Below are 144,179 nucleotides of genomic sequence, written 5' to 3'. Positions count from 1 at the left end.
TGGGGCTAACATTACTCTTGCCACCTGCATGGAGACAAGAATGAGTGGGCAAGTATTGTTTTATGTAACAGGGACGCCAAGATGTGGCATCGCATATTGTAATTGTGTGGGCTATCGAAACGGGTCTTCCGTGTGAAGAGCGAATTGTTTAACCACTATGGTACCTCACAATTCACTGAACAGTGATGTACGCAATATGGAACCGATGACATCTGTCAACCAAATATGCGAGCCGCACAACAAGCATGGGTTGCTAGAGACCAATTGTAAAACGGATCTTAATGAAGAATGTGTTTGCGGAAGATAAAACCGGTATTCCATATGCTTCTGTTTCTATTCCAGAATCTGAACCAACACTTGCCATGTAATTCTATAGGCTGCCAGGCTAAATGCTCGTGGACAGTGCCTCAGCTCTTACTTTGCTACCTGTTAGACCGTAACAAGATACCTAATGTTCACAAACCATCTCGTACGACAATTCAGTCCCGTAATCTTGTAACAGGGTTTCACGTACACTAGATCTGAGTACAATGACTGTAAGAGTCCAGTCTCTAGTTTGGAGACCAACATTTAGCTGTTGGTAATCTATAGCCTCTTTTTTTATACGCACCCGTTAGAACACTAACCTTCGGTAATCTATGCTTGTCGTAAGAGGCGGCTAATGCGATGGGATGGTCAGGCTTGCTGACTTGGTTGACACATGTCACCTGTTCCCATTTGTGCAGATCGATGCTTATGCTATTGATCACTGGCTTCTCTGGTAAAGACTCCATTGTTTACAGACCGCCGCCACATAGCATGCTGAGTGCGGCGTAAAACTAAACTCACTCGCTCATTCACTCACTATTTTATATTGCATTGCTCTTTAATAACATTATTTCATGCTAACATACTTGTTTCCATGGAAGATCTGTGATACACTGCTAGTTTCACTGTTCTTCATCTCCAGGCTTTAATTTCTAATTTTATTGATCTATAATATAATAATTAACTGTTCTCCTCACAATATGGCTGCAATATTTCCGATATTATTATAAATATTAACCTTCTATCTCACCTTTCCTTACACCATATCTGAATACCTCTTTGTCACATGTTAGTTACACTGAAGAAATTGCCATGTTAAACACTTCAGCGTGCAACCACTCTATTGTTTACAGACTCATACAGACTCCAGAATATTGCTGAGTTCAGCATTAAATGACAACATTGTCGTCACATAATATTAAAATAATATTGTAATATGCATAATATTAACTGATGGAGTATGTAAGTATTAGACAAAATGTTATGAATGTCAATTTCTTTTTTATTGTGTGCACAGCGTTTCTGTCCCTTCTTCAGATGGTTGGCAGATACATCAGTAATTGTTGCTAACTCATGGTTGAAGATGCAAGACAAAACTCAAAGACTAAGTGTAAGACGACAACACAGATGACTGAATGATGGGTCAGTGGGTATAATTTTACACGGAACGATACGCGAGTCTGACCTCCTGACCCCGTTAGTCGCCTCTTATGACGAGCATTGATTTAGTTCTAACCATATACTTAAAGATATTCTAAATATAAACAGTATGTAATCTAACCAGACTCTCTTTCGTGCCTATCATGCAAATATCCACATTTAATAGAAATCACTGATCTTGCTACTGGCTACCATTAGATCTTATATGCGGGGTCTGATGCAGAAGTGGGGCACCCGCGTGGGCATCAATAAATTACATGTAATAAAACCCTTTATTGGATACACCTACTTGGGTTATCAATCCACATTTGCAGCATTCATCATGCCACAATGTGGCATTGGCCATACAAGATATACACATGAATTTGTATCCCCTGTGATTAAAGAATCACACTCGAGCATATCTTGTTGAAGTATTCCATCACAAGAGTGAGTGAGTGAGTTTAGTTTTACGTCGCACTTAGCAATATTCCAGCTATATGGCGACGGTCTGTAAATAATCGAGTCTGGACCAGACAATCCAGTGATCAACAACATGAGCATCGATCTGCGCAATGGGGAACCGATGACATGTGTCAACCAAGGCAGTGAGCCTGACCACCCGATCCCGTTAGTCGCCTCTTACGACAAGCATAGTCATCTTTTATGGCAAGCATGGGTTGCTGAAGGCCTATTCTACCCCGGGACCTTCACGGGTCCCATCACAAGAGACAACTATTTCAAATCACTAACTATGAAAGTTCTTTTTAACAATACCAGTTCTCCTTATATGTTTTTAAAGAATTAAATCGGCTAACTGATTTGTAAATAGATAAATATTTTATAAACTGAAGTTTAAATTAGTAACTCAAATTGTCAGTGGCTGTACCCATAAATTATGTAAATAATCGAGATTGGACAAGACAATCCAGTGATCAGTCGCATGAGCATCATCAAAACGACATGTCCATTCTTCTGACAGCAATTAGAGTTTTTCTTCGAATAGATACTATACCAGTGGGACAGCATTAGGCCAATACCGAGATTACGTAATGCTGTGTGCTGTTTCAATTTGCCAGGAACACACTAACACTTACCCAAGTGACATATTGTTTTTCGCCATGGGAATGCTAACAATATGTTTGAAATGAACATCAAAGGGTGGTTGCTCTGTTTTATTTATCGTCGAACCCAGGAAACTATGAACCATATTACAGCAGTCTTTACTAAAAGAAACTGGCCTAGACAATCAAGTGACTGACCCCACAAGCATCAATCCTTACAATGTGATATGTAATGAAGCACATAATGACATGAACTCAAGATTTCCAATGATGCGGTCTCACTCAATATTGGAATATCCATTTTTCTCTGACAATACTTGTTTACGTACAATCAGATACAATAACATAATCATGATAAGCTGCAGTAAAGATACTACAAACAACACATAGTGTAACATCTGCACAAATATGCTTGCCATCAGCTGTCCAATTAAAAGGGACATGACAGCGTATCCCACTGTATCCACAATAGATGATATACCATACAACACGTATCTATGCGCATTAGAATCAAGAGCCCACGTCTGAATTGCCGGGAAGACAGGGCCACACACTGCTGCTAAAATACCTGTCCCTGTCCACAAGCATGTGATATTTATTTCGGAAACACACACAAGCATGACAGACATCATTATGGTTCCAGCTGTGCAGACGTTGATGAGCACAATCTGCGATACAACTTGACTACAAAGTGTGCCAAGCAAACGTCCAATAGTGATGCAAGCGTAAAATGATATGGACACATATGCCATCTGTGTATTACCTGCATGCAGTTTGCTGTGAATGCCAAACGTTGGTAAGTACTGTCCATATACAAAGATCATATTCCCACAGATTGTAGTGTAGATGATTATAATGAATAAAAACATGCCGTCAGCTGTGCTGCTTGTGATTATCCCCGTCTTCTCCTTTACCGGATTCTCTTTCGTGTTTATATCCTTTTGAAACGATTTGTGTGCAAGCATATAACCTGGAAGCACAAACACTCCTGGACCTGCGATCAGGAGAAAGCCATACTTTAAATGAGAACTGAAACTTTGACAAATATCCTCTTGTAAATGGACACTGCTGTTCAGTGCGATAAATGTTGTATTGATATGATTAAATATTGATCCGTTATGGTACGTATAGTGATTGTCAGATAGAAACAGAGAGATAGCAAATGGCCCTGCAAAGTGTCCAGCAGTCATTGCTAAAACGATGATATGGATGGTTGCAGCGTGTTCTTTACTCAACTCCCCAGAGAGTAGAACCATGGCTACAAAACAAAAAGCATGGCATTTAGAATCTGCAACAGCACAAAGTAATTTCAATATGACAGACAGTTACATCCTGGCAGGACTCTGTCCCGAACTGAGGCATATTGCTATGTACTTGCTAAGTTTACGTTTTATGTTTATTTCAACTCTTTCCGAATTATAATTGTGCATGGTGTTGTATCAGGGGAAATGATGAAATAGCACCTGTGAGAAAGACTTCAAATGGGTAGAAAACAAATGTGAACTTCTTGATTCACGCGTCATGACATGTCATACTTCACAAAAACAAATTATGGACGTTGTAGGTTTAACATAAACTTTGTATTTGACCCGTCTGATTGGGGTAAACCTTGCATTTCTTGTCTGTCAAATTGTTGCTTCGCTTCGAGTCATTATCAATACAAATTTCATGATATTGCGAGCTTAACGTACATATCAAAGACGTCCATCTCAGATCATTCCAGAACAATATGGTAGTTATCAAGAATGAGTGACCAAATGCGACACATGTCATGTCAGCGTGATACGGAATGCTTTCATATTGCATCTTTACATGGAGAATTCACACTTCCATACCCACTTCTTGAACAATCAGGACGGGGAATGCTTTCATGTTTTGACAATCAGGACAGGATATGCTTTCACTTTTAGGACAATCCGGACAGGGCATACTTTGACTTTTTTGAACACCTGGTGTCCTCACTGGTTTCTAATAACATATTAAACCATCATTCTGTTCACTATTATGTGGTTTTAGTGTTTTCAGCAGATAGTAGGAACTATCAGTATTTTTTAAATTTCGAACTAACCATGTATTGTAAATCCGTCCGCCAGTCCAGCTCCACCAGACAAGGCTAGTGCGATCCAAAATATAGGCACGAGAGGCACAGAAGCCAAGATACAACACGCAGTGGTCATAGAAGCGGCTGCTATTCCGTAGATATTGAAACATCTTCTCATCTTCAAGAACAGCAATGAGCCTACCACTCTACCCGCTGTAATGACAGGGTGCAACAGACTGATTTGCTGTTGAGTCACATTAAAGGTACATTGCAGATCTCGAAGCGCAGGTCCCATACAACTGTCAGCCATGCCCTGTCACGAAACACAAATAAGGTCACTATGACTGAAAAAATAATGTAAAGATGGTATGGTGCAGTTCTTACACCCGTGTGGAGAATAATCTGTACATATAATTGGATGTTCTATAAATACGTCCCATCAAAGGTTTAGACTCACTAAAAACATTCATCACCTGCAAAGCGTATGCAGATACACTGCACAAGGACCATGCAGCATATTGGTGAAAAAGTATGTATCATGCATGTGAACAGCTGCGTTTTGGTGTAAAGTTACCAATTATTTTCACTGATGTTTATAATTTATTCAACTCTATAACTCTTTATTCAACTTTACGGATTTGTTTCACAATGCATCAGTTCATGAGTAAACAGTACCTTCAAACAATATTGAATATTTTGCAACATCTAGTTTAGAACAGATGAATGAAGGGTGTGGCTATATTTACATCATTGAGTCTAGACTTTTGATTTGGAAGGTATATTTTTCATAATATTGTGCATAACAGATGAACAACAGTTAACAACAGTTTCAGCCAACATTCAAAGTCGAGTAGAAATAGCGGAAATTCAGGACTAAAGATAAGTATATACTTACGTCCAACAATGCTATGAAACAGAGAAACCCTATCCGGACGCCTAGCTGCGTAGACTTGTGCATCTTGGGGATGCAGGGTGCAATGAAAGGCATCGGAAAACAACAACATCTGGTACGCGAATGTATCCACTTGACATACTCTGATTGACTTAATAGGTAGGTGATACTGCTGATCACAGAATTCAGTTAAAACGATATGCATGAGAACTGACAAGCGAACCTGTAATTAATCTGCTTTATGAAGATGGAAATGAGAACCAATTAATGAACTTGCGTTAACAGAACGTGTGTCCCACAAAGATACTGGTCAGAATTCACCTTCAGCTACCTATGCTTGTTGGAAGAGGCGACAAACGGGATCGGGCGGTCAGTCTCGCTGGCTTCGTTGACACGCGTTATCGTATCCCGATGTCGTATTAATCACTGACTGTCTGGTGCAAGTTCTATTATTTACAGGCCGTTGCCCAATACCCCATTTAGGGTGAAAAACTGTATCTATCGACCAGAAGGAAGCGACCCTAAGACAGTGGAAGAGATGTGTCACAATGAGCAACTTGAGATTAAGTAAGAAAGTATTCCTGTGGAGCGAGATGTGTATCGCTCGTAATTGCAAGAACTGGGACTTCAAGATTCATAAACTGTTTGAAGATAATTGGTGTAGACATCTCTGTAGTACACTGTCTATATTGCCACATGCGATAGACAAGATATCACAGAACCTTTTAACTTCTTTTAAAGCTAAGTGGGAGCAACGTGTTAACAACAGTACTGGCAAACTTAGAACGTACATGTTCTTTAAAGAACAATATGTACAGAGACCCTTAGAGACCTATCATCGCAGTGCATTGGCCAAGTTCAGAAGTGGAGTGGCTCCTATCAGGATAGAGACCGGGACATACGAACGCCTCGCAATTGAAGATAGAACCTGTAACCTATGTCATGATCAAGTAGTTGAAGATGAGTGAGTGAGTGAGTTTAGTTTTACTCCGCACTCAGCAATATTACAGCTATATGGCGGCGGGCTGTAAATAATCGAGTCTGGACCAGACAAACCAGTGATCAACAACATGAGCATCGATCTGCGCAATTGGGAACCGATGACACGCGTCAACCAAGTCAGCGAGCCTGACCACCCGATCCCGTTAGTCGCCTCTTACGACAAGCTGAGTCACCTTTTATGGCAAGCATGGGTTGCCGAAGGCCTGTTCTACCCCGGGACCTTCACGGGTCAGTTGAAGGTGAAGCACATGCTATTTTAAACTGCTCTGTATAACGACTTACGTTATAATCTGTTAAAGGAAGCCTCGGTTACTGTTAAGGATTTTAATATATTATATGACATGGATACATGTGCGGTACTCCTCCAAGAAGAAAGTGTATCAGTTTCATGTTCCCAAACCTGCAATAGCATTTTTAGGAGAAGCAAAAAAATGCTTTATCATTCACATTTATAATTCATACTGTTTTATGTCCTTTTAATGGAATCATGGCCTCTCATAACTCCAATAGGGGTGGTTTGTGTATATTTTAATTCGTATTTTATGTGAATATATATGCTTTTATATATTATATTTTATTGTGTACTCAAAGTGAGAATTTAGTAAACTATCTCTTTGTCTGTCTACCTGGAACGCAGCGTTAAACAACAACCAACCAAAATTGATTCCCGGTGTCTAAACTAGTAATATGTTTACATTCACTATAAAGTATCAGTTTGTCTCAATATCACGTCGTGGAAACGTTGTATCCTTGCAGTCGACACCAAAAATGAGTCTAAACGTCATGTATAATGTACGGAATCAAACCCCTGTCCTTTTCCATGATACTTAAACCACAATGCCATCAAAACGTTGTAAGGCATAACGTCAGCATAACTACCTTATTATACTCGTGCTCATTGTAATGACTTGCATCCTTCCCTATTGTGCACTCAGAAAGTTTAAGATCTGATTAACACATTTCTGAAACATTCTTTTATGTACTCCACAGAAACAAAGGCACGTGTTGTAGAAATAATGTCATAAGTAGCCAAACGATTTTCCATGCAACCCAAGCCATGATGAAAACGAATTTGATGTGTCAAAAAGCACAATGGTCAAAAGGTTGGACAGATGTGAAAATTGCCTTTGAGAAATAGGTTGTTATTTTCAGTCTGTATATACGATTTAGGTTACTTATTACTGTGACTTTTCAAAAATTAATTATTTGTTTTTAAAAATACTTTCTTTGCGAGATCCCACAGCGCTAGTGAGTGAGTGAGTTAATATTTAACGTCTCATCGGCATCGCCATCTTGCAGCCATATGTGAAGAGGGCAATTAAAATTACATTGCTTACCAAAAATATCAGAAATTGAACCCTGCTGAAAACAGTTTAACTATAGAGGACAATACAACATAAAAAAACACACAATAGATTGCCAACAACTGAAGGAAGATCACCATGGCCAAACGCGCTAACGGATAGTTAGATAATTAGAGACGATTGACTGTATGCATACACAATCCATAAGAAGTGACATCCCGTGCAGCAGCTGCAAGAGTGAGTGAGTGAGTGAGTTAATATTTAACGTCACATCGGCAATATTTCTGCTGCTGCAAGAGGAGAACGCTCAGACAGTTGGGTGTTTGGACAGGGCTAGTGTGCTTGATAGCGTTTTTTAGATATGATTGTATAATGCATTGTAAACCAAAAGTCACTGTGTTCTGTAATCTGATTGGTTGAAAAACATGATAAAATGGTATTAGATTCCCGGAAACTGCAAGACTATCCACTGCGTATTGACCTCACAAACAATTGTTTTGTTGAGTCATCAACAGTGGTGACGTCATTCAAATCATATTGTGACGTAAAGTCAGAATGACGTCACAAATGAGCAACTCCAGGCGCTACCATGGGAACCAGCTGAAACGGCCTGCTGATGACACTTCACTGCTGTACCCGTACTCGATGTAAACGAGTGCAGACAGTAAAACCCTTTGGTGTACTTTTGTTTTTCATGTAATTTATTGATACCTACTTGGGTGTCCCACTTCTTTTGCATCAGATCACGTATATAAGTTCTAATGCTCGCTTTGTAATCAGAGTATGGAATAAGAAGTGGTGTCACAGATTTGTTGAGTGCTGCCTTGGCAGCATGATCGGCCATTGTGTTACCTGAAATGCCTACATGGCTGGGTAACCAACAGAAGACGATGTCGTATTGGCCAGTGGAAAGATTATTATACAATTCAAAAATGTAAATTAAAAGTGGATGTTTAAATGATAAACTTTTAATCGCCTGAAGACAAGAAAGAGAGTCTGAATAGATTATACATTGTTTACGTTTAGGGTGTATTTCAATATATTTAAGAGCTGTTAATATGGTGTTAGATTCAGCTGTAAAAATAGAACTGTCATCTGGTAATCTAGAAGATAGTGTTCTGGATCCAATGACAGTGGCACAAGGCACTGCGCCACCGTCCTTAGACCCATCTGTAAATAAGGATGTATAATTGCAATATTTATGATTCATTTGATTATATTCCTGTTTATATTGTAATTCATTAGTTTCTGAATTTTTAAATGTAGTTAATGTTAGGTCAACTTGTGGCCTAACCAACTGCCAAGGAGGAGAAGAAAGAAGACGGGAGGGAGCTATGTTTTCCACCTCAATGCCGGGGCTGACGAAAGAAATGGTTTAATTCTATGCCCTAGAGGTGGAACCAGAGAAGATTTCTTGTTGTATAAATCTTCATAAAGGGGTTTGACAGCAGAGTTATAGGCAGGGTTAGATTTGTTAGAGTATAATTTGGTAATGTACTGTAAAGTTAATTTTATACGGCGCTGCTCAAGAGATGGTTCATTAGCCTCATCGTAGAGACTGTTGATAGGTGATGTTCTAAAAGACCCAAGACAAAGTCTTAGACTTTGGTGATGGATATAATCAAGAAGTTGCAGGTTGCTTTTACAAGCTCTACTACATATGATTGAGCCATAATCGAGTTTTGAACGGACAAGTGATCTGTATAAATGAAGGAGAGTTGCTTGATCCCCTCCCCACTTTGAGTTGGATACCACTTTTAATACGTCGAGTGCCTTCAAGCATTTTGTTTTTAGTGATTTGATATGCGGCAAAAAGGTTAAGTGGGAATCGAAAATTAGACCCAAGAACTTGGCCTCCTTTACAACTTTGATGGGAGAACCATTTAAAAATAGCTCTGGGTCCTTATGCGGCTTATATTTTGTACAAAAGTGTATACAATTAGTTTTGGATTTAGAAACTTTAAAGCCATTTTCTAGACACCATTTATATTTTTTGTTTAAACACAATTGCAATTACCGTTCGATAGTATGCATATTTTTACCTCGACAAGAAATGCTAAAATCATCCACAAATAATGATCCATCAACTGAATCATTTAAAACCTTGGATAAACTGTTTATCTTGATACTAAAAAGTGTTACAGACAAAGTGCTACCGTGTGGAACACCCTGATCCTGATTATAATGGTCAGACAGGGCTGAACCCCCTTGAAACTGCCTGTCTTTTAAAAATTGTCAGATAAAAAGAGGCAAACGACTCGTCAAACCAAAGTAATGTAAATCCTTTAAAATGCCATGCTTCCAAGTGGTATCGTATGTTTTCTCCAAATCATACTGTGAGAATTCTTGGAAAATGGTCACTTCCACAAAGGTCATCATGGACTGACCATTCAAACTCATTGTATATATCGGGATCTGAGAGTGACAAATCAAGTGCAGAGTACGTTCCTGTACCAGGATGTAAATAAGTGGCTGATCCATCATTACATATGCATACGTTGTTATTAGATATGAAGTCTCCAAGTATTTCCCCTTTATTGTTAGTATCAGAACTTCCCCATAAAGGGTTATGTCCATTAAAATCACCCATGATAATACAGGGTTTGGGAAGTTGGTCGTATAGCTCCTGAAGATCAGACGGCTGAACAGCTGAAGATGGTGAAATGTACAGGGAACAAAGCATGAACGTTATTTGTAAAGAAAGCCGTATAGCAACATCCTGAAGATTGCTTTTAAGTGGAACAGGGCTATGAATAACACCCTGCCTCACCAAAATAGAAGCACCACCAGTGGCTTTATCACCTGGAGGTGAAAACGAATGAAATGAGTTATACTGACGCAAGTCAAATCTATCTGCTCTTTTCAGGTATGTTTCTTGTAAACTAAAAGCTGATGGTTTAAAATCTTGTGATAATAGTTGAAAATCATTAAAATTGTTTCTAAGGCCTCTGCAATTCCACTGGATAGCATTATGAGAGCAACTCATGGGTTCTCAACGGGAGAGCGTGAACGAGACGAAGTCCCTTTATGCTGGGATGACTGTGAAGGGCTTGTCTCCATATCTAGTGGTTCATAGGTGTTATGAACCTCTATATGCACTTGTAATGGTAAAGGCACTTCAATATGTTTAAGGGCCCTGGCTTCCTTTCGTCTTTGTTGTTTCTGTTCTTTTCTTGATATTGTTGTATTCCTTTCAGGTTCATGGTGATTTTTTGTTTCAGGCATCATGTCTGTCTGGAGGGATGTTCCCGTATCCTCATAAGAAATTGTATGCAGAATGTTCTGTTTTTCTGAGACCCAGGAAATGGAGGTTTGGCACTCGTGATCAACTGTTGGACGGGAGGTAGATACAACAGCAGAGTAAGCTTTTTGTGTGGAGATTCTATCAGTGACTAGTAACAGTTTCTTTGCCTCAGCAAAAGATATATTATTGGTGTGTTTAAGTTTGAGAATTTGAGCTTGTTGTTCAAAGACTGGACAGGATCGTGATGAGGACATGTGATCTCCATGATAGTTTGCACATTTGATGGTATTTGTGCAGTCGGCATTCTCATGTTTCTCACCCCTACGAGAACATTTTGGGGAGTTTTTGCACGTGTTAGCACCGTGTCCGAACAAAAACGTCAACAGATACGTGTTTGTTTTGACAGTGTTATCGCCATCTTTTCTTGTGAATCTTTTCACGGAGGTGACACCTTGAGACTTAAGTTCTGCTGCGATATCAACTTCTGACATGTCAGAAAGACATTTTGGCCGATCACGAACAATGCATCTACACGAATTCAACATTCTGTGTGGTGACACAGCAATCCTTGTATTTGCAAACTGACGAGCTTTAAGCAAATTAACTGCCTGTTGTTTTCTGGCATAGTCCACCAGCAAGGAACCTGTTCTAAGACGAGTAACGTTTTTTCACTTCGCCGCATATTCCTGCAATTGCTTTCGATATTGTAAAAGGGTTCAGTTTTAATGGTTGTCCTTCAATTCCCTGGACAACCAGGAAACGGGGCCAAGAATCTTAATTTGTTGTTTCTGATTCGACATCCCTGCTCCCCACCCACCATGGAGTGTCGACAAGGACGGCGTTAAAGTGGAAACCAATGATGAAACACCAGGGTTACAGGGATGTTATACTCAAGCAATACAGACACGGGTAGCTAATACTGTCAAACAGAATAAATGTCGGGTTGGTTCCATCCATGACAATTTCTGAAGACAATTAGAACCTGGAGGTCAGTAATGCCAGATTGGCCCATGAGCCACCGCCTTCTGGCATAGTACTCTAGGCAAAACAATGTCATGAATAATTTGAATTTAGAATAGCCAAGACCAGAAAAATAGATATGTGCAATAATACTAACTTTGCACAGGGCCTTGCGTGACCAGCCGATTGATTGAACCGGGCCCATTCCACCATCCGTCTAGGTCAGGGCCAAAGTGGTGTGTTGAGCAACAGGAACACGGTTGCAGGCCCCTAATGCCCTCAACCACCAGGATCCCCTCCTCCACCGACACAGGCCGCAACCCACGGCCAACAGGTTAGTGGACCAAATATGCCCGGGTCCACAACGGGGGCTTGGCGAGCACTTAGCGTTACCCAGTACCCACCACGACGAGGTGACTCGCCACGGGTGCCTTCTCCACAAAGAACCGACTCTGAGCAGACTTGTTGAAGGATGTCACCTGGTATAGTGCTATCACTTTACCGCCCGGTAGTACATCGGCATCAAGAAAATCAATCTCAAATTTCGATCTGTCAGTCCACATTTTTGTGACTTTAAGTCACATGTAATGTGACAAACATTAGTGCTTCAACACCACTACTTATGCATTATACCCTAGGATGGTATTAGTGTTTATGTGTCAAGGATGCGTTTATTTTTCATTATTTCTGCAAAAATGGATCTTGTTGAGTTGAGTTTTACGAAGTTGGCTTTAAGTTACATCTGCATTTTTCCGGCCCTTGATCTTTCATTTCCGACTCGATATCAAGTTCAGATGTCGGTGAACAATCGATCTCTTTCCCTGTTGATTTCTTTGCTTGTGTTAAGAGTTCTATGAGGAGACACCGGTACTGGAATGCCAGCGAATGTTTCAATAGTCATGATGTTTCTTACCTGTTGCATTCTGCTGCACTCAACGAGCAGTGCACCTGAAAATAAACGTTTGATATTTTTGACGTCTCCTGTAATGCCTTACAATGCTTTTCTGTATTGCAGAAGGGTTCAACTGTAATGTGGTGTCATCCTTTGTCTGAATCACGAGAAAACGTGGCCAGAAAACGTGGGCAGTCCGTTGTCGTTTCCATCTGGAGTTAGTGAGGAATGGTACTTCATCCGAGCTCCCAACCCTCCGTGGAGTATCACAAGGACAATGCTTAACACAAGCGGGTCAGCTACCAAGCACCAAGGATACCCAGGTGATATACTCCGGCAGAAAATTAAAAAGAATCTAGCAGACTGACCCATGAGCCACCGCCTTCTGGGCATAAGACTCTAGGCAAAGTTCGTGATAAACAGAATACAAACTCATATGATATTACATGAACAAGGGTACCAACACCCTAATATAAGGTTTGTGCAATTACAGATATATATACATATATATAATGATCCATGCACAGTGCTTGGCATGACCAGCCGCTTGGTTGAACTGGGCCTATTCAACCAACCGTCTAGGTGGAGTTAGGGCTGAAGTGGTGTGTTGAACAAAAGGGGAAGCGGTGCTCCCAGAGCCCTCAACCACCAGGATCCCGTCCTCCACCGACATAGGCCCGCAAACCACGGCAAACGGGTTGATGGACCAAATATGCCCCCAGGTCAACGCGGGGGTTGGCGAGCTAATAGCGTTACCCAGCACCTAAAACAAGGAGGTGGCTTGGCAGGGGTGCCCCGCTGTGGTGACAAGCATGAGGACAATGACTGTGCTAGGGCAGTAAAGGGTGCACACTGCAGCGGTAACCACATTGCCTCTTCCAAGTCATGTACAGTGTGGTAACGTGAATCAGAGATCTTAAAGGTCAAACACAGAAAATGTATCCTTTCATGAAGTTAAGAAGACGGTCGCCAGGTTAACTGCAACCCCTCCAACCATCTTCTACTCTTCTGCCGTTTCTCGTCTGCCTATAAATACTGCAAGTATCTCTTGCCAGACCGATCTGACATGGGTCATATTTTCTCAGCCTATCTCAGCCGATAAAAACCTCTGATTCACAAACACCCGCACCAACGTCCAAAGCATGAAACGGAAAAGAAAGAAATGAAACTGCAGAAACTAAGGTAGGTTGAACAACTGCCAAATCCCAATCCTCGATCACCAGTGGAAGCACCATGAATCCACAAAACATGATTCAACAGAACTGCAGAGGACTTCAGAATAATGTCAATCAACTGCAGGTTTTCATCCAAGATTTTAAACCATCTGCATTGTGTTTCCAAGAAGACTGCCACAAGAAAAGCGATAAATTCGACATCCATTGGTACAGTTCCTACCACTCCTTTTACCCTTTCGGTGTGAAAACTACAGACGGCACTTCTGTCCTGTTCAGGCAGGGCATCCCCCACAGCCCTATTGCACCAACCACCAGCCTACAAACTTTAGCTGTGTGTATCACTCTGAACATAGCGTTTACTAAGTTCACTCGATCTTCCTTTATCCTCAGCTGACTGCCTATCAGATCTTCAAAACATAAATGGTCATTTTTACAAAACCCTTTATAATCATGGACGACTTCAACGGTCATAAGCCCCTATGGCGGAGTACTGACACAAACAACAAGGTACTGGAACTTACTCTGTTCTCGATCTATCACTTACAGATTCTAACCATCTAAACGAGTTTGAATGGTCGGTCCATGATGACCTTTGTGGAAGCGACCACTTCCCTACAATTCTTAATCCTATCAATCCCACAGATGAACTGCCATCAGGTGGAATTTTACTAAGGCCAACAGGCCATTATTCCAAACCCTATGTACTGTAAACCTTAAACCCGACAAGTTCAGGAATGTTCCTGACCCTATGGAACTATTCTCAGACGTCCTAAATGCCATTGGAGACAAAACCATGCATAAGTCTACAAACCCACGCATACGCGCACCATGGTTTGATACAAACTGCAAACAAGCTAGGAAAAATAGGAATAGGTTGAAAAATATTCCCGACCCCATCCAACTATGCATGACCTGGATGTCGTTAAAGCGACAAATGCCAGGGCTGGACGTAACTTTATGCAAACCAAACGCAGGTCATGGAGGAAATATGTGTCCAAAATCAACTCCCGAACACTCATAGCCAAGGTGAAGAACATTCAGAGGATTCAAAAGATTAAGGGCAAAGAATCTAAACCGGGTGTCCGCTATCTCTACGATAGTGACACTCTTATAGCAAATATAACTGAAATTGCAAGCACACTTGTTTAAACCTTGGCAAACTACTCTTCCTAATCGGCTTATAACACTGAGTTTCAGAAATAGCACACCAACAAAAGAAGAAATAAGTCAATTTTAACTCTGATAATGGCGAGGGTTACAATGAAACGTATTCTCTCCACGAATTACAAACTACCCTGGGATAGGCTCATGACACTGCGGCAGGAGCTGATGATATTCATTATCAGTGTCAGAAGCACCTCCCTGATTCGAGTTTGGAAACTATACTCAAAATATTTGATGACAATTGGACATTTGGAAAATTTCCTCCCTCGTGGCACAATGCCATTATCATCCCTATACCAAAGTCTGCCAGTGATCATTCTGATCCTTCAAACTACCATCCTATATCACTAACTAGCTGTGTTTGTAAAACCATGGAATGCATGGTCAACAATCGATATTAATTTGGTACATGGAGGCCAAAAACCTAATCAGTGACCTCCAATGGGTTTCTGAATGAACCAAAGTACCGGTGGCCATCTAATGCGTCTTGAATCATTTATTAAAACCCCCATTGTCAACAAACAACACGCTACATCTATCTTTTTCGACTTAAATAAAAACAAAACAAAAAACAAAAACATATAATACAACGTGGAAACATGGTATCTTAGAGGACGTTCACGAGTTTGGATTGGGCGCAGATTAACCCAGTTCATATCCCAGTTTCCAAACAACAGAAAATTTCAAGTACAGGTGGGTTCCACATTGTCTGGCTATTTCTATCAAGACCAGGGTGTCCCTCAAGGCAGCATCCTGTCTGTCACCCTTTTCAGTATCAAAATTAGCAGCCTCACTAAAGTGTTGAAAAGTTGTGTTGATGGGTCCCTTTTCGTGGACGATTTTATTATTTCATGTCGTGGTAAGAACATGCATGCAATAAAAATGCAGGTACAACTTACCAAGATGCAAAAATGGGAAAATGAAAATGGCTTTAAGGTTTTCAAAACCCATGGCGCAGCCTGCATAGCAATGTGGAACAAATCAGATTCTATCCATCATCAAGGCATTAGGCTCTGTCCTTTAGGACCTCTCCGGTAAACGGTCTATATGCAGAGGCTAACAGGCCCTCCCTCGACCAACGCTACTTTAAACTTGCATTACAGTAAATCACTAAACTGTGTTCAAATTAGTCCAATCCAGCATACAACTATGTTGTCAACCCTCAGTATGAAAACGTCTTCTCTAAAGTGCCAAGCCTTGTTCCAAACCTTGGAATCAGAATTAAACCCCACATATCAGCAGCTAAAATTGATCTCAATACCATAGCACCTTACTGGTTTTTGTCTTCACCGCCATGACAGATGGATCGAAGGATGATGGCCAAGTTGTCATTGGATCCACTGTCTCCTGTAGAATCTCAGACAACAGTTCCATCTTCACTGCCGAGGCCAAAGCTATATTCACAGCTTTGCCCTACATGAAACACCAGAACCATTCGAAAAAATTAACATTATCTTGCCTTCAAGCATTTCAGAATGTTACTCCGTCACCCTATCATCTTGGACATTTTAAAACTTACAAACAACTTTCTACTGGCCAATATGACATCGTCCTCAGCTGGTTGCCAGGTCACGTCAGCATAGCAGCTAAAACGAAGACCGATGCTGCAGCTAAAGCAGCTCTTGATAAGTACTTCTCTTCACTGCTGATGCCGTACACTGACTTCAAACCCCCTGTCAAGACTTATTCTCAGGACCTTAAGCAAAAAACAGTTAGACACCCAGGGTTTTATTGCATGTAATGTATTGACACCTACTTCTGCATCAGATGTAACATCTACATTTGTTGAGTGCTGCCATCATGTTTTCAGAAATGCCATCTTAGCTAGGTAACCAACGAAAGACGACGTCACACTGGCCAGTAGCAAGATCATTACGTAATCATTAGATTTGAGAGGTAACCAGCAAAGGACGATGACGTATTCTCCTGTAGCAAGACCACTATGCAATTCAATAATTTCAGTTAAGAGTAGATGTTCATAAGAAAGATTTTTAATCGCATGAATCGCAAGAAAGAAAGTCAGAAAAGATTGTAAATTGGTTGTATTTAGGCTGTTTTGAATATATTTGAGAGCTGTTAATATAGCGTTTCTTCTGCTGTAAAAAGTAGAGCTGTTATCTTGTAATCGAGAAGAGACTGTGTGTGTTAAGTATTCCATTACATGGGATAACTAATTTAAATCACGACCTAGGAACAATTTTCCTATAATATCAGTTTACATTTAGTTGTTGCATTTTTAAAAGAAACAGATTTTATAAGTAGATAAATATCTTAATATTTTAACTTTACATTAGTAACTTAACACTTGTTTACTTGCACCAACTAAAAGAAAGAATTATACTCAAATGTTTTTTACTCTTTTAACCATTGCATATAAAAGACTTGTGGTTTCTCTTGCGCGGAACACCAAACTCATTCTTAAAAAAAAATTGTGGTTAATTCATACCGAGCGATTAAAAGTTGCCAAAAGCTGTCTGCTTCACTCTCGCCCGCCAACGAAACCACACACAAGTTACGTAACTCTGCTCGCCAGAGCCAGAGTGACGTTATATGAGGGTTTTCAGTTAGTTATATAGAAAATGTGTAGGAAGCTCGTCATTTGCTGATTTCTCGACGTCAACAAAGACATGCCGAATTGTTAAGTTACCGTCAGTTGCTCCTTTGGGTCGGGTGATAGTGTCACTATGCACAGAGTTTTGAAAATCGTGAAGTCACCGGCCAAAGTTCGTTAGCATTAATTAGATTATTGTTTGTTTTCATCAAGTTAGAAAATCAAAACTACTTTCTAAAATAGTTAGAAATAGTTAAAATACGTATTCATGGTCAAAAGGATTTGCATGACACAACTTGTAACATAACGACTTCTTCGACGGAAGCGAAGTGGGGGTCGAAGTGACAATAGTGCGCGATATATTTCTTCAGTTGATAAATTCACTTGGTTTGTACACGTTGGCTCAGGAGTATGTAGACATTAGTCGATTTAATCCGCGTAAAAGTAATTAATCCATCAGCATGTTATGGATCCCTTGATCGATCCAGACACAGTAAATGCCAAAATAGGAACCTTTGATGGGTAATCTAAGTGGCCTTACCACTAATTATAACTGTCACTAACTGAATATCAAGTGAATGACAAATAACGTGTAGGTTACAACCTAGCGACACCAAGTGATATTGACAGAATCGTCTATGAAAACAAGGGTTGTAACTCGAAAACTAGGCAAAGAAGGAGGCAAAACTAAATAATATTATATATTGTGAGAACATATGGCTCTCATTTTTCCCAACAGCTGTCGCAATTTCAGGTTTGGACAAACCTGTGTACGAAATATTTTATCCCCTGAAATGTAGATGAATTCTGCATAGGCCCTCATAGCTATACCTCTATACCTCATATTACGTCACGGAGACGCGCCTCTCTGATTCGTTGAAAATTCCTTCGCGGCTGTGAATAGTGCACTGCTGTCGAAAAGGGCGATTAAGGTAATTAAAGATCGAAATGAGTACTTTTAATGCCTGGGTTTCATTTATAACAATGCCAATGAATCTTTTATACATCCGCTCCCCACACACCCACACACACCCACACACCCACACACCCACACACACCCACCTTAGAGTGATCTTTAAGCCTTGTTTACATCCACCGCTTTTAACCCTATGGGTGTTTTGCCCCGGGGTAAATTTACCCATAAAGGGAAGCGGTAAAATTGACTTCACATTACAGTGATGCCAAGTAGAAACGTTGGTCAAAGCTAGAAAACGGAAGAGATACGTCCACAATTTGATTTTTTTTGGGTTCATTAGTACGTAGAGAACGCACTGTTTGGGTGAAGAGGGTGAGTTAATATTTGTCACTACATCTATCCTGTGTTATGTGTTACTGGACTTGAACTGAAATGGATCCAGTCATATCTGTGAGAACGGCATCAGTCTGTATGTATAAACGCTGCAGTTTCATAAGATCTACTTCGATTCGGAGTACCTCAAGGATCTATACTCGAACCCATTCTTTTTGTTATCTTGACGTCGCCACTTAGAGGTACAGTCCGGAGTGAGTGAGTTAATAGTTAACGTCATATCGTCAATTACTCAGCCATATCGTGATCAAAACAATTTAAATGAGAAAATGAAAACATTTTGAAGAACATATGCTTTCACGATGGACAGTAAAATACTAGGGTATCACAGATATAGATATAAAACTAGCATGGAAAAGGAAAACATTCTAGTAATTAAAGTAGACCGCACAATATACTACACCGGCTATAGCTCGACAACAACTGAAGGTAGATCACCATACTAGGGACCATGGGGTAAATTCGAAAAAAAGTCTACCGAGTTTTTCGAAGTAGTATTCTTGTTATTCTAATTTTGACTACCATTTCTTAAACTCGCCAGCGGCTGAAGGGATGATGTAAATCAAGCTAGCGTCCATGCAGGAAGCAAATGTACTGTAAGTCCTCATGGTCCCTAGTATGGGGATCTACATTTAGTTGTTGGTAATATATAGCCCGTATTTCATATTGTCTTGTCTAAATAGTGATGTTTAGTTTTAACTTCCCACACTCGTTTTAAAGTGTGATATTCTATTTTACTGCCCTTTGACGACAGGTTTTTATGATACACATATATATTGCATTTCAGTATTAACTGTTCTCGTTACGACATGGCTGAAATATTGCCCATGTGACGTTAAATATTAACTGACTCACTCTTCTTAAGTGACACTGCCTATGGTTCTGACCATGACAAGGAAAATGGTTATTGGTGCAGTGCAGTAAGTGGGGACAAGGCTGGTTCCTGGGACTGATTCATGCAAATGATCATATGCTGGATCAACAGGACACCGAGGTACTGGTGGATACTGGATGGATGACGGCTTGGCATATGGTCGACGAGTGTCCGTAAGAATTTTTCTGTCTTTCTAGTTTATTAAGTTTTCTAAGTTCTCTGTTTTCTTTCTCCTCAACGATGTTCATTTGTATCTCAATTTGATTCTTTTCCAATCCAGTCTACCTTCCTCTAGACATGCACATGGTAGTTCCAAAGTTGTTTGATATTTTCTTCCTTTTCCGTTCTGTTTCTTCTGAATTTCCTATTTTCATGTGATCATTTTCTTGGTCATTTTTAACATTTTAACCATATCCATTATCTCCTGGTTCAGCAGCTTCAACATCATCAGCGATGTTGTCTGTAACATGACCATCGGTAATTTCAGGATCTGATATGTCTGTAACATGACCATCGGTAACTTCGAGATCAGATATGTCTGTAACATGACCATCGGTAATTTCAGGGTCAGATATGTGTGTAACATGACCATCGGTAACTTCGGGATCAGATATGTCTGTAACATGACCATCGGTAACTTCGAGATCATATATGTCTGTAACATAACCATCGGTAACTTCGGGATCAGATATGTCTGTAACATGACCATCGGTAACTTCGGGATCAGATATGTCTGTAACATGACCATCGCTAACTTCGGGATGAGATATGTCTGTAACATGACCATCAGTAACTTCGGGATCAGAAATGTCTGTAACATGACCATCGGTAACTTCGGGATCAGATATGTCTGTAACATGACCATCGGTAACTTCGGGATGAGATACGTCTGACGAAACTGACTGCTGAAGACTGAAAAAAATGACCTTTCCAGGTGATTTCGCAGGACAATTCATCATTTGCCTTGTTCACCTTTAAAAAAAAGAAGATTACATTACCTCGCATTACCTCCCAATTTCAGTCGAACTCTTGATATGGACACGCCAAAAACACTTTACCAGAAATACCAAGTACACTACTAAACCAATCTATGTGTCAAGTTTGGTGAAGAAATATTGAACGGTTTTGGAGTTCTGCTCCGGAAAACATAATTGTGCACAGACGTTTCTTACGTGGTCTATTTCAGTTTGGAGTGAGTGAGTGAGTTTTGTTTTACGCCTCACTCAGCAATATTGCAGCCATGTGGCGGTGGTATGTAAATAATCGAGTCTGGACCAGACAATCCAGTGATCAACAACATAAACATCGATCTGCGCAATTGGGAATCGATGACATGCGTCAACCAAGTCAGCGTGTCTGACCTCCCGATCCTGTTAGTCGCCTCTTACGACAAGCACAGTCGCCTTTTATGGCAAGCATGGGTTGCTGAAGGCCTGTTCTACCCCGCAACCTTCACGGGTCCTATTTCAGTTTGGAGATGGCCAGAGTTGCAGATGGATTTGGCTCATCTGGTTAGGGTGCAGACAATTGCACGTTTGATCAGCGGGGTGATGGTTGGAGAGGTAGTGAATTTACTGGTCGGTGTGGGTGGGTTTTCTGTAGACGGAGGGTGTTCTTGGGGGAGTTCTGTCTGCAAGGACACATCTAGGAACAGTAGTTTCAGTTTGCAATGAGACTGTCTACATGACATGTTTAACTGAAATTCTGACCAGGGGAAGAATACATTTACCTATTTACCTATAACCATACCTATTTACACGACCATATTTGCCCCACAGGGCCCTAGGTTTTTCCCCTTTGGTATTTTACCTCCGGGGACAGAAGGGGCCATGTAAACAAGGCTTTATATCCTCAAAGAGAGCTAAGGGCACTGTAGAGTTTCGTCTTCCTGACAGGATACATAATTCACAAATCATTCCAAGTAAATATAAGCTTATAAGAGCACCATCCTTTTAATCGCATTATATTCGTCATTTTAGTATTTGGCTAATTCTGAGCAAAATTGCCAATGGCTAAAGGGATGGTGTAAATCCAGGTAGATTCCATGCAGGTAAAAGTAAGGTAAATCCGTTTGGACCCTGGTATGGTGATCTCCGTTCAATTGTATTGTCCAAAATAATTGTTTACTTTTAGAAATATTAACTTGTTTTAACTGGTTAAATTATAATGTAGTAGTCTTACTCTCCTTTCGTTGACACGGTTTATTAAATTATGTGTATTTATCATGAATACAGAATTTGTTTCAGGCAAGATATGGCGGAAATTTTGTCACTTACTCAAAAGGTATTGACATTGCCTCAGATGGAATTAAGTCTTCAGTCAAGAGACTTACTCAAAAGGTATTGGATCAGATGGAATTTAGTAATACATAACCGCCATAGACATTATACTCCTTAAATGCTGTATATGGTCTTTCTGACGTTTAACATATTCCCTCACTTGAGACGCTCTGACATTTAATACATTGTGTAATGACTTGGATACTATATCTCTATTAAAGTGAGTGATTTCAGTAGTACGCCACCAATATTCCAGCTATACGACGGCGGTCTGTAAATAATCGAATCTGGACCAGACAGTCCAGTGATCAACAGCATGAGCATCGATATGTGCAAATGGGAGTGAGTGAGTTTAGTTTTACGCTGCACTCAGCAGTATTACAGCTATATGGCGGCGGTCTGTAAATAATCGAGTCTGGACCAGACAATCCAGTGATCAACAACATGAGCAACGATCTGCGCAACTGGGAACCGATGACATGTGTCAACCAAGTCAGCAAGCCTGACCTCCCGTTCCCGTTAGTTACCTCGTACGACAAGCATTCACAGGTCTTTGCATTTAAGTGTCTGCTCCGGCCGACGTAAATGTTTACAATTATTATCAGCTCCTACCGTTTCATTAATTCATTTAGTAGCCGTGATAGCACGCCCGCTAAAAGTGAAAGGACACTTATCAATCCTTGGATGGAAACCGTAGTTCTTCTTGGTTTCTAACAAAGATTCTATCTTAAAAGATAACACTCATCAGTTAAGTTTTTTTTAGTTTTTTTTCTTTTTTTTTTTTTTTTTTGGGGGGGGGGGGAGGGTCAATATACACGATTCTCTTTGATAGCTTTCTTTATGATAGCTCTAGTCGATTTTTTCACCCGAATCTGGGAATCTGTAGAAATTGTAGTCTGTCGTGAATCTCAGTTGCATCCAGTGCAATAGCTTTAAAGATGTGGCTCACACCCTATCACCTAACAATCTTCCTCATATTCGTAGTGTCAATAGACCAACTGCGGCTTGTCCACTCTCTAAGCTTTGCGAACATTGGCATCAAGCTATGTCAATGCAAGTGTGCAGAGTACGACTGTCGCCATATTCGATACACTATTGAGACTCTAACTTGTCATCTATCAGACATGGACTCGGATCAACTGATGGAGGAGACTGGTCGGTTCTTTGGATTTTTGCACCTTTCAAATGTAAGATTTCCGATGACTGTCTTTGGCCATTTTACATTTGATTGATACAACTTTTTAAATATCTATATATATATATATATATATATATATATATATATATATATATATATATATATATATATATATATATATATATATATATAAAGCCATCACAAGAAACAAGTATTGTTTTGCAAAAAAGGTGAAATATCTGTTTTACAATATTAACCATCAATTAGAGAAATATAAGGAGAAATTGAACTATTTCATACATTTTGATTCATGCGTTTTGCAGAAAAGTATTGATAGTTACAATATCAATTTAGTGATGTTAGTGCTTCCTCAAGGGAGGTTGAAGTACTGTAAGATTATTGTCCACCTAAGAGGATCCGTAAGTCTCAAAACATTCAAAGTAAAATACTGTTTCACATTTTTACTCGTATCATTGTCATTTTAATTTTGGCTACAGTTGCCTACTGTTGCCAGCAGATGGAGACATTGTTTGAATGCAGCTAGTGTCCATGCAGGAAACTGCACTGTAGTGAGTAAGTTAGTGAGTGAGTTAATATTTAACGTCACATCTGCAATATTTCAGCCATAACGTGGCGAGAACATTTTACACTGAAATGGAATATACGAGTATTAAAAAACCTGTCGACGAAGGACAGTAAACTAGACGAACTAGAATATCACAGTAAAGTGAGTGAGTGAGTCAGTTAATATATAACGTCACATCGGCAATATTGCAGCCATATCGTGACGAGAACAATATAAGTTATAGTAATGTTAAGATGAGAAAAGAGAAAAAGTAAAACCTGTCAGCGAAGGACAGTAAAAACACTAGAGTATCACAGAACATAAAACTAGCATTGAAAATTAAAACATTGGAATTAAAGAAGACAATACAACATAAAACCGGGGCTATAGATCGCCAACAACTGAAGGTAGATCACCATACTAAGGTCCATGGGGACTTACATTACTTCTGCTACCTGCATGAGCCCTAGCTGGATTTACACCATCCCCTCAGCTATTGGCGATTATCCTGAAATTTAGCCATTACTTAAAACAACAAATATTCTACGATTAAAAACTAGTAGTAGATTTAAATTGACTATGAGAGTATTGGACTTACGTACCCTCTCAGGAGGACAATAATTTTACAATACTTCAACCCCCGTTGAGGGTGCAGCCACTAACAATCTAAGTTACAAATTTAAACTACCAATCATTAAAATACATTTATATACAGAACTACCTACAGAACATATCAATTACAATTCAATAAGAAAATCAATTTCTTATAAAAAAATCCAAGAATTAAATGAGTACTAACTGTGTTAAAAAGATCCTTAATTGTTTTTACATTGAAATATTTATCCCTTATGATGGAGAATTCAACACAGTCAAGCAAGATATGCTTGACTGTGGTTCTCTCATCACAAAGGATGCAAAACGGAGGATCCTCACCTTTCAATAGGTATGAATGAGTATATCTAGTATGGCCAATACGACATCGCCGCATGATTACCTCTTCAAATCTGGACTGACAACCCAAGTAGGAATAACCAATATACGGTTTTATTTCATGTAATTTATTTATACCTACTTGGGTGTCCCACTTCTTCTGCATCAGATCACGGATGTAAGTTCTAATGCTAGCTTTATAATCGCTGTATGGAATAAGAAGTGGTGTCACAGATTTGTTGAGTGCTGCCTTGGCAGCAAGATCGGCCATTGCGTTACCGGAAATGCCTACGTGGCTGGGTAACCAACAAAAGACGATGTCGTATTGGCCAGTGGAAAGATTATTATACAATTCAATAATTTCTATTAAAAGTGGATGTTTACAAGAAATATTTTTAATAGCCTGAAGGCAAGAAAGAGAGTCGGAATAGATTACTTATTGGTTACGTTTAGGATGTCTTTGAATATATTTAAGATCTGTTAGTATGGCGTTAGCTTCTGCTGTAAAAATAGAACTGTTATCAGGTAATCTAGACGATATTGTTCTGCATCCAACGACAGTGGCACAAGCCACAGCGCCACCGTCCTTGGACCCATCTGTAAATAAGGATTTATTATTGCTGTATTTATGTTTCAGTTGATTATATTCTTGTTTATACTGTAATTCATTCGTTTCTGATTTTTTGAAAGTCGTTAATGTTATGTCAACTTGTGGCCTAACCAACTGCCAAGGAGGAGACGAAAGAAGACGTGAAGGAGCTATGTTTTCCAGCTCAATGCTTGCAGCAGAAATAAGTGGTTTTATTCTTAAACCAAGAGGCGTATAAATCCTCATACAGAGGATTGAAAACACAGTTATATGCAGGGTTTGGCTCATTTGAATATAGTTTTGTTACATACTGTAAAGCTAATTTTATACATCGCTGCTCAAGAGATGGTTCATCAGCCTCGACATACAGGCTGTCAACAGGTGAAGTTCTAAAGGAACCAAGACCAAGTCTTAGACCTTGATGATGGACTGAATCTAATAGTTTTAAGTTGCTTTTGCAGGCTCCACCATAGACGATGGAGCCACAATCAAGTTTAGAACGAACGAGTGATCGATATAGGTGGAGAAGGGTAGCTTGATCCCCTCCTCATTTAGAATTTGAAACCACTTTCAACAAGTCAAGTGCTTTCAGGCATTTAGTTTTAAGAGATTTAATATGTGGTAAAAATGTTAAATGTGAATCAAAAATTAGACCCAAGAACTTGGCTTCCTGTACAACTTTAATGGGCGTCCCATCTAGAGACAGTTCAGGGTCTTTATGTGGTTTGTATTTACGACAAAAATGTATGCATTTAGTTTTCGATTTACAAAATTTAAAGCCATTTTCAAAACACCATTTATTAATCTTGTTTAAACACAACTGCAATTGCCGTTCAATGGTATGCATATTTTTACCACGACAAGAAATATTAAAATCATCCACAAATAACGATCCATCAATTGAATCGTTTAAAACTTTTGATGAACTGTTGATCTTGATGCTAAAAAGAGTGACAGATAAAATACTGCCTTGTGGAACACCCTGATCCTGATTGTAATGATCAGACAGGGTAAACCCCACACGGACCTGGAATTGTCTGTCATTTAAAAAGTTGGCAATAAATTCAGGCAAACGACCTCGCAACCCGAAGTCATGTAAATCTCTCAGAATGCCATACTTCCAGGTTGTATCATATGCTTTTTCAAGATCAAAAAAGATAGACACAGCATGTTGTTTATTAATTAGTGCATTTTTCACAAATGATTCTAAACGCACTAAGTGATCGACAGTACTTCTGTTTTTACGGAAACCACATTGTATATCTGTGATAAGGTTATTTCTTTCCAAGTACCAAACTAGTCGGCACACATGAAGAGCCACCTCCTTGGTGGGTGCTGGGTAACGCTAAGTGCTCTTCTCCCGTGTGGACCCGGGGCAGAATGTGTCCACAGCACCCCATTGCTTGTCGTAAGAGGCGACTAAATTGGGCAACCTGTTTGCCGTGGGTTGCGTCCCGTGTCGGTGGAGGACGGGATCCTGGTGGTTGAGGGCATTTGGACTTTTACCTGCGTTCCATTGCCCAACACACCACTTTGGCCCTTACTTCACCTAGACGGGTGGTTGAATTGGCCCGATTCAACCAATCGGCTGGTCATGCCAAGCCCTGTGCATGGACTGTATATGCGTCATTGCACAAATTTGATTTGAAATTGTTTTGAGTTTCGGCTTTGGCACTACTTCTGATCTTTGTGAATTGATTGTGAATTCTAATATGAACTTTGCCTAGAGTCTTATGCCAGAAGGCGATGGCTCATGGGCCAATCTGGTAGTTTAATTATCTATTTAATTATTTATAATTCTTCTACTGGAGTATATCATCCGAGTATCCTTGGTGCTGCAAGCTGGAGGCCCGCTTGCTTTAGCATTGTCCTTGTGATACTCCGTGGTGGGTGGGGAGCTCGGATGATGAACCATATGACACCAATCATGGCTTATGAAATACCCCCCAAAAAAACCAAACGTCCACTTGAAATTGATCCCATTGATACTTCTCATAGACCGTCTCTATCGATTGAGTATTGGCCACGTTTCCTCGTTATTGAGACTACTGACAAGACACCACTGAAGTTGAACCCTTTCGCAGTATCTAAGGGCATTCAAGGTATTGCTGGGGATGTTAAGAACATTAGACGCTTACGTTCGGGTGCACTGCTAATTGAGTGTGGCAAGAAACAGCAAGCAACAAATCTGATGAGCATTGAATCTTTTGTGGGCATTCCGGTCACGGTCTCTGCTCACAAGACCTTGAACACAAGTAAAGGTATCGTCAGAGATCGTGATCGGTTGTTTGCTGACATGTCCGAACTTGATATAGCATGCGAAATGAAGGATCAAGGCGTGCTGTATGTGAAGCGCTTTTCCACCCGAAAAACAATGAAACATTCCAAACGAATACCTATCTGTTTTCGTTTTCATCGCCGAATGCTCCCAAATCAGTAAAGGCAGGTTACTGCAATATCCAAGTCGAAACCTACATCCCCAACCCGCTCAGGTGTTTTAAATGCCAGACATATGGACACGGTGTATCTACCTGCACATTGTCTGTTGTGTGTGCTCACTGTGGTGAGAAGACACACACAACAGAAGATTATGACAGTGACAGTGACAAAACAATGCCCAATATGGAAAGAGCAAATGGCGATTAACAAAATAAAGTTCACCCAAAATATCTCTTTTTCTGAGGCAAAGAAACTGGTGAAGAGATCTGACCTTCTAGAAAGTTATGCTACAGTAGCAAAATCATCATCTGAATCCAGCTCTAAAATAACAAAATCATCCACAGGATGCCAAACTACCTTGACTTGGGTCAGTTCCGACTCCCCACAGGTTTTATACCCTGCTATATCATCCCAGACTGAGGAATCACTTCCTACTACATCAAAGTCCTCTGATCATAAGTCATCTTCACAGTCACGCTCTGAGTCTCATTCAACACCTGATAGACAACAAATTGTTAAAACTAAACCCAAACCTAAGTCTGGTGCTTCAAAACAACAAAGTGGCAGAGCTCCTAAGGGGTCCCAAAATAAAATTCAACTGTTTAATAAATATGGGTCTCTTGAAGATATGGACGTTTCTGAAAACGTCCATTCTAGGGCACATAGCTTGTCGCCCTCCAAAAGAGTGCGGGGTAGATCCCCAATAAATCCCCCCAAAAGATAGTTTATTCCAATAATATTGTACAGTGGAACTGCAGAGGATTGAGGACTAATTTACATGAATTACAGCTATTAGTCCAAGATTTCATGCCTTCAGCGTTATGTCTCCAGGAGACATATTTAAAACAAACAGATACATTTGACCTTCGTCATTTTAATGCATATCATTGTTTTTCACGTCCGAGTGATAGGGCCACTGGCGTATCATCCATTCTAGTGAAACAAAACGTTATTCAAAGCCCTGTTTCACTTAATACTAATATGCAGGCTGTTGCTGTGAGAATTACTTTACATGTAGCGTTTACGCTATGCTCTCTTTATATTTCACCATCTTCGGCTTTTGCCAAAAGTGATTTTCAAGCTCTATATGATCAGCTCCCAAAGCCCTGTATTATAATGGGAGATTTAAATGGACACAACCCACTCTGGGTAGTGTAAATACAAACACTAAAGGTAAATTGTTGGAGGACTTTTGTTCTGACAATGATTTATGTATTTGTAATGATGGTTCCAACACATATTTACACCCTGGGACAGGGACCTATTCTGCTCTCGACTTGTCATTGACAAATTCAGAACTACTTAATGAATTCGAATGGTCAGTCCATGATGACCTCTGTGGAAGTGACCATTTTCCTACTATATTAAAATCTGTAACTCCATCCGATGTTCTTCCATAATCAAGACGAAATTTTAAAAAGGCTAACTGGACTTTATATGAAACACTGTGTGCTGAAAAGCTTAAACCTGAACGTTTTATTGACGTTCCTGATGCTATTAAATGTTTTTCTGAAGAACTTAACTCCATAGCTGATGAGTGTATACCAAAGTCCTCTGTAGTTCCACACATAAGAAAACCATGGTTCAACGATGACTGCAAACAAGCTAGGAAGGCAAGGAAAAAAGCAGAACATTATTTCCGTCGCCATCCCATGGTGCATAATTTCAATAAATTTAAGATTTTAAATGCTAAAGCACGGCGTACTTTTAAACAGAACTAACGCCAATCTTGGCAAAATTATGTATCTAAAATAAATTCGAGGACACCCATGTCCCAGGTATGGAACATGGTCCAGAAAATCAAAGGTAAAGGTACTAAATCTACTGTCCATCATCTTCAACATGGAGATCAATTGCTTACTAATAAATCAGATATTGCTAATAAACTAGGTGAAACCCTTGCTAAACACTCTTCCTCTTCAAATAATGTACCAAAATTTCAGCAATATCAAAAACAACAAGAAAAGAAAACTATTAATTTCAACTCAGATAATGGGGAAGATTATAATGAAATGTTTTCGATTCATGAACTCCATACTGCTCTTGATCAAGCTCATGACACTGCTAGTGGAACTGATACCATACATTATCAACTCCTGAAGCACTTACCGGAGTCCTGTTTAGAGACGCTCTTCTATATATTTGATGATATTTGGACTTCAGGTAAATTTCCTTCTTCATGGCGTGACGCTATAGTAGTACAAATACCTAAACCTGGACGTGATCATACGGGTCCATCTAATTATCGTCCGATTTCTTTAACTAGCTGTGTTTGCAAGACCATGGAACGCATGATAAATAATCGACTTGTTTGGTACTTGGAAACAAATAACCTTATAACTGATATACAATGTGGTTTCCGCAAAAACAGAAGTACTGTCGATCACTTAGTGCGTTTAGAATCATTTGTGAAAAACGCACTAATTAATAAACAACATGCTGTGTCTATCTTTTTTTATCTCGAAAAAGCATATGACACAACCTGGAAATATGGTATTTTACGAGACTTACATGACTTCGGCTTGCGAGGTCGTTTACCTCAATTTATAGTCAACTTTTTAAATGACAGACAGTTTCAAGTTCGAGTGGGCTCTACCCTGTCTGATCATTACAATCAGGATCAGGGTGTTCCACAAGGCAGTATTCTGTCTGTCACACTTTTTAGCATCAAGATAAATAGTTTATCAAAAGTTTTAAACGATTCAATTGATGGATCGTTATTTGTGGATGATTTTAATATTTCTTGTCGTGGTAAAAATATGCATACCATTGAACGGCAACTGCAGCTTTGTTTAAACAAAATAAATAAATGGTGTCTTGAAAATGGCTTTAAATTTTCTAAATCCAAAACTAATTGTATACATTTTTGCAGAAAATATAAACCACATAAGGACCCTGAACTATCTCTGGATGGCACTCCCATCAAAGTTGTACAGAAGGCCAAGTTCTTGGGCCTAATCTTTGACTCCCACTTAACATTTCTGCCTCATATTAAATCTCTTAAAACTAAATGCCTGAAGGCTCTTGACTTGTTGAAAGTTGTTTCCAACTCAAAGTGGGGAGGGGATCAGGCTACCCTCTTACACCTATATCGATCACTGGTCCGTTCGAAACTCGATTATGGCTCCATCGTATATGGTGGAGCCTGCAAAAACAACCTTAAACTTCTTGATTCTGTCCACCATCAAGGTCTAAGACCTTGTCTTGGGTCTTTCAGAACTTCACCTATTGATAGTCTTTACGTTGAGGCCGATGAACCATCTCTTACTGAACGTCGTATAAAATTGTCTTTACAATACATTACTAAATTATATTCTAACGAATCTAACCCTGCCTATAACTGTGTGTTCAATCCGCTTTATCAGGATTTGTATAACAAAAAGTCTTCCCTTGTTCCCCCTCTTGGGCACAGAATTAAACCATTTATTTCTTCTGCCGGCATTGAGCTGGAAAGTATATCGCCTTCCCGTCTTCTTTCTTCTCCTCCTTGCCAACTGGTTAGGCCACAAGTTGACCTAACCTTAACATCATTTAAAAAGTCAGAAACAAATAACTTACAATATAAACAAGAATATCATCAATTAAAACATCAATATAGCAATTACAAACCCTTATTTACAGATGGATCCAAGGACGGTGGCGCAGTGGCTTGTGCCACTGTGATTGGATCCAGAACAATATCTTCTAGATTACCAGATAATAGTTCTATTTTTACTGCAGAAGCTAACGCCATATTAACAGCTCTTAAATATATTCAAAGACACCCGAAACGTAAACAGTATATAATCTATTCCGACTCTCTCTCTTTCCTTCAGGCTATTAAAACTCTTTCTTGTAAACATCCACTTTTAATTGAAATTATTGAATTGTATAATACTATTGCTACTGGTCAATACGACATCGTCTTCTGTTGGTTACCCAGTCACGTAGGTATTTCTGGGAATGTGATGGCCGATCTTGCTGCCAAGGCAGCACTCAACAAATCTGTGACACCACTTCTTCTTCCATATTCAGATTACAAAGTTAGCATTAGAACGTATATCCGTGATCTAATGCAGAAGAAGTGGGACACTCAAGTAGGTATAAATAAATTACATGAAATAAAACCGTATATTGGCTACACCTACTTGGGTTGTCAGTCCAGATTTGAGGAGGTCATCATGCGACGATGTCGTATTGGCCACACAAGATATACACATAAATATTTGCTTAAAGGTGAGGATCCTCCGTTTTGTATCCCTTGTGATGGAAGAATCACAGTCAAGCATATCCTGCTTGACTGTGTTGAGTATTCCATCACAAGGGATCAGTATTTTAATTCACGAACTCTGAAGGATCTTTTTAATAACACAAGCTCTCATTTAATCATTGCATTTTTAAAAGAATTAGATTTATTGACCGAATTGTAAATAGATAAATATTTTATTATTGGAAGTTTAAATTCATAACTGTGCTTGTTAGTGGCTGTATCCTCAAAGGGGGTTGAAGTACTGTAAAACTATTGTCCTCCTGAGAGGGTACGTAAGTCCACAAACATTCAAAGTAAAATTCTAAATTTCCAGGTTTTTAATCGTAGTATAAATGTTTTCTTATATTATGGCTAGATTTCCGAAATTGCTGACGGCTGAGGGGATGATTTAAATCCAGCTAGGGTCCATGCAGGTAGCAAAGGTACTGTAAGTCCCCATGGTCCCTAGTATGGTGATCTACCTTCAGTTGTTAGCAATCTATAGCCCAGTTTTATATTGTATTGTCCTCTATAGATAACTTGTTTTAGGTATAGTTACTAGTTTTATATTCTCATCTGTGATATTCTAGTTGTTTTACTGTCCTTCGTTGACAGGTTTCATAATAGATATATATACTTCATTTCAGTATTAAATGTTTTCGTCATGATATGGCTGAGATATTGCCGATGTGACGTTAAATGATAACTCACTCACTCACTCACCAAACTAGTCGATTATTTATCATGCATTCCATGGTTTGCAAACACAGCTAGTTAATGAAATCGGACGATAATTAGATGGATCCGTATGATCACGTCCAGGTTTAGGTATTGGTACTACTATGGCATCACGCCATGAAGAAGGAAATTTCCCGGTAGTCCAAATATCATCAAATATTGATAACAGCGTCTCTAAACAGGATTCTGGTAAGTGCTTCAGGAGTTGATAATGTATGTTATCAGCTCCAGTAGCAGTGTCATGAGCTTGATCAAGAGCAGTATGGAGTTCATGACGAGAAAACGTTTCATTATAATCTTCCCCGTTATCAGAATTGAAATTAATAGTTTTCTTTTCTTGTTGTTTTTGATACTGCTGGAATTTAGGTAAATAATTAGAGGAGGAAGAGTGCTTAGCGAGGGTTTCGCCCAGTATATTTGCGATATCTGATTTATCCGTAAGCAATTGATCTCCATGTTTAAGATGATGGATAGTAGATTTAGTACCTTTACCTTTAATTTTTTGGACCATGTTCCATACTTTGGAAATGGGTGTCCTCGAATTTATTTTAGATACATAATTTTGCCAAGATTGGCGTTTGTTCTGTTTAAAAGTACGCCGTGCTTTAGCATTTAAAATTTTAAATTTGTTTAAATTATGCACCATGGGATGGCGACGGAAATAATGTTCTGCTTTTTTCCTTGCCTTCCTAGCTTATTTGCAGTCATCGTTGAACCATGGTTTTCTTATGTGTGGAACTGCAGAGGACTTTGGTATACACTCATCAGCTATGGAGTTCAATTCATCAGAAAAGCATTTAATAGCATCGGGAACGTCAATAAAACGTTCAGGTTTAAGTTTTTCAGCACACAGTGTTTCATATAAAGCCCAGTTAGCCTTTTTAAAATTCCGCCTTGATGATGGAGGAACATCAGATGGAGTTACAGCTTTTAATATAGTAGGAAAATGATCACTTCCACAGAAGTCATCGTGGACTGACCATTCGAATTCATTAAGTAGTTCTGAATTTGTGAGTGACAAGTCGAGAGCAGAATAAGTCCCTGTTCCAGGGTGTAAATATGTGTTGGAACCATCATTAGAAATACATAAATCATTGTCAGAACAAAAGTCCTCCAACAATTTACCTTTAGTGTTTGTAGTTACACTACCCCAGAGTGGGTTGTGCCCATTTAAGTCTCCCATTATAATACAGGGCTTCGGGAGCTGATCATATAGAGCTTGAAGATCACTTTTGGCAAACGTCGAAGACGGTGAAATATAAAGAGAGCATAGCGTAAACGATACATGTAAAGTAGTTCTCACTACAACAGCCTGCATATTAGTGTTAAGTGAAACAGGGCTTTGAATAATAGAATAGAATTCTGAATAGAATAGATGATCCGCCAGTGGCCCTATCATGCGGAGAGGAAAAACAATGATATGCATGAAAATGACGAAGGTCAAATGTATCTGTTTGTTTTAAATATGTCTCTTGGAGACATAACGCTGAGGGTGTAAAAGGTTGGACTAATTGCTGTAATTTATGGAAATTAGTGCTCAGTCCTCAGTAGAGACTTTGAATGTGACTGAGATGATGATTTGTGATCAGAAGAAGACTTTTAGGTACTAGGAAGTGATTCCTCAGTCTGTGATGATATAGGAGGGTAGAAAAGCTGTGGAGAAACGCAATTTACCCTAGTCAAGGTAGTCTGGCAGTCTGTGGTTGATGTTTTACAGCTAGACCCCCATGATGGTTTTTAACACTTGGCCAGTAGCAAGATTATTATAAAATTCAATTATTTCAATTAAAAGTGGATGTTTCCGAGAAATATTTTGAATAGCCTGAAGGCAAGAAAGAGAGTCTGAATAGATTATATACTTTTTATGTTGATATGGCGTTAGCTTCAGCTGTAAAAATAAAACTGTTGTCTGGTAATTTAGAAGATATTGTTCTGGATCCAATGGCAGTGGTACAGGCCACTGCGCCACCGTCCTTGGACCCATCTGTAAAAAAGATTTATAATTACTATATTTATGTTTCAATTGGTTATATTCTTGTTTATATTGTAATTCATTCGTTTCTGATTTTGTAAATGTAGTTACTGTTATGTCAACTTGTGGCCTAACCATATTATTATTATGCTGTCGTTGCATATTAATAGAGTTTGAACGTGAACGACTTGTCTGTGTTCTGTTTTGCTGGTTTACAAGGGGATTTCTTTCATTGTTGTCACGGTAAATTCTTAACCGTAACATAAAGAGAGCATAGCGTAAACACGCTACATGTAAAGTAAGGATGATTGGCCTTGACTTCTCCTAGATGGGTGGTTGAATGGGCCCCTTTCAACTAATGACACAAAAGTTTGATTTGAAATTTTGGTCTTTGGAATATTCCATCACAAGGGGTAACTATTTTCAGTCGCGAACAATGAAGGATCTGTTTAGTAGCGTAAGTTTGCATTTACCTATTGCACTTTTAAAAGTATCAGATTTCTTAAATGACTTGTAAATAAGTAAATATTTTATTATTGGTAGCTTGGATTTAATTGTTAGTCGCTGTACCCTGAGAAAGGGGTTGAGGTTTTGTGATCCAAGGTTTGAATGTGTGGGAGTAACCTAACTTCCTTTGTTGAAGCAAAGTATCTTATGTCTTTCAGCATGTCAAGCAGCACTCTACTGAGGTCGGGGCTCGACATCATCTTTGTCACACAAACCTCTCGGTCATTACAGGTTTCCTTTGCTGGGAAGCTGAAATGTCTGAATTAGCATTTAAAAATAGCCCCAGTCCAGGGGATGCTCATTATCGGTAAGGTGAAATACGGAACGCGTAAGCTAGGTCCTGTCTTTACATGTATCAAGTTGTCACAGCGCACAGTTGTCAGGGAACAGACCGGAAGCGAGAAGTTGGACCGTCGCTTATGGCATTATAAAAGGAGAGTTATCGCCCCTCGCAACAAAAAGATCGCCCATTAGTATTTTATAATAGCCCCAGTCAGCTCACTCACTCTGATTTTAGGTCAACTGGTGATAAGCATAACCGTGAAAATGACTTAATGAAAGATATAGAACGTCATTTATTTCACCTGCCATCTATCTTCAGGTCAAGGCTGACATTTGTACATCGGGCACATGCCGAGGGACGAGATGCCTGGTGACTCATGGTGGGCAGGCTGTCTGTGTCAGAGGTACCTACCTTGATCTATTATTGAAAAGGATAGATTAACCCTTTTTAGATATTGCTTATTTTCAAATGTAGTTTTGCAATTTAGGTGTTATGATTGTTATTTTCTGTATACTTTTATGTTTAGTCAGAAATTGCAGGTACCCGTGTAGAGCAGCGTCCTTGCGGTGGGTGCAGGGTAACACTTTTACTCTTAACCCTTGTGTCCACCTGAGCTCAGTCTAACTAAACTAAGCCTCAGTACTTTTCGTTACATTATTGAGTCTAACAAAGCCTTATGGGAGGTCGCATCAGGTAACCTTTGAGATTGACCAATAAGAGTGAGTGAGTGAGTTAATATTTAACGTCACATGGGCAATATTGCAGCCATATCGTGACGAGAACAATATAAGCTATAGTAATGCTAAGATGAGAAAAGAGAAAAAGTAAAACCTGTCAGCGAAGGACAGTAAAAACACTAGAGTATCACAGAACATAAAACTAGCGTTGAAAGTTAAAACATTGGAATTAAAGAAGACAATACAACATAAAACCGGGGCTATAGATCGCCAACAACTGAAGGTAGATCACCATACTAAGGTCCATGGGGACTTACATTACTTCTGCTACCTGCATGAACCCTAGCTGGATTTACACCATCCCCTCAGCTATTGGCGATTATCCTGAAATTTAGCCATTACTTAAAACAACAAATATTCTACGATTAAAAACTAGTAGTAGATTTAAATTGACTATGAGAGTATTGGACTTACGTACCCTCTCAGGAGGACAATAATTTTACAATACTTCAACCCCTTTGAGGGTACAGCAACTAACAATCTAAGCTACTAATTTAAACTACCAATCATTCACATAGAACTATCTACAGAACATATCAATTACAATTCAATAAGAAAATCTATTTCTTTTAAAAATCCAAGAATTAAATGAGTACTAACTGTGCTAAAAAGATCCTTCATTGTTTTGACATTGAAATAGTTATCCCTTATGATGGAGAATTCAACACAGTCAAGCAGGATATGCTTGATCGTGGTTCTCTCATCACAAGGGATACAAAACGGAGGATCATCGCCTTTTAGTAAATAACTGTGGGTGTAACGCGTATGGCCAATGCGACATCGTCGCATAATGACCTCCTCAAATCTGGACTGACAGCCCAAGTGAGTGTAACCAATATAAGGTTTTATGGCATGTAATTTATTTATTCCCCCCTGGGCGTCCCACCTCTTTTGCATCAGATCACGGATGTAAGTTCTAATGCTAGCTTTATAGTCACTGTATGGAATAAGAAGTGGTGTCACAGACTTGTTGAGTGCCACCTTAGCAGCAAGATCGGCCATTGCATTCCCAGAAATACCTACATGGCTGGGTAACCAACAAAAGACGATGTCGCATTTGCCAGTTGCAAGATCATTATACAATTCAATTATGTCAATTAAAAGTGGATATTTATAAGACAACTTTTTAATAGCCTGAAGGCAAGAAAGAGAGTCAGAAAAAATTATATACTGTACATGATTAGGATGTCTTTGAATATATTGAAGAGCCGTTAATATTGCGTTTGCTTCTGCAGTGAAAATGGAGCTGTTATCAGGTAATCGAGAAGATATTGTTCTGGATCCAATGACAGTGGCACAAGCAACTGTGCCACCATCCTTGGACCCATCTGTAAATAAGGATTTGTATGTACTATAATTATTTTTTAATTGCATAAACTCTTGTTTATATTGTAATTCGTTTGTGTCTGATTTTTTTAACTTTGTTAATGTGAGGTCAACTTGTGGCCTCACTAATTGCCAAGGAAGAGAAGAAAGAAGACGAGAAGGCGCTATACTTTTCAGCTCAATGCCGGCAGCAGAAATCAATGGTTTAATTCTGTGCCCAAGAGGCGGAACAAGAGATTAGAGTATAGTTTTGTAATATATTGTAAAGCTAATTTGATACGGCGCTGTGTAAGAGATGGTTCATCGGCTTCGACATAGAGACTGTCAATAGGAGAAGTTTGGAACCACCCAAGACAAAGTCTCAGACCTTGGTGGTGGATAGAATCAAGGAGTTTTAGATTTCTTTTACATAAATGATGGAGCCATAATCAAGCTTCGAACGGACAAGTGAACGGTATCGGTGCAGGAGAGTAGCGTGATCCCCTCCCCATTTTGAGTCTGACACAACTTTCAATAGATCAAATGCCTTCAGGCATTTAGTTTTCAGGGATTTGATATGCGGAAGAAAAGTTAAATGAGAGTCGAAAATCAAACGTAAGAACTTGGCTTCCTTAACGACTTTGATAGGAGTGCCATTAAAAATAATTCTGGGTCCTTATGTGGTTTATACTTACGGCAGAAATGGATGCAATTAGTTTTTGTCTTAGAAAATTCAAAACCATTCTCAAGACACCATTTATTTATTTTGTTTAAACATAATTGCAGTTGCCGTTCAATGGTATGCATATTCTTAGCACGACAAGAAATATTAAAATCATCCACGAAAAGTGATCCATCTATTGAATCGTTTAAAACCTTGGATAAACTGTTGATCTTGATACTAAATAAGGTCACAGACAAAATGCTGCCCTGGGGACCACCCTGATCCTGTTTATAATGATCAGACAGGGTTGAACCCACACGGACTTGAAATTGCCTGTCTTCAATGGTATGCATATTTTTACCACAAGAAATATTAAAATCATCCACAAATAACGATCCATCAATTGAATCGTTTAAAACTTTTGATAAACTGTTGATCTTTATATTAAAAAGTGTGACAGACAAAATACTGTCTTGTGGAACACCCTGATCCTGATTGTAATGATCAGACAGGGTAGAACCTATGCGGACTTGAAATTGTCTGTTATTTACAAGGTTGACTATACATTTAGGCAAACGACCTCGCAAACCGAAATCATTTAAATCTCTCAAAATGCCATACTTCCAGGTTGTGTCATATGCTTTTTCGAGATAAAAAAAGACAGACACAGCGTGTTGTTTATTAATCAGCGCGTTTTTCACAAAAGATTCTAAACGCACTAAGTGATCGACAGTACTTCTGTTTTCACGGAAACCACACTGTATATCTGTTATAAGGTTATTTGTTTCCAAGTACCAAACAAGTCGATTATTGATGATGCATTCCATGGTCTTGTAAACACAGCTAGTTAATGAAATCGGACGATAACTGGATGGATCCATATGCTGACGTCCAGGTTTAGGTATTGCTACTACTATAGCATCACGCCATGAAGAAGGAAATTTCCCGGTAGTCCAAATATCATCAAAAATTGATAACAGCGTCTCTAAACAGGATTCTGGTAAGTGCTTCAGTAGTTGATAATGTATGTTATCAGCTCCCGTAGCAGTGTCATGAGCTTGATCAAGAGCAGTATGGAGTTCATGAATAGAAAACGTTTCATTATAATCTTCCCCATTATCAGAATTGAAATTAATAGTTTTCTTTTCTTGTTGTTTTTGATATTGCTGAAATTTAGGTATATAATATTTGAAGAGGAAGAATGTTTAGTGAGAGTTTCGCCCAGTTTATTATCTGATTTATCAGTAAGTACTAGTAATTGATCTCCATGTTTAAGATGATGGACAGTAGATTTAGTACCTTTACCTTTAATTTTATGGACCATGTTCCATACTTTGGACATGGGTGTCCGAGAATTTATTTTGGATACATAGTATTGCCAAGGTTGGCGTTTGTTCTGTTTAAAAGTACGCCGCGCTTTAGCTTTTAAAATTTTTAATTTATTTAAATTATGCACCATAGGATGGCGACGGAAATAATGTTCTGCTTTGTCCCTTGCCTTCCTAGCTTGTTTGCAGTCATCGTTGAACCATGGTTTTTGAATATGTGGAACTGTAGAAGACTTTGGCTTACACTCATCAGCTCTGAAATTCAGTTCATCAGAAAAACATTTAATAGCATCAGGAGCGTCAATAAAAAATTCAGATTTAAGTTTCTGCGCAAACGGTGTTTCATATAAAGCCCGGTTTGCGTTTTGATGAAGGAAGAACATCAAATGGAGTTACAGATTTTAATATAGTAGGAAAATGGTCACTTCCACAGAGGTCATCGTGGACTGACCATTCAAATTTAGATGAACATCGTGAAGCTAATAGCCGGATAAATATTTCAATGTCAAAACTGTCAAGGATCTTTTTAACACTGTTAATTCTCATTTAATCATTTTTCTAAAAAAATAAATTGATATCTTGGTTGAATTGTGAGTAGTATGTGCTGTAAATAGATGCATTTTAATGATTGGTAGTCTATAGTAGTAACTAGAATTGTGAATGACTGTAGCCTCAAAGGGGGTTGAAGTATTGTACAATTATTGTCCTCCTGAGAGGGTACGTATGTCCACAAACATTCACAGTAAATATAAATCTACCAGGTTTTTAATCGTAGTATTCTTGTTGTTTCAATTTTGGCTAGCATTTTGTACACTCGCCAGCAGCTGAAGGGATGATGTAAATCCAGCTAGGGTCCATGCAGGTAGCAAAGGTACTGTAAGTTCCCATGGTCCCTAGTATGGTGATTTACCTTCTGTTGTTGTGATCTATAGCCTGTTTTTATATTGTATGGTCTAAATAGTGATATTAGTTTCATCTTTTCATGCTAGTTTTAATTGAAATTGTGATGTTCCTGTTGTTTTACTTTTCTTCGTTGACAATATACATATATTTCATTTAAGTGTTCATTTAAGTGTTCTCGTCACGATATGCTGCCGATGTGACGTTAGATATTAACTCACTCACTCAATGTTGATGTAAATTGAAGGGGGTTTTTTGGTCACAATGCAGCTGAAAATTTACTAACCCTCTCACTCATACAACTACTGCATTCTTCTATGCCACTGTATCAGCTGAGGATAGAATGGTCTTGTGAACTGTGTCTTTTCAGGAAGCTATGAAAATATTCACGTCTCCGGGATGAGGTGGGGCTTAGTGGGTCAAAAAATTAACATGGGTCTAAAACTGAAAATCGTGTAATGCTTTCATAGGTATTTTTTTTCTTTCAGATGAACATCGTGAAGCACATAGGCGGACCTTTGTTAACACTACTCTTATTGATGCCTGTAGGCTAGGAGACCTACATCAAGTTAAATTCATATTGTCTCTACATCCTGCAAACATAAATTCAAGAGGACAGTCTGGTAGGACACCGGCAATGATAGCGGCAACGGTAGGACACAGGCTATTACTGGAATTACTTGTGGAGAAAGGTGCAAATTTGTTCCTATTGGATGATGAGGATAACAATATCTTACACGTCGCCTGTATGGAGGGAAACTTGGAGATAGTGAAGTACATCCACTCACTGAAGATCATAGACATTGAAAGTAGGGGAGGAAATGGGACAACGCCGTTGATGTCAGCAGCACTGTTTGGAAGGAAGGACGTGTTTTGTTTCCTTATGAAAATAGGAGCTGATATATCAAAAGAGTATGACGATGGTGAAAATATCCTCCATGCATCCTGTCGAGGAGGAAATGTAGATATAGTGGATTATGTTCTGAAACATAATGTTATGTATATAAACAGTAGAGATAATCGTAGCATTACACCATTGATGTTGGCAGCTGGTTATGGGAACAATGTTCTCTTTCACTTTCTGATAGAGAGAGGAGCTGACACCTTAACAAAGGATAGTCGAAACAGAAGTGTCCTTCACTGGTCCTGTCAAGGGGGAAATGTGAAGATTGTGAAATATATCCTGACACAAAGCATTATTGACATCAACGGCAACGATGAAAATATGATGACACCATTGTTGATAGCCGCATCTCATGGCAAATACGAAGTATTCGATATTCTTGTGAAAAACGGAGCTAATCTGTCCGCAGTTGAAGTGTATGATGACAACATCCTTCATTTGGCCTGTCAAGGAGGAAATGTTAAGATAGTGAATTATATCCTGATGCATAACGTTGTGGATGTAAATAGTAAAGGCGATGAAGACATGACACCAGTACTGACTGCGGCATTAAATGGAAAACACGAAGCATTTGATATTCTTGTGAAAAACGGAGCTAATCTGTCAGTAATTAAGGAAAATGGTGACAACATCCTTCATTTGGCCTGTCAAGGAGGAAATGTTAAGATAGTGAATTATATCCTGTTGCATAATGTTGTGGATATAAATAGTAAAGGCGATGACCACATGACACCAGTACTGACTGCGACATATTATGGAAAACACGAAGCATTTGATATTCTTGTGAAAAACGGAGCTAATCTGTCAGTAACTGACGATTATGGTAACAACATTCTTCATTTGGCCTGTCAAGAAGGATATGTTCAGATTGTGAATTATATCCTGAAAGAAAACAGTGCGGATATAAATAGTAATAACGGTAATAGAATGACACCTGTGCTAGTTGCAGCAGATCAGGCAGAACGAGAAGTATTTGATTTTCTGGCAAGGAACGGAGCTAATCTCTCAGTGACTGACAAGGATGACCAGAACGTCCTTCATTGGGCCTGTCGTGGAGGTGATATCGATATAATGAATTACATCCTCATACAAAACACTGTGAACATAAATAGTAAAAATGGCGATGGAATGACACCAGTTCTACTTGCGGCATATATCGCGAACTTCAAAGTATTTAATTTTCTGTTGAAAAAGAGAGCTGATCTGTCGGAACGAGACAAGGAGGGTAATAACATCCTTCATTTGGCCTGTATGGGAGAAGATATAGAGATTGTGAATCATATCCTCGGGCTGGAAATTGTGGACATAAACTCTAGAGGATCTAACGGGATGACACCACTCTTGTTAGCAGCACAATTGTATGTACCTGATGTGTTTGAGTTGCTACTAGAGAGCGGAGCGAATACTTCAGTAGTAAATAGTGATGGTAACAACGTTCTTCATTTCATCTGTATGAGTGAAGATGAGGAGATAGTCAAGCATGTCCTGAAGTTGGACATTGTGGACATAAACTGTGGAGGATCTAAAGGGATGACACCATTGCTGTTAGCAGCAGAATACAATACATACAATGTGTTTGAATTGCTACTGGAGAGTGGAGCTGATCTTTCAGCAGTTAATAGAGATGGTGACAATATCCTTCATGTGGCCTGTAAGGGAGACCGTGAGGAGATAGTGAAGCATGTCCTCAAGCTACACACTCTAAACATAAACTGTAGAGGATATAAAGGGAAAACACCACTGCTGGTAGCAGCAGAGTACAGTACATATGGCGTGTTTAAATTGCTAGTAGAGAGTGGAGCGGATCTTTCAGCAGTAGATAATGATGGTAACAGCATCCTTCATTTCGCCTGTATGGGAGAAGATGAGGAAATAGTGGAGCATATCCTCAAGCTACAGGTTGTTGATATAAACTGTAGAGGATCTAACGGGATGACACCACTGCTTTTAGCAGCAAGACAAAGTACGTTCAGTGTGTTTGAATTGCTACTAGAGGGTGGAGCGAATCTTTCAGTAGTAGATAATGATGTTAACAGCATCCTTCATTTCGCCTGTATGGGAGAAGATGAGGAAATAGTGGAGCATATCCTTAAGCTACAGGTTGTTGATATAAACTGTAGAGGGTCGAAAGGGATGACACCAGTGCTTTTAGCAGCAAGACAAAGTACGTTCAGTGTGTTTGAATTGCTACTAGAGGGTGGAGCGAATCTTTCAGTAGTAGATAGTGATGGTAACAGCATTCTTCATTTCGCCTGTATGGGAGAAGATGAGGAGATAGTGGAGCATATCCTCAAGCTACACGTTGTTGATATAAACTGTAGAGGGTCGAAAGGGATGACACCACTGCTTTTAGCAGCAAGACAAAGTACATTCAGTGTGTTTGAATTGCTACTAGAGAGTAGAGCCGATCCTTCAGTAGTAAATAGTGATGGTGAAAATGTCCTTCATATCGCCTGTTCACACGGAGATGAAGATATGGTGAGCTATTTACTGTCAAGGCGAATTGTAGATTTAACCACCAGGAATAATCATGGCTTGAATGCAAGCGAGGTAGCGAGTAAATGTGGGTACGTGTCTATAACAAAGCTACTGTTACAAGCCTGCCAGTCAGAGCGTGAGTGAGGGACTAAGAATGTCATATCAGTCATATCGTGCATATGAAGGCTATATGAAAACGCATAAAATGTTTACCTGTATCAAGAACTGTTAGAAAAAGACATCGAAATGGACATAATATCATAGGTTTATATTTAAATTTGTCCAGTAAAACAACTGATAGTTATTACAGTGGGAGTCAACCAGTGACGCAGAACGACATATTCTGCCGTGATGCATAAAAGAATGTTTCCGATAACAGGCAACAATACGTTCTATAAAAAAGTTGATGATTGCCAACAGTCTTCATATCACATTTATTACCGAAACTTCTTTCAAAACAGTGTGCCCAACAGTGTGTCTGTATAAGAAGAGCTTTGTTCGGTGTTTATGTCCAAATAACCAAGAACTGAGTTCAGTCACCGAAATATTACACATGAACAGGTGAACAATTTGAAATCTATACAGGTAAATATAGTTTAAGGTAAATGGCAATAATTTAGGCGTTTTTCATTCTTCGATAGTTATTTGGTTCATGCCAGCTTCCTTTGTTAGAGTAGAATGCCACCAGTAAAACTGCCAGGGAAAATGCCTCAATCTAGAATAGCTTTAAACATGTTTACTATGAGATGTTTGTATAAATCGGGTGGTGTTCCATCAATATATGAGGATTTACCACATTTCAACATTTTGATTGTATTTTCTATGTCCGTTCTTGAAACTGACGCAGACAAAAAGTCAGTAATGTTTCTCCACTCGATGACTCAAGAAGCAGCAACAGTCTATTCTTCCCTTCGTATTTGGCTATGGTAAACTTTCTGCATAGGTAGACTCCTTCCAGGACGTCGACAGCTTTTCGATATTCGATGCATGGTGGTGCTGCTATTTCCAACCCTATTGGCCCACCATAGTTAGGTAACTGGCGCGGTATAATTTCCAAATTAAACCCTTGAGCGGGTTCTGATTCTCCTTATAGTAGCCGGTAAATACAAGATCGTTCTTACACATGCAGTTCTTTGCTAAATTTCTAAGGAGTTTTGTATATCGTAGGGCCCATCCAACACAGGCCTCATCATATAAATTTTCAATATTTGGGAGAAACTCGTGTATGATTAGGAATTCTGAAACCTCAAGTGGGAGGCGGCCCTGATGTTTGTAGTCTATGTCTTTATTTTTGCATAAAGCACATTGTTTGTTTCCAACGGGGTGGTCAGTTGCACTTACATGTTGAGTTGCCTCCATCAAAGATTAGAGGGCGACCTAGGTTAAGAGTCAAGCATTTATCCTTAGACTCCGAGCAGTTTGAGAGCATAACTCGCAGAATTCCATTAAATGCCTGAAATTGTTTTGGTTGGAAGAGGTGAGCGAAATCAATTACTTCTCCATTTTTAACATACTCCCGGAAGATGCACAAATAGAGTTCTAGAAATTCTTTTGGAATTTGGTATCGTTCGTAGAAGATGTATCCTGATCGCCACGGGATTTGTTTCTCGCGGTCAGAGAGAAATACATGTGAAACACCATACTAGGGGCCATGAGGACTCATAGTACGTCTGCTACCAGCATGGTCCCTAGTTGGATTTGCACCATCGCCTCAGCAGCTGGTGATTGTATGCAAGATTAGCCACAAATTAAAATGACAGAAATACTACGACTAAAAAAATGGAAGATCAAATTTGACTTCAAATGTATTGGGACTTACGCACCCTCTCAGGAGGACAATAATATTTCAGTGCTTTAACCCCGCTCAAGGAAACCGCCACTAACATACTAAGTTACTAATTCAAACTTCCAAGCATAAAATATTTATCTATTTACAATTCATTTAGCAAATCTAATTCTTTTAAAAATACAATAATTAAATGAGAGCTAACATAATTAAAAATGACATGCTTGACTGTGATTCTTTCATCACAAGGGATACAAGGAAACGGAGGATCTTCGCCTTTTAATAGATAATTGTGAGTATACCTCGTATGGCCAATGCGACATCGTCGCATAATGACCTCCTCAAATCTGGACTGACAACCTAAGTAGGTGTAACCGGTATTAGGTTTTATTTCGTGTAATATATTTATACCTACCTGAGTGTCCCACTGTTTCTGCATCAGATGACGGATATAAGATCTTATTGTAGCTTTATAATCACTGTCAGGAATTCGCAGTGGTGTCACAGATTTGTTGAGTGCTGCCTTAGCAGCAAGGTCTGCCAATGTGTTACCAGAGATTCCAACATGGCTGGGTAGTGAGTGAGTGAGTGAGTGAGTGAGTTAATATTTAACGTCACATCGGCAATATTGCAGCCATATCGTGACGAGAACGAGTAATTATGAAAATAGAAATGAATTAATAGCACATACGTTGTAAAACCCTGTCGACAAAGGACTGTAAAACTAACTAGGATATCACAGAGTAGAATGTAAAACTAGTGAATAGACCTAAAACAATGGATCTAAAGAGGACAGTACAATATTAAAATGAGCTATAGGTTGCCAACAACTGAAGGTAGATCACCATACTAAGGGTCATGGGGACTTACAGTACATTTGCTTCCTGCATGGACCCCAGTTGGATTTACATCATCCCTTCAGCTGTTAGCAATTTAGTCAAATCTAGCCATAAACTAAAAACACACTTATTCTACGATTAAAAAGCTGGAAAACTTAAATTTACTTCTAATGTTTCTGGACTTATGTACCCTCTCAGGAGGACAATTATTTTACGGTACTTCAACCCCCTTCAACGGTACAGCCACTAACGGTTTGAGTCACTAATTTAATCTTCCAATTATGAAATATTTATCTACTTACACTTCAGTTAATAAATCTAATTCCTTTAAAAATGCAATAATTAAATGAGGGCTAACATTGCTAAAAAGATCCTTCATTGTTTGTGAATTAAAATACTGATCCCTTGTGATGGAATACTCAAAACAGTCAAGCAAGACATGCTCGACTGTGATTCTTTCATCACAAGGGATGCAGAACGGAGGATCCTCACCTTTCAAAAGGTATTCATGAGTATATCTCGTATGGCCAATACGACATCGCCGCATAATGACCTCCTCAAATCTCGATTGACAACCCAAGTGGGTATAACCAATATAAGGTTTTATTGCATGTAATTTATTTACACCCACTTGGGTGTTCCACCTCTTTTGCATCAGATCTCGGATATACGATCTAATGGTAGCTTTATAATCAGAGTATGGGACAAGAAGTGGAGTCACGGATTTTTTGAGTGCTGCCTTGGCAACAAGATCGGCCATTGTGTTGCCAGAAATGCCTATATGGCTGGGTAACAAACAAAAGACGATGTCGTATTGGCCAGTAGCAAGATTATTATACAATTCAATTATTTCTATTAAAAGTGGATGTTTACATGACATGTTTTAATTGCCTGGAGGCAAGAAAGAGAACCAGAATAGATAATATACTGTTTATGTCTGGGATGTCTTTCAATATATTTAAGAGCAGTTAATATTGCGTTTGCTTCTGCTGTGAAAATAGAACTATTATCTGGTAATCTGAAAGATATTGTTCTGGATCCAATGACAGTGGCATAAGCCACTGCGCTACCATCCTTGGACCCATCTGTAAATAAAGATTTGTATGTATTATACTTACTTTTTAATTGATTATGTTCTTGTTTATATTGTAATTCATTTTTTTCTGATTTTTAAAACTTGTCAGTGTTAGGTCAACTTCGGGTCTAACTAACTGCCAAGATGGAGACGAAAGTAGACGGGAAGGAGATATATTGGCTAGCTCAATGCCGCAAGCAGACAGAAAAGGTTTTATTCTAAGTCCCAGAGGAGGAACAAGAGAAGACTTTTTATTGTACAGATCCTCATAAAGAGGATTAAAAACACAGTTAAATGCAGGGTTGGCTTCATTAGAATATAATTTTGTTATATACTGTAAGGAGAGTTTTATACGTCGTTGAGTAAGAGATGGCTCATCGGCCTCGACGTAAAGACTGTCAATAGGAGAAGTTCTAAATGACCCAAGACATAGTCTTAGACCTTAATGGTGGATAGAATCAAGTAGTTTGAGGTTGCTTTTACAGGCTTCACCATAAACGATGGAGCCGTAATCAAGTTTCGAACGGATGAGAGATCTGTATAAGTAGAGTAGGGTAGTTTGGTCTCCTCCCCACTTTGAATTGGAAACATCTTTTAACAGATCAAGTGCCTTCAGGCATTTAGTTTTAAGGGATTTAATGTAGGGCAGAAAAGTTAGATGTGAGTCGAAAATAAGACCCAAGAACTTGGCCTCCTTTACTACTTTGATGGGGGTGCCATTTAAAAATGTTATAGAAAATTTAAACCCGTTTTCATTTTTATGACCATTTTTCAATTTTATTGAGACAAATTTGTAATTGCCTCTCTATTGTATGCATATTTCTACCTCTACAAGAAACATTAAAATCATCCACAAATAGTGATCCATCTACTGAATCACTTAAAACCTTAGAAAGACTATTGATTTTAATACTAAATAAAGTCACAGACAAAATACTGCCTTGTGGAACACCTTGATCTTGATGAAAATAATCTGAGAGGGTTGATCCCACACGTACTTGAAACTGTCTGTCATTTAAAAAATTGGATATAAACTGAAGCAAGCGACCTCTCAACCCAAAAGAATATAAATCTTTCAAAATACCATGCTTCCAAGTAGTATCATATGCTTTTTCGAGATCAAAAAAGATTGATACTGCATGTTGTTTTTTAATGAAAGAATATTTTACAAATGATTCCAACCGAACCAAGTGGTCAATTGTGCTTCGGTTTTTACGAAAACCATATTGTATATCAGTAATCAGATTGTTGGTTTCCAAAAACCAAACTAAGCGATTATTTACCATTCGCTCCATGGTTTTGCAAACACAGGTAGTTAAGGAAATAGGTCGGTAATTTGATGGATCTGTATGATCCCTCCCAGGCTTTGGAATAGGAACAACTACGGCCTTTCGCCATGAAGGGGGAAAATGTTGTGTTATCCAAATATGGTCAAAAATGCCAAGTAGTAACGTTTCGAGACATGATTCAGGCAAATGTTTTAAGAGTTGGTAATGGATATCATCAGGTCCTGTTGCAGTATCGTGAGCCTGTGAAAGCGCAGTATGAAGTTCATGTAATGAAAATACCTCATTATAGTCTTCACCATTATCAGATTTAAGAGTTACTGGTTTCTTCTCTTGGTGTGTTTGATAAGTCTGGAATTTTGGATGATAATTTGAGGAGGACGGATGTTTAGCCAACGTTTCACCCAACTTGTTTGCAATATCAGATTTTTCAGTTAGTATGTTATTATCATTTTTGAGATGCTGAATACTACTGGATTTGGAACCCTTGCCTTTAATTTTTTGGATCATATTCCATACCCTTGACATAGGAGTACGGGAATTTATTTTGGAAACGTAATTTTTCCAAGTATGACGTTTAATGTGTTTAAACGGTCGTCGAGCTTTAGCGTAACTGATTTTTACATTATTTAAGTTATGAACAGTTGGATGAAGACGAAAATATTTCTCTGCTTTCTTCCTCTTTTTCCTAGCCTGTTTGCATTCATCATTAAACCATGGTTTACGGATGTGCGTATTTACAGAGGACTTAGGAATAGTTTCATCAGCTATATGTTTTAGTTTGTCTGAGAATAGTTTAATTGGATCAGGGACATCCATGAAAAGGTTTGGTTTAAGTTCCATAAGGCAGGTGGCCTGAAATAATGGCCAATTGGCCTTTGAAAACTTCCATCTTGTTACAGGCGGATCATCGGAAGGGATAATTGCTGTAAGTACTGTAGGAAAATGGTCACTGCCACAAAGATCATTATGGACTGACCATTCAAACTCATTATAAACGTTTGATCCCGTGTGGACCCGGGGCAGAATGTGTCCACAGCACCCCATTGCTGGTCGTAAGAGGCGACTAAATTGGGCAACCTGTTTGCCGTGGGTTGCGTCCCGTGTCGGTGGAGGACGGTAGTCTGGTGGTTGAGGGCACTGGGAGCCTGGGACGTGTTCCTTTTGCTCAACACACCACTTTGGCCCTTACTTCACCTAGACGGGTGGTAGAATCGGCCCGATGCTATCAATCGGCTGGTCACGTCGTGCACTGAGCATGGACACATTCATCTTGACATTGACGAATGTGAAAATTATTTTGAATGATTTGAATGAATATCATCCATAACCTGTTCTCTTCAATTTGCCTAGAGTCCTATGCCAGAAGGCGGTGGCTCATGGGCCAATCTGGCAATAAAGACCTCTGAATTCTGTGTTTCTCCAGAAAGGTGTCAAGGGCGAACCAGCCTGGTATTCTTCTGTTTGATTCCATAGCTTTTCAAGTTTTTATTAGCTGGAGTATAACATCCCTGTAGCCCTGGTGGCACAGACTGGTTTCCGCTGTTTCACCGTCCTCGTTGACACTCCATGGTGGGTGGGGAGCAGGGATGTCGAACGCTTTTCCTACACCATGGCACTTTCTATTCCTTCTGGTTCATCCAAACATAAACGTAGATATGTGGAGTCTACATCGTCTGATGAAGGATCTTCTGATATTTTTGACACGTGGCCGAGGTTCATAGTTATCTCATCTCCAAACGATATTCCGTTGAAACTTAACCCCTTTGCAATATCTAAAGGCATTCAAGGTGTCTGTGGAGAAGTGAAGGACGTTACACGTCTCCGAAATGGTTCGCTTCTAGTGGAATGTGCACGGAGACAACAATCGGACAATCTGTTGAAACTAAAACAGTTTGTGAATACACCTGTTGTTGTCTCAGTGCACAGAACCCTGAATTCCTGTAGAGGTATAGTCAGAGACAGGGCACGTTGCCTTTGTGACATGAATGAGGATGACATTGTTAATGAACTGAAAAGCCAGGGAGTAACCGGAGTAAAGCGTTTTACTAAAAAGAAAGATGATGGCACAATCATGAAGCTGAACACTTACCTGTTTACGTTTTCACTTTCTTCCCTTCCAAAATACGTTAAAGCTGGATACTTTAATATCGGAGTTGAGGTTTATGTACCATCTCCACTCCGATGCTTTAAATGCCAAAAGTTTGGTCATGGGGCCAAGTTCTGTCGTAACAAGACGATATGTTCTCGTTGTGGTGATGCACATGAACTCTCTGAGTGCACAAATGTCATCAAGTGTGCCAACTGCAATGGTGATCACTTGGCTTCATCCAAATCTTGCCCTTCTTATGAACTTGAAAGTAAAATCCAAAATATCAAATACACCAGCAATATTTCATATGCTGAAGCTAGAAAATTGGTAGCCATTTCAACCACTTCATCAGTGTCATATTCTGATGCAGTTTCATCACGTGCCACTACTTCTAAACCTCCCATGAGATCTACGTCATGCCAAACGTCAATATCATGGGTACACAAACAACTTACAATAGGTGAAACAGATGAGACCTCTCACATGGTCGAATCCAATACTTCAACATCGGCCTCTCAGACAGATACTATCACATCGACTCCTTCAGCTGATCCTTTGTCAGTAACAGAATGTACCACAGATTCATTGAAAATACAACATAAATCATCTAAAAATGTGCAAAAGGAAAAGAAGCAATCGAGAAGAACCAGAACCATCCAACACTTGGAGGTGCCTTCCTCTCAGTCGTCCCCCATACATGTTCAAAATCAATTTGATCCTTTGGAGATGGAGGCCACCCCATCTCCCCCAGTCTGTGGGAGTAGATCCCACACCAACTCACGAACTCCGATTGAGCCTCCATGAGTAGTTTAGACACCATTGTTCAGTGGAATTGTAGAGGACTGAAGAATAATTTTAATGATTTGCAACTACTAATACAGGATTTCAAACCATCGGCATTTTGTTTGCAAGAAACTTATTTTAAAGCAACAGATCAATTTGATATACGGCAGTATGCTTCATATAACTTCTTTTCTCCTCCAGGATTTAGAGCTACAGGAGGATCTTCCATTTTGGTGAGACAGGGTGTCATTCACAGCCCTGTTCCTCTTAATACAACACTTCAGGCCGTTGCTGTCAGATTGACTTTGAGCATTGTTTTTACATTATGCTCCCTATATATACCACCATCTACTCATCTTCACCAAACTGATCTTCAGGCGCTCTATGACCAACTGCCGAAGCCATGTATCATTATGGGTGACTTAAACGGTCATAATCCACTTTGGGGCAGTTCTGACACAAACCAAACTGGAAAGATACTGGAAGATTTTCTTTCAAACAACGATCTGTGTATATTTAATGATACTTCGAAAACATATTTGCATTTTGGTACAGGCACATATTCATCTCTTGATTTGTCCCTCACTGATGCAGATCTGTTAAATGAATTTGAATGGTCTGTCCATAGTGACCTGTGCGGCAGCGATCATTTTCCAACCATTCTTAAACCATCAATTCCGGCTGATATTCCTCCACCATCACGATGGAACTTCAGCAAAGCTAACTGGCCTTTATTTGAATTACTATGTACTGACAAACGGAATCTTGCTCGTTTCATTGGTGCTCCTGATTCTGTACAATTATTCTCTGATGAGCTAAACAAAATTGCCGATGAATGTATTCCTAAGTCCTCTACCAATCCCCACATACGTAAACCGTGGTTTAATAATGACTGCAAACAAGCTCGAAAGGCACGGAAAAAAGCTGAACACTATTTCCGTCGCCACCCAATAGTACATAATTTGAATAAATATAAAATCTTAAATGCTAAAGCACGGCGTACCTTCAAGCACAATAAGCGCCTGTCGTGGCAAAATTACGTTTCGAAAATCAACTCATGTACGCCAATGTCTAAAGTATGGAACATGATCCAGAGAATTAAAGGTAAGGGTAACAAATCAAGCATACATCATCTCAAAACTGGAGATCAGGTATTAACAGATAAATCTGATATCGCAAATAAACTGGGTGAAACACTTGCTCAACATTCTTCTTCATCAAACAACGTTCCTCAATTTGAAAAATACCAAAAACTGCAGGAAAAGAAACAAATTAGTTTTCATTCTGATAATGGGGAAGACTATAACGAAATCTTTTCCATCCGTGAGCTTCAAACTGCCCTTGAACAAGCTCACGATACTGCAACAGGAGCTGATAACATACATTATCAGCTCCTGAAACACTTACCTAACTCCTGTTTAGAGACACTATTGAATATTTTCGATGAAATTTGGATATCTCGTACATTCCCTTCCTCTTGGGGTGATGCTATAGTTGTGCCCATACCTAAACCCGGACGTGATCCTAAAGATCCATCCAACTATAGACCCATTTCCTTGACTAGCTGCGTTTGCAAAACCATGGAGCGCATGGTCAATAACAGATTAACTTGGTACCTAGAAACTAACAATTTAATTACTAATATTCAATGTGGTTTTCGAAAAAATCGCAGTACCATTAACCATTTAGTCCCATTGGAGTCGTTTGTTAAAAATGCCCTTCTTAACAAGGACCATTCTGTGTCAATACTTTTTGATTTAGAAAAAGCTTATGATACAACATGGAAGTACGGTATTTTGAGAGATTTACATGACTTGGTTTGCGGGGCTGTTTGCCTGAGTTTATAGCTGAGTTTTTAACTGACAGGCAGTTTCAAGTGCGTGTGGGTTCTACCCTGTCTGATTATTATAAGCAGGACCAGGGTGTCCCCAGGGCAGTATTTTGTCTATCACTTTATTCAGTATTAAAATAAATAGTCTTTCAAATGTTTTAACAGATTCAATCAATGGCTCCCTTTTCGTGGATGACTTTAATATTTCTTGTCGTGGCAAAAATATGCGAACCATCGAGAGGCAGTTACAAATCTGTCTCAACAAAATTCATAAATGGTGCCTTGAGAATGGGTTTAAATTTTCTCAATCTAAGACAAATTGCATTCACTTTTGCCGAAAATACAAACCTCATAAAGACCCTGACTTGTCTTTAAATGGTGCACCCATCAAAGTTGTCAAGGAAGCTAAGTTCCTTGGTCTCATCTTTGACTCACACTTAACCTTTCTGCCACATATTAAATACCTAAAGACCAAATGCTTGAAGGCGCTTGATTTGTTGAAAGTCGTTTCAAATACAACGTGGGGAGGCGACCAATCAACCCTCCTACATTTATACAGGTCACTCGTCCGATCTAAACTGGATTACGGCTCCATTGTTTATGGTGGAGCCTGTAAAAGCAACCTCAAACTACTTGATTCTATCCAACATCAAGGGCTAAGACTTTGTCTCGGATCATTCCGAACTTCCCCTGTTGACAGTCTATACGTTGAAGCAGATGAACCTCCCCTTGATCAACGCCGTAATAAATTATCTTTGCAGTATCTTACTAAACTGTATTCACATACGTCCAACCCTGCATATCATTGTGTCTTCAATCCCCCGTATGGGGATTTGTACAATAAAAAGCCTTCACTTGTTCCGCCTCTTGGACTAAGAGTGAAACCTTTTCTCTCAGCTGCTGGCATTGAGCTAGAAAATATAGCCCCTTCTCGCTTGTTTTCTTCACCTCCTTGACAACTGGGTAAACCACAAGTTGACCTTACATTAAGTAAATATAAAAAATCAGAAACTAATGAATTACAATATAAACAAGCATATAATCAATTAAAAAGTAAATATAGTACATATAAATCCTTATTTACAGATGGGTCCAAGGATGGTGGCGCAGTTGCTTGTGCCACTGTCATTGGATCCAGAACAATATCTTCCAGATTACCAGACAGTAGTTCAATTTTTACAGCAGAAGCACATGCCATATTAACAGCCCTAAAATATATTAAAAAACACCCAAAATATAAACAATATATCATTTATTCCGACTCTCTTTCTTGCCTTCAGGCTATTAAAAATGTATCTTCTCAACATCCACTTTTAACTGATATTGTTGAATTGTATAATAATCTTGCTACTGGCCAATACGACATCGACATTTGCTGGTTACCAAGTCATGTTGGAATCTCTGGTAACACAATGGCTGACCTTGCTGCAAAGGCGGCACTCAACAAATCTGTAACACCACTTCTTCTTCCATATTCAGATTACAAAGCTTGCATTAGAACGTATATCCATGATCTGATGCAAAAGAAGTGGGACACCCAAGTGGGTATCAATAAATTACACCAAATCAAGCCAACAATCGGTTATACTCACTTGGGTTGTCAGTCCAGATTTGAAGAGGTCATTATGCGACGATGTCGTATTGGTCATACAAGATACACTCATGAGTATTTGCTAAAAGGCGAAGATCCCCCGTTTTGCATCCCTTGTGATGAAGGAATCACTGTCAAGCATGTCTTGCTTGACTGTATTGATTTTGCCATCACAAGGGATAAATATTTCAATGTTAAATCAATTAAGGATCTTTTTAATAAAGTAAATTATCATTTAATAATTGGATTTTTAAAAGAAATAGAATTGTTGGCTAAATTTTGAATAATATGTTTTGTATATAGAATAAAGTTGTTAATGGTAGTCTAAATTAGCAACTGCGATTGTTGGTGGCTGTGCCTTCAAAGGGGGTTAAAGTATTGTAAAATTATTGTCCCCCTGAGAGGGTACGTAAGTCCCAAAATTTTCAAAGTAAAATTTTCACATACCAAGTTTTTAATCGTAGTATTCTTGTTATTTTAAATTTTGGCTAACTTGTCTTACAATCGCCAATGACTGAGGGGATGGTGTAAAACCAACTGGGATCCATGCAGGTAGCGAAAGTATTGAAAGTCCCCATGGTCCCTAGTATGGTGATCTACCTTCAGTTGTTGGTGATTTATAGCCCGTGTTTTATATTGTATTGTCTTCTCTCATTACAGTGTTTTAGTTTTACATGCTAGTTTTATGTTCATACCTGCGATAGTCTAGTAGTTTTACTGTCCATTGTCGGCAGGTTTTACTCTTCCCGACGTTTTCATTTTATTAAGTGAATTGTTCTCGTCACGATATGGCTGCGATATTGCCGATGTGACGGTACATTTTAACTCACTCACTCACTCACTCACTCATTATAAACGTTTGAATCAGTGAGTGACAGGTCTAAAGACGAATATGTTCCCGTTGCAGGATGCAAATACGTGTTAGAGCCATCATTGAATATACATAAATTATTATCAGATATAAACTCTTCAAGAACTTTCCCTTTACTGTTGGTATCAGGACTTCCCCATAATGGGTTATGTCCATTGAGATCACCCATTATGATACAGGGTTTTGGTAATTGGTCATACAAATCTTGAAGATCATTCTGATGGAGAATGGAAGAAGGGGAGATATACAAGGAACAAAGAGTAAGAGTTATGTGTAAAGTAAGACGAACAGCAACAGCCTGAAGATTGGTTTTAAGAGGAACAGGGCTATGAATAGTACCATGTCTCACCAATATGGAAGATCCACCAGTGGCTTTATCACCAGGGGGTGAAAAAGAATGATAAGAATGGTATTTACGCAATTCGAACTTATCGGTATGTTTCAAGTACGTTTCTTGAAAACTAAATGATGCTGATGGTTTATAATCCTGTGCTAGTAATTGTACTTCATTAAAATTGGTCCTAAGTCCTCTGCAATTCCATTGGATTAAGGAATTATTGTTCATTTAATAGCAGGTGGTAGTACTGGGGACCGACTTTTCCCCTTCCGAGGCGAACTGCTTCTATTTCGCGCACGGGGATGAGGAGAGACGTCCATGTCTTCTAAAAGTTGAAACTTGTTATAGACTTGTACAGGATCACGTGATCCCTTTTGTACTCGATCAGATTTTTGTCTATAATATACTTTATGGCAAGGATTTTTCACTGCAGGAGATATTGTTTGTAATTCAGTCTGGCAAGCTGATATGGCATGATTCTTATCACCAGCAGAATCTGATGTACTTAAAGTCTGTTTGTCAGCTTTGACCCAGGTGATATCTGTCTGACATGAAACAGACAGCACAGATTTAGCATGAGGGCGAGCAACGACAGCAAAGTATGTTATATTTGATGACTGAGGCAAGGCTGCATTTACTAAACGTTTTGCCTCATGATAGGTGACATTCTTTTGAGTTTTGATTTTGATAATTTCATATTCACGTTTCCAGATTTCACATGACTTTGATGAAGACATATGGTCTCCCAGACAATTAACACATTTTGGAGAAGACAAACAGTCAGAACCTTCATGATCTTCTTCACCACATTTCACGATTCCTGCAAGATTGGGCACCGTGACCAAACTTTTGACACTTGTAACAACGAAGTGGATTTGGAATATATTGCTCCACTTCGATATTACAATATCCAGCTTTGATATACTTTGGATGTTTCGGTTGTGAAAAAGAAATCAAATAAGTATTTGTATTGAAAGTTTCTCCATTTTTCTTAAAAGTGAATCGTTTGACATGAGTGACTCCTTGATTTTGTAGTTCAGTGGCGATTTCTGTTTCACTCATGTGGGCAAGCCACCGGTCCCTGTCTCTCAAGATGCCTTTGCTGCTGTTTAAAGACTTATGGGGAGAAACAGATACTGCAGTATTTGCAAGCTGTTTTGTACCTATGAGGGTAGCTGATTGTTTCGCTGTTTTACAGTCTATGAGGAGAAACCCAGATCTAATTTTTGTAACAGCTTGGACATCCCCAACAAGTCCATAAATTGTTTTTGATGTGGCAAATGGATTGAGTTTTAGAGGTTCACCGTCAGTAGAAGATACAACCAAAAATCTACTCCATGTATCCGGTAATCTGTTTGTAGCACTGTCCTCGTCCGAGGACAAACACTCATCTAGTGCTCGTTTATGTTTTTTGGGTTGAGCCATGGTTAATAATAGAAAGTTCACTATCCCAGCTCCCCACCCTCCACCGAGTATCACATGGACAATGCTATATACCAGTGGCTCTCCGACTGGCAGCACCAAGGATACTGGAATGGTATACTCCAGCAGAAGACTAATTCAAATTAATCGATCCACCAGATTGGCCCATGAGCCACCGCCTTCTGGGCATAAGACTCTAGGCAAAGTTCATAAAGTCAGGCACCCGTGGCGAGCCACCTCCTCGTGGTGGGTGCTGGGTAACGCCAAGAGCTCGCCAACACCCCCGTTGTGGACCCGGGGGCACATTTGGTCCACCAACACGTTTGCCGTGGGTTGCGGCCCTGTGTCGGTGGAGGACGGGAGTCTGGGGGTTGAGGGCGCTGGTAGCCTGTAATCGTGCTCCCTTTGCCCAACACACCCCTTTGACCCTTACTTCACCTAGACGGGTGGTTGAATGGGCCCGGTTCAACCAATCGGCTGGTCATGCCGAGCCCTGAGCACTATATTTCGTTGCTCATTAACTATTTGGCTTGGACACAATGTTGACATCATTGGTTTTAAGTATATATTGTATGATATATGAATTTTCAAATTTGCTAAAATTTGCCTAGATGCTGGTGCCAGAAGGCTCATGGGCCAATCTGGTAGACTGATTTCTTGTTTAATCCTTCTGCTGGAGTATATCATCCCAGTATCCTTGGTGCTGCATGTCGGAGATCCACTTGTAGACAGCATTGTCTTTATGATACTCGGTGGTGGGTGGGGAGCTGGGATGATGAATCTTATATACATTAACATGGAACCTGAAACCCCCCTGAGAAAAAAACGTCAGCTTGATAATGACCAAAGCACAAATGACAGTTATCGACCAATGAAACAGGTAGACTATTGGCCGAGATTTCTAGTGATAGAATCTGTGGATAAAAAACCAATTAAACTGATCCCAATTAAACTGTAGCCTGATCCCCTCCCCACTTTGAGTTGGAAACAACTTTCAACAAGTCAAGAGCCTTCAGGCATTTAGTTTTAAGAGATTTAATATGAGGCAGAAATGTTAAATGGGAGTCAAAGATCCTTTACAACTTTGATGGGAGTGCCATCTAGAGATAGTTCAGGGTCCTTATGAAGTTTATATATTCTGCAAAAATGTATACAATTAGTTTTGGATTTAGAAAATTTAAAGCCGTTTTCAAGACACCATTTATTTATTTTGTTTAAACAAAGCTGCAGTTGCCGTTCAATAGTATGCATATTTTTCCCTCGACAAGAAATATTGAAATCATCCACAAATAACGATCAATCAATTGAATTGGTTAAAACTTTTGATAAACTATTTATCTTTATACTAAAAAGAGTGACAGACAAAATACTGCCTTGTGGAACACCCTGATCCTGATTGTAATGATCAGACAGGGTAGAACCCACACGGACCTGGAATTGTCTGTTATTTAAAAACTTGACTATAAATTCAGGCAAACGACCTCGCAAGCCAAAATCATGCAAATCTCTTAGAATGCCATATTTCCAAGTAGGGTCATATGCCTTTTTCTAGATCAAAAAAGATAGTGAGTGAGTGAGTTTAGTTTTACGCCGTACTCAGCAATATTCCAGCCATATGGCGGCCAAAAAAGATAGAGACAGCATGTTGTTTATTAATTAGTGCGTTTATAACAAATGATTCTAAACGCACTAAGTGGTCGACTGTACTTCTGGTTTTACGGACACCACATTGTATATCAGTTTTGAGATTATTTGTTTCCAAGTACCAAACAAGTCGATTATTTATCATGCGTTCCATGGTCTTGCAAACACAGTTTGTTAGTGAAATAGGTCGATAATTGGACGGGTCCGTATGATCACGTCCAGGTTTAGCTATTGGTACTACTATGGCGTCACGCCATGAGGGAGGAAAGTTACCCGATGTCCAAATATCATCAAGAATATTTAGGAGAGTTTCTAGGCAGGATTCTGGTAAATGCTTTAGGAGTTGATAATGTATGTTATCAGCTCCTGTAGCAGTGTCATGAGCTTGATCAAGAGCAGTATGGAGTTCATGAGTAGAAAAAGGTTCCTTATAATCTTCCCCATTATCGGAGTTGAAATTAATAGTTTTCCTTTCTTGTTGTTTTTGATACTGCTGGAATTTAGGTAAATAGGTAGAAGAGGAAGAATGCTTAGCAAGGGTTTTGCCCAGTTTATTTGCGATATCTGATTTATCAGTAAGTAACTGATCTCCATGTTTAAGATGATGGACAGTAGATTTAGTACCTTTACCTTTAAGTTTTTGGACCATGTTCCATACCTTGGACATGGGTGTCCGAGAATTAATTTTGGAGACATAATTTTGCCAAGATTGGTGTTTGTTCTGTTTAAAAGTATGCCGTGCTTTAGCATTTAAAATTTTAAAATTATATCTAAATTATGCACCATAGGATGGCGACGGAAATAATGTTCTGCTTTTTTCCAATCATCGTTGAACCGTGGTTTTCTTATGTGTGGAGCTACAGAGGACTTTGGTACACACTCATCAGCTATGGAATTCAGTTTATCAGAAAAGCATTTAATAGCATCAGGAACGTCAATAAAACGTTCAGGTTTAAGTTTTTCAGCACACAGTGTTTCATATAAAGGCCAGTTAGCCTTTTTAAAATTCCGCCTTGATGATGGAGGAACATCAGATGGTGTTACAGATTTTAATATAGTAGGAAAATGGTAACTTCCACACTACCACTGACCATTCGAATTCATTTAGTAGTTCTGAATTTGTCAGTGACAAGTCGAGAGCAGAATAAGTCCCTGTACCAGCTTGTAAATATGTGCTGGAACCATCATTATAAATACATAAATCATTGTCAGATTGACAAAATTCCTCCAACAATTTACCTTTAGCGTTTGTAGTTACACTACCCCAGAGTGGGTTGTGGCCATTTAAATCGCCCATTTTAATACAGGGCTTCGGGAGCTGATCATATAGAGCTTGAAGATCGGTTTTAGCAAACGTCGAAGACGGTGAAATATATAGAGAGCATAGCGTAAACGCTACATGTAAAGTAATTCTCACTGCAGCAGCCTGCATATTAGTAGTAAGTGAAACAGGGCTTTGAATAACGTTTTGTCTGACTAGAATGGATGATCCTCCGGTGGCCCTATCACCCGGAGGTGAAAAACAATGATAGGCATTAAAATAACGAAGGTCAAATATATCTGTTTGTTTTGAATATGTCTCTTGGAGACATAATGCTGAAGGTGTAAAATCTTGGACTAATAGCTGTAATTCATGTAAATTAGTCCTCAGTCCTCTGCAGTTCCACTGTACAATATTATTGGAATACACTATCTTTTTGGTGGGTTAATAGGGGATCTACCCCTCACCTTTTTCGAGGGCGACAAGCTATGTGCCCTGGGATGGAAGTTTTCTGACACTTCCATGGCCTCAAGCGATCAGTATTTATTAAATAATTTTACAGGATTTTCTGAACCCTTCTGGGGTCTGCCACTCTTTTTTGAAGATTCTGTTCTTGAGTCAGTTTTACTTTGAACATTATTCTTCGAGCTTGTTTTGGATCGTGATTTGTGAGTTGGCTGAGACAAAGATTGTTCTCCAGACGTCAAATCTGTCTGGCAATGTATCGACGAGGTAGTTACTTTTGAGGTATATTCAGGAGTTCTTACAACTGATGCAAATGATTCAGTATGTGCTGCAGATTCCACAAGTTTTTTGGCGTCAGAAAAGCTGACGTTCTGGTTGAATTTAATTTTATTGATTTCCATTTGTTTTTGTCCAGACTGGACACTCTTTGGCGAAAGACGAATGATTTCCCGAACAATTTGTACACTTTTTATGGTCACTGTTACAGTCTTCTGTGACATGAGTATTCTCACTACAGTCTTGTTATGGGCTTGGTACAAGTGTTAACACCGTGCCCATACCTTTGACATCTAAAACATCTCAAAGGATTTGGGATGTACACGTCAACTGAAAGAGTACAATAACCTGCTTTAACAGACTTCGGAGGATTTGGCGATGAGAAGGAGAACAGATAAGTATTTGTTTGGACCGCTTCATTATTTCTGCGGATCGTGAATCTATTAACATAAATCACTCCCTGATCTTTCATCTCAGAAGCAATATCTAACTCTGAGATATCAGCAAACGATCCATCTCTGTCTCTGATTATGCCTTTACTGGTATTCAGAGTCCTGTGGGCAGTGATAGAGACGGGAATTCCAACAAATACTTCTGTTGACATGAGGTTCTTTGCTTGCTGTTTTCTGTTGCATTCAACCAGCAGAGAGCCTGAACGCAAGCGTCTAACATTTTTAACCTCACCTGCAGTGCCATGTATACCCTTGGAAATGGCGAAAGGGTTAAGTTTCGGTGGCGTCTTGTGTACAGTTTCTATAACTAAAAATCGTGGCCAATAGTCGATTGAGTTGGAAGGTCGTTGGTCGTCATCATCGTTGTCAAGTTGACGTTTATTGCGTTTTTTTTTTTGGGGGGGGGGGGGGGGGGTTGGTATTCCATAGGTAGTATGTATGTTTCATCATCCGAGCTCCCCACCCACCACGGAGTATCACAAAGGACAATGCTATACACAAACGGGTCTCCAACTTGCAGCACCAAGGATACTCAGATGATATACTCCAGCAGAAAAAAGCAAAATATTAATTCTTCCACCAGATTGGCCCACAAGCCATCGCCTTCTGGGCATAAGACTCTAGGCAGAATTCATGTAAACAAAATTCAAGTCAAATAATATTCTGAACAAAGGGTGCCAAGACTAAAGTTTAAACAATTCCAAATCAAATTTTGTGCAATTGCATATTATCTATGAACACGGCTTGGCATGACCAGCTGATTGGTTGAACCGGGCCCATTCAACCACCCGTCTAGGTGAAGTCAGGGCCAAAGTGGTGTATTGGGCTTTAGGAACACTGGTCCTGCTCCCATGCCCTCAACCAACAGGATCCCCTCCTCCACCGACACAGGGCCGCAACCCACGGCAAACGGGTTGGTGGACCACATATACCCCCCACGAGGAGGTGGCTCGCCACGGGTGTCAAAAGCGGTGTAAAACCAAACCCACTCACTGCATAAAACAAATAAATGATACTGAAGACAGACCCCTTGTTAAACTAATAAATCGCTCACTCATTCACTATCAACCACAGGTTTGGTATTCGAAATGAAAAAGATCTTGACTTGGTGGCAGAAGGCGAGTTTTCACCTAGTTCTCAAAAGACGACAGAGGAACACAAGGAAAGGGGCTTAACTCCGCTTATCTTAACACAGAGCCATTTGTGTAGGACGGTAACGCGCTTGCTATTCTGGCAAAAGAAAACAATCAGTAATAGATAGATGAAGATATTTGAAATTTAAATTAAGTGGGTGCATTTCACTGTATTTACTTGAATGTGCAATTGTTTTTTGTGAACACCCCTGTGAAAACACCCTTGAGCGGGCATCTTATGGTTGGGTATCTGAGCGAAGTTGACCCGTAAAATTGTAACTGCAATGTACCTAATGTGAAAAACGGGATGACTGCTTTTGACTTTGCTGTTCCGAATTTCTGTTTGCGGGCAATAATGTAGTCAATATATGTATTTACAAAAGAAAACTCATATGTCCTTTGTACTTAACATGAGTGTGAAATCAGATTAAGGCTGGAACAATCACCAGCTCACCTCAACCGCATAGGGAAATATACAGAGTTGTAGTCTCTTACACTACATTGTGTTTGTAATGCTCATATAGGTGGAGAATGGCCGAGTGCAGCGCTGAACAACAAAAACGCAGGAACCAAAGGTCCGATGTGATTATGTCCTTCGCGTATCTCCACTTTCCCGTGTATGCATGGTCCGTTGAGTAGGGACATATCCATACGCAGCAGTTACATATATAGAGCTCAAAAGATTTCCCATAGTGAGTGAGTTAAGATTTATACTCACCTCGGCAATATTTCAGACATATCGTGACTTCAACAAATTACAAATTCATAACAGATGCAATTAAATAATTTGGAAACAAATGTCAACGAAGAGGAGTAAAATAACGATATTATCACTGAATGAGTTAAAACTAGCTAGCATGTATCTTTGTATCTTTAAAGGTGGAAACAAAACTATTTTGGGGCAATACAATGTAAAATGGGCCATATAGAATTCACATTCTTGACAACTTTCAAATACTAATTCCTTTCGTTGTAAAAAAAACAGGATGTGCAAATTTTATGAATGGGTCGTTGAAAATCCTTAATGACACCAAGTATATACGTAAGGTGTAAACACGTCATTCAACGCCGTTCACAAGGTTTGCTTTTAAGTCAAACCTGAGACCTTTTGACACCAATGACCCATGTATTGCAGACGTCTCCGATATTACAAGACAATGGAGGCGAATGTCAGTGAGAATGATCACAGCTGTTATGTCAGTTACAAGATCAATTCCGACTTTAAAAACACCTACAATTGTCTTAACGTTATCTATTTCAGTAAAATGAATTTTGAAAAATTTGAATGCGTTCAATTACTTCCAGTTAATAGTCTATTTCAGCCACGTGATCACCTTATAAATACAAATGAGATTTAAAATGACTTATAGAGTTTCGTTAATAAAACTATTTTTTGTTCATTTTAGATGCCTACAAATAGCTTGGATGTTTCAAAGACAGCTGGGATCGTGCACTTTCATTCCAATGTCACATGTTCAACGTGACAAAGGACGGATGCCGTCTGTGTTGTCTTAAGGCAGATTTACCCTTTTCGGAACAGAGGTACATATCTTGCAATTACTTAATTTGCTGTCTGTTATCTATAGAGTTTTGAAATTTTTTTGGATTCCATATGTTTACACAGCAGTTATCTACTTCGGTTTATTGAAAATGAAAGTCACTGATTTGCAGAAACGATACATGGAAACAAAACCACAAGGTTTGTTTTGTTTTAAATATGGTTAAATCTATTTAAGCGTCTCGCATTTGATTGGACGGTCATTTGACGGGACGTTCTACTAGGTTTTGTTATACTCAGTGGTGGAGTGTCACGAAATACACTGAGACTAAGTTTACTTAGACTGAATTGTGTCGCTAAATTCTGCACTTAAATGTTCCTAGTCATTAATCACACAAGACGTGGATTAATATTGTATCAACATTTCTAAAGAACAGCGTTCTTTTGGTCTCGAGTTTATGAACTGTACCAACTCTGAAGCCTTTTGTGAGTTACTCCAACTTATCTTAAGTTAACTTTTGTGAACTACGGTAGTCCATCAAGTTCCCTTTCACCCATTGCTTACAGGCAAATAAGCACGTGTCAGTACACATAGATGCCGCAATCTAACTACATATCTATCTATCTATCTATCTATCTATCTATCTATCTATCTATCTATCTATCTATCTATCTATCTGTGTGTGTGCGTGTGTGTGTGTGTCACTGAATAAATCGCCAGTTCATAGAGTAAACATAATTACATAGCTGACACTGAGCGAGATTATATCCCATTGAACTGTTTCTTCTAGGTACACATTTCTCAGGAATTACTGCCCACCTGTAGTTGACACGTGATATGGTTGGGAGGCCCACAGGGTGGGTCGTGCGACAATGCAAGAATGAATGAATATGAATGCACGAATGAATATGCTTTAGTGACATGTTTTACTGACACATGTGACTTGCGTGTAAAGAGTTCCAGTATTCAGACACGAGCCGTTTGTGCATCACACGACACACAGATCCAGTATCTGGTGGCGTAGCCAATCTCACTTACTCACTATTGTCTTAGGTCGATATTGTTAGCATTTTGAAATACACGTGCGTCTTTGCGGGGCAACATACATGTAAAAGATTCATAACACACTCCAGGTCGTTGTTAAAATGTTATTATGTTTATAAAACTAGATAAACAAGGCTGAGGAGGCGGCCGTTTCTGACATCATGAGGGCTACCTCATGCCTAGTGTGACCCACAACCTTCCCTTATACCCGTGGATTATCAAGGCAACGTTATTGTAGAAACCTGTACCGTTTGCGTCCTGTTTACGAGTAAGTTACGCACTTGGCACGCAACGGCACGGTATCACACGAGCAGTATTGGCCATGCCTTAACTCACCGTAAATGGAAATAGAACCTTCGTGTGAGTAAGTCTAGCCACCGTTGTTGTGATTTCCAATATGTCGGCCTGAAAGTATGGCCAAAGTTATCTGCCCTTTGACCATGTGCGTGTGCGATGGGAAGAGACGGGAGAATGGAGTGCGCTGCCCCTGACGTACTAGGCTCGGGCTGAAGGTGATGGGTGGCCCATGAGCCATCGCCCTCTGGCACGGGCATCTAGGCAAATTTTCACAAAATTGAAAATTCATTTATTATAGTATACACAAAATAGAACATTTCAACATTGCATCCAAATAGAACCAAGCCTAAATATGATAGAGCAATGAAATTTAGTGCTCCAGCCGATTGGGTGAACCGGGCCCATTCAACCTCCCGTCTAGGTGAAGTAAGGGTCGAAGGGGTATGTTGAGCAAAGGGAACGCGGTCACAGGCCCCCAGTGCCCTCAACACCCAGACTCCCGTCCTTCACCGACACAGGGCCGCAACCCACGGCAAACGGGTTGGTGGACCAAATATGCCCTCGCGTCAACAAGGATGGGGGGGGGGGGGGGGGGGGGGGTGTCGGCGAGCTCATAGCTTTACCCAGTACCCACCACGAGGAGGTGGCTCGCCACGGGTGCCGAAGCAATAAAGGAAGGTTACTTGAAGAGTTCATTTCAAATAATGATTTATACATCTATAACGATGGCTCTCACACTTATCTACATCCTGGGAATGGAACTTATTCTAGTCTTGATTTATCTGTCACTGACTCAATCTTCCTGAATGAATTTGAATGGTCCATCCATGACGGCCTTTGTGGAAGTGATCACTTTCCTACAGTTTTAACACCTGTAACCCCTTCTGATGTTCCTCCGTCATCCAGATGGAATTGTAAGAAGGCTAACTGGCCTTTATATAAAACTCTCTGTGCTGACAAACTTAAACCTGAACTTTTCACTGATGTTGCTGACGCTATGAAGTGTTTTACTGATGAGGTGAACAGCATAGCCAATGAGTGCATCCCTAAGTCCTTCGCAACTCCACATATTAGAAAACCGTGGTTCAACGATGATTGCAAACAGGCTCGGAAGGCACGGGAAAGAGCTGAACATTATTTCCGCCGCCATCCTATGGTCCACAATTTGAACAAATATAAAATTCTTAATGCTAAAGCTCGGCGTACTTTTCAGCAAAGTAAACGTCATTCTTGGCGAACGTATGTATCAAAGATCAATGCACGTACACCGATATTAAAAGTATGGAACATAATTAAGAAAATCAAGGGTAAGGCCACTAAATCCAGCATTCAACAGCTTGGGGATAAGCTATTGACTAACAAATCCGATATCGCAAATAAACTGGGTGAAACCCTCGCCAAACGCTCCTCTTCATCAAATTATGTACCTGAGTTTCAGAAACATAAAAAGAAACAGAAACAAGAAAAGAAAGCTATAAATTTCAGTTCAAATAATGGTGAAGATTATAATGAAATATTCTCTATTCATGAGCTTCATACTGCTCTTGAACAAGCTCATGATACTGCTGCGGGAGCTGATCATATACATTATCAACTCCTGAAACACTTACCAGAATCTTGTTTAGAAACCCTTTTAAATATATTTGATGACATATGGACTTCGGGAAAATTTCCATCTTCATGGCGAGATGCTATAGTAGTCCCAATCCCTCAACCTGGACGTGAGCATACTGATCCTTCAAATTATCGACCAATTTCTCTCACAAGCTGTGTTTGCAAAACCATGGAACGCATGATAAACAATAGACCAGTTTGGTACTTAGAGACCAATAACCTCATAATAGATATTCAGTGTGGTTTTCGTGAAAACAGAAGCACCATTGATCACTTAGTGCGTTTAGAATCATTTGTCAAAAAGGCTATAATTAATAAACAACATGCAGTCTCCATATTTTTTTATTTAGCAAAAGCCTATGACACTACATGGAAATATGGCATTTTAAAAGATTTGCATGACTTTTGACTGCGAGGCCGTTTGCTTCAATTTATCTCTAACTTTTTAAATGACAGACAATTTCAAGTCCGAGTGTGTTCTACCCTGGATCAGAGTGTCCGACACTCTAAGGTTTATCTAAGGTTTTAAATGATTCGATTGATGGATCACTTCTTGTTGATGATTTTAATATTTCTTGTCGCGGTAAAAATATGCATACTATTGAAAGACAACTGCAGTTGTGTTTAAACAAAATTAACAAGTGGTGTCTTGAAAACAGTTTTAAATTTTCTAAATCCAAAACTAATTGTATACATTTTTGTAGAAGATATAAAACAACCTGCAAAAGCAACCTTAAAGTTCTTGATCCTGTCCACCATCAGGGCTTAAGACTTTGTCTTGGGTCTTTCAGAACTTCACCTGTTGACAGTCTCTACGTTGAGGCCGATGAACCATCTCTTACTCAACGTCGTATAAAATTGTCTTTACAATACATTACTAAATTATATTCTAATGAATCTAACCCTGCCTATAACTGCGTCTTCAATCCCCTTTATGAGGATTTGTATAACAAAAACTCTTCTCTTGTTCCACCTCTTGGGCTCAGAATTAAACCATTTATATCTGCTGCCGATATTGAGCTGGAAAGTATATCGCCTTCCCCTCTTCTTTCTTCTCCTCCTTGGCAATTGGTTAGGCCACAGGTTGACCTAACATTAACTGCATTTAAGATATCGGAAACAAATGACTTTCAATACAAACAAGAATATCATCAATTCTTGATCCAGTGCACCATCAGGGCTTAAGACTTTGTCTTGGGTCTTTCAGAACTTCACCTGTTGACAGTCTTTACGTTGAGGCCGATGAACCATCTCTTACTCAACGTCGTATAAAATCATCTTTACTGTACGTTACTAAATTATACTCTGATGAATCAAACCCTGCATATAACTGTGTGTTCAATCCACTCTATGAGGCCACACTAGATATACTCGTGCGTACCTGTTAAAAGGTGATGATCCTCCATTTTGTATCCCTTGTGATGAGAGAGTTACGTTCAGGCATATTCTGCTTGACTGTGTTAAATTCTTCATCACAAGGGATAGATATTTCAATGTCAAAACCATCAAGAATCTTTTTACTACTGTTGCTTCTCATTTTCTAAAAAGAAATTGATTTTTGGACTGAATCTTAAGTAATATGTTCTGTAAATAGATGTATTGTAAATATGAGTGAGTGAGTGAGTTAATACTTAACGTCACATCGGCAATATCTCAGCCATATCGTGACGAGAACATTCAACAATGAAAAAGAGCATATATAAATCATAAAAACCCGTCAACGAAGGACAGTAAAACAACTAGAATATCACAATTTCAATTAACACTAGCATGGAAAGTTAAAACTAATAGCACTATTTAGACAATACAATATAAAAACAGACTATAGATCGCCAACAACAGAAGGTAGATCACCACACTAGGAACCATGGGGACTTACAGTACCTTTGCTACCTGCATGGTCCCTAGTTGGATTTACACCATCCCTTCAGCTGCTGGCGATTGTATGAAAAGTTAGCCGAAATTAAAAGAACATGAATGCTACGATTAAAATCCTGGTAGACTTAATTGACTGTGAATGTTTGTGGACTTACGTACCCTCTCAGGAGGACAATAATTTTACAATACTTCAACCCCCTTTGAGGGTACAGCCACCAACGATTCAAGCTACTAATTCAAACTACCAATCATTAAAATGCATCTATTTACACAACATAATTTTCAAAATTCCACCAAAAAATCAATTTCTTTTACAAAACCAATGATTAAATGATAACTAACAGTGCTAAAAATGTCCTTGATAGTTTTGACATTGAAAAATGTATCCCTTGTGATGGAGAATTCAACACAGTCAAGCAGAATATGCTTGACCGTGACTCTCTCATCACAAGGGATACAAAACGGAGGATCCTCACCTTTTAAAAGGTATGCATGAGTGTATCTTGTATGGCCAATACGACATCGTCGCAAAATGACTTCTTCAAATCTGGACTGACAACCCAAGTATGTATAACCAATATAAGGTTTTATTTCATGTAGTTTATTTATACCTACTTGGGTGTCCCACTTCTTCTGCATCAGATCACGAGTGTAAGCTCTAATGCTAGCTTTGTAGTCAGAATAAGGAATACGAAGTTATAAGATCTAATAACAGCTTTATAATCAGAGTAGGGGATAAGAAGTGGTGTCACAGATTTGTTCAGTGCTACCTTCGCAGCACGATCGGCCATTGTGTTCCCAGTAATACCAACGTGGCTGGGTAACCAACAAAAGACGATGTCGTACTGGCCAGTAGCAAGATCATTATATAATTCAATAATTTCTATTAAAAGTGGATGTTTACATGATACGTTTTTAATCGCCTCAAGACAAGAAAGAGAGTCAGAAAAGATTATATTTTGTTTACGTGTAGGATGTCTTTGAATGTATTTGAGAGCTGTTAGTATTGCGTTTGCTTCTGCTGCAAAAATAGAGCTGTTATCCAATAATCTAGAACAGATTGTTTTGCATTCAATGATAATGGCACATGCAATACTGAATAGATTAAATATATATTATGGATGTTTAGGGTGTCTTTGAATATATTGAACAGCCGTCAATATGGCGTTTGCTTCAGCCGTGAAAATTGAACAGCTATCGGGTAATCTAGAAGATATTGCTTTAGATCCAATGACAGTAGCACAAGCCACTGCGCCACCGTCCTTGGATCCGTCTGTAAATAAGGATTTGTAATTGCAATATTTATTTTTTCAGTTGATTATATTTTTGTTTATATTCTAATTCATTACTTTCAGATTTTTTAAATGTAGTCAGTGCAAGGTCTACTTGTGGCCTAACCAACTGCCAAGGAGGAGAGGAAATCAGACGGGAGGGAGCTATGTTGTCTAGCGCTATGCCAGCAGCAGAAAGGAAAGGTTTCACTCTTAGTCCAAGAGGTGGCACAAGGGAAGACTTCTTGTTATACAAATCCTCATACAGAGGTTTAAAGACACAGTTAAATGCAGGGTTTGACTCGTTGGAATATAATTTGGTTATATACTGTAAAGACAATTTTATACGGCGTTGTTTAAGAGATGTCTCATCAGCCTCAACGTACAGGTTGTCGACGGGTGAAGTCTTAGACCTTGACTGTTTTAGGTTGCTTTTGCAGGCTCCACCATAGACGATGCAGCCGTAATCGAGTTTTGAACGTATCAATGATCGATAAAGTTGCAGGAGGGTAGCTTGATCCCCTCCCCACTTACAATTAGAAATGACTTTCAAAAAGTCAAGGGCCTTTAGGCATTATTTGTAAGGGACTTAATATGCGATAAAAACGTTAAATGGGAGTCAAAGGTTATACCTAAGAACTTAGCTTTCTTTACCACTTTGTTAGGAGTGCCATTGTACGAAATGCTAGCCAAATTTAAAATGACAAGAATACTACGATTGAAAACCTGGTAGACTTAAATTTACTATGAATGTTTTGGGACTTACGTACCCTCTCAGGAGGACAATAATTTTACAATACTTCAAACCCCTTTGAGGGTACAACCACTAACAATGCAAGTTACTAACCTAAGCTACCCATATTTACAATAGGCACCCGTGGCGAGCCACCTCCTCGTGGTGGGTGCTGGGTAATGCTAAGAGCTTGCCGACACCCCCGTAGTGGACCCGGGGAGATATTTGGTCCACCAACCCGTTTGCCGTGGGTTGCGTCCCGTGTCGGTGGAGGACGGGATCCTGGTACTGGGGCTTTTAACTGTGTTCCATTGCCCAACACACCACTTTGACCCTGACTTCACCTAGACGGGTGGTCGAATGGGCCCGGTTCCACCAATCGGCTGGTCATGCCAAGCCCTGTGCATGGAGGATATGTATCATTGCACAAATTTTATTTGGATTTTTACTTTCGGTCTTGGCTTATTTGTTCATTGAGCTTTTCGAAATTTAAAATGCATTTTTGAAGTTCTGAACTTTTGCCTAGAGTCTTATGCCCAGAAGGCGGTGGCTCATGGGCCAATCTGGTAGATTAATTATTTCTAATTCTTCTGCTGGAGTATATCATCCGGGTATCCTTGGTGCTGTAAGCTGGAGGCCCGCTTGCTTCAGCATTGTCTTTGTGATACTCCGTGGTGGGTGGGGAGCTCGGATGATGAACCGTATTACACTAACCATGGCTTATGAAACTCCAACAAAAAAAACAAAACGTCCACTTGATATTGACCCTGTTGATACTGACCATAGACCGTCTACATCGATTGAGTATTTCATTGTGAATGAGACTCCTGACAAGACACCGTTGAAATTGAACCCCTTTGCTGTATCCAAAGGTATTCAAGGCATTGCTGGGGATGTGAAGAACATAAGACGCTTACGTTCGGGTGCCCTGCTAGTCGAGTGCGGGAAAAAGCAACAAGCAACAAATCTGATGAACATTAAATCTTTCGTGGGCATTCCCGTCACGGTTTCTGCACACAAAACCTTGAATACAAGTAAAGGTATCGTGAGAGATAGAGATCGATTGTTTGATGACATGTCGGAACTTGATATAGGATCTGAAATGAAAGATCAAGGTGTACTATATGTCAAGTGCTTTTCAACTCGCAGAAACAACGAAACCGTCAAAACAAATACGTGTCTGTTTACTTTCTCATGTCCAAATGCTCCAAATGCTCCAAAGTGAAGGCAGGCTACTGCAACATACAAGTTGATACCTACATCCCCAACCCGCTCAGGTGTTTTAAATGCCAGAAATATGGACACGGTGTAAATACGTGCACATTGTCTGTTGTGTGTGCTCACTGTGGTGAGAAGACACACACAACAGAAGATTGTGACAACGATTATAAAAAATGCACCAATTGCTCAGGCGACCATTCGTCCTTTTCTAAACAGTGTCCTATTTGGAAAGAGCAAATGGAGATCAATAAAATAAAATTTACTCAAAATATCTCTTTTTCGGAGGCAAAAAAACTGGTAAAGAGATCTGATCTTCCACAAACTTATGCTACAGTAGCAAAAACATCATCGGGATCTAAATCTAACACTACATCAACCACAGGCTGCCAAACTACGTTGACTTGGGTAAATGGCGATTCTCCACAGCTTTTGTACCCAGCTATATCATCACAGACTGAGGAATCACTTCCTAGTACCTCAAAGTCGTCTTCTGATCACAAATCATCATCTCAGTCACACTCAAAGTCTCAATCCACAGCTGATAGTCAACAAACTGTGAAAAATAAATCGAAGCCAAAGCCTGATGCTTCAAAACAACAAAGTGGCAGAGCTCCTAAAGGGTCACAGAACAAAATTCAATTGTTCAATAAATACGGGTCTCTTGAAGACATGGACGTTTCTGAAAACGTCCATTCTAGGGCACATAGCTTGTCGCCCTCTAAAAGAGTGCGGGGTAGATCCCCAATAAATTCCCCCAAAAGATAGTTTATTCCAGTGATATTGTACAGTGGAACTTCAGAGGATTAAGGACTAATTTACATGAATTACAGCTATTAGTCCAAGATTTTATACCTTCAGCGATATGTCTCCAAGAGACATATTTAAAACAAACAGATACATTTAACCTTCGTCATTTTAATGCATATCACTGTTTTGCACCTCCGGGTGATCGGGCCACTGGCGGATCATCCATTCTAGTCAAACAAAACGTTATTCAAAGCCCTGTTTCACTTAATACTAATGTGCAGGCTGTTGCAGTGATAATTACTTTACATTTAGCGTTTACGCTATGCTCTCTTTATATTTCTCCGTCGACGACGTTTGCCAAAACCGATCTTCAAGCTCTATATGATCAGCTCCCGAAGCCCTGTATTATTGTGGGAGATTTAAATGGGCACAACCCTCTCTGGGGTAGTGTAACTACAACCACTAAAGGGAAATTGTTGGAGGACTTTTGTTCTGACAATGACTTATGTATTTATAATGATGGTTCCAACACATATTTACACCCTTGGACAGGGACCTATTCTGCTCTTGACTTGTCATTGACAACTTACGAACTACTAAATGAATTTGAATGGTCAGTCCACGATGACCTCTGTGGAAGTGACCATTTTCCTACTATGTTAAAAACTGTAACTCCATCCGATGTTCCTCCATCATCAAGACGAAATTTTAAAAAGGCTAACTGGGCTTTATATGAAACACCGTGTGCTGAAAAACTTAAACCTGAACGTTTTATTGACGTTCCTGATGCTATTACATGCTTTTCTGATGAACTGAACTCCATAGCTGATGAGTGTATACCAAAGTCCTCTGTAGTTCCACACATAAGAAAACCATGGTTCAACGATGAGTGCAAGCAAGCTAGGAAGGCAAGGAAAAAAGCAGAACATTATTTTCGTCGCCATCCTATGGTGCATAATTTAAATAAATTTAAAATTTCAAATGCTAAAGCACGGCGTACTTTTAGACAGAACAAACGTCAATCTTGGCAAAATTATATATCTAAAATAAATTCTCGGACACCCATGTTCACGGTATGGAACATGGTCCAGAAAATCAAAGGCAAAGGTACTAAATCTACTGTCCATCATCTTAAACATGGAGATCAATTACTTACTGATAAATCAGATATTGCGAATAAACTGGGCGAAACTCTTGCTAAACATTCTTCCTCTTCTAATTATGTACCTAAATTTCAGCAGTATCAAAAACAACAAGAAAAGAAACCTATTAATTTCAATTCTGATAATGGGGAAGATTATAATGAAACGTTTTCTATTCATGAACTCCATACTGCTCCTGATCAAGCTCATGACACTGCTACAGGAGCTGATAACATACATTATCAACTCCTGAAGCACTTACCAGAAACCTGTTTAGAGACGCTCTTATCTATTTTTGATGATATTTGGACTTCAGGTAAATTTCCTTCTTCATGGCGTGATGCCATAGTAGTACCAATACCTAAACCTGGACGTGATCACACGGATCCGTCCAATTATCGTCCGATTACATTAACTAGCTGTGTTTGCAAGACCATGGAACGCATGATAAATAATCGACTTGTTTGGTACTTGGAAACCAATAACCTAATCACAGATATACAGTGTGGTTTCCGTAAAAATAGAAGTACTGTCGATCACTTAGTGCGACTGGAATGATTTGTGAAAAACGCACTAATTCATAAACAACATGCTGTGTCTATCTTTTTTTATCTAGAAAAAGCATATGACACAACCTGGAAATATGGCATTTTGAGAGATCTACATGATTTCGGTTTGCGAGGTCGTTTGCCTCAATTCATAGCTAACTTTTTAAATGACAGACAATTTCAAGTTCGCGTAGGTTCTACTCTGTCTGATCATTATAATCAGGATCAGGGTGTTCCACAAGGCAGTATCTTGTCGGTCACACGTTTTAGTATCAAGATAAATAGTTTGTCAAAAGTTTTAAACGATTCAATTGATGGATCATTATTTGTGGATGATTTTAACATTTCTTGTCGTGGTAAAAATATGCATACTATTGAACGGCAACTGCAGTTGTGTTTAAACAAAATAAATAAATGGTGTCTTGAAAACGGCTTCAAATTTTCGAAGTCCAAAACTAACTGTATACATTTTTGCAGAACATATAAGCCACATAAGGACCCAGAACTATCTCTAGATGGCACTCCCATCAAAGTTGTGAAGGAGGCCAAGTTCTTGGGATTAATTTTTGACTCACATTTAACGTTTCTACCACATATCAAATCCCTCAAAACTAAATGCCTGAAGGCACTTGACTTGTTGAAAGTCGTTTTCAATTCTAAATGGGGAGGGGACCAAGCTACCCTCCTGCAACTTTATCCATCACTGATCCGGTCAAAACTTGATTATGCCTCCATTGTATATGGTAGAGCCTGTAAAAGCAACCTGAAACTTTTAGATTCTGTTCACCATCAAGGTCTAAGACTTTGTCTTGGCTCCTTTCGAAGTTCACCTGTTGACAGCCTGTACGTTGAGGCCGATGAGCCATCTCTTGAGCAGCGACGTATCAAATTAGCTTTACAGTATGTAACAAAATCATATTTCAGTGAGTCAAACCCTGCATATAGCTGTGTTTTCAGTCCTCTGTGTGAGGACTTATACAATATGAAATCTTCGCTTCTACCGCCTCTTGGTTTAAGAATTAAACCTTTTCTTGCTGCTGCCGGCATTGAGCTGGAAAATATAGCTCCTTCCCGTCTTCTCTCTTCTCCTCCTTGGCAGTTGGTTAGGCCCCAAGTGGACCTAACACTGACCACATTCAAAAAATCAGAAACTAATGAATTACAGTATAAACAAGAATATAATGAATTGAAACATAAATATAGCAGTTACAAATCCTTATTTACAGATGGGTCCAAGGACGGTGGCGCAGTAGCTTGTGCCACTGTCATTGGATCCACAGCAATATCTTCTAGATTACCAGACAACAGTTCTATTTTTACCGCCATATTCTAACGCCATATTAACAGCTCTGAAATATATTCAAAGACGCCATAAACATAAACAATATATAATCTATTCCGACTCTCTTTCTTGCCTTCAGGCTTTTAAAAATCTTTCTTGTAAACATCCACTTTTAATAGAAATTATTGAATTATATAATGATCTTGCTACTGGCCAATACGACATGTCTTCTGTTGGTTACCCAGCCACGTTGGCATTTCCGGTAACGCAATGGCCGATCTTGCTGCTAAGGTAGCACTGAACAAATCTGTGACACCACTTCTTATCCCCTACTCTGATTATAAAGCTGTTATTAGATCTTATATCCGGGATATAATGCAGAAGAGGTGGGACACTCAAGTAGCTATAGGTAGGTATCAATAAATTACATGAGGTAAAACCCTATTTTGGTTACACCTACTTGGGTTGTCAGTCCAGATTTGAGGAGGTCATCATCCGACGATGCGGTATTGGCCACACCAGGTATACACATCAATACCTATTGAAAGGTGAAGATCCTCCGTTTTGTATCCCTTGTGATGAACAAATCACAGTCAAGCATCTCTTGCTTGACTGAGTTGAGTATTAAATCACAAGGGACAAATATTTTAAATCAGGAACTTTGCAGGATCTTTTTATTAATCATAGTCCTTATTTAATTATTGCTTTTTTAAAAGAGTTAGATTTGTTGTCTGAGCTGTAAATAGATAAATATTTTACGACTGGAAGTTTCAATTAGTAACTGACATGTTAGTGGCAGTATCCTCAAGGGGGGTTGAAGTACAGTAAAATTGTTGTCCTCCCGAGAGGGTACGTAAGTCCCATAACATTCGAAGTAAATTAAAGTTCTCCACTGTTTTACTCGTAGCATATGACTGAATGGCTAGATGTCCCGAATTGCTAACAGCTGAAGAGATGATGTAAATCCAGCTAGGGTCCAAGCAGGTAGCAAAAGTACTGTAAGTCCCCATGGTTCCTAGTATGGTGATCAATCTATAGCCCGTTTTTATATTGTAGTGTTCTCAGTAATGAAACTGTTTTAGATATCTTTACTAGATTTAAATGAATGTCTGTGATATCCTAGTGGTTTTGCTGTTCTTTGTCAACATGTTTTAGATTGTTTCAAGTATTATTGATATATATCATGTTTTTTTTTGTATTGTTCTCGTCACGATATGGCAGCGATACTGCCGATGTGACGATAAACATTAACTCATTCACTCAATTAAAAGTAGATGTTCATAAGAAAGATTTTAATCACCTGAATCGCAAGAAAAAAAAGTCAGACAAGATTGTAAATTGGTTGTATTTAGGTTGTTTTAAACATATTTGAGAGCTGTTAATATATGCTTCTGCTGTAAAAAAGTATAACTGTTATCTTCTAATCGAGAAGAGACTGTGTGCATTAAGTATTCCATTACATGGGATAACTAATTTAAATTATGACCTAGGAACAATCTTTCAATAAGATTAGTTTACATTTGGTTGTTGCATTTTTAAAGGAAACAGATTTTATAAGTAGATAAAAATTTTAATATTTTAACTCTACATTAGGAACTTCACACTTGTTTACTTGCACCAACTTAAAGAAAGAATTATACTCAAATGTTTGACTCTTTTAACCATTGCATATGAAAGACTTGTGGTTTGTCTTACGCGGAACACCAAACTCATTCTGAAAAAAAAAAGAATTGTGGTTAATTCACACCGAGCGATTAAAAGTTGCCAAAAAGCTGTCTGCTTCACTCACGCCCGCCAACCGAACCACATACAGGCTACATAACTCTGTCGTCAGGGCCAGAGTGACGTTATATGAGGGCTTTCAGTTAGTTATATAGAAAATGTGTAGGAAGCTCGTCATTTGCTGATTTCTCGACGTCAACAAAGACATGCCGAATTGTTAAGTTACCGTCAATTGCTTCTTTGGGTCGGGTGATGGTGTCACTATGCACAGAGTTTTGAAAATCTTGAAGTCACCGGCCAAGGTTCGTTAGAATTAATGAGATTATTGTTTGTTTTCATCAAGTTAGAAAATCAAAACTACTTTCTAAAATAGTTAGAAATAGTTAAAATACGTATTTGAATCATGGTCAAAAGGATTTGCATGACACAACTTGTAACATAACGACTTCTTCCACGGAAGCGAAGTGGGGGTCGAAGTGACAATAGTGCGCGATATATTTCTTCAGTTGCTAACTTCACTTGGTTTATACACGTTGACTCACGAATATGTAGACGTTAGTCGATTTAATCCGCTTAAGTAATTAATCAATCAGCATGTTATGGATCCCTTGATCGATCCAGACACAGGAAATGCCAAAATGGGAACCTTTCACGGGTAATCTAAGTGGCGTTACCACTAATTATACCTGTTATAAATTCACTAACTGAATATCAAGTGAATGACAGATAACGTGTAGGTTACAACCTAGCGACACCAAGTGATATTGACAGAATCGTGTATGAAAACAAGGGTTGTAACTCGGAAACTAGGCAAAGAAGGAGACAAAACTAAATAATATTATATTGTGAGAACAAATGGCCTTCATTGTTCCGAACAACTGTCGCGATTTCAGGTTTGGATAAACCTGTATACGAAATATTAGATCTCCTGAAATGTAGATGAATTCTGCATAGGCCCTCATAGCTGTATACCGCTCTTGACCAGGCTCACGATACTGCTTCAGGAGCTGATAACATACATTATCAGCTCCTGGAGCATTTACCAGAATCATGTCTAGATCCTCTGTTAGATATTTCTGATGATATTTGGACATCTGGTAAATTTCCTACTTCATGGTGTAATGCTAAAATGGGCCCTACGCCTAAACCTGGACGTGATCATACTGATCCTTCAAACTATAGACCAATTTCACTTACTATCTGTGATTGCAAAACCATGGAACGCATGATCAATAATCGGCTCGTTTGGTATGGCACCCGTGGCGAGCCACCTCCTCATGGTGGGTGCTGGGTAATGCTAAGAGTTCGCCGACACCCCCGTACTGGACCCGGGGGGATATTTGGTCCATCAACCCGTTTGCAGTGGGTTGCGTCCCGTGTCGGCGGAGGAAGGGATCCTGGTGGTTGAGGGCAATAGGGGCTTGCAAACGTGTTCCTGTTGCTCAATACACCACTTTGGCCCTGACTTCGCCTAGACGGGTGGTCGAATGGGCCCGGTTCTACCAATCGGCTGGTCATGCCAAGCCCTGTGCATGGCGTATATATATCATTGCAGAAATTTTATTTGGATTTTTACTTTCGGTCTTGGCCTATTTGTTCACTGAGCTTACCTGATTTTAGAATGCATTTTTGAAGTTCTGAATTTTTGCCAAGAGTCTTATGCCCAGAAGGCGGTGGCTCATGGGCCAATCTGGTAGATTAATTATTTCTAATTCTTCTGCTGGAGTATATCATCCGGGTATCCTTGGTGCTGCAAGCTGGAGGCCCGCTTGCTTTAGCATGGTCCTTATGATACTCCGTGGTGGGTGGGGAGCTCTGATGATGAACCATATTACACTAACCATGGCTTATGAAACTCCAACAAAAAAACAAAACGTCAACTTGATATTGACCCTGTTGATACTGACCATAGACCGTCTACATCGATTGAGTATAGAGAGTTTCATTGTGATTGAGACTCCTTTAAAGTTGACAAGACACCTTTAAAGTTGAATCCCTTTGCTCTATCCAAAGGTATTCAAGGCATTGCTGGGGATGTGAAGAACATCAGACGCTTACGTTCGGGTGCCCTGCTAGTTGAGTGCGGGAAAAAGCAACAAGCAACAAATCTGATGAATATTAAATCTTTCGTGGGCATTCCCGTCACGGTTTCGACACATAAAACCTTAAATTCAAGTAAAGGTATCGTGAGAGATCGAGATCGATTGTTTGATGACATGTCGGAAATTGATATAGGATCTGAAATGAAAGATCAAGGTGTACTATATGTCAAGCGCTTTTCAACTCGCAGACACAACGAAACCATCAAAACAAATATGTATCTGTTCAATTTTACATGTCCAAATGCTCCCAAATCAGTGAACAGTGAATCAGTGAATTTGTGAACAGGCGCATTGTCTCAGTGGAAGAGGACACCTTTAGCGATCATCCCTCGTCGTTTGGCTTTGATTGCTTCTCGCAACTGGTTCAGTAGATCAGCATAGTATCTGCCGTTGATAGTTTGACCTTTTTCAAGATAATCAATGAGCAGAATACCCCTGGAATCCCAAAAGACTGATGCCATCACCTTTCCAGCTGAAGGAACAGACTTGGCTTTCTTCGGAGCTGGTGAATCAGGATGCTTCCACTGTTTTGACTGTAGTTTTGTTTCTAGTTGAAAGTGATGTATCCAGGTCTCATCCATGGTTACAAATCGTGCCACAAAATCATCGGGATCTGCTTCAAAACGACGCAAATTGTCAAGGGACGTCTGGAACCTGACACGTTTCTGTTCTGCTGTCAAGAGCTTTGGCACCCATCTTGCAGAAACTTTAGTCATTCCTAATTCGTTGGTGATAATATGCTCAACCCTCTCATGAGAGATGCCCACTACACTAGCAATATGTCGAGTAGTCAGTCGTCGATCATCCATCAACATATCGAGCACACGCGTGATGTTTTCTTGAGTGGTTGCTGTTGAAAGCCTTCCTGAGCGTAGGTCATCATCAAGGCTTTGTCTGCCACGCTTAAATTCTGCAGCCCACTTCTTTACTGTGGAAAATGAAGGAGCATCATCCCCTAGAGTGGAGACCATATCAGCATGTATCTGTGTTGGGGACATCCCTTTCTTTTGCAAGTACTTGATGACAGCCCTGTATTCAGTTTTGTCCATTTCTGATGATTTCAGAGGGTAGGTTTACCAAAAGAGCTGTAGTTGAGATAAAACTATTAGTACGTTTGTTGTTCTTGTGTCTATGATTCACTAAATGATTGTCCTTATTGGTGGCAAACACCTGTCTCTACCTGGTGGGGAAAAACCACTCAGGCTTAGAACTTTTCAGCCAACCCTTGTATATGGTGGAGTATATGAGGGCAGCCTTAAACGTCTTGATTCTGTCCACCAACAAGGTCTAAGACTTTGTCTTGGATCCTTCAGAACCTCACCTGTTGACAGTCTCTACGTTGAGGCTGATGAACCTTCTCTTACTCAACGCCGTATAAAATTGTCTTTACAGTATATCACTAAATTATCCTCTAATGAATCTAACCCTGCATAGAACTCTGTGTTCAATCCACTTTATGAGGGTTTGTACGACAAGAAGTCTTCTCTTGTTCCACCTCTTGGGCACAGAATTAAACCATTTCTTTCTTCGGCAGGCATTGAGCTGGAAAACATAGCTCCCTCCCGTCTTCTTTCTTCTCCTCCTTGGCAGTTGATCAGGCCCAAAGTGAACCTAACATTAACTACATTGAAAAAATCAGAAACTAATGAATTACAATATAAACAAGAATATAATCAATTATAACATAAATATAGCAATTATAGAGCCATATTTACAGATGGGTCCAAGGAGGGTGGTGCGGTGGCTTGTGCCACTGTCATTGGATCCAGAACAATATCTTCTGCGTTACCAGACAACAGTTCTATTTTTACAGCAGAAGCTAACGCCACACTTCCGGCTCTTAAATATATTCAAAGACGCCCTAACCATAAACAGTATATAATCTTTCTTGTAAGCATCCACTTTTAATTGAAATTATTGAATTGTATAATAATCTTGCTACTGGCCAATACGATATCGTATTCTGTTTGTTTTCCAGCCACGTAGGCATTTCCGATAACGCAGTGGCTAGTCTTGCTGCTAAAGCAGCCCTCAAGAAATTTGTAACACCACTTCTTATTCATACACTGATTACAAAGCTTGCATTAGAACTTACATCCGTGATCTGATGCAGAAGAAGTGGGACACCCAAGTGGGTTGTAAATAAATTACATGCAATGGAGCCATATATTTGGTATACCCACTTGGGTTGTCAGTCCAGATTTGAAGAGGTCATTTTGCCGCGATGTCATATTGGCCATACACGATATACTCATGAATACCTTTTGAAAGGTATGGATCCCCCGTTCTGCATCCCTTGTGATGAAAGAATCACAGTCAAGCACATTCTGCTTGACTGTGATGAGTATTCAATCACAAGGGATCAGGTCTCATTTAATTATTGCATTTTTAAAAGAATTAGATTTGTTATCATAATTGTAAATAGATATATATTTTATTATTGGTAGTCTAGATTAATAACTGAGATTGTTAGTGGCTGTTCCTTCGAGGGTGTTTGAAGCATTGTAAAATTATTGTCCTTCTGAGAGGGGACGTAAGTCCAAAACATTCTATGTAAATTCAGTACGACCAAACTTTTAATCGTAGTATATTTGTTGTTTTTAATAATGGCTCACTTTCAGTATAATCGCCAATGGCCGAGGGGATGGTTGAAATCCATCTGGGGTCCATGCAGGTAGCAAAGGAACTGTAAGTCCCCATGGTCCATAGTATGGTGACCTACCTTCAGTTGTTGGCGATCCACAGCCCGTATTTTATGTTGTAGTGTCCAAATAGTGCTATTTGTTTTAACTCTCCACACTAATTTTAACTCTAAATGTGATATTCTAGTGGTTGTACTGTCCTTTGACGACAGGTTTTTATAGTATATACATATTTCCCTTCAGTATCAAAATGTTCTCGTCACGACATGGTTGAAATATTGCAATGTGACGTTAAATATTACCTCAGTCACTCACTTTAACCCTCTTTATGAGGATTTATATAACAAAAAGTCTTCTCTTGTTCCACCTCTAGGGCACAGAATTCTTTCTTCGGGCGGCATCGAGCTGGAAAACATAGCTCCCTCCCGTCCTCTCTCTTCTCCTCGTTGGCAGTTGGTTAGGCCACAAATTGACCTAACATTAACTACATTTAAGAAATCAGAAACGAATGAATTATAGTTTAAACAAGAATATAATCAATTGAAACATAAATATAGAAATTATATATCCTCATTTACAGATGGGTCCAAGGACGGTGGCGCAGTGGCTTGTGCCACTGTCACTGGTTCCAGAACAATATCTTTTAGTTTGCCAGATAATAGTTCTATTTTTACAGCAGAAGCTAACGCCATATTAACAGCTCTTAAATATATTCAAAGACACCTTAAAAGTCACCATATTAGGGACCATGGGGAGTTACCGTACCATTGGTACCTGCATGTACCCTAGTTGGGTTTTCATCATTCCCTTAGCTGTTATCAATTTAGACACAAAAATAAAAAATACACATGGGCTACGATTAGGAATGTTTTTGGACTAAGGTATCCTCTCAGGGGGACAATAACTTTTCAGTACTTTAACACCCCTTTAACAGTCAATTCTAGTTCTTTTACTGTCCTTCGTTGACAGATTTTTACCACATGCATGCATTTCACTTAAATGTTAAATGTTCTCGTCACGATATGGCTGAAATATTTCCGATGTGAATATTAACTCACTCACTCACTCATTCACTCACTCAGGCACTTGCCTTTAAGTTATTTAATATGCGGCGAAAAGGTTAAATCCGAGTCAAAGATGAGACCCAGGAATTAGCTTCTGTGACAATTTTCATAGGTGTGCAACTTAGTGATTGCTCGGGGTCCTTTTTGGGTGTCTATTTAATACAAAAATGGATGAAGATGGTTTTAGATTTAGAAAATCTGAACCCATTTCCCCCCATCATCTACGAAATTTGTTGAGACGAATTTGTAACGGTCTCTCAATAGTTCGCATTTACCAGGACAGGAAGTATTAAATTCATCCACAAAAAAGGAAACTGTCAAATGAATGCCTTAAAAACTTTGAAAGACTATTTATTTTAACACTGAAAAGTGTGATAGACAAGATTATTGCCGTATGGGACATCCCGATCCTAATTGTAATCCTCAGAGAGTCCGAGTGGGTTCAACCTTATCTGTTAAAAACTTTCACACAAAGAGAGGCAAACTGAGCTTACAAAAGACATGTTAAATCATCCATAAAAAAGTGATCCATCAATGGAATCATACAGACCTTGGATAAACTGCAGATATTAAATAAAGTGACAGAAGAAGTAATGCTTTGTTGGGCACCCTTATCCTGATTATAATGGTTGCCCCCACTCACACTTGAAATTGCCTGTGTTTAAAAAATTCTTTCAAGAAACGAAATTAATGTGTTATTATTGTCGCTATAGATTAAATTTCCAAAATGAATAAAACATAAATAACAAATAAAAGAAATAAAAATATGAAAATAAATAAAAATAAACAAATAAAATGATATTTCCACTGGCCAATACGACATTGTCTTTTGCTGGTTACCCAGCCAAGTAAGCATTTCTTGGAATGCGACGGTCAATCGTGTTGCAAAGCAGAAGTCAAGAAATCTATGATACCATTTCTTACTCCATACATTTATTGTAAAGCTCTGATTAGATCATACATCTGAAGCCAAAGTGGGACACCCAAATAGGTATTGATAAATTACATGAAATAGAACGTAATAGTGTTCTTGTCAGTGCAGATCTCAAAAGGTCGTCATGCGACATGTCGTACTGAGCGCGCAAGATATACTCATGAATGTCCATTAAAACAGTCAGGATCCTCCATTTTGTATCCCATGGTGATGAATGAGTCACAGTCAAGCTTTTCTTGTTTGACTGTGTTACGTATTCCATTTCAAAGGAAAATCATTTTTCATATACTATGAACAATCTTTTTAATAATATCAGGTTTCATGTATTTATTACTTTTTAAAGGAAACAGATTGGGATGGTGTAAATCGAGCAAATGATCCAGTAAAGAAAGTCTCCATGGACCCTAATATGGTGATGTATCTTCAATAGTTAATGCATTATCCAAAATAGTAAGTCACTATGATATATATGTTAACTAGTTTTAACTCCTTAAGTGGTGATCTAATAATAACTTTACTGTCCTTCACTGACAGGTTTTTTGAAATTATGTGTGTTTATCCTGAACAACAATGTGTCTTAGACACGCTATTGCTGGAAGGGAGCCGATGTGGCTTCAAATCTTAACTACATCAGGTGAGATATTGAAACTGCCTCAAATGGATTTTAGTGCTACACAAACCTCGTTGACGTTATATTCCTGAAATACTGCCTATGTTCTACGTGAATTTGAACTTACTTTCTCGCTTGAAACAAGTCCATCACAAGGGATAAATATTTCAAAGTCAAAACTATCAAGGATATTTTTACCAGCGTTACTTCTCATTTAATCATTGTTATTTTAAAAGAAATTGATTTTTTGGTTGAATTTTGAATAATATGTTCTGTAAATAGATGTATTTTAATTATTGGTAGTTTAGCTTTGTAACTAGAATTTTTTAATGACTGTTCCCTTAAAGGGGGTTGAAGTATTGTAAAATTTTTGTCCTCCTGAGAGGGTACGTAAGTCCACAAACATTTGATGTACATTTATACTTTCCACAGTTCTTAATCATAGCATATTTGTATTTTTAATTTTTGGCTAGATATGTCTAAATTGCTAACAGCTGAGGGGATGATGTAAATCCAACTAGGGTCCATGCAGGTAGCAAAGGTACTGTAAGTCCCCATGGTCCTTAGTATGGTGATCTACCTTCAGTTGTTGGCAATCGATAGCCTGCTTTAAATTGTCTTGTCCGAATAGTGCTATTAGTTTTAACTTCCCACGCTAGTTTTAATCCCATTTGTGATATTCTAGTTGTATTATTGTCCTTCGCTGACAGGTGTTTATAATGTGCACATGATCCTTTTCATTGTTGAATGTTTTCGTCACGATATGGCTAAGATATTGCCGATGTGACGTTAAATATTAACTCACTCACTCACTCTGACATTTAGAACTCTGTGTAATAGCATCAGCTGCATACTGTTACAATTACTATCGGTTGTTACTGTTTCATTAATTCAGTTAAACACTCTTGATAACATGCCTGCTAAAGGTGAGAGAAGACTTATCAAACGTTGGATGCAGATATGGTTCATTTTGGTTTCTGAGAAAGATTTTATCACAAAAGATAACACACAGCAGTAAGGTTTGTGTCACAATTTACTCTATACTCATTCATAGCGTTCTTTATGTTAGGTCTGGTCGAAGTTGCCTTGCCTGCTGAATATACAAAAAATGCAGTCTGTCGTGAATCTCATGTACATCCATTGCAATGAATTTTAAGATGTGGCTCGCATTCCAACACCTAACAGTCTGCTTGATATTAATAGTGTCAATGGACCAACTGCAGCTTCTTGACTCTGTAAGCTTCACAAACACTGGCATCAAACTATGCCAATACAGGTGTGTACAGTATGGCTGTAACTGTTGTCGATACAGTATTGAGACTCTGACTTGTCATCTATCAGCATTGGATTCGGATCAACTCAAGGAAGAAACTGGACACTTCGTTGGACTTTTGCAACTTTCAAATGTAAGATTTCCGAGCCGTGAAGGATTGGTTGCTTGGTTGACTGATGCAAGAGGTTGATTGATGTAATATCTACATTATGTAAAAACAGTATGTTGTTTCTACTCATGCACGTAGGTTGACCATCTAAGAAAGCCATCACTGGAGTGAAATATTTCAATGCGAAAGCAGTTAAGGGTAATTTTGGCAAGATTAACTATCATTTAGTAACTGTTATTGAATCTTTAGGCTAAATGGAACTGTTTCATACATTTTGATGCATATCTCGTATCCGTAATTTGCATTTTATTATTGGTTGTTAAATTATCAACGTAAATTATTAGTGTTTCCTCAAGGGAGTTTGACATACCATGGAATTATTGTCCTGACAGGATGTGGAAGTCGCAAAACGTTTGAAACAAAATACAAACTTACACAAATTATTGTTATTTTAATGTGGGCTATTTGTTTTCAATTAGCGGTTTTATATTTACATCGGTGACATCTTAACCGTTTTACTGTCCTAACTGACAAGTGTTTATAATGTGCCTTTAATTATCATGACATAATAACTTGGTTTCGTCACGATACGGCTGAAATACTGTCGATGTGACTTAATACTGTTTCCTCAGTCACCATCTACTCACTATTCGTCAGCACATTCAAATAAAGGTTACAGGATATCTTTATCCAGGATTGGCATTTATCTATTTCTGCCAGAAGGTTTCTGTCGTTATACTCGAGATTTAAAACTGAGTGAGTGAGTGAGTGACTTAATATTTAACGTCACATCGGCAATGTCTCAGCCATATCGTGACGAGAACATTTAATTCTGAAATGAAATATATGTATAGTATAAGACCCTGCCAACGAAGGACAGTAAAACAACTAGAATATAACAGTTTGAATTAAAACTAGTGTGGAAAGTTAAAACTAATATCACTATTCGGACAATACAATATAAAATCAGGCTATAGATTGCCAACAACCGAAGGTAGATCACCATACTAGGGACCATGGGGACTTACAGTGCCTTTGCTACCTGCATGGACCCTAGTTGGATTTACATCATCCCCTCAGCTGTTAGCAATTGTAGACAAATCTAGCCAAAAGTTAAAAATACACAAATACTACGATTAAGAACAATGGAACGTTTAAATTGACTGTGAATGCTTTTGGACTTACGTACCCTCTCAGGAGGACAATAATTTTACAATACTTCAACCCCCTTTGAGGGTACAGCCACCAACAATTCAAGTTACTAATCCAAACTTCCAATAATTAAAATACATCTATTTACACGAAAGGTTTTCAAAATTCAACCAAAAAATCAATTTCTTTTAAAAAACCAATAATTAAATGAGACCCAACACTGGTAAAAAGATCCTTCATTGTTTTAACTGTATAATACTTATCCCTTGTGATGGAGAATTCAACACAGTCAAGCAGGATATGCTCTCTCTCATCACAAGGGATACAAAACGGAGGATCCTCACCTTTCAATATGTATGCATGAGTATATCGTGTGTGGCCAATACGACATCGTCTTAAAATAACCTCTTCAAATCTGGACTGACAGCCCAAGTAGGTGTAACCAATATACGGTTTTATTTCATGTAATTTATTTATACCTACTTGGGTGTCCCACTTCTTCTGCATCAGATCACGGATGTAAGTTCTAATGCTAGCTTTGTAATCAGTGTAAGGAATAAGAAGTGGTGTCACAGATTTGTTGAGAGCTGCCTTGGCAGCAAGATCAGCCATTGCGTTACCGGAAATACCCATGTGGTTGGGTAACCAACAGAAGACGATATCGTATTGGCCAGTAGCAAGATTATTATACAATTCAATAATGTCAATTAAAAGTGGATGTTTACATGATAAATTTTTAATCGCCTGGAGACAAGAAAGAGAGTCTGAATAGATTATATATTGTTTATGTTTAGGGTGTCTTTGAATATATATTTAAGGGCTGTTAATATGGCGTTAGCTTCAGCTGTAAAAATAGAACTACTATCTGGTAATCTAGAAGATATTGTTCTGGATCCAATGACAGTGGCACAAGCCACAGCGCCACCATCCTTGGATCCATCTGTAAATAAGGATTTATAATTGCTATATTTATGTTTTAATTGATTATATTCTTGCTTATATTGTAATTCATTAGTCTCTGATTTTTTAAATGTGGTCAATGTTAGGTCTACTTGAGGCCTGACCAACTGCCAGGGAGAAGAAAGAAGACGGGAGGGAGCTATGTTTTCCAGCTGAATCCCAGCAGCAGAAAGAAAGGGTTTAATTCTATGTCCCAGAGGCGGGACAAGAGAAGACTTTTTGTTGTAGAAATTCTCATAAAGGGGATTGAAAACACAGTTATATGCAGGTTTAGAATGATTAGAGTATAATTTAGTAATGTATTGTAAAGCTAACTTTATACGTCGCTGCTCAAGAGAAGGTTCATCAGCCTCAACATAGAGACTGTCAATAGGTGAAGTTCTAAAAGATCCAAGACAAAGCCTCAGACCTTGATGATGGACAGGATCAAGAAGTTTAAGATTGCTTTTGCAGGCTCCACCGTAAACGATTGAGCCATAATCAAGTTTAGAACGAACTAGTGATCGATAGAGATGGAGAAGGGTAGCTTGATCCCCTCCCCATTTTGAATTTGAAACAACTTTCAACAAGTCAAGTGCTTTCAGGCATTTAGTTTTAAGTGATTTAATATGTGGTAAAAAAGTAAGATGTGAATCAAAGATTAGACCCAAGAACTTGGCTTCCTTCACAACTTTAATGGGCGTCCCATCTAGAGACAGTTCAGGGTCTTTATGGGGTTTATATTTACGACAAAAATGTATGCAGTTAGTTTTCGATTTAGAAAATTTAAAGCCGTTTTCAAGACACCATTTATTAATTTTGTTTAAACACAACTGCAGTTGCCGTTCAATAGTATGCATATTTTTACCACGACAAGAAATATTAAAATCATCCACAAATAACGATCCATCAATTGAATCGTTTAAAACGTTTGATAAACTGTTGATCTTGATGCTAAAAAGAGTGACAGACAAAATACTGCCTTGTGGAACACCCTGATCCTAATTGTAATGGTCAGACAGGGTAGAACCCACACGGACCTGGAATTGTCTGTCATTTAACAAGTTGGCAATAAATTTAGGCAAACGACCTCGCAAGCCAAAGTCATGTAAATCTCTCAAAATGCCATATTTCCAGGTGGTGTCATATGCTTTTTCAAGATCAAAAAAGATAGACACAGCATGTTGTTTATTAATTAGTGCGTTTTTAACAAATGATTCCAGTCGCACTAAGTGGTCGACAGTACTTCTGTTTTCACGGAAACCACACTGTATATCTGTTATGAGATTATTTGTTTCCAAGTACCAAACAAGTCGATTATTTATCATGCGTTCCGTGGTCTTGCAAACACAGCTAGTTAATGAAATCGGACGATAATTGGATGGATCTGTATGATCACGTCCAGGTTTAGGTATTGGTATCACTATTGCATCACGCCATGAAGGAGGAAAGTTACCCGATGTCCAAATATCATCAAAAATACTTAGGAGAGTTTCCAGACAGGATTCTGGTAAATGTTTCAGGAGTTGATAATGGATGTTATCAGCTCCTGTAGCAGTATCATGAGCTTGATCAAGAGCAGTATGGAGTTCATGAATAGAAAACGTTTCATTATAATCTTCCCCGTTATCAGAATTGAAATTAATAATTTTCTTTTCTTGTTGTTTTTGATATTGCTGAAATTTAGGTGTATAATTCGAAGAGGAAGAATGTTTAGCGAGAGTTTCACCCAGTTTATTCGCAATATCTGACTTATCAGTAAGTAATTGATCTCCATGTTTAAGATGATGGACAGTAGATTTAGTACCTTTACCCTTAATTTTCTGGACCATGTTCCATACCTTGGACATAGGTGTCCGAGAATTTACTTTGGATACATAATTTTGCCAAGATTGGCGTTTGTTCTGTTTAAAAGTACGCCGTGCTTTAGCATTTAAAATCTTAAATTTATTTAAATAATGCACCATAGGATGGCTACGGAAATAATGTTCTGCTTTTTTCCTTGCCTTCCTAGCTTGTTTGCATTCACCGTTGAACCATGGTTTTCTTATGTGTTGAACTGCAGAGGACTTTGGTATACACTCATCAGCTATGGAATTCAGTTCCTCAGAAAAACATTGAATAGCATCAGGAACGTCAATAAAAGTTCAGGTTTAAGTTTTTCAGCACACAGTGTTTCATATAAAGCCCAGTTAGCCTTTTTAAAATTCCGCCTTGATGATGGAGGAACATCAGATGGAGTTATAGATTTTAATATAGTAGGGAAATGGTCACTTCCACAGAGATCATAGTGGACTGACCACTCAAACTCATTAAGTAGGGAAGAGTCTGCAAGAGACAGATCTAGAGAAGAGTAGGTGCCGGTTGCAGGGTGCAGATAAGTGCTTGAATCATCATTGTATAAACATAAGTCATTATTGGAGATAAAATCTTCCAGTATTTGACCTTTTGAGTTAGTGTTTGTACCACCCCATAGCGGGTTATGGCCATTGAGATCACCCATTATGATACACGGCTTTGGGAGTTGATCATAGAGATCTTGCAGATCTGACTGTTGGAGTGCTGAGGAAGGCGGTATATACAAAGAGCATAGTGTAAAAGTAATGTGAAGAGTAAGGCTCACTGCAACGGCCTGGAGGTTAGTTTTAAGAGCTACAGAACTATGGATAACATCTTGTTTAACGAGGATTGAAGATCCTCCAGTGGCCCTGTCACCCGAAGGGGAAAAATAATTGTATGCATCAAACTGACGTAAATTAAAAGTATCTGTCTGTTTCAGGTATGTTTCCTGTAAACAGAAAGCTGCTGGTGCAAAGTCTTGGACTAATAGCTGTAGTTCATTAAGATTAGTCCTTAATCCTCTACAATTCCATTGTATTATACTTTTGGAAAAAACTATGGTGGGTTGATTGGGGATCTACCCCGCACTTTCTTAGAGGGCGACAAGCTATGTGCCCGAGGATGGATGTTATCAGACACATCCATATCTTCTAGTGACCCAAACTTATTAAATAATTTGATCTTGTCTGACCCTTTAGGAGCTCGATTTGGTCTTGAAGTGTCTGATCTTGATTTGATCTTTGTTTTACCTGTCTGTTTCTCATTCTTCCCTGGTTGTGATCCAAGTTGAGAAACGGGAGATTGGTGCTGAGAAAAGTTCTGCTGATCAGGAAGTAAATCTGCTGTCTGTGTTGGTTGCTCAGGAGAAAGATTTTTAGGAATGTCTGTGTTTATCCACGTCAAGTCTGTTTGACAGGCATGTGACAAGGTAATGACTTGAGAAGTAATTTCTTTGTTGGTCATTTCTGATGGCTTTCTGGCGATGGAGGCATAAGTTTCACTAGTATCCCTTGACTGTATCAACGTTTTGGCTTCAGCAAAACTGACATTATTAGTGTATTTAATCCTGTTGATCTCCATCTGCTTTTTCCAAGTGGGACAATCCTTAGAAAATGCTGAATGATTTCCATTGCAGTTGGCACATTTTTTGGAGCTACTTTCACAATCTTCTGTTTCATGAGTAGTCTCAGCACAGTGAGCACATGTAACAGACAATGTGCAAGTCTTCACACCATGTCCAAACTTCTGGCATTTGAAACATCTCAGAGGATTGGGGATGTATGCATCAACAGTAACGCTGTAGTAACCTGCCCTGATTGATTTGGGTGGATTTGGCGCAGAAAAAGAAAACAGGTATGTGATAGTTGGAACACTTTCATTGTTTTTTCGACTGGAAAATCTTTTGACATACATCACACCTTGATCCTTCATTTCCGATGCAATGTCAATCTCGGTCATATCTGCAAATAGACGATCTCGGTCTCGTACAATACCTTTACTGGTGTTCAGTGTTCTATGTGCAGAGACCTTAACCGGAACTCCAACAAACGTTTCAATGGACAACAGGTTAGTTGCTTGCTGTTTTCTATTACATTCAAGTAATAAACATCCTGAACGCTAGCGTTTCACATCTTTAATATCTCCTGCTATTCAATGGATACCTTTAGATATCGCAAATGGATTCAGCTTTAAAGGAGTATTATCAAGCGTCTCAAGGATCAGAAAACGAGGCCCGTAATCAATAGATTTGAAGGGTCGCTGTTCATCATCATCATTGTCGAGGTGGCGTTTCGTTTTTTTGTTTGGGGTTTGGTATTCCATGGTAAGTTAGTATGAATTCGTCATCCGAGCTCCCCACCCCCCACGGAGTATCACAAGGACAATGCTAAGAGCAGGCGGGTTTCCAGCCTGCAGCACCAAGGATACCCGGATGATATACTCAAGCAGAATAATCAGCAAGTAATTATTCCACCAGATTGGCCCATGAGCCACTGTTTCTGGACATAGGACTCAAGGCAAGATGCGAAATTTGAGTTATTTAATCGTAAAATAGATATATCATCACAAAGCCATGACAACTGACAAAAGACAAAAATGGTTTCTAAAGATTTATGCTGTAAAATTTACATGTACAGGGCTTAGCATGACCAGCCGATTGGTTGAACCGGGCCCATTCAACCTCCCGTCTAGGTGAAGTAAGGGTCGAAGGGGTGTGTTGAGCAAAGGAAACGCGGTCACAGGCCCCCAGTGCCCTCAACCCCCAGACTCCCGTCCTCCACCGACACAGGGCCGCAACCCACGGCAAACAGGTTGGTGGACCAAATATCCCCCCGGGTCCACAACGGGGGTGCCGGCGAGCTCTTCGCGTTACCCAGCACCCACCACGAGGAGGTGGCTCGCCACGGGTGCCATTTAAAACTGATTGTAACACAGAAAGATATATCCCTTGTCTTCAAGACAAGTCTTTGGTACGTGCATTTTGTAAATTTAGAATAGGATTGAAGAAGCTGTAGGTAAATACATACAGGAAGGAGAAACGACATGGCGACTATAACATCTGCTGTGAATATTGTACGGATCTCTATATCGAAGATGAAGTCCATATACTATTTACCTGTCCAAAATATTTTGCACTCCGAACGAAATATTTACCATAGTTAGCCCCTTTTGTGCCAAACAATGTAACTTAATCAAGCTTATTTGTTCACAAAATCCACAGACAATCAAATTACTATCATTATATTTAAAGCATATATATGAAGCATGCCGTTCTTAATTATTAGTTTACTCTTCATGTCAATTCCACGTAGCAAAATAATATATTCTGGTGTAATTGTACCCTAGGTCACATTGCATGCAGTATTGAATAAATCAGTCTGTCTGTCAAAACTACAAAACACCATTAGTGAACAGACAGATTGAGGTTGTATACTTGTATACGCACTGTTGGCATGTCAGTCAAGTTACTGAAGTTGATGATCTTATGCTGTATTACATAATGATACTGTCTTTACCGTCAGTTTAATGTTGTACCGTGTCATCATTCAATAATCAAAAACCTTTCCATAAACTCACAAACTCACCCATTTAGCACCACCGGGTCCGGTGGAAATCTGTGCATAGTGACACCATCACCCGATCCCAAGCAGCAATTGCCGGCAACACAACAGTTCGGGATGTCTTTGTGTACGTCGAGCAATCAGCAAAATGACCAGCTTCCTACACAATTTCTATACAACTAAATGACAATCGTTCCTCAGATACCGTCACTGCAGGGCACGGGCGACAGAGTTAGTAAACTGTCTGTGGTTTCTTTGTGGGTAAGAGTGAACCAGACGGTTTTTGGTTGCATTTAAGCGCTTGGTATGAATTAACCCAACAAATGTTTTATTTATTTAATTTTTAAGAATGAGTCTTGTGTTCTGTTTAAGACTAACCGCATTGCCGCCTGACACTCCATGATAAGTGGGGAGCCAGGAGGACGAAACACTAATCTATTACCATGGCAAATCCAAACCCTAAGAAGCAAAAACGTTATCATTGATACTGATTATGAGACCAGACTTTGTTATTTTGAACGTACCACATGGCCTGGATTCATTGTCACTGAATCGAGTGAGAAAAAGTTAACTTCTTGTTCTCCCTTTCTACTAGACAAAGCAATTTAAGGAATTACTGTGACTGTCAAGAATGTTAACAAAACTAGATCTGGTTTAATGTTCCTAGAATGTCTAAAGAGAGAGCAAGCAGCTAATCCTCTGAAGCAAAATCATTCACAAATATCTCTGTAAAATGCAATGATCACAAGTCTGTAAATTTCACTAAAGAAATCACCCGTGACGGAGATAAGAGTCGTGCTGATTTGTCACTCGCTAAAATTGTATGTCAGGGATGTATGTAAGGAGTGGTAGAGGCTAAGCGGTTCACTTTTAAGAAGGATGGAATGTATTCACCCTCGAATACTTACATGCTTATGTTTGATGTATCCAGTTTACCTCACTCACGATCAGTTAAAGTAGGATGCTTCTCTTTGAGAATTGACATGTATGTTCCAAATGCACAGAGGTGTTTTCACTGTCAGAAGTTTGTAAAAAAGCATGCTGTGCTGTCAAAGATCACGACAGCAACACATGTTCGTCTGAAATCAAACGTGTAAATTGTCCTGCCTCTCACATTTCATCTTCTAAAGAGTGTCCGGTATGACAGTTTGAAATGAGTGTCCAACGTAGTAAAACTGAAAAGAACGTAAGCTTTCCAGTAGCAAGGAAGTTGGCAACTTCAGGTACACCCTCTGGTAACACTGTATTGACAGATAAGTCAGCATTTGGGGAGGTGATGAGACTTCCACTAAATCTATTGACTGCCAAACAGACCTGACCTGGCCTACAGCTCGGACACCTATGAGTATTCAGGACCCTCTTTCTGCTTCTCCCTCGTGAAAAACATCATAATCCTCTAAAACTCAAACATCACCTACACTGGTTAACAAAAAGAATAATGTACATAAATTACATGAAATAAAACCGCATATTGGTTACACGTGGGTTGTCAGTCCAGATTTGAAGAGGTTATTCTACGACGATGTCGTATTGGCCATACGAGGTATATACATGAGTATTTGTTAAAAGGTGAGGATATCAAGCATATCCTACTTGACTGTGTTGAGTATTCCATCACAAGGGATCAGTATTTTGATTCTCGAAATATGAAGGATCCTTTTAATAACACAAGTTCTCATTTAGTCATTATGTTTTTACAGGAATTAGATTTATTATCTGAATTGTAAATAGATAGATATTTTATTATTAGAAGTTTAAATTTATACCTGTGTCTGTTAGTGGCTGCATCCTCAAAGGGGGTCGAAGTACTGTAAAACTAGTGTCCTCCTGAGAGGGTACGTAAGTCCATAAACATTCAAAGTAAGTTCTAAATTTCCAGGATTTTAATCGTAGAATAAGTGTATGGCTAGATTTCCCAAATTGCTTGACGGCTGAGGGGACGATATAAATCTAGCTGGGGTCCATGCAGGTAGCAAAAGTACTGTAAGTCCCCATGGTCCCTAGTATGGTGATCTACCTTCACTTGTTAGTTCCCATGTGGACCCTGGACAGAATGTGTCCACAGCACCCTATTGCTGGTCGTAAGAAGCGACCTGTTTGCCGTGGGTTGCCTCCCGTGTCGGTTGAGGACAGGATCCTGGTGGTTGAGGGCAGTTGGGCTTTTAACTTCAATTTGCCCAACACACCACTTTGGCCCTTACTTCGCCTAGACGGGTGGTAGAATCGGCCATATCCAAGGGTATACAGGGCCTTGCAGGTCATGTCAAGAATATTAGTTGTTTGCGTTCCAGTGCTTTGTTGGTTGAATGTGGGAAAAGGCAACAAGCCACAAATCGTATGAGTACAGAATTGTTTGTAGGCGTTCCAGTCACGGTTACGGTTCATAAAACACTCAATACGAGCAAGGGAATCATCAGAGATCGTGACCGATTGTTTGCGGATATGACAGAGCTTGACATCATCTCAGAGATGAAAGATCAGGGCATACTCAATGTAAAACGTTTCACAATCCGGAAGAATACCAATACTTACCTGTTCTCCTTTTCCTCACCAACTGCTCCAAAATCTCTTTAAGCAGGCTATTGTAACATCAGTGTGGACATGTACATTCCAAACCAACTGAGGTGTTTTAAATGTCATAAGTTCGGTCATGGCGTCAATATTTGCACATTGTCTGTTGTATGTGCTCACTGAGGCGAAAAAACACCAACAACAGAAGATGTGACAGTAATGTTAAAAAATGTACAAACTGTGCGGGTAACCACTCCTCCTACTCTAAAAGTTGTTTGGAAACAAATGGAGTTAAATAGCTAACTTTGCACGTTGCGTTTACATTATGTTCTCTCTATGTTTCTCCGTCTTCAAAGTTTCACAAACAAACTGTATGATCGAGTTTATAGAAAGTTTTAATGTTTCAATTGATGGATCTTTTTTCGTGGATGATTTTGATATTTCTTGTCGTGGTAAAAATATGAATACCATAGAGTGGCAGTTGCAGTTGGCGTCTTCAAAACGGCTTGGAATTTTCAAAATCGAAAACTAACTGCATCCATTTTTGTCGTAAATACAAACCACATAAAGATCCTGAACTATCTCTAAATGGCACTCCCAGTAAAGTTGTCAAGGAGGCCTTCGGATTAATTTTTGACTCACACCTAACGTTTCTGCTTCATATTAAATCTCTTAAAAACTAAATGCCTGAAAGCACTTGATTTGTTGAAAGTGGTATAAAATCAAGCTACCCTCCTATATCTATATCATTTGTCCGTTCTAAATTTGATTATGGCTTCATCGTCTATGGTGGAGCCTGCAACAGCAACTTACAATTATTAGATTCTGTTCATCATCAAGGTCTATGATTTTGTCTTGGGTCCTTTAGAATCTCTCCTGTTGACAGTCTATATATTTAAGCCGATGAACCATCTCTTACACAACGCTGTATAAAATTATCTTTACAATATATAACAAAGCTATACTCTAACGAATCTAACTGTGTTTTGAATCCTCTCTACGAGGACTTGTACAACAAAAAGTCTTCTCTTGTTCCACCACTCGGGCACAGAATTAAACCCTTTGTTTCTTCGAAAAGCATAGCTCCCTCCCGTCTTCTTTCTTCTCCTCCGTGGCAGTTGATTAACATTAACTACATTTAAAAAATCAGAAACTAATGAATTAGAGTATAAACAGGTATATAATCAATTAAAACATAAATATAGCAATTATAAATCCTTATTTACAGATAGGTCTAAGGACGGTGGCGCAGTGGCCTGTGCCACTGTCATTGGATCCAGAACAATATCTTCTAGATTACCAGATAATAGTTCTATTTTTACAGCAGAAGCTAACGCCATATTAACAGCTCTTAAATATATTCAAAGACATCCTACACATAAACAGTACATAATCTATTCAGACTCGTGCCCTCAGACTATTAAAAACCTAGCATGTAAACATCCACTTTTAATTGAAATTATAGAACTTTATAACTATTGTGCGACTGGCCAATACGACATTGTATTCTGTTGGTTACCCAGCCATGTTGGAATCTCTGGTAACACTTTGGCTGACCTTGCTGCGCTCAACAAATCTGTGACACCACTTCATATTCCCGATACTGATTATAAAGGAGGAGGTGGCTCGCCGCCACGGGTGCCCACTTATTGTAAAGCTGCCATTACATTTTAAATCCGTGATCTGATGCAGAAGAAGTAGGACACCCAAGTGGGCATTAATAAATTACATGCAATAAAACCTTATATTGGTTATACCTACTTGGGTTGTCGGTCCAGATTTGAAGAGGTCATTAATTATTCGATGATATCGTATTGGATACACCAGGTGTGAATAGCTTTTGAAAAGTGAGGATCCTCCGTTCTGCATCCCTTGTGATGGCACACACCATGATGTGCCCATGTGAATCTCCCATTATAATACAGGGCTTTGGGAGCTGGTCATATAGAGCTTGAAGATCAGTTTTGGCAAACGCCAAAGACGGCGAAATATAGAGAGAGCATGGTGTAAACGCTACATGTAAAGTAATTCTCACTGCCACAGCCTGCATATTAGTATTAAGTGAAACAGGGCTTTGAATAACGTTTTGTTTGACTAGAATGGATGATCCGCCAGTGGCCCTATCACCCGGAGGTGAAAAACAATGATATGCATTAAATTGACGAAGGTCAAATGTATCTGTTTGTTTTAAATATATATCGTGGAGACATATCGCTGAAGGTGTGAAATCTTGGACTAATATCTGTAATTCATGTAAATTAGTCCTCAATCCTCTGCAGTTCCAGTGTACAATATTATTGGAATAAACTATCTTTTGGGGGGATTTATTGAGGATCTACCCCGCACTCTTTTGGAGGGCGACAAGCTATGTGCCCTAGAATGGACGTTTTCAGAAACGTCCATATCTTCAAGAGACCCATATCTATTGAACAATTGAATTTTATTTTGTGACACCTTAGGAGCTCTGCCACTTGATTGTTTTGAAGCATCAGGCTTTGGCTTCGGTTTTCTTTTCACCTTTTCTTTTCACCTTTTGTTGACTATCAGCTGTTGATTGAGACTTTGAATGTGACTGAGATGATGATGATTAGTGATCAGATGACAACTTTGAGGTACCAGGAAGTGATTCCTCAGTCTGTGATGATATAGCAGGGTACAAAAGCTGTGGAGAATCGCAATTTACCCATGTGAAGGTAGTTTGGCAGCCTGTGGATGATTTTGTTATTTTAGAACGTGACTCTGTTGTTGATTTTGCAACTGAAGCATAACTTTCTAGAAGATCAGATCTTTTTATCAGATCTTTTGCCTCAGAAAAAAGAGATATTTTGAGCGAATTTGACTTTGTTTATTTCCATTTGCTCTTTCCAAACAGGACATTGTTTAGATAATGAGGAATGGTCGCCTGAGCAGTTGGTGCATTTGTTAAAATCAGTAGTACAATCTTCTGTTGTGTGTGTCTTCTCACCACAGTGAGCACACACAACGGACAATGTACGAGTATTTACACCATGGCCGTACTTCTGACATTTAAAACATCTGAGCGGGTTCGGAATGCACAGGTCAACCTTGATGTTGCAGTAACCCGCCTTCAATGATTTTGGAACTGTCAGAGATGAAAAGGAAAACAGATAAATATTGGTCTGAACACTTTCATTGTTTTTACGGATTCAAAAGCGTTTGACGTCGAGCACACAATGATCTTTCATTTCAGTCATGATATCAAGTTCTGTCTTGTCAGAAAACAACCGATTATTGTCTCTGATGATCCCTTTGCTCGTGTTTAACGTCTTGTGAGCAGATACAGTAAACGGAATTCCAACAAGCGATTCTATGCTCATCAATCCGACTGACTGCTGCCGTTTCCCACACTCAATCTGCAGTGCACCTGAACCTAACCGTTTAATGTTCTTAACTTCCCCAGCAATACCTTCACTACCTTTGGCAACTGCGAACGGGTTCGATTTTAGAGGTGTTTTCTCAACAGATTCAATCACAAGAAAGCCTCAAAACTCAGTTGATCTGGACGGTCGAAGGTCATTATCATCAACATCATTTTCAAGAGGACGTTTGGTTCTTTTTGTAGGGATTTCATAAGCCATATTTTGGGTTGAGATTTCGTCATCCCCATCCACCACGGATTATCACAAGGACAATGCTAAAAACAAGCGGATCTCTAGCTTGCAGCACCAAGGATACCTGGATTATATACTCCAGCAGTAAAATTAAAAGATTATTAGTTCCTCCAGATTGGCCCATGAACCACCGCCTTCTGACATACGACTCTAGGCAAAAACAATCAACATTTCTAAGATCAAAACATTCGCCAAGTCTTATGATTTCGTATTTTTCTTACAAATGCAGCACAGGGCTTGGCATGACCAGCTGATTGGTCGAACCGACCCTATTCGACCACTTGTCTAGGCGAAGTCAGGGCCAAAGTGGTGTCTTGAGCAACAGGAACACGATTGCAGGCCCCCATTGCCCTCCACCACCAGGATCCCCTCCTCCGCTGACACAGGGCCGCAACTCACGGCAAACGGATTGGTGGACCAAATATCCCTCCGGGTTTAATACGCGGGTGTCGGCGAGCTCTTAGCCTTACCCAGCACCCACCACAAGGAGGTGGCTCTGACACATATTTACATCCTGCATCGGGAACATATTCTTTTTTACATCTGTCACTTGCTGATTCAAACGTTTATAATGAATTTGAATGGTCAGTCCATAATGATCTTTGTGGTAGTGACCATTTGCCAACAGTACTTACAGCAATTAACCCTTCCGATGATCCTGCTGTAACAAGATGGAATTTTTCCAAGGCCAATTGGCCATTATTTCAGGCTACCTGCCTTAAGGAACTTAAACCCGACCTTTTCATGGATGTACCTGATCCAGTTAAAATGTTCACGGACAAACTAAAACATATAGCTGATGAAACTATTACTAAGTCCTTAGTAAATCCACACATCCGTAAACCATGGTTTAATGATGAATGCAAACAGGCTAGGAAAAACAGGAAGAAAGCAGAGAAATATGTTCGTCTTCATCCCACTGTACATAACCTAAATAATGTAAAATCAGTTAGTCTAAAGCTCGACGAACGTTTAAGCACATAAAACGTCATACTTGAAAAGATTACGTTTCCAAAATATCTTCCCGAACTCCTATGTCAAGGGTATGGAATATGATAAAAAAATATTAAAAGGCAAGGGTTCCAAATCCAGTAGTATTCAGCATCTCAAAAATGATAATAAAATACTGACTGAAAAATCTGATATTGCAAACAAGTTGTGTGAAACTTTGGCTAAACATTCGCCCTCCTCAAATTATCATCCAAAATTCCAGACTTATCAAACACACCAAGAGAAGAAACCAGTGAATTATAATTATAATTAATTATAATTATGATTATAATGAGGTATTTTCATTTTACTGCGCTGTCACAGGCTCATGATACTGCAACAGGACCTGATGATATCCATTACCAACTCTTAAATTACTTGCCCGAATCATATCTCGAAACGTTACTTGGCATTTTTGACCAAATTTGGATAACACAACATTTCCCCACTTCATGGTGAAAAGCCATAGTTGTTCCCATTCCAAAGCCTGGGAGGGATCATAGAGATCCATCAAATTACCGACCTATTTCCTTAACTAGCTGCGTTTGCAAAACCATGGAGCGAATGGTAAATAATCGCTTAGTTTGGTTTTTGGAAACCAATAATCTGATTACTGACATACAATGTGGTTTCCGTAGAAACCGAAGCACAATTGACCACTTGGTTCGCTTAGAATCATTTGTAAAACATTCTTTCATTAAAAAACAACATGCAGTATCAATCTTTTTTGATCTCGAAAAAGCATATGATACTACTTGGAAGCATGGTATTTTGAAAGATTTATATTCTTTTGGGTTGAGAGGTCGCTTGCCTCAGTTTCTATCTCATTTTATAAATGACAGACGGTTCCAAGTACGTGTGAGATCAACCCTGTCAGACTACTTTCATCAAGATCAGGGTGTTCCACAAGGCAGTATTTTGTCTGTGACTTTATTTAGTATTAAAATCAATAGCCTTTCTAAGGTTTTAAGTGATTCAGTAGATGGATCACTATTTGTGGTTGATTTTTATGTTTCTTGTAAAGGTAGAAATATGCATACAATAGATAGGCAATTACAAATTTGTCTCAATAAAATTGAAAAATGGTCACTTGAAAACGGGTTTACATTTTCGATAACTAAAACAAATTGTTTGCATTTCTGCACAAAGTATAAACCGCATAAAGATCCAGAATTATTTTTAAATGACACCCCCATCAAAGTAATAAAGGAGGCCAAGTTCTTGGGTCTTATTTTCGACTGACATCTAACTTTTCTACCCCACATTAAATCCCTCAAACCTAAATGCCTTGACACTTGATTTGTTAAAAGTTGTCTCCAGTTCTAAGTGGGGAGGAGACCAAACTACCCTACTCCACTTATACAGATCTCTCATTCCTTCAAAACTTGATTACGGTTCCATCGTTTATGGTGGAACCTGTAAAAGCAACCTCAAAATATTTGATTCTATCCACCATCAAGGACTAAGATCATGTCTTGGGTCATTTAGAAACTTCTCCTATTGACAGTCTTTACGTCGAGGCCGAAGAACCATCTCTTACTCAAAGACGTATAAAACTCTCCCTACAGTATATAACAAAACTATATTCTAATGAGTCCAATCCTGCATTTAACTGAGTTTTAATCCTCTTTATGAGGATCTACACAATAAAAAGTCTTCTCTTGTTCCGCCTCTGGGACTTAGAGTGAAACCTTTTCTGTATGCTTGCGGCATTGAGCTAGCCAATATATCTCCTTCCCGTCTACTTTGGTCTCCACCTTGGCAGTTAGTTAGACCCGAAGCTGACCTAATACTGACGAGGTTTATAAAATCAGAAACAAATGAATTACAATATAAACAAGAATCTAATCAATTAAAAAGTAAGTATAATACATACAAATCTTTATTTACAAATGGGTCCAAGGATGATGGCGCAGTGGCTTGTACCACTGTCATTGGATCCAGAAGAATATCTATCAGATTACCAGATTATAGTTCTATTTCCACAGCGGAAGCAAACGCTATATTAACGGCTCTTGAATATATTGAAATACATCCAAGACATAAACAGTATATTATCTTTTCAGATTCTCTTTCTTGTCTCCAGGCAATTACAATCCTGTCATGTAAACATCCACTTTTAATAGATATAATTGAATTATGTAATAGTGGGGCACCTACGTTTTGTGTAAATAAATTACATGCAATAAAACCTTATACTGGTTATACCCACTTGGGTTGTCAGTCCAGATTTGAGGAGGTCGTATATGTTATACGAGATATACTCATGAATACCTTTTGAAAGGCGAGGATCCTCCGTTCTGTATCCCTTGTGATGAAAGAATCACAGTCAAGCATATCTTGCTAGACTCCATCACAAGGTGTCAGTATTTTAATTCACAAACTATGAAGGATCTTTTTAGCAATATTAGCCCTCATTTAATTATTGCATTTTTAAAGGAATTAGATTTGTAAACTGACATGTAAATAGATGGATATTTTAAAATTGGAAGATTGAATAGTAACTCAAATCGTAGAGTTGTAAGTGGCTGTACCCTCAAAGGGGGTTGAAGTACCGTAAAATAATTGTCCTCCTGAGAGGGTACTTAAGTCCACAAACATTTGAAGTAAATTTCAGTTTTCCAGCTTTTTAATCGTGTTCTTTTACTATATGGCTAGATTTGTCTAAATTGCTAACAGCTGAAGGGATGATGTAAATCCAACTAGGGTCCAAGCAGGAAGCAAATGTACTGTAAGTCCCCATGGTCCTTAGTATGGTGATCTACCTTCAGTTGTTGGCAACCTATAGCTCATTTTTATATTGTACTGTCCTCTATAGATACATTGTTTCCGGTTTATTCACTAGTTTTACATTCTACTCTGTGATATTCCAGTCAGTTTTACTGTCCTTCGTTGACAGGGTTTTACAATGTATGTGCTATTAATTCATTTGTATTTTTATAATTAATCGTTCTCGTCACGATATAGCTGCAATACTGCCGATGTGACGTTAAATATTAACTCACTCAGACACTCACTTAAACCAAAAGGCAGAACAAGAGAAGATTTCTTATTGTATAAATCATCATAGTGAGGATTGACGACACAGTTATATGCAGGGTGTGACTTGTTAGAATATAGTTTTGTTATATACTGCATGGGTAATTTTATATGGACCTGATCAAGAGATGGAGTATCAGGTACAAGTAAGAAGTGAACTTCAAAAGGACCCAAGCCAAAGTCTTACACGTGGATAGTTATAGGTTGTTTTTGCAGACCTGATCTGACCTGTATACTAATTTCTTGGCCTCTGCAAAACTAATGCTTTGTGTGAATTTTATTTTATTGACTTTTTTATCTGCTGTTTCCATACTCTTTGAGATTTAAATGGACAGACAATGTGCACGTATTTACACCATGAAAGCTCTTTAGTTATTTGAAGGACTGAAGGTGATTGGGAATATACTTTCCACACTGTTATTATAGTGCCGTGATTTTGAAACAGTAGGTGACTGGAAGGAAAACATAGGCATTATTTTGAATATGTGCTTTGTTCACCCTGATCTCTCATGTCAGAATCGACATCAAGTTCAGGCATGTCTACCAGCAATTGATCACGATCTCGAATGATTCCCTTACTCGTATTTATCGTTTTGTCGGCCATGACGGTAACGGATTGTCAACAAAAGTGTCCGTGTTTAACCGGTTGGTTGACTGTTGCCTTTTGGCGCATTCAGTCAACAGCGCACCAGAACGTAATCCTCCGATGTTCTTTTCACCGCTGTCAGTGCCTTGGATACACTTAGACAGAGTAAAAGGGTTTAAATGTTTTGGTCTCAATGACAAGAAAATGTGTCCAGTAATCAATGTGTTTGGACGGTCTGAAGTCGTCAACAGGATCATCTTCAAGAGGTTGTTTGCTCTTTTTAGTTGGGGAATTGTAAGCCATGGTTATTTAGATTTCATCATCCGAGCTCCCCACCACGGAGTATCACAAGGACAATGGTAAAAAAACAAAAAAAAATACCAAGTGGATCTCCAGCATGCAACACCAAGGATTCCTCCGATGATATGCTTCAGCAGAAAATTTAAAAGTGTCAAGTCTGTGGGTTTTTTAAGAGTATATAGATCTCTATGCCATTTCAGGTTTCCTTTGTTGGCAAGCTGAAATGGCTTAGTTAGCATTAAATAGTTTGTTTATATTATAGGTCAATTGGTGATAAGCATGCATCGCTAAAATGACTTAATAATGGATATAGAACGTCATTTATTTCAACTAGGATCTCTCTTCAGGTCAAGGCTGCCACTTGTACATTGGGCCCATGCCGAGGGATGAGATGCCTAGAGACGAATTTTGGGAAGGCTATCTGTGTGAAAGGTACTTACCATGATTTATTGCTAAAAAGCAAAATTGGGCCATTTTAATATTGCTTATTTTCCAGAATAGTTTTGCAATTACCCTCTCAGTTGAGTTTATTTTTTAGCATATTTGTATATTTATTCAGAAATTGCAGGCACCATTTTGCTGGATGTTGGGTATGGCTGACAGCTCTTGACCACCGTGTGGATCTAGGAGCATATAGGCCACAGTACAATCGACCCCGAATTGGGCAACCTGTGTGCTGTGGGTTGCGTCCCTATGCCAGTGTAGGAAGGGATTCTGGTGGCTGCGGGCATTGGTTCCAGGTATACAATGTCGGGCCCGACTTCACCTCAGTTGGATGTAAACGAATCACTGTGTTACAACTACGTGATGCTCAACATTGCTCTGCATTCCACTCAGTACTACTAACAAAACAACACATATGGTATGCTATGTGCACCTCATATTTTCCACTAAACTTCATCAACATTATCATAATCGCCATCGTCGTCATCGCCCTCAACATCAAGACCACGTCACGAAAACTTAGTCACTATATCATATTCATCATTGCAAGTTATGACTCTGTTGTTCGTCTAATGCAGAATCAGAATTAATTCAGCTCAGGCCATATACACATGCTCACACGCATCATCATGGCTCATCAGCACATAAAATATACAGACGTGTCGTGAAGGCTCGCCACTACGCACAGCATACAGTCGTATCACCATAAGCTCGACAGCATATATAATTTACAGATTTATATACCACTACCTGCCCATATTATAATGGCTCATCAGTGTATACTCTAAGCCAGTAAATGACATTATGGCGCTACAATAAACTGATGAAACACAAGTGATCACCACATCGTGGCGGGCGCTGGGTAAGGCTAAGTGCTCAATCCCCTGTTGTGAACCCGTGGGCACATTTGGTCCACCAACCTGTTAGTCGAAGGTGACGGCCCTGTGTCTGTGGATCAAGGGATCCTGGTGGTTGAGGGAATGGGAGCAACACACCGCTTGGACCCTTACTTCACCTAGACGGGCCGTTGAATGGTCCCGGTTCAACCAATCGGCTGGTCCTAAACCCCTTAGATGTTTGAAATGCCAAAGGTTTGGGCACGGTGTTTAAATTTTTGCACATTGTCTGTTGTGTGTGATCACTGCAGTGAAAAGACACACTCAGCATGGATTGACAATATTGATTGTGACAGTAATGTAAAACAATACATTTACTGCAAAGGGGAACATCCATCATTCTCACAAGATTACCCTGTTTGGAAAATGGATGAAAAATCAAATGGATGTCAATAGAATAGAATTTACACAAAACATTTGTTTTAAGGACAGAAAGAAACCGGTACAAAGCTAAGAACAAACACAAAGGTATGCTTCCATTGCCAGTACGTCAGCAGCCACTTCTACAGTTACTAAATTATGTGCAGTTTGTCAGACAAACGTAACATGGATGACAACAGATACTCCTCAACCTATTTCACCTGCCATGTCTACTGAAACAGCAGAACCACTTCCTAGTACATCCCAAATCTAGACACATCCTCTGATCATGAACCATCCCCTCAGTCAACAGTGAACTCTCAACAAATCGCTACAACCAAAGTTAAAAGCCAGATTCCTCTCGAGACAGCTCAATAACATAATATTTCGTTGTTCAATAAATATGTATCGCTTGAAAATATGAACGTGTCATACAGCGTCTGGTCTAGGACACACAGTTTCTCACCCACTAAAAATGTGCGGGGTAGATCCCCAGTAAATCCCCCTTAAAGATAGGTTATCAGAATAATATTGCTCAGTGGAATTGCAGTGGACTAAGGTATAATTACAACGAATTACAGTTAGTAGTCCAGGATCATACGCCATCAGCATTATGTCGGGAGGAGACTTATTTAAAACAGAAAAATCCTTCGACCTATACGGTTTCACTGTTTATCATTATTTCTCACCTTCGTGTGGCAGGGCCACTGCAGGATCTTCAGTCTTAGTCAAAAAGAGTATTATACGTAACCAAATTACACTTACTTCTAATCTTTAAGCAGTTGCCTTTACACTCTCTTTACATGGTACACTCACATTGTGTTCATTGTATATCTCACCGTCTTCAACTCTATAGAAGACTGAACTACGCAATCTACATGGCCAACTCCCAGAACCGCGTATTATTATGGGAGATTTGAATGGCCAAAACCTAGTCTGCGGTGGGACAACTATTAATGCTAGAGGTAAATTACTGGAAGGTTCTGTTCAGTTAATGATTTAGACATATATACTTAGGGTTACAAGACATATTTACATCCTGGCACGGGAATGTATTTACCTCTACCTTTATGACACTCACACCTATTGAGTGATTTCAAATTGTCAGTGCATGATGACCGATGTGGATGTGACCATTTTCCAAGTGATCGGGTCAATTTAACGTCACATCGGCAATATTGCAGCCATATCGTGACGAGAACGATTAACTATAAAAATACAAATGAAGTAATAACACACACACACACACATTTTAGAAACCTGTCAACGAAGGACAGTAAAACTAACTAGAATTTCAAAGAGTAGAATAAAAATAAAGATTAAATCTAAAACAATGTATCTATAGAAGACAGTACAATATAAAAATGAGTTATAGGTTACCAACAACTGAAGGTAGATCACCATACTGAGGACCATGGGGACTGACAGTACATTTGCTTCCTGCATGGACCCTAGATGGATTTACATCATCCCATCAGCTGTAAGCACTTAAGACAAATCTAGCCATAAAGTAAAAAACACCTTTATTCTACGATTAAAAAGTTGGAAAACGTAAATTTACTTAAAATGTTTTTGGACTCAGGAGGACAATTATTTTACGGTACTTAAACCACCTTTGAGGGTACAGCCACCAACGATTTGAGTTATTAATTTAATCTTCCATTTTTAAAATATTTATCTATTTAGAGTTCAATCAACAAATCTAATTCCTTTAAAAATGCAATAATCAAATGAGGTCTAATATTGCTAAAAAGATCATTCATAACTTGTGAATTACAATACTGATCCATTGTGATGGAATACTCAGGAATACTCAACACAGTCAAGCAAGATATGCTAGACTGTGATTCTTTCATCACAAGAGATACAAAACGGAGGATCTTTTAATAGATAATCGTGAGTATGCCTCGTATGGCCAATGCGACATCGTCGCATAATGATCTCATCAAATCTGGACTGACAACCCAAGTAAGTATAAACGATATACGGTTTTATCTCATGTAATTTATTTATACCTACCTGGGTATCCCACTTCTTCTGCATCAGATCACGGACATAAGATCTGATTGTAGCTTTATAATCTGAGCATGGACTAAGAAGTGGTGTCACAGATTTGTTGAGTGCTGCCTTAGCAGCAAGATCAGCCATTGTGCTACCAGAAATGCCCAAGTGACTAGGTAGTCAACAAAAGACGATATCGTACTAGTCAGTAGCAAGATTATTATTCAATTCAATAATTTCAATTAAAAGTTGATGTTTACAAGAAATATTTTAATAGCCTGAAGGCAAGAAAGAGAGTCGAAATAGATTATGTACTGTTTATATTTAGGTTGTCTTTGTATGCATTTAAGAGCAGAGAGTATGGCGTTAGCTTCTGCTGTAAAAATAGAACTATAGTCTGGTACTCTAACAGGCCACCACACTTAGACCCATCTGGAAATAAGGATTTATAATTGTTATATTTATGTTTTAATTGATTATATTCTTGTTCATATTGTAATTCATTAGTTTCTGATTTTTTAAATGTAGTTAATGTTAGGTCCACTTGGGGCCTTACCAATTGCCATGGAGGAAGAAGACGGGAAGGAGTTATATTTTCCAGCTACATACTAGAAGCAGCAAGAAATGGGTTAATTCTGAGTCCAAGAGGCAGAACAATGGGAGACTTTTTGTGATACAAATCCTCATGAAGAGGATTAAAGACACAATTAAATGCAGGATTGGAATCATTAGAAGCTAATTTTGTGACGTATTGTAAAGATAGTTTTATACGGCGTTGGTTGAGAGAAGGTGTGTCAGCTTCGACGTATAGACTGTCGATAGGAGAAGTTCTAAAAGATCCAAGACAAAGTCTTAGGCCTTGATGATGAACAGTATCTAACAGCTTAAAGTTGCTGCTGCAGGTTCCACCATAGACGATGGAGCCATAATGAATTTGTGAACGGATCAGTGATCTATACATGTGGAGGAGGGTAGCTTGATCACCTCCCCATTTAGAATTTGAGACAACCTTTAACAAATCGAGTGCCTTCAGGCATTTAGCTTTAAGGGATTTAATGTGCGGTAAAAAGGTCAAATGTGAATGGAAATTAATTTCCAGGTCCTTGGCCTCCTTGGCAAGTTTGATTGGGGTGCCACTTAGAAATAGTTCTGGTTTTTTATGGGGTTTATATTTACGACAGAAGTGTATAAAACTGGTTTTTGATTTAGAAAATTTGAAGCCGTTTTCAAGACAGAATTTATTAATCTTGTTTAAGCACAATTGCAATTACCTTTCGATGGTGTGCATATTTTTACCACGACAAGAAATATTAAAATCATCCACAAATAACGATCCATCAATTGAATCGTTTAAAACTTTCGATAAACTCTCTATCTTTATACTAAAGAGTGTGACTGACAAAATACTGCCTTGTGGAACACCCTGATCCTGATTGTAATGATCAGACAGGGTAGAACCCACGCGGACTTGAAATTGTCTGTTATTTAAGAATTTGGCAATGAATTCAGGCAAACGACCTTGCAAACCGAAATCAAGTAAATCTCTCAGAATGCTATATTTCCAGGTTGTGTTGTATACCTTCTCAAGATGAAAAAGATTCACACACCAGGTTGCATATTAAGCAGCGCGTTTTTCACAAATGATTCTAAACGCATTCAGTGATCTACAGTACTCCTGTTTTACGGAAACTACATTGTATATCTGTGATAAGGTTATTTGTTTCCAAGTACTAAACAAGTCGATTATTTATCATGCGTTCCAAGGTCTTGCAAATACAGCTAGTTAATAAAATCGGACGATAATTGGATGGATCCGTATGATCACGCCCAGGTTTAGGTATTGGTACTACTATAGCATCACGCCATGAAGAAGGAAATTTCCCGGAATTCCAAATATCATCAAAAAATGAGAAGAGCGTATCTAATCAGGATTCTGGTAAGTGCTTCAGGAGTTGATAATATTTGTTATCAGCTCCTGTAGCAGTGTCATGAGCTTGATCAAGAGCAGTGTGGAGTTCATGAATAGAAAATAGAAAACGTTTCGTTATAATTTTCCCCGTTATCAGCATTGAAATTAATAGTTTTCTTTTCTTGTTTTTGTTTTTGATATTGCTGAAATTTATGTATATAATTAGAAGAGGAAGAATGTTTAGCGAGAGTTTCGCCCAGTTTATTCGCAATATCTCATTTATCAGTAAGTAATTAATCTCCATGTTTAAGATGATGGATAGTAGATTTAGTACCTTTACCTTTAATTTTCTGGACCATGTTCCATACCTTGGACATAGGTGTCCGAGAATTTATTTTGGATACATGGGTGTCCGAGAATTTATATACATAATTTTGCCAAGATTGTCGTTGTTCTGTTTAAAAGTACTCCACGCTTTAGCAATTAAAATTTTAAATTTATTGAAATTATGCACAATAGGATGGCGACGGAAATAAGGTTCTGCTTTTTTCCTTGCCTTCCTAGCTTGATTGCATTCATCACTGAACCATGGTTTTCGAATAAATGGAACTGCAGAGGACTTTGGTATACACGCATCAGCTATGGAGTTTAATTCATCAGATAAGCATTTAATATGGAATTTCGCTCGTCAGACAAAAACATGTAATAGCATCAGGAACGTCAATAAAACGTTCGGGCAACTTTTCCAGCACACAGTGTTTCTTATAAAGTCCAGTAAGCCTTTTTAAAATTCCACCTTGATGATGGAGGAAAATCAGATGGAGTTACAGCGTTTAATATAGTAGGAAAATGGTCACTTCCACAGAGGTCATCGTGCACTGACCATTCAAATTCATTAAGTAGTTCTGAATTTGTGAGGGACAAGTCGAGAGCAAAATAAGTCCCTGTGTCAGGGTGTAAAGATGTGTTGGAACCTTCATTATAAATACATAAATCATTGTCAGAACAAACGTCCTCCAACAATTTATCTTTAGCGTTTGTAGTTACACTACGACAGAGTGGGTTGTGCCCATTCAAATCTCCCATTATAATACAGGGCTTCGAGAGTTGGCCATATAGAGCTTGAAGATCAGTTTAGAGAAACGTCGAAGACGGCGAGATATAATGAGAGCATATCGTAAACACTACATATAAAGTAAATCTCACTCCAAGAGCCTGCATATTAGTAAGAAGTGAAACAGGGCTTTGAAGAAAGTTGTGTCTGACTAGAAAGGATGATTAGCCAGTGGCCCTATCCCCAGTGGGTGCAAGACAATGACATGCATTAAACTGATGAAGTGTCAAATGCATCTGTTTGCTTTAAATATGTCTCTTGGAGACATATCTCTGAAGGTGTAAAATTTTGGACTAATAGCTCTAATTCGTGTAAATTAGTCCTCAGTCCTCTGTAGTTCCACTGTACAATATAATTGGAATAAACTATCTTTTGGGGGAATTTATTGGGGATCTACCCCGCACTTTTTTGACAAGCTATGTGCCCTAGAATGGACGTTTTCAGAAACGTCCATGACTTCAAGAGACCCGTGTTTATTGAACAATTGAATTTTGGTCTGTGACCTTTTAGGAGATCTGCCACTTGATTGTTTTGAAGCATCAGGCTTTGGCTTCGGTTTACTTTTCACCGTTTGGTGACTATCAGCGGTCGATTGAGACTTTGAGTGTGACTGAGGTGATGATTTGGGATCAGAAGAAGACTTTGAGGTACTAGGAAGTGATTCCTGAGTCTGTGATGATATAGGAGGACACAAAAAGGTGTGGAGAATCGCAATTTAATCAAGTCAAGGTAGTTTGGCACCCTGCGGTTGAAGTTGTTTTAGAGTTATGATGTTTTTGCTACTGTAGCATAACTTTTTGAAAGTTCAAATCACTTTACCAGTCTTTTTGCCTCGGAAAAAGAGATATTTTTTGTAAATTTTATTTTATTGATCTCCATTTGCTCTTTCCAAATGGACACTGTTTAGAAAACTTGAGCAATTAGTGCATTTTTTAGAATCACTGTCGCAATCTTCTGTTGTGTGTGTCTTCTCACCACAGTGAGTACACACTACAGACAATGTGCAAATATTTACACCGTGTCCATATTTCTGGCATTTAAAACACCTCAGAGGGTTTGGGATGTAGATATCAACTGGAATGTTACAGTAGCCTGCCTTCACTGATTTGGGAGCATTAGGACATGGAGAAGTAAACAGATACGTGTTCGTTTTGATGGTTTCACTGTTTCTCCGAGTTGAAAAGTGCTTGAAGTAGAGTACACCTTGATCCTTCATTTCAGATCCTACATCAAGTTCCGACATATCATCAAGCAATCGGTTCCGATCTCGAACGATACCTTTGCTTGACGTCAAGGTTTTGTCTGCAGAGACCATGACCGAAATGCCAACGAAAGATTTGATGTTTAGCAAATTAGCTGCTTGTTGCTTTTCCCCGCACTCTACTAGCAGAGCACCTGGACATTAAGCGTCTTATGTTCTCCACATCCCCTGCAATACTTTGAATACCCTTTGATACAGAAAAGGGGTTCATTTTTAACAGTGTCTTGTCAGGAGTCTCAGTCACAATGAAACGCGGCCAATATTCAATCGATGCAGACGGTCTATGGTGAGTATAAACAGGGTCCATATCAAGTGGACGTTTTGTTTTTTTTTGTTGGGTTTTCATAAGCCATGGTTAGTGTAAAGTGTTCATCATCCGAGCTCCCACCCACCACGGAGTATCACAAGGACAATGCTAAAGTAAGCGGGCCTCCAGCTTGCAGCACCAAGGATACCCGGATGATTTACTCCAGCAGAAGAATTATAACTATTTAATCTACCAGATTGGCCCATGAGCCACCACCTTCTGGGCATAAGACTCTAGGGAAAAGTTCAGAACTTCAGAAATGCAATTTAAAATCAGGAAAGCTCAATGAACAAATAGGTCAAGACCGAAAGTAGAAATCCAAATAAAATTTTTGCAATGACATATATATATAAAAATGAACCCCTTTTCTGTATCAAACGTCTCAGAAATGGATCTCTGCTTGTCGAATGTTCACTACATCAACAGCCAATTAATCTCCACAAAGCAGATCATTTGTAAACTACTGAAATCGCAGTCTCTGTTCACAAATATCTAACTTCGTGTAAAGGTGTCATCCGTCATCGCGCGTTTGTACTTCCCAACGTACCATCATCAATTAAGGCTAGTTATTTCAACATCGGAGTGGATGTATATACACCAAATCCGCTATGATGTTATAATTGTCAAAAGTCTGGGCATGGGGCCAGGTCATGTACTAAGTCCCCAACTTGCAGTAAAGATCACGAAGGCACTACCTTTACAGATGCCATTAGGTCTGCTAACTGCCACGGCGAGTACTTCTCCTCATCAAAACCCTGTCCTGTCTATCAGAAACAATCACAAATACTCAAACTCAAGTATACCGATAATATCTTTTTACACAGGAAGCGAACGCCCTAAACATAAACAATGTATAATCTATTCTAGACATCAATGAATTACATGCTATAAGACCCTATATTGGCTACACCTACTTGGGTTGTCAGACAAGATTTGAAGAGATCATCACGATGTCGCATTTGCCACTCAAGATATACACATAAATATTTGCTTAAAGTTGAGTATTCTCCGTTTTGTATCCCTTGTGATGGAAGAATCACAGTCAAGTATATCCTTCCTGCCTGACTGTGTTGAATATTCCATCACAAGGGGTCAATATTCACGATCGATGAAGGATCTTTTTTAGCAATATTAGCCTTCATTTAATTATTGCATTTTTAAAGGAATTAGACTTGTTAACTGAACTGTAAATATATAAATATTTTAAAAATATAATATCAAATTAGTAACTCAATTCGTCAGTGGCTGTTCCCTCAAATGAGGTTGAAGTACCGTAAAATACTTGTCCTCCTGAGAGGGTACATAAGTCCCAAAACATTTGATGTAAATCTAAGTTTTACATTAGCTGAGGGGATGATGTAAAGCCAGCTAGGGTCCATGCAGGAAGTAAATGTTCTGTAAGTCCCAATGGTTCTTAGTATGGTGATCTACCTTTCGTTCTGGCAACGTATAGTTCGTTTTTATATTGTATTGTCCTTTATACATCCACTGGTTTAGGTCTAATCACTAGTTTTACATTCTACTCAATGATATTCTAGTTATTTTTCTGTCCATCGTTGACAGTTTTTACAATTTAAGTGGTATTAATTCATTTGTATTTTTATAATGAATCGTTCTCGTCACGATATGGCTGCAATATTCCCGATATGACGTTGAATATTAACTTACTCACTCACTATTGAGAAATAACTATTGAATCCCTGTACACCTCTGTTTCAGCTCAGCAAACTCTATAGATGTACAGCACTTTGGGGTGCGTGGAGCGTAATGAGTTAAATTAACATGGGCCTAAAACTGAAAAATGTGTCATGTTTTCATCGTTTCTTTCAGATGAACATCATCAAACACATAATCGGGCCTCTGTTAACACTTCTCTTATTGATGCCTGCAGAATAGGAGACTTGCATCAAGTTAAATACTTATTGTCTCATGATCCTGCCAACGTCAACTCGAGAGGACAAGCTGGTAGGACACCAGCAATGATAGCGGCAGTAGCAGGAAACAGGGCATTGCTGGAATTACTTGTGGAGAAAGGGGCAAATTTGACCCTATTAGACGATGAGGATAATAATATCTTACACGTCGCCTGTATGGAGGGAAATCTGGGGATAGTGAAGTACATCCACTCACTGAACATCATAGACATTGAAAGTAGGGGAGGAGACGGGACAACGGCTTTGATGTCAGCAGCACTGTTTGGGAAGAAGGACGTGTTTTGTTTCCTTATAAAAATAGGAGCTGATATATCAAAAGAGGACGATCATGGTGAAAATATCCTCCATGCATCCTGTCGAGGAGGAAATGTAGGTATTGTCAAATATGTCCTAAAGCATAATGTTCTGTATATAAACAGTACAGATGACAAGGGCATTGCACCATTGTTGTTGGCAGCTGGTTATGGGCACAAAGTTGTGTTTCACTTTCTGATAGAGAGAGGAGCTGACACCTTCACAATGGATAGTACAAACAGAAATATTCTTCATTGGGCCTGTCAAGGAGGAAGTGTGAAGATTGTGAAATATATCATCACACAAAACATTGTTGACATTAATGGCAGCGATGGAAATAACATGACACCATTGTTGTTAGCCGCATATCATGGGAATATAGATGTGCTTGGGTTATTGATAGAAAAAGGCGCTAATACTTTAGCAGTGAATCAGAGAAGTAGAGACAGTCTCCATCTTTCCTGCATTGGAGGACATGTGGACACAGTGAAGTATGTTCTGAGCCAAACCAGTGTGGACATAAATAGTAAAGATTGTGAAAACATGACTCCAGTGCTACTTGCAGCATATTATGGGAAAAGAGAAGTATTTGATATTCTTGTCAAAATGGGAGCTGATCTGTCAGTAATTGACGAGGATGGTGACAACATCCTTCATTGGGCTTGTCATGGAGGAAATGTTAAGATAGTGACTTATATCCTGATACAAAACATTGTGGATATAAATAGTAAAGGGGATGAAAACATGACACCAGTTATGCTTGCAGCATATCATGGGAAAAACGAAGCATTTGATATCCTTGTAAAAAAAGGAGCTGATCTGTCAATAATTGACGAGGATGGTGACAACATCCTTCATTCGGCTTGTCATGGAGGAAATGTTAAGATAGTGACTTATATCCTGATGCAAAACATTGTGGATATAAACTGCAAAGGGGATGAAGAAATGACAGCAGTACTGATTGCGGCATATCATGCAAAAAAAGAAGCATTTGATAATCTCGTGAAAAGAGGAGCTGATCTGTCAGTAATTGACGAGGATGGAGACAATATCCTCCATTTGGCTTGTCGAGGAGGAAATGTTAAGATAGTCAATTATATCCTGATGCAAAGCATTGTGAATATAAATGCCAAAAACAATAATGGAGAGACACCAGTGATGATTACCGCAAATAGTGGTGATAGAGAAGCATTTGACATTCTGGCGAGGAAAGGAGCTGATCTGTCTGTAATTGACAATAAGGGTGACAACATCCTTCATTGGGCTTGTCGAGGAGGAAATGTTAAGATAGTGACTTATATCCTGCTGGAAAACTGTGTGGATATAAATTGTAAAGGGAATGAAGGAAAGACACCAGTACTGATTGCAGCATATCATGGGAAAAACGAAGCATTTGATATTCTCGTGAAAAGAGGAGCTGATCTGTCAGTAATTGACATTAATGGTGACAACATCCTTCATTCGGCTTGTCGAGGAGGAAATGTTAAGATAGTGACTTATATCCTGATGCAAAACATTGTGGATATAAATTGTAAAGGGGATGAAGAAATGACACCAGTACTGATTGCGACATATCATGCAAAACACGAAGCATTTGATATTCTTGTGAACAAAGAAGCTGATCTGTCAGTAATTGACGAGAATGGTGACAACATCCTTCATTTGGCTTGTCGAGGAGGACATGTTAAGATAGCCAATTATATCCTGATGCAAAGCATTGTTGATATAAATGCAAAAAACAGTAAAGGAGAGACACCAGTGCTGCTTGCAGCACGTTGTGCGAAAAGAGAAGTATTTGATAATCTGGTGAGGAAAGGAGCTGATCTGTCAGTAATTGACGAGGATGATGACAACATCCTGCATTATGCTTGTCGAGGAGGAAATGTTAATATAGTGAATTATATCCTGATGCGAAACAGTGTGGATATAAATAGAAAAGGCCGTGGTGGATTGACACCAGTGATGCTTGCAGCATGGCGTGCCAAAAGAGAAGTATTTGATAGTCTGGTGAAAAAAGGTGCTGACTTGTCAGGATTTGAAAATTATGGTAAGAACATCCTTCACTTGGCCTGTGAGGGAAAAGATGTGGAGATAGTCAAGCGTATCCTCAGGTTACACATTGTGGATATAAACAGTAGATTTAATGAGATGACACCACTACTGTTAGCGGTAAAATATGAGCCACGCAATGTGTTTCAGTTGCTACTGGAAAGCGGAGCAGATCCTTCTTTAGTAAATAGAGATGGTGACAACGTCCTTCATTTGGCCTGTATGAGAGGGGATGAGGAAATAGTGAAGCGTGTCCTGAAGCTACACACTCTGAACATAAACTGTAGAGGATCAAAGGGGAGGACACCACTGCTGTTAGCAGCAGAATACAGTTCATACAATATGTTTGAATTGCTACTGGAGAGTGGAGCTGATCCTTCAGCAGTAAATAGTAATGGTGACAATATCCTTCATATGGCCTGTGAGGGAGAAAGTGAGGAGATAGTGAAGCATGTCCTCAAGCTGCACACTCTGGACATAAACTGTAGAGGATATAAAGGGAAAACACCACTGCTGGTAGCAGCAGAATACAGTACATATGGCGTGTTTAAATTGCTACTAGAGAGTGGAGCGGATCTTTCAGTAGTAGATAATGATGGTAACAGCATCCTTCATTTCGCCTGTATGGGAGAAGATGAGGAGATAGTGAAGCATATCCTCAAGCTACACGTTGTTGATATAAACTGTAGAGGATCGAAAGGGATGACACCCCTGCTTTTAGCAGCAAGGCAAAGTACATTCGGTGTGTTTGAATTGCTACTGGAGAGTGGGGCAGATCCTTCAGTAGTAAATAGTGATGGTGACAATGTCCTTCATTTGGCGTGTGTACACGGAGATGAAGACATTGTGAAATATGTACTGTCACGGAGAATGGTAGATTTAACCACAAGGAATAATCAATGCAACCGAGATAGCGAGGGAACATGAGTTATTATCAATAGCAAAGTTACTGTTACAAGACCATATCGTGCATAAAACGACTATATAGTAATGCATACATTAACCTATAGCAAGACCTGTTAACAAGGATATACAGAACATTACAGATGTAGATTTAAATTGATCCAGTAACAAATGATAGTTATTATAATAGGAGTCACCCAATGACGCAGAACGACATGTTTGTGACATTTCCTGCCGTGATGCACAAACGAATCTTTCGGATAACAGGCAACCACAACACATTCTTTGAAAAGATGATGACATCAAAGAGACTTCGTATCGCATTCGCTCGGGTTCATGTAGGTAGCAAAAGTTATGTAAGTCCCCATGGTCGTTAGTGTGGTGATCTACCTTCAGTTGTTGGCAATCTATAACCCATTTTCATATTGTATTGTCCTCTGTAGATGAACTGTTTTAGATCTAAATGCTAGTGTTACATTACATGTGATATTCTAGTTGGTTTTACTGTCCTTCGTTGACAGGTTTTTATAAAGTGCCATTGATGAATGTGTAGTGTAATTAATCGTTCTCGTTACGATATAGGAGGAATATTGCCGACGTAATGATAAGTTTTAACTCACTCACTCACACAGCAAAAATATCTTGGTTTCCGCAATGGAAACTGGACTTAAACTTAAGTTTCCAATTAGAATCGAGTGAGTTTCTGTTCGTTTACACTGAGTTTTCACAATAACAGAAACTTTCAATTACCCGCTTTCTAAGCGTTTCCGTACGGTATCCGTTACCCACTTTCCAACAGGTTTCCATTGAGTTTCAGACAACTTAGATAATCCATCAGGTTTCCGTTGAGTTTCAGTTAGCAGACTTCCATTAGGTTTCTGCAAAGTTTCAGTTACCAAGTCTCCATCATGTTTCTGCAGAGTTTCAGTTACAAACTGACTGACATAGTTTCTGCAGAGTTTCTGTTGCCAGAAAACTTTCCACAGCATTTCATTTACTCGGGTTCACAGGAGTCAATTGTGTGTCATTGTATGTAGCATGTTTGTTACTCCTGGTTGGCAAAGACAATAAACAGAGTTTGTGTACAATCATAGCGTATACATAAAGAAAAACAAAAGGTACAATGAGATTCACTGTTATATTTTCAGATAAATAGAGATCAAACGTATGATAAAAAGATACAGCACTAACTAACAGATCAACATGTATAACAAAAATATTTCCAAAAACATGCGATAGCTAACATTCACTTGCACCCCTTGACAGTCATCCTCACACTGACAGAGAAAAACACACTCAAGTCAGTCACTACTATTGTTAACCATATAATAACACACAGCTTGCAATACAATACAATAAGAAAATGTAATAAAGAACTTTGAAAATAAATAAAAGTGTATTTAAAACAAATATAGGTCTTTTGAAAATAAACAAAAAATAAGCCCACTCAGGGGCATCGTTCGGCGGATATCCCTCTGTCATTCTGGTTTGGGTGTCTCATCATGGTCTTCAAGATGGCCTTGAAAATTGTGGATGAGTCCTGTGCAGACTTGTACGTCCTGACTTTACTGGATTCCAGGGTAAATGGGATCGAGAGCAATAAATTGACATCTTCTTCATCACTCACAACTGGTGAAGTCTATTCCAAGGTGAGTATAGTTGAAACCTTTTCCTTTCGTCGATCTGGTCCATCAATGGTTTCTAGGCTTTTCATACGCTGTGCACGTTTCTGAAAATGTATATGACGCAAAAATCAATCAACAGATAAACCTTAATGCCAAGAAGGATTGCAAATTATTTAAAGGAAGTTGTGATCAATTTCTTACTTGAATAATTACCCCCCAAACGAATTATGCAGTTCATACCTATCCTATTTTCTTATGGACAAGCAATCTGTTGCTCTGAAGTGACATGCAGTCACTGAAGTGTAGTAATATGTTTATATGTTATATATCATTGACTGACTTTTCTACTAATTATGGCTCACATTAATATTGTTCGCTCCATCATCTCCATCTAATTTAGTGTATAGAGACTGTAGGGATTGTGCAAATACGATGATTCTTATGTTACGATTTATGACATAATCATCCGAATCATGCGTTACATGTCTTACAAATGTAAAAAACACAAATCCATAAATGTTTAAATGTATATCTTTGGAACATAGTATCTGTCAACAGACGTTGTGATGAGTGAGTGATTGAGTTAATATTTACGTCACAGCAGCAATATTGCCGCCATATCGTGACGAGAATGATTAATTGTAACAATACAAATGAATTGATAGCACATACATTGTAAAACCCTCTCAACGAGAGAACAGTAAAACTAATGTAATGTAATGTAAAATTAGTGAACTGACCTAAAACAATGTATCTATAGAGGACAGTACAATATAAAAATGAGCTATAGGTTGCCAACAACTGAAGGTAGCTCACCATACTAAGGACCATGGGGACTTATAGTACATTTGCTTCCTGCATGGACCCTAGTTGGACTTACATCATCCCTTCAGCTGTTAGCAATTTAGAGAAATCTACCCCTAAAGTAAAAACACAAATATTCTCTGATTAAAAAGCTGGAAAATTTAAATTTACTTCAAATGTTTTTGGACTTAAGTACCCTCTCAGGAGGACAATAATTTTACGGTAATTCAACCCCCTTTGAGGGTAGAGCCACTAACGATTTGAGTTACTAATTTAATCTTCCAATTTTAAAATATTTATCTATTTACAGTTCAGTTAACACATCCTTCATAGATTGTGAACTAAAATACTGATATGCTTGACTGTGTTCTTTCATCACAAGGGATACAAAACGGAGGATCTTCACCTTTTAAAAGATAATCGTGAGTATACCTAGTATGGCCAATGCGACATCGTCGCATAATGATCTCATCAAATCTGGACTGACAACCCAAGTCAGTATAACCGATATAAGGTTTTATTTCATGTAATTTATTTATACCTACTTGGGTGTCCCACTTCTTCTGCATCACATCACGGATATAAGATCTTATTGTAGCTATAATCTGAGTATGGAATAAGATTTGTTGAGTGCTGCTGTAGCAGCAAGATCGGCCATTGTGTTACCAGAAATGCCTACGTGACTAGGCAACCAACAAAGCACGATGTCGCACTGGCAAGTAGGAAGATTATGGTACAATTCAATAATTTCTATTAAAAGTGGATGTTTACAAGAAATATTTTAATCGCCTGAAGGCAAGAGAGAGAGTCTGAATAGATTATATACTGTTTATGTTTAGGGTGTCTTTGAATATATTTAAGAGCAGTTAATATAGCGTTTGCTTCTGCAGTAAAAATAGACCTGTTATCTGGAAGTCTAGATGATATTGTTCTGGATCCAATGACAATGGCACAAGCTACTGCACCACCGTCCTTGGAATCATCTGTAAATAGGGAGTGAGTGAGTTAAGATTTAACGTCACATCGGCAATGTTGCAGCCATATCGTGACGAGAACATACGTGACATAAAAAATATATATGTGTGCATACTATGTAGAACCTGTCGACGAAGGACAGTAAAACCACTAGACTATCACAGTTAATATTAAAACTAGTGTGGAAACTTATAAAAATATAACAGTATCATTATTTGGACAGTACAATATAAAAACAGGCCATAGATCGCCAACAACAGAGGGTAGATCACCATACTAGTGACCATGGGGACTTACAATACCTCCGCTACCTGCATGGTCCCTAGCTGGATTTACACCATCCCCTCAGCTGCTAGCGATTGTATGCAAGATTAGCCACAAATTAAAATGACACATATTCTACGGCTAAACAGGTGGAAGAATAAATCTGACTTCAACAGTTTTTGGACTTACGTACCCTCTCAGGAGGACAGCCACCAACGATTCAAGTTACCAATCCAAACTTCCAATAATTAAAATACATCTATTTACACAACATGATTTCAAATTTCAACCAAAAAATCAATTTCTTTTAAAAAATCAATAATTAAATGAGACCTAACGCTGGTAAAAAGATCCTTAATTGTTTTAACTGTAAAATACTTATCCCTTGTGATGGAGAATTCAACACAGTCAAGCAGGATATGCTTGACTGTAACTCTCTCATCACAAGGGATACAAAATGGAGGATCCTCACCTTATAAAAGGTATGAATGAGTATATCTAGTATGGCCAATACGACATCGTCTTAAAATAACCTCTTCAAATCTGGACTGACAACCCAAGTAGGTGTAACCAATATACGGTTTTATTTCATGTAATTTATTGATACCTACTTGGGTGTCCCACTTCTTCTGCATCAGATCACGGATATAAGATCTAATGGTGGCTTTGTAATCACTGTAAGAAATAAGAAGTGGTGTCACAGATTTGTTAAGTGCTGCTTTGGCAGCAACATCAGCCATTGTGTTACCAGAAATGCCTACGTGGCTTGGTAACCAACAGAAGACAATGTCGTACTGGCCAGTAGCAAGACTATTATACAATTCAATAATATCAATTAAAAATGGATGTTTAGATGACAAATTTTTAATAGCGTGGAGGCAAGAAAGAGAATCAGAATAGATTATATATTGTTTACGTTTAGGGTGTCTTTGGATATATTTAAGAGCTGTTAATATGGCGTTAGCTTCAGCTGTAAAAATAGAACTATTATTGGGTAATCTAGAAGATACTAGTATTGTTCTGGATCCAATGACAGTGGCACAAGCTACTGTGCCACCGTCCTTGGACCCATCTGTAAATAAGGATTTATAATTGCTATATTTATGTTTCAGGTGATTATATTCTTGTTTATACTGTAATTCATTCGTTTCTGATTTTTTAAGTGATGTTAATGTTAGGTCAACTTGTGGCCTAACCAACTGCCAAGGAGGAGAAGAAAGAAGACGGGAAGGAGCTATATGGTCCAGCTCAATGGTAGAAGCAGCAAGAAATGGCTTAATTCTGACCCCAAGAGGCGGAAGAAGGGAAGACTTTTTGTTATACAAATCTTCATAGGGAGGATTAAAAACACAATTAAATGCGGGGTTAGACTCATTATTGTAAAGATAGTTTGATACGACGTAAGTTGAGAGAAGGCTCATCAGCTTCGACATATATACTGTCGATAGGAGAGGTTCTAAAAGAGCCAAGACAAAGTCTTAGGCCTTGGTGGTGCACAGGATCAAGTAGTTTTAGGTTGCTTGGACAAGCGCCACCATAGACGATGGAGCCGTAATAAAGTTTAGATCGGATCAGTGATCTATATAAGTGGAGAAGGGTAGATTGATCCCCTCCCCATTTTGAATTTGAAACTACCTTTAATAAATCGAGTGCCTTCAGGCATTTGGCTTTAAGGAATTTAATATGCGGCAAAAAGGTCAAATGTGAGTCGAAAATAAGTCCCAAGAACTTGGCCTCCTTGACGACTTTGATTGGAGTACCACTGAGAAATAGTTCTGGTTCTTTATGGGGTTTGTATTTACGACAGAAGTGTATACAATTGGTTTTTGATTTAGAAACTTTAAAGCCGTTTTCAAGACACCATTTATCAATTTTGTTTAAACACAGCTGCAGTTGCCGTTCAATAGTATACATATTCTTACCGCGGCAAGAAATATTAAAATCATCCACAAATAAATATCCATCGATTAAATCGTTTAAAACTTTAGATAAACTGTTGATCTTGACGCCAAAAACATTGACAGACAAAATACTGCCTTGTGGAACACCCTGATCCTGATTATAATGAAATTGCCTGTTATTTAAAAATTTAGCAATGAATTCAGGCAAACGACCTCGCAAACCGAAATCATGTAAATCTCTCAGCATACCATGTTTCCAGGTTGTGTCATATGCCTTCTCAAGATAAAAAAAGATAGACACAGCGTGTTGTTTATTAATCAGCGCGTTTTTCACAAATGATTCTAAAAGCACTAAGTGATCGACAGTACTTCTGTTTTTACGGAAACCACATTGTATATCTGTGATAAGATTATTAGTTTCCAAGTACCAAACAAGTCGATTATTTATCATAGGTTCCATGGTCTTGCAAACACAGCTAGTTAATGAAATCGGACGATAATTGGATGGATCCGTATGATCACGTCCAGGTTTAGGTATTGGTAGTACTATGGCATCACGCCATGAAGAAGGAAATTTCCCGGAAGTCCAAATATCATCAAATATTGATAAGAGCGTCTCTAAACAGGATTCTGGTAAATGCTTCAGGAGTTGATAATGTATGTTATCAGCTCCAGTAGCAGTATCATGAGCTTGATCAAGAGCAGTATGGAGTTCATGAATAGAAAATGTTTCATTATAATCTTCCCCATTATCAGAATTTAGGTATATAATTAGAAGAGGAAGAATGTTTAGCAAGAGTTTCGCCCAGTTTATTAGCAATATCTGATTTATCAGTAAGTAATTGATCTCCATGTTTAAGATGATGGACCGCAGATTTAGTACCTTTACCTTTTTTTTCTGGACCATGTTCCACACTTTTGACATGGGTGTCCGAGAATATATTTTGGATACATAATGTTGCCAAGATTGTTTCTTCTGTTTAAAAGTACGCCGTGCTTTAGCATTTAAAATCTTAAATTTATTTAAATTATGCACCATAGGATGGGGACGGAAATAATGTTCTGCTTTTTTCCTTGCCTTCCTAGCTTGTTTGCAGTCATCGTTGAACCATGGTTTTCTTATGTGTGGAACTGCAGAGGACTTTGGTATACACTCATCAGCTATGGAATTTAGTTCATCAGAAAAGCATTTAATAGCATCGGGAACGTCAATAAAACGTTCAGGCCTAAGCCCCTGAGCACACAGTGCTCCATATAAAGCTCAGTCAGCCCTTCCAAAACTTCGTCCCGATGATGGAGGAACATCGGATGGAGTCACAGCCTTTAATAGAGTAGGAAAATGGTCACCTCCACAGAGGGCACCGTGGACCGACCACTCAAATTCATTTAGCAGCTCCGAACCCGTCAATGACAAGTCAAGAGCAGAACTGGTCCCTGTCCCAGGGTGCAAACATGTGTTGGAACCATCACTACAAATACACAAATCACTGTCAGAACAAAAGTCCTCCAACAACCCACCTTTAGTGTTTGTAGCCACACCACCCCAAAGTGGGCTGTGTCCATCCAAATCTCCCATTACAACACAAGGCCTCGGGAGTTGGTCATACAGAGCTTGAAGATCGGCCCCGGCAAACACCGAAGACGGCGAAATATAAAGAGAGCACAGCGCAAACGCTACATGCAAAGCAACTCCCACAGCAACAGCCCGCACACCAGTATTAAGTGGAACAGGGCCCCGAACAGCGTTTCGTCCGACCAGAATGGATGATCCGCAAGTGGCCCTATCACCTGGAGGTGAAAAACAATGATATGCATTAAAATGACGAAGGTCAAATGTATCTGTTTGTTTTAAATATGTCTCTTGGAGACATATCGCTGAAGGTGTGAAATCTTGGACTAATAGCTGCAATTCATGTACATCAGTCCCCAATCCTCCGCAGCTCCACCGCACAACACTATTGGAACAAACCATCCCTTGGGGGGACCCACCGGGGATCCACCCCGCACCCCTTCGGAGGGCGACAAGCCATGCGCCCCAGAATGGACGCCCCCAGAAACGTCCATGCCTTCAAGAGACCCACACCCACCAAACAATTGAACTTTATGACCCTTTAGGAGGTCTGCCACCCTGTTGCCCCGAAGCACCAGGCCCGGCCCCGGTCCACCCTTCACCGCTTGCCGAGTACCAGCTGCTGATTGAGACCCCGAACGCGACCGAGACGACGACGACCTGCGACCAGAAGACGACCCCGAGATACCAGGAAGTGACTCCTCAGCCTGTGATGACACAGCAGGGCACAAAGGCTGCGGAGAACCACAGTCCACCCAAGTCAAGGTAGTTCGGCAGCCCGTGGTTGATGCTGTTTTAGAGCTAGAACCCAATGATGTCTTCGCCACAGCAGCACAACCTTCTGTAAGATCAGACCAGTCCCTTGGCCTCAGAAAAAGAGACACTGTGTGTAAATTCTACTTTATTGATCGCCACCTGCTCCTTCCAAACCGGACACCGTCTAGAAAACGAAGAATGATCGCCCGAGCAATTGGCGCATCTTTTACAATCACCGTCACAATCCTCTGCTGTGCGCGCCCTCCCACCACAGCGAGCACACACAACAGACAATGCGCAAGCACTCACACCGTGTCCATACTTCCGACACCTAAAACATCTTAACGGGTTGGGGATGCAGGTATCAACCGGAATATTATAGTAGCCTGCCTTCACTGATTTGGGAGCATTAGGACCTGAAAAGGTAAACAGATACGTGTTCGTTTTGATGGTTTCGTTGTTTCTCCGAGTTGAAAAGCGCTTGACGTAGAGTACACCTTGATCCTTCATTTCAGATCCTATTCAAGTTCCGACATATCATCAAACAATCGGTCGCGATCTCTAACGATACCTTTGCTGGAGTTCAAGGTTTTGTGTGCAGAGACCGTGACCGGAATGCCCACGAAAGATTTGATGTTAAGCAAATTAGTTGCTTGTTGCTTTTTCCCGCACTCTACTAGTAGACCACCTGAACGTAAGCATCTTATGTTCTTCACGTCCCCTACAATACCCTGAATACCCTTGGATACAGCAAAGGGGTTCAACTTCAACGGTGTCTTGTCTGGAGTCTCAATCACGATGAAACGCGGTCAATACTCAATCGATGCAGACGGTCTATGGTCACTATCAACAGGGTCAATATCAAAAGGACGTCCTGTTTTTTTTTGTTGGATTTTCATAAGCCATGGTTAGTTTATTTTGGTTCATCATCCGAGCTCCCCACCCACCACGGAGTATCACAAGGACAATGCTAAAAACAAGCGGGCCTCCAGCTTGCAGCACCAAGCATACCCGGATGATATACTCCAGCAGAAGAATTAAAAGATTAATAATTCCACCAGATTGGCCCATGAGCCACCGTCTTCTGGCATAGGACTCTAGGCAAATTACAGAACAACATACTTCAAAATCAAAAATGTTCTAGATAAAAAACCAAGTCCAAAGTTACAACAATTCCAAATGACATGTGTGCATTGATAAATATAAAAAGTACTTCATGCACAGGGCTTGGCATGACCAGTCGATTGGTCGAACCGGGCCCATTCGACCAGCCGTCTAGGCGAAGTCAGGGCCAAAGTGGTGTATTGAGCAACAGGAACACGGTTACGGGTCCCTATTGCCCTCAACCACCAGGATCCCCTCCTCCGCCGACACAGGGCCGCAACCCACGGCAAACGGGTTGGTGGACCAAATATCCCCCCGGGTCCACTACGGGGGTGTCGGCGAGCTCTTAGCATTACCCAGCACCCACCACGAGGAGGTGGCTCGCCACGGGTGCCCAAAGGGGGTTGAAGTATTGTAAAATTATTGTCCTCCTGAGAGGGTACGTAAGTCCCAAAACATTCGATGTAAATTTAAGTTTACCAGTTTTTTAATCGTAGTATTCTTGTCATTTTAAATTTGGCTAGCATTTCGTACACTCGCCAGAAGCTGAAGGGATAGTGTAAATCCAGCTAGGGTCCATGCCTTCTTTAATTACAATGTTTTAGTTTTTCATGCTGGTTTTATCTTCATGTCTGTGATATTCTAGTGTTTTTACTGTCCTTTGTTGACAGTTTTTTTTTTTATATTACACATATATTCCATTTAAGTGTTAAGTTCCCGTCACGATATGGCTGAAATATTGCCGATGTGACGTCACTCACTGTACTGTAAGAAAGAGAGATCTTGATTATTGTGACCCTTCACCTACTAGATCTAAATGGTCAGTTCGAAATCTATGAAGCCCATAATGTGCCAACACCTGTGATATCAAATCCTATCGAGGTTAAACCAAATGGCATCAGCCACATGGTTGCCACCTATAAATTAGAAGCAAACATGATTGCCATCAATGCTGCCCGAACCCAGTATATGTTCCTTCAGGGTTCTGAAGAGCACTTAGGCCCCATGCCATTGACATCATATTGCCACATACAGAGTCCGGTGTATCCGATCAATCTACGCAAAGACTGTATTATTGCACTCTTCATGAGAGCACGGCGGAGGGTTAGAGAGCAGTGTCAAACAGAGTTCATCCGACGTTCAATATTACCTATAGCACGGTATATCAGCAATGGGAAATTGATAATTACTACCATTAGCAATCTGCATTTCACGATTGGTTGTGAAAATCAGAAACCACGGGTACTGACTGTAGAACCACCCTCTGGTCTTTTCCAATTGGACATAGGCTGCTCGGCATCCAATGATCACTTAATGTTGCCTCCATATTACTATGTTGAAAGTCGCCACAGTGTTGATGAAGACTGGTTAGAATTATATCGTCCACCCAACGTATCTTCTCTACTCTTATGGGAACCTTTTCATAAGATAGTTAGGAATTTGTCATTAACTACATTACCCCCGCATCTCGATAATATAAATCCGATCCCCATTTATAGTTTGATTGATCAGTTGGTAACTCTGGATACTAAGATGAAAAAGAGCACAAGGTCTTACAAGAAAACTATCATAATAGTGGGAATAGTAGTGGTTATTTCGGTTATAACAATGATTGCTATGTACCTTAAGTTTAGACCCTGGCTAGCCAAAATGTTTAAGCGAGCGAGAAAGACCCAGGTTGCTCCCGACTTCGAGTTGGTGCTTGTCTTATCGGGAGGTGTGAGTAGCACCGACAGAGGGCGCGTAGCCACTGCACCATACGAGTCTGGAGGAAGGATAGAGGATGCGGTGACATCACCTACCGCGGCTCCAGCTGTAAGATCCTGTATCCCAGCCTGGACACCAGCAGACTGGATCCACGCTAGTAGTCAAATAGACCATCAAGTAGGCGGACGATGTCTACTCATTGTAAATAGACAATGGTACGACTGGACACATTCTTATCCAGTAGTGACAGCAGGAAAGAGAAGACACAACGCAAGCACAAGTAGAAGACTAGACGACTCAAGTAGAAGATTAGAGGACGGAAGTACTAAGCGGAAGAAATTTTCTAGGAAAGGTTCTTAGTTACATTGGGGCGAATGTAACATAGTGGCTAGTCACCTCTTCCCTGGTCAGTCCTAGGTCAGTCCACGTAAGCCCCAAGTGTGTCAACATACAGCAGTAATCCGCCATGTCTGCAATGACACTTTTATGGAAGAACACTACCTGTGACCAATAATAAGTTAATCCATGGGGAATCAACGCCGACAGTTATGGCATGAGCCCAGCGATTCATACAACGTGGGGGGGGGGGGGGGGGGGGGTCTGCAGATGGCTGAGTCAGTAAGACTGACCGAGGGGCTATATACAGGCAGGTGACCATTCAGAAAGCGGAGGAGCGAAGAGGGACGACAGGGCTGCTTCCAGCCGCCCCGACTTCAAGGCTGAATAAACAAGACTTATTCCTTCCCTACCTCTTTGTCGTTCCTTACTTTGTTACATGGATCTTGTCGAGTTGAGTTTTACGAAGTTGGCTTTAAGTCACATCGGCATTCTTCCGGCCCTTGATCTTTCATTTCTGACTCAATATCAAGTTCAGATGTCGGTGAACAATCGATCTCTGTCCCTGTTGATTTCTTTGCTTGTGTTAAGAGTTCTATGAGGAGACAGAAGTACTGGAATGCCAACGAATGTTTCAGTAGTCATCATTTTTGTTATCTGTTGCATTCAGCTGCACTGAGCGAGCAGTGCACCTGAAAATAACGTTTGATATTTTTTTACGTCTCCGGTAATGCTTTTCTCTATTGCAAAATGAGGGAGTGAGTTAATATTTAACGTCACATCGTTACTGAAATGAAATATATGTATAGTAAAAACCTGTCAACGACGGACATTAAAACAACTAGGATATCACAAATGAGACTAAAACTAGCGTGGAAAGTTAAAACCTATATCACTATTAGGACAATACAATATAAAATCAGGCTATAGATTGCTATCAACTGAAGGTAGACCACCATACTAGAGACCATGGGGACTTACAGTACCTTTGCTACCTGCATGGACCCTAGTTGGACTTACATCGTTCCTTCAGCCGCTGGCGAGTGTACAATATGCTTGCCAAAATTAAAGCAACAGGAATGCTACGATTACAAACTTAAATTTACTATCAATGGTTTTGGACTTACGTACCCTCTCAGAAGGACAATAATTTTATAATACTTCAAACCCCTTTGAGGGTACAGCCACTAACAATTCTAGATACGAGTCAAATTGTTACAATTAATCTTTTTACAGAAACATATTGCTCAAAATTCAATCAAAAAATCAATTTCTTCCAAAAAAAAAACAAGAAGTAAATAACAAATAACGCTGCTAAAAAGATCCGTCATTGTTTTAATTAAGCAACATTGGTTGATGGTTGATGGTTCTGACATTGAAATATCTATCCCTTGTGATGGACAATTCAACACAGTCAAGCAGGATATGCTTGACCGTAACTCTCTCATCACAAGGGATACAAAATGGAGGATCCTCACCTTTTAACAGGTACTCATGAGTATATCTAGTGTGGCGAATACGACATTGTCGTAGAATAACCTCTTCAAATCTGGACTGACAACCCAAGAGGGTATAACCAATGTAAGGTTTTATCTCATGTAATTTATTGATACCTACTTGGGTGTCCCACTTCTTCTTCATCAGGTCACGGATATAACACCTAATGGTGGCTTTGTAATCACTGTAAGGAATAAGAAGTGGTGTCACAGATTTGTTAAGTGCTGCTTTAGCAGCAAGGTCAGCCAGTGTGTTACCAGAGATCCCTACATGGCTGGGTAACCAACCGAAGACGATGTCGCACTGGCCAGTAGCAAGATTATTATACAATTCAATAATTTCTATTAAAAGTGGATGTTTGGAAGGAATATTTGTAATAGCCTGAAGGCAAGAAAGAGAGTCGGAATATATTATATACTGTTTACGTTTTGGGTGTCTTTAAATATATTTAAGGACTGTTAATATGGAATTAGCTTCAGCTGTAAAAATAGAACTATTTTCTGGTAATCTAGAAGATATTGTTCTGGATCCAATGACAGTGGCACAAGCAACTGCGCCATCGTCCTTGGATCCATCTGTAAATAAGGATTTATAATTGCTATATTTATGTTTCAATTGATTATATTCTTGTTTATACTGTAATTCATTCGTTTCTGATTTTTTTAAGTGATGTTAATGTTAGCTCAACTTGTGGCCTAACCAACTGCCAAGGAGGAGAAGAAAGAAGACGGGAAGGAGCTATATGTTCCAGCTCAATGCTAGAAGCAGCAAGAAATGGCTTAATTCCGATCCCAAAAGGCGGAACAAGGGAAGACTTGTTGTTATACAAATCCTCATAGAGAGGATTAAAAACACAATTAAATGCGGGGTTAGACTCATTAGAAGCTAATTTTGTAATGTATTGTAAAGATAGTTTGATACGACGTAAGTTGAGAGAAGGCTCATCAGCTTCGACATATATACTGTCGATAGGCGAGGTTCTAAAAGAACCAAGACAAAGTCTTGGGCCTTGGTGGTGCACAGGATCAAGTAGTTTTAGGTTGCTTGGACAAGCGCCACCATAGACGATGGAGCCGTAATAAAGTTTAGATCGGATCAGTGATCTATATAAGTGGAGAAGGGTAGATTGATCCCCTCCCCATTTTGAATTTGAAACAACCTTTAATCAATCGAGTGCCTTCAGGCATTTGGCTTTAAGGGATATAATATGCGGCAAAAAGGTCAATTGTGAGACGAAAATAAGTCCCAAGAACTTGGCCTCCTTGACTAATTTGATTGGGGTACTATTGCGAAATAGTTCTGGTTCTTTATGGGGTTTGTATTTACGTCAGGAGTGTATACAATTGGTTTTTGATTTAGAAAATTTGAAGCCGTTTTCAAGACAGCATTTATCAATTTTGTTTAAACATAGCTGCAGTTGCCGTTCAATAGTATGCATTTTCTTACCTCGGCAACAAATATTCACAAAAAATGAAATTCATCCACAAATAACGACTTTATATAAACTGTTGATCTTGATGCTAAAAAGAGTGACTGACAAAATACTGCCTTGTGGAACACCCTGATCCTGATTATAATGATCAGAAAGGGTAGAACCCACGCGGACTTGAAATTGTCTGTTGTTTAAAAATTTAGCTATGAATTCAGGCAAACGACCTCGCAAACCGAAATCATGTAAATCTCTTAAAATGCCATATTTCCAGGTTGTGTCATATGCCTTCTGAGGATAAAAAAAGATAGACACAGCATGTTGTTTATTAATCAGTGCAGTTTTAACAAATAATTCTAAACGCACTAAGTGATCGACCGTACTTCCTATTTTCCGGAAACCACATAGTATATCTGTTATAAGGTTATTAGTTTCCAAGTACCAAACAAGTCGATTATTTATCATGCTTTCCATGGTCTTGCAAACACAGTTAGTTAATGAAATCGGACGATAATTGGACGGATCCGTATGATCATGTCCAGGTCCACGCCGTGCTTTGGCATTTAAAATCTTAAATTCATTTAAATTATGCACCATAGGATGGCGACGGAAATAATGTTCTGCCTTTTGTCCTTGCCTTCCTTGCTTGTTTGCACTCATTGTTGAACCATGGTTTTCTTAGGTGTGAAGCTACAGAGGACTTGGGTGTACACTCATTAGCTATGGAGTTCAGTTGATCAGAAAAACATTTCATAGCATCGGGAACATCAGTAAAACGTTTGGGTTTAAGTTTTTAGCACATAGTGTTTCATATCAAGCCCAGTTAGCCTTTTTTAAAATTTCGTCTTGATGATGGATGAACATCGGATGGGGTTACAGATTTTAAATACAGTACGAAAATCGTCACTTCCACAGAGGTCATCGCGGTCTGACCATTCAAATTCATTTAGTAGTTCTGAATTTGTCAATGACAAGTCAAGAGCAGAATAGGTCCCTGTACCAGGGTGTACATATGTGTTGGAACCATCATTATAAATACATAAATCATTGTCAGAACAAAAGTCCTCCAACAACTTACCTTTAGTGTTTGTAGTTACACTACCCCAGAGTGGGTTGTGTCCATTTAAATCTCCCATTATAATACAAGGCTTCGGGAGTTGGTCATACAGGGCTTGAAGATCAGTTTTGGCAAATGTCGAAGACGGCAAAATATAGAGTGAGCATAGCGTAAACGCTACATGTAAAGTAATTCTCACTGCAACAGCCTACATATTAGTATTAAGTAAAACAGGGCTTTGAATTACGTTTTGTCTTACTAGATTGGATGATCCGCCAGTGGCCCTATCACCCCGAGGTGAAAAACAAAAAACTCCATCCGATGTTCATCCATCATCAAGACGAAATTTTAAAAAGGCTAACTGGGCTTGATATGAAACACTGTGTGCGGAGAAACTTAAACCTGAACGTTTTATCGATGTTCCCGATGTTATTACATGCTTTTCTGATGAACTGAATTCCATAGCAAATGAGTGTATACTAAAGTCCTCTGCAGTTCCACACCTAAGAAAACCATGCTTCAACGTTGAGTGCAAACAAGCTAGGAAGGCAAGGAAGAAAGCAGAACATTATTTCCGTCCCCATCCTATGGTGCATAATTTAAATAAATTGAAGATTTTAAATGGTAAAGCACGGCGCACTTTTAAACAGAACAAACGCCTCGCTAAACACTCTTCCTCTTCTAATTATGTACCTAAATTACAGCAAGATCAAATACAACAAGGCACCCGGGCCGAGCCACCTCCTTGTAGTGGGTGCTGAGTAACGCTAAGAGCTCGCCGACACCCCCGTAGTGGACCCGGGGGGATATTTGGTCCACCAACCCGTTTGGTTGCGTCCCTGTGTCGGCGGAGGAGGGGATCCTGGTGGTTGAGGGCAATTGGGGCCTGCAATCGTGCTCCTGTTGCTCAATACACCACTTTGTCTCTGACTTGGCCTAGACGGCTGGTCGAATGGGCCCGGTTCGACCAATCGGCTGGTCATGCCAAACCCTGAGTATGTATATTCTAATGCATAAATTTCCGAAACTTTTAAAAGTTTCTCAAATGCCTTGGCGAAATCTTTATATATTTGAATTTCAAATGCGTCACTTCAATTTTGAGTTCTAATTTGCCTAGAGTCTTATGCCCAGAAGGCGGAGGCTCATGGGCCAATCTGGTTGAGTAATTACTTTGTGATTATTCTACTTGAGTATATCATCCGAGTATCCTTGGTGCTGCAAGCTGGAAATCCGCTTGCTTTAGCATTGTCCTTGTGATACTCCATGGCGGGTGGGGAGCTCGGATGATGAAACTATACACTACAACATGGACCTTGAAACCCCTTTAAAAAATAAACGTCAACTCGATAATGATCAAAGTACAACTGAAAGTTGCAGGACATCCAAACAAATAGACTACTGGCCACGAATTCTGGTTATTGAATCTCCGGACAAACAAGAAATCAAATTGAACCCGTTTATTGTTTCTAAAGCAGTTTATGGTGTAGCTGGTGATGCCAAAAACATCAAAAGACTGAGATCTGGATCGTTGCTCAGCAAACGCAGTGCAGCAAACGATAACAAGCAAACAACCTGCTTTCAACAGATAGTTTAGCTGGATCTCCTGTTAAAGTGTCTATCCACCGGACCCTCTATTCAAGTAAAGGTATTGTTAGGGATAGGGGTCATCTTTTGGAGGACATGACAGACCTTGACATCATGTGCGAACTTAAAGATCAAGGTGTCACGTACGTGAAACGATTCACTCGACGTCAGAACTCAACAGTAATTCCAACGCATACGTACCTGTTCTCATTTGTATCTCCAAATGCACCAAAATCTATCAAAGCAGGGTATTGTAATCTGCAAGTAGAACAGTACATCCCAAACCCACTGAGATGCTTTAAATGTCAAAAATTTGGTCACGGGGTAAATTCTTGTTTAAATCCTATAACTTGCAGTCATTGCAGAGGGCAATCACACGTGACAGAAGATTGTGAAAGCAACTACAAAAAATGCGTCAACTGTTCTGGGAAACATTCGTCATCATCAAAAGAGTGCCCAGTGTGGAAGAGGGAAATGGAGGTGAATAAATTAAAGCACACTCAAAACATTAGCTATGCTGAAGCGAAGAAACTCGTTCCATCCGTCGATCAAAGTGCTTCTTATGCTTCAGTTACCAAACGACCAACTCCTACTACAGCCTCAGTTGAATGTCAGACAGAACTGACATGGACAAAAATCAACCTCACCTGAACTGGTTCCAAATGAAGACCTTGTACAACGCGGAGAATTTGCTACACAGACTGACTCGTTACCAGTTACATTGATGGCATCTCAATCTCGGGCTGTGTCTTCATAACCAAACGGCTCTACATGCCCTATGACACAATCGGATAAAACAAATACTAACAGTGAAAATGCTTCTTCGAAACACAAAACAGGCTCGGGTTCGTCCAAAAAAGTAAATGAAGCTCTGGCTAAACAAACTGTCAAAGGAAATCAAAAGTTAAACAGAATCAATCAAAGGCTGGCTAAAGGTTCAACAGATGAGATTCAGCTTTATAATAAGTTTGGATCCCTTGAGGACATGGATGTGTCCGACCATGGCAATGGTAGGACACATAGCTTGTCACCGTCAAGGAAGGCGCGGGGTAGACCTCCTGTACATGTTCCTCGGAAGAAATAATGTCTTCGTCTATAATTCAGTGGAATTGTAGAGGACTCAGGACTAATTTTAATGACTTACAACTGTTAATACAGGATCTTAATCCGTCAATATTCTGCGTTCAAGAAGCCTATCTAAAGCAGACGGATAATTTTGATCTACGTCATTTTAATGCATACCATTATTTTTCTCCCCCAGGCGACAGGGCTACTGGTGGATCATCTACCCTGGTGAGGAATAATGTTATTCATAGTCAAGTCACGCTCAAAACAAATCTCCAAGCCGTGGCAGTGCGACTTGCATTACAAGTTGCATTTACCCTTTATTCATTGTATCTTCCACCATCTTCTTCTGCTCAGTTACGCGATTTACAAGCTTTTTATGATCAACTACCTAAACCCTGTTTGATCATGGGTGATTTAAATGGCCACAACCCACTCTGGGGTGGTACTAATACAAACACCAAAGGTAAATTACTGGAGGATTTCATCTCAAATAATGATCTTTGCATTTATAATGATGGTTCAAAGACATATTTACATCCTGGCACGGGAACATATTCCGCTCTCGATTTATCAATAACTGATTCCACCCTATTTAGTGAATTTGAGTGGTCAGTCCATGATGACCTCTGTGGAAGTGACCACTTCCCAACAATATTAAAACCTGTCAACCCATCTGATGCTCCGCCATCATTACTATGGAATTTTAGAAAGGCCAACTGGGCTTTATATGAAACCCTGTGTGCTGACAAACTTAGACTTGACTGTTTTCTTCATGTTCCCGATGCTATAAAAGATTTCTCTGACATACTAAACACCATTGCTTATGAGTGTATCCCAAAGTCCTCTACAATTTCACACATAAGGAAACCATGTTTTAACTCTGATTGCAAACAAGCTAGAAAGGCACGGAAAAAGGCCGAACAGTATTTCCGCCATCACCCTATGGTTCATAATTTGAACAAATTTAAAATCCAAAATGCTAAAGCTCGCCGTACTTTCAAGCAAAGTAAACGTAAATCTTGGCAAAACTATGTATCTAATATCAATTCCCGCACGCCTATATCTAAAGTATGCAATATGATCCAGAAAATGAGAGGTAAGGGCTCTAGATCTAGACGGAAACCAGTTATTAACTAATAAAGCAGATATAGCCAATAAACTTGGAGAAACACTGGCGCAACATTCTTCTTCCTCGAATTATGTACCTCAATTCCAAAAGTATCAAAAACAGCAAGAAAAGAAAGCTATTAATTTTACTTCAGATAACGGGGAAGATTACAACGAGGTATTTTCGATTCATGAGCTCCATACAGCTCTTGACCAGACCCATGATACTGCTGCAGGAGCTGATAACATCCATTATCAACTTCTGAAACATTTACCGGAATTATGTTTAGAGACCCTTGATATCTGGACATCTGGAAAGTTTCCTTCTTCATGGCATGATGCTATAGTTATCCCTATCCCTAAACCTGGACGTGATCATACGGACAATTCGAACTATCGGCCTATATCGCTAACGAGCTGTGTTTGCAAGACCATGGAACGCATGATAAATAATCGACTTGTTTGGTACTTGGAAACAAATAACCTCATTACAGATATACAATGTGGTTTCCGTTAAAACAGAAGTACAGTCGATCACTTAGTGCGTTTAGAATCGTTTGTTAAAAACGCACTGATCAATAAACAACACGCTGTATCTGTCTTTTTTGATCTTGAGAAGGCATATGACACAACTTGGAAATATGGCATTCTGAGAGATTTACATGACTTCGGCTTGCGAGGTGATTTGCCTGAATTCATTGCCAACTTTTTAAATAACAGACAATTCCAGGTCCGTGTGGGCTCTACCCTATCTAAGAATGAACATTTTGTATGGATATCAACTTCTTTATGAGAGAACACAACGTTTCGGAGTTAATGCTTACTCCTTCATCAGGTGATTGAGAAAGGGATACAGAGGTGTATTTATATGTACAGGTAAAACAATAACAAAGTAACAAGTGGAATGAGTTAAGGAAAGCGAGTATAAACAAGCACTGATAGGAAGCCGATAGTTAAGATAACAATAATGGAAGCCAATGGTAATGCATTACAGTTGATTGGATGTATTTACATAACACAGATACGGGGTAAGGACGATGTACATGATTGTGGATGAGGATGGAAGCCAATGGTGATACATTACGCATGACAGGATGATGTACATAACACACGATAGGGGGTGAGCATGTTTACATGAGGGTTGATGATGTACAAACACAAGTAGGTAAGGATGTACTCGGGTAGATTGGCTATACATGAATTACATAGATAGAATGTACACAGGTAGATGAGATTAATTTATCAATAGGTCCCAGGTACTTGGTAGGTTGATGATGTACAAACACAAGTAGGTAAGGATGTACTCGGGTAGATTGGCTATACATGAATTGCATAGATAGAATGTACACAGGTAGATGAGATTAATTTATCAATAAGTCCCAGGCACTTGGTAGGTACACTCCTTGGTCGCGGTTGATGGCTGGTTTCTGTCTCCGGATCTCGATGGCCTCTTGCAGTTTCCTTTTGCGCCAGTTGTTGTTGTTGGTAGATAGTATCCTAGTGTCCTCCCATCGAATTGAGTGTTCAGGGTTCTTGAGAATGTGTTCAGAGATGGCCGATTTCTGGTCGAGTTTCCTGACTGAGGTCTGATGTTCCTTCAATCTGGTGTTGATTGGTCTCAGCGTTTCTCCAATGTATAGGTCGCCACAGTTGCAAGGGATCTGGCACAACTGAAGGTAGATCACCATACTAGGGACCATGGGGACCTACAGTACCTTTGCTACCTGCATCGACCCTAGCTGGATTTACATCATCCCCTCAGCCGTCAGCAATGTGGGAAATCTAGCCATACAATAAAAAACACTTATACTACGATTAAAAAGGTGGAAATTTAGAATTTACTTTGAATGTTTGTGGACTTACATACCCTCTCAGGAGGACAATAGTTTTACAGTACTTCAACTCCCTTTGAGGATACAGCCACTAAGAAGCACAGTTATGAATTTAAACTTCCAATAATAAAATATTTATCTATTTACAATTCGGTTAATAAATCTAATTCTTTTTTTAAAAATTCAATGATTAAATGACAGCTTGTGTTATTAAAAAGATCCTTCGGAGTTCGTGAATTAAAATACTGATCCCTTGTAATGGAGTACTCAACACAGTCAAGCAGGATATGCTTGACTGTGATTCTTCCATCACAAGGGATACAAAACGGAGGGTCCTCATCTTTAATCAAATATTTATGTGTATATCTTGTGTGGCCAATACGACATCGTCGCATGATGACCTCCTCAAATCTGGACTGACAACCCAAGTAGGTGTAGCCAATATACGGTTTTATTTCAATTGTAATTTATTGATACCTACTTGGGTGTCCCACGTCTTCTGCATCATATCAAGGATATACGTTCTAGTGTTAACTTTGTAATCTGTATATGGAAGAAGAAGTTGTGTCACAGTTTTGTTGAGTGCTGCTTTTGCAGCAAGATCGGCCATCATATTCCCAGAAATACCTACGTGACTGGGTAACCAACAAAAGACGATGTCGTATTGACCAGTAGCAAGATCATTATGCAATTCAATCATTTCAATTAAAAGTGGATGGTTACAAGAAATATTTTTAATAGCCTGAAGGCAAGACAGAGAGTCGGAATATATTATATACTGTTTACGTTTCGGGTGTTTTTGAATATGTTTAGGGGCTGTTAATATGGCGTTAGCTTCTGCTGTAAAAATAGAACTATTGTCTGGTAATCTAGAAGATATTGTTGTGGATCCAGTGACAGTGGCACAAGCAACTGCGTCACCGTCCTTGGACCCATCTGTAAATAAGGATTTGTAATTGTTATATGTATGTTTCAATTGATTATATTCTTGTTTATACTGTAACTCATTTGTTTCTGATTTTTTAAATGTAGTTAATGTTAGGTCAACCTGTGGTCTAACCAACTGCCAAGGGTTAAAGGAAAGAAGACGGAAAGGAGCTATGTTGTACAGCTCAATACCAGCAGCAGCAATGAACGGCTTTATTCTGAGCCCAAGAGGTGGAACAAGAGAAGACTTTTTGCTATATAAATCCTCATAGAGAGGATTGAACACACAGTTATATGCAGGGTTAGATTCGTTAGAGTATAGTTTTGTGATATATTGTAAAGATAATTTGATACGGCGTTGTGCAAGAGATTGTTCATCGGCCTCAGCGTAAAGACTGTCAATAGCTGAAGTTCTGAAGGACCCAAGACAAAGTCTTAGACCTTGATGGTGAACAGAATCTAAAAGTTTTAGGTTGCTTTTACAGGCTCCATCATAGACAATGGAGCCATAATCAAGTTTTGACCGGATCAGTGATCGATAAAGCTGCAGGAGGGTAGCTTGATCCCCTCCCCACCTAGAATTTGAAACTACTTTCAACAAGTCAAGAGCTTTCAGGCATTTAGTTTTAAATGATTTAATGTATGCAGTTAGTTTTCGATTTAGAAAATTTAAAGCCGTTTTCAAGACACCATTTATTAATCCTGTTTAAACACAACTGCAATTGCTGTTCAATAGTATGAATATTTTTACCACGACAAGAAATATCAAAATCATCCACAAATAAGGATCCATCAATTGAATTGTTTAAAACTTTAGATAAACTGTTGATCTTGATGCTAAAAGGAGTAACTGCGTTGTGGAACACCCTGATCCTGACTGTAATAGGGTAGAACCCACACGGACCTGGAATTGTCTGTTATTTAAAAACTTGGCAATAAATTCAGGCAAACGACCTCGTAAACCGAAGTCATGTAAATCTCGTAAAATACCATATTTCCAAGTAGTGTCATATGCTTTTTCAAGATCAAAAAAGATAGACACAGCGTGTTGTTTGTTAATTAGTGCGTTTTTTTACAAATGATTCTAAACGCACAAAGTGATCGACAGTACTTCTGTTTTTCCGGAAACCACATTGTATATCTGTAATAAGGGTATTAGTTTCCAAATACCAAACAAGTCGATTATTTACCATGCGTTCCATGGTCTTGCAAACACAGCTTGTTATTAAAATCGGACGATAATTGGATGGATCCGTATGATCACGTCCAGGTTTAGGTATTGGTACTACTATGACATTACGCCATGAAGAGGGAAATTTCCCGGAAGTCCAAATATCATCAAATATATACAAGAGCGTCTTTAAACAGGATTCTGGTAAATGCTTCAGGAGTTTATAATGTGTGTTATCAGCTCCTGTAGCAGTATCATGAGCTTGATCAAGAGCAGCATGGAGTTCATGAATCGAAAAAGTTTCATTGTAATCTTCCCCATTATCTGAGTTGAAATTAATAGTTTTCTTTTCTTGTTGTTTTTGATACTGCTGAAATTTAGGTAAATAATTAGAAGAGGAAGAGTGTTTAGCAAGGGTTTCGCCCAGTTTATTTGCGATATCTGATTTATCAGTAAGTAACTGATCGCCATGTTTAAGATGATGGACAGTAGATTTAGTACCTTTGCCTTTAATGTTTTGGACCATGTTCCATACCTTGGACATGGTTGTCCGAGAATGTATTTTGGATACATAATTTTGCCAAGATTGGCGTTTGTTCTGTTTAAAAGTACGCCGTGCTTTAGCATTTAAAATTTTGAATTTATTTAAATTATGCACCATAGGATGGCGACGGAAATAATGTTCTGCTGTTTTCCTTGCCTTCCTAGCTTGTTTGCAGTCATCGTTGAACCATGGTTTTCTTATGTGTGGAACTGCAGAGGACTTTGGTATACACTCATCAGCTATGTAATTCAGTTCATCAGAAAAACATTTAATAGCATCGGGAACATTAATAAAAGCTTCAAGTTTAAGTTTTTCAGCACACAGTGTTTCATATCAAGCCCAGTTAGCTTTTTTAAAATTTCGTCTTGATGATGGAGGAACATCGGATGGAGTTACAGCTTTTAATAAAGTAGGAAAATGGTCACTTCCACAGAGGTCATCGTGGACTGACCATTCGAATTCATTAAGTAGTTCTGAATTTGTCAATGACAAGTCAAGAGCAGAATAGGTCCCTGTCCCAGGGTGTAAATATGTGTTGGAACCATCATTATAAATACATAAATCATTGTCAGAACAAAAGTCCTTCAACAACTTACCTTTAGTGTTTGCAGTTACACTACCCCAGAGTGGGTTATGCCCATTTAAATCTCCCATTATAATACAGGGCTTCGGGAGTTGGTCATACAGAGCTTGAAGATCGGCCCCGGCAAACACCGAAGACGGCGAAATATAAAGTGAGCACAGTGTAAATGCTACATGTAAAGTAATTCTCACAGCAACAGCCTGCATATTAGTATTAAGTGAAACAGGGCTTTGAATAACGTCTTGTCTGACTAGAACGGATGATCCTCCAGTGGCCCTATCACCCGGAGGGGAAAAAGAATGATATGCATTATAATGACGAAGGTCAAATGTATCTGTTTGTTTTAAATATGACTCCTGGAGACATAACGCTGAAGGTGTAAAATCTTGGACTAATAGCTGTAATTCATGTAAGTTAGTCCTCAATCCTCTGCAGTTCCACTGTACAATATTATTGGAATAAACTATCTTTTGGGGGGATTTATTGGGGATCTACCCCGCACTCTTTTGGAGGGCGACAAGCTATGTGCCCTTGTTTGGATGTTTTCGGAAACATCCATATCTTCTAATGATCCGAACTTATTAAAAAGTTGGATTTTGTTACTAGACCCCTTTGAGGCTCTTCCACTTTGACCCTTTTGTGAAGATTCACATCTAGATTTAAGCTTGTTTTTTTCAGTTTCTTTCACATTGGATTGAGACGTCCGTTTTGCATTTGTCTGGGATAATTTCTCCTGTGTACAAGGTACATCCTGAACACACATGGGCTCAGGAAGTACGTCAGCAGTTTGAGTGGATGATTCAGGTAGCAACGTGTGAGGAGTGTCAGTATTACTCCATGTTAAGTTGGTTTGACAGCAAACAGAAGACTTCATTACATGCACGGTTGGCGAAGGCGATGTTCTGGTAACAGAAGCTTAAGTTTCTGTTAAGTCTAATCTTTGGACAAGTTTTTTGCATCTGCAAAGCAAATGTTTTGAGTATATTTGATTTTGTTGATTTCCATGTTCCGTTTCCAAACTGGACAGTCTTTTGAGAAAGACGAGTGACTTCCGGCGCAGTTAACGCATTTCTTAAAGTTGTTGGTACAATCTTCTGTTGTATGTGTCTGCCCACCACAGTGAGCACACGTGACAGACAATGTTCACTTCATGTCCAAATGTTTGGCACTTAAAACACCTTAATGGGTTAGGAACATAGGTATCAACAGCGATGTTACAGTATCCAGCTTTCACAGACTTTGGAGCAGTTGGCGAGGAAAAAGAAAACAAATATGTGTTTGTTGGAACAGTTTCTTTATTTTTCCGGGTTGTAAACCTTTTGACGTGCATGACACCTTGATCTTTCATCTCTGTCCCAATATCTAATTCCGTCATGTCCGCAAACAACTGATCACGATCTCGAATTATGCCTTTGCTAGTGTCGAGCGTCCTGTGAGCTGAGACTGATACGGGAATTCCTACCAACATTTCAGTTGTCATCAGGTTCGTTGCTTGCTGGCGTTTACTACATTCAATGAGAAGAGCTCCTGAACGCAAGCG

General features: G+C 39.2%; 2 protein-coding genes across 2 annotated transcripts; one reads left to right on the top strand and one right to left on the bottom strand.

The window, feature by feature from the left end:
• Nucleotides 1–2,606: 2,606 nt before the first annotated feature.
• LOC137260503 (uncharacterized) lies at nt 2,607–5,524 on the bottom strand. The gene is made up of 3 exons (XM_067798176.1): nt 5,447–5,524; nt 4,579–4,864; nt 2,607–3,768 (listed from the first exon to the last, which is right to left on the bottom strand). The coding sequence occupies exons 1-3, from the start codon at nt 5,507–5,509 to the stop codon at nt 2,789–2,791; spliced, it is 1,329 nt and encodes a 442-aa protein (XP_067654277.1). The 5' UTR covers nt 5,510–5,524; the 3' UTR covers nt 2,607–2,788.
• A 36,827-nt stretch (nt 5,525–42,351) lies between these two features.
• LOC137259464 (serine/threonine-protein phosphatase 6 regulatory ankyrin repeat subunit B-like) lies at nt 42,352–126,706 on the top strand. The gene is made up of 3 exons (XM_067797114.1): nt 42,352–43,789; nt 115,449–118,768; nt 126,308–126,706. Exons 1-3 carry the CDS (start codon nt 42,352–42,354, stop codon nt 126,704–126,706), a joined length of 5,157 nt encoding a protein of 1,718 aa, XP_067653215.1.
• The last annotated feature ends 17,473 nt before the right edge of the window (nt 126,707–144,179 follow it).

The sequence above is a fragment of the Haliotis asinina genome, chromosome 13, assembly GCF_037392515.1.
Source record: "Haliotis asinina isolate JCU_RB_2024 chromosome 13, JCU_Hal_asi_v2, whole genome shotgun sequence".
NCBI lineage: Eukaryota > Metazoa > Mollusca > Gastropoda > Lepetellida > Haliotidae > Haliotis > Haliotis asinina.
The sequence above is the reverse complement of the archived record's forward strand: the minus strand, read 5'-3'. Positions and strand labels throughout refer to the sequence as shown.

Coding starts and splice junctions, on each gene's coding strand:
- LOC137260503 (XM_067798176.1), bottom strand. CDS start 5,509: ATGCACAAGTCTACGCAGCTAGGCGTCCGGATAGGGTTTCTCTGTTTC. Junction 4,865..5,446: donor GTTTCATAGCATTGTTGGAC/GTAAGTATATAC, acceptor GTTTCGTGACAG/GGCATGGCTGACAGTTGTAT. Junction 3,769..4,578: donor GGACGGATTTACAATACATG/GTTAGTTCGAAA, acceptor TTTGTTTTGTAG/CCATGGTTCTACTCTCTGGG.
- LOC137259464 (XM_067797114.1), top strand. CDS start 42,352: ATGACACCTGTGCTAGTTGCAGCAGATCAGGCAGAACGAGAAGTATTT. Junction 43,790..115,448: donor GCTTTTAGCAGCAAGACAAA/GTACATTCAGTG, acceptor CGTTTCTTTCAG/ATGAACATCATCAAACACAT. Junction 118,769..126,307: donor ATGTACTGTCACGGAGAATG/GTAGATTTAACC, acceptor AATCCTCCGCAG/CTCCACCGCACAACACTATT.